Below are 121,896 nucleotides of genomic sequence, written 5' to 3' on the forward strand. Positions count from 1 at the left end.
ACCCTTGTTCCTGATACTTCTCATGTTAAAGTACATACACTTCAGTCCATCCAACTGACTGCAATTTTGCCCTTTCAACTACCTATCCTTCCTCACAGTAAATGCACCAACCTCTGACCTATCACTCTGGTTTCCATCCCCCTGCCAAACTAGTTTTCACCCTCCCCGCAAACCTGTCCGCAAGAATATTGGTCCCCCTCCAGTTCAGGTGTAACCCGTCCCATTCGTACACGTTGTACCTTCCCCAGAAGAGATCCCAATGATCCACAAATGTTAATTTCTGCCCCCTGAACCAACTCCTCAGCCACGCATTCATCTGCTAAATCAACCTATTCTTACCCTCACTGGCATGTGGCACAGGCAGCAATCCAGAGATTACTACCCTTGAGGTCCTGCTTTTCAGCTTCCTACCTGGCTCCCTATATTCCCTCTTCAGGACCTCATCTCTTTTCCTACCTTTGTCATTGGTACCAATATGTATCACAGCTTCTGGCTGTTCACCCTCCCCCCTTAGAATGCTGTGGGCCCAATCCGAGACGTCCCTGACCCTGGCACTCAGGAGGCAACATACCATCCGGGAGTCTCTTTCACGTCCACAGAATCGTCTGTCTGCCCCCCTTTACTGCGGAATCCCCTATCACTATCACTCTCCTCTTCTCCTCCCCCCCCTTCCCTTCTGTTCCACACAACCAGGCTCAGTGCCAGAGACCTGGTCACTGTGGCTTTCCCCAGTTGGTCGTCCCCCCTAACAGTATCCAAAGTGGTATACATGTTATTGAGGGGAACAGCCACAGGGGTACTCTGCACTACCTGCTTATTCTCCTCCCTTCTCCTGACAGTCACCCAGCTCCCTGCTTCCTGTAGCTCAGGAGCGACTGCCTCCCTGTAGCTCTTACCTATGAACTCCTCATTCTCCTGTAGGAACTGAAGGTGCAGCTCCAGTTCCCTAACTCGGTCTGTGAGGAGCTGCAGCTGGATGCACCTCATGCAGATATAGCTATCAGGGAGACTGTAGGTCTTCCAGAACTCCCACATCTCACAAGGTGAACACATCACCAACCCTGGAGCCATTCCAACTACTCTGGCCTGGCACTAAAGGAAGAATCAAAGAAATAGAGAAAGAAACTTACCAGAGCTTTACCTTGGCCTCCTCTTCCTCTCACCAAAGTCTCAAGTGCTCGACTCTAACCCTCGTCCACTCCCCTATTCGCTGCTCTTAATTAGCCAATCAATTCGTAACAATTTGCAAACGTGCCTCTTTTAGACTCTTGCAAGGTGCAACTCACAAGCACATGCACAGAGACTCACCTCTTTTCAAAGCTCCCACTCCAAATCTGGCTCCAACTCCTGACTCTACAAGGTGAAACTCACAAACTGTCCATAGGCTGTCCCATCAAAATACTCATCTGATTACTTGAGAAAAGAACTTGTGTGAAAACTTGTAATCTAGTGAGTTGGCTCTTGAACTGCCCTATCCCTCTGACTGGGTGGCAGGTCACTTGGCTTCTGCTCTTGCCTCCAAGTTAACCTCCATTGTGAACTCGAAGCTTAATGTCTGATGTCAAATGTACTCCTGTAATTATTTTGATGCTCAGCCACTGGTGCCTGGGCAGTTGTGAGTTCTTTATAGTAATGGAAAAGAGCTAAGAGATGCATGCTTAGACCACCTGCAGCTTGTGGGGTAAGTGAGATGTGAGAAGACAGAGTTGATATGAATGTACCTCTATCTTCCACATTCTCTGCACTGCCACTGGATGTTGGCTTTCTGGCAGCTGCTTCCATCAGGGGCAGAATTCTCTCCTCCAGACTGGTCAGCGTTTGGACCACAGTTTGCTCTGGTATCTGGCTGTTGCTTGCACTGATTACATGCACTCTTCTGAGGAAATGTGTCAGTGTGTGTCTTGGAATGTGTTTGGTTGATGTGGCTGTAAGCTGTGAAATATAGGTGCAAGTGTTGCAGTAGAGGTATGTGTGCAAAGGTCAGCTGGGACATTTGAACATTAGGTCCCAGTCCAGACTAATGCAGATTGCTGGTAGATGAGAAACGGCATGGTGTTGCAAAGAGTGGAATCCAAAGCTACTGTTGCAGTTGTTGGCAAATGCAATTTGATGTGTTCACTGATCTCGATTACATGTAAGCTTCTGTGGCATGTGTATCAATGACTTTGTACTTCACCCCTAACATTGATCTTGTCTGCTGCTTGGAATGATTCCTGGTTCCCTATAGATAGAGGGTCTCTCTCACCCTCTCAGTCTCTCACACTCTCTCTAGATTGTCAACCAAAGCTTTCATATCTAAAAATCCATGTTTCCACACTCAGCCATGATCAGCTAAAGCTTCCTGCATTTTTCCAAACCAATACACCATTGGTTGCATCAACAAATCATCTTCCCTTTAGAGGTATGACTTCAGCCAGAACTACATGGCATCAACAAGCACCAGCCACTCATAACAATTGGCCCCTTGGATGCTTGCTCAGTCAATAAACAGTGCAATTTGCGCTTGGTTGTCACTAAAGTCATTCCAGCATGGTTGACAACATGAACTTTGTATGTTGTGGGCATCTGACCAAATGGGTGCAGGTTAATTGCACATTGCTCCTCCTGCAACTAGCATCCTGTAGTATTCATTTTACAGCTTTCCTTAATAATTTTATCAATGAGTTTTATAAAGCACAGTTGGAGTAATAAAAAAAATCCACTTTCTATTACTCAAACTTAGTTTTGCAACTCATTCGTATGTGTGCGGGAAATATTTTTCAGCCTTTGTTTTATATCAGAGGAAAGTAAGTGTGCATCATCTGCATTATTATACAATAGCGATAGAAGACATAACCATCTTCAAAATGATTGGCATGATATGCATGCAATGATTTACAAAGAAAATTACTTTTTCAAAGCTTTTTCATGATGTCCTTCAACTTTACCATGCCTCAAATGTAAATAATACAAGTAACCAACAGGATTTCTGATGAAAGCATGGAGCTTGCTGCATTGTTCACCACACTAATAGTATCAACAAAGAAGTACTTATCTTTGAAGGAACGTGTAGGCACTATAATACGTATCTCAGCACTGATCCCATTACATTTCTAATTTACTGACATTTTATTAAAAGCTTGACTGGGGATTCAAGGTTTCATTACCACACATGATTTCCACAAAATATTTGGTGACAGGCTGAATTTTACAATTTGACATCAAAGTAAACTGCTAGCATCAGAATGATTATTCTGAACTGGGGATCCAGTTTATAATGTCTTTCCATAATGCCTGTTAGTCAAGTCTAAATGGTCCTATGCTAGATTTTCCTTGTATCTCTCTGTTCATGTCCCATAATGATGTAAGGAATCATAATGTGACATAGAAGTGGCTAAAATCTGTAAAATTGTCAACAAATATTATTTTAGCATTCACTACGTAGCTAATTAGATAAAGAAAAGGCTGATCTACTTTTGTTTTACAGTGTCCTATTGTAATTTCAAATTTGTGATCATGTCACCTTATAGATATTTGTTTAAAACTATAATTCACTGTTGGAGTGAAGGCAGAGACACGTCATAGAGCTCAGCCACTTCTATCCAGTTAACAGTGGCCTGGAATTTCCTGTGAATGACAAGCTGGTCACACACACCACCATTGCACCCTGTAGCTTTAGAACTAACCTGGAGCAGATCACCATGTGGTAACTTCCAGTGGAGTGTTGGATCTTCTGCCTGAAGTTGGCAAAGGCTGCCCACGGAAATGTTTGATAGCCATCTAAGCCATACCCCCAGGCTTACTGGCCATCAAAACTATTAAAGAGTTTGAATTTAGAAGTCTGTCTATATTTCAGAGCTTGCAGCCACATCAAACAACGCTTGCTGGGAAATGTCAGTACTTCAGCAGTGTAAATACAAGAAATTTTGGAACTTTAGTGCATGTGCATCCAAATACAGAAGTTCAGAACTAGCTGTCAGATATCCACCTTCAAATCAGCTGGCAGACTCTGCACTAGACTTCATGCCAGTTGTAATGAATAAACTTGCCAGGACATACATTGGGAAAACTACCCTTGGATTAACATTCACAAGCCTGTTCATTACAATGAAGATTTTAAGGCTACAGGGAAGAAAGGTAAGAACAAGTAAGTGTAAGGTAAATTACATTAAAGGTTAATAACGTAGATGCAATGTTTTAAATTAAAGTGTTTTTAAGTTTTGCATGATTTTTCAGTTTCTGAAATAAAATTAGATAACCTTTTTTGTATGCTTCAGGACTTTTAGGAATAGTCAGAGGCATTTCAATAGCTTGACAGATTCTATAGATTGTAAAGTTAGGGGATGGCTTTTGGTAAAGCTAAGGGATAGCTTTCTGTCCATCTGAGTTCTCAAAATATCCAAGCCATTCAAAACAGGTTAATCATACAATGAAAAAAAACTTGAGAAAACCAAGAAACACTCAATTTATCTGAAAAAAATGTAAATTCCTTAAACCAACCTCTCTCCCACTGCAGCCATTCTCCACTGAAGTGGATTGAGCTACTGAGCTTGTGTCAGGTCTACACTAAGTGCAGTTTCAGTGGGCAGACTTTCTAGCTTAACTGCTGAGAAATTGACAATAGCTAGCACTCTATGAAGTGCCACATTGGAGTCCAGAGACAAGATCCTAAGGAAGCATGACTGGGGAGATGTCAACATGTTTTTTTTAACCTGTGGGAGGCTTTCGAACAGGGGGGACATTATTTGAAAATCAGGTGCCTGTCATTTGAAAGCAAAGTATGTAGACATTGCTTCTCTCAGAGGATAGTGAATCTCTAGAATTCTCTACCTTAGAGAATTGTGAATTCCAGCTCATTAGATGTATTTAAGACGGAGGAAGATACATTTTTGAACTGAGGGCTATGGGGATCTGGCACAGAAGTGGGGTTGAGGCCTGGGGTAGATCAGCCACCATCATTTTGAATGTTAGGGCAGGCGGGCAGGCTTGAGGGGCTAGGTAGCCTACTCCTGCTCCTATTTAATTGTGTTCTCAGGAAGTGTGAGACTCCTGTGTGTGAGGCTACTTTCATGTGAAAATTTAGGTCAATGAAATTCATAATGAAGTGGTGTCACCCTGGTATTAACAAACAGCTTTTGAGCTTGCAGTTATTGTATACTTTAAAACTGGGTTAGTATATAACATTATTCACTAAATTTATGTGGAAAGCGAGTATCCATGAATTATGATGAGCCTATTCTGCATAACAAAAGTCTATCTCCTGAATATGAGACTGTAAAAATGTGACCCCTCTCTGATCTAGCTGTTGATTTCCCATATCTTGTTACTTGAGAAAGGAACCATATATCAGACTCAATCGTCTTTGTACTATAATACCCTGTGATTTTAAAACAATGACTAAACTATGTGAATAAAACCAATTAATATACAAATGCAAGTGACCCTGAAATCAATCTTCAGGGACAAGCAAAACAAAGCTTTACATTAATGTAATTTACTCATGCAGATTAAGTGAATTAAACTAAAACTCGCTTGATAATAGGTGCAAAAGGTAACAAATCCAGTGTGACATTTTATGGCAATATCCGTGTTATAAATGGTGGTCTAAGAAGGAATTCCTAAAATGTAACATTAATCCAATTAGGTCATGCATAATTATATCTCCAGGGATTAATTGTTATGAATATTGTGATTTTGGGAGTTCTGATGTGTGACTGTTTTGATTAAATAATCACTAACCCACGGCAGTGGATGTCCATTCGGTGAAGTTATGGTCCGTATCACATTTATCCAAACATCTTCAGCTTTTTACAAATTCGTGTGTTGTCCAATTGTGGGATAATGTCGGCACAACATTGTGGGCTGAAGGACCTGTTCTGTGCTGTACTTTTCTATGTTCTGTGTTCTAATCTGGAATTTCAGATCCCCTCACCACCAACCTAGACCACCCTCTAGCTACACTGAACTACTGAACCTACAAACACCCTCAAGCCTCACCTACCTATAAACACCCCCACACAGCCCCCAACTCCCCAACCTCAATATAAATAAGAGACTAATCGAGGCATTAGAAGAACTGCAGAATTTGTACATTATCCTTGGAGTGGTGTAGAGGAGATTCATCAGGATGTTGCCTGCATTGAAGCACTTCAGTTATAAGGAGAAACTGGACAGACTGGTTTGTTTTTCTTGGAGTGGGGGAGGCTGGGGAAGTAGGAGTGTGGACCTAATTGAGGTACACAAAATCATAAGAGGGACAAGAAATGGTGGATAGTAAAAATCATTTTTTACACGATGGAGGTGTCTAAAAACAAGACGATTAAGGTGAGGGGAAGGAGGTTTAGAGGGGATCCGAGGAGGATTTTTTTTCCACACAGAGGGTGGTCAGAGTCTAAATACACTGTCTGAAGAGGTGGTGGAGGCAGATATTCTCACGGCATTAAATAAACATCTAGACAAGTACTTTAGTCGCCTAGGCACAGGAGAATGTGGATTTAATGTGGGCAAATGGGATTAGTGCAGATTGGAACAATGGGCAGCAGGGACATGATGGGTTGAAGGGCCTGCTTCTGTGTCATACACTTCTATGACCCCAATTCCTCCTGACAAGGTCCCACATGGTTGGCTAGTCTGGAAGGTTAGATCAGTTGGCTTGGTGGAAGGAGGCAGAGGGCTCGAGTGGCTGGGTAGGCTGTGACTTCTTTTCCCTGGAGCGTAGGAGGCTGAGGGATGACCTTATAGAGGTATATGAAATCATGAAGGGTATCACTAAGGTGGACGGTCACAGTCTTTTTTCCGGGGTAGTGGAGTCTAAAACTAGAGGGCATAGATATAAGGTGAGAGGAGAAAGATTTTAAGGGGACCCCGGGGGCAGGTTTTTCCACACAGCGGGTAGTGGGCCGATGGAACAAGCTGCCAGAGGAGGTGGTAGAGGTGAGTACAATAACAATGTTTCGATGACATTTGGACAGGTACATGGATCGGAAGATTTAGAGGGATCTGAGCAAACGGGACTAGCTGGGATAGACATCTTTGTCGGCACGGACGAGTTGGGCCGAAGGGACTTTTTATGTACTGTACAACTCTTTGATTCGATAAAAAAAACTTCCCCACCAACCATCTGAGTTGGGGGGCACAAGACGGGGCAACTGCCGCTAATGTCAAGTTCAGGTTGGTTCCCAGACTGGTGGATTGCGGAAGTCACATCAGCCACAGGGCTGGGCTGAAGCTGGGAGGCAACAACAACCAGAATGAGCAGTAGCGCAAGACTGAGCGCCGAGAAGCAGGCGTGGCTTCTGAACTCGGTGAGGTGCGGGACGCTGACGTGCGGCCAGGCCATCCAGGAAATCAACGAGAGCGGGGCGAGGATGGAGCTGACGGGCGTCGGCGGCTGCACCACCCCGCAGGTGAGTCGGGACGTCCCGCAGGTGGGAGCAGGCTCGGCCGGGGGGTGGGGGAGCGAGGGCATTGTTTCCTTACCTGTTGTACTTCGGCAGTGTGGGCAGATCGGGTTCTTTCGCTACCGTAATCACCGTACCAGGCTCTCGAAGCACAACTTTGACCCAGAATTTGAGACTGAAATTGCAGGGAAAATCCCGGGCAATCTGGAAAAGCAAATAAAAAGTCCAAGGTGTCAGACTGCTGTTTGATTTACTGTCTGATAGATGTAATAATTTTTTGCAAGGCCGACCATAAATACCAAAGTGGTTGTCTGAAAAGCAGAGAGTGCTGTAAACACTCAGCAGGTTAGACAGCATCTGTGGAAGGAGAAACAGAGTTAATGTTTCAGGAGTGGCCTTAAATAACATTTTGTGTTTTTGTTTCAGATTTGCAGTATTTTTAAAAGTGTTTTTTTACCAGAGTGTTTTCCACTTTACCAATTTCTGCTGCTTTCTGGCAATTTACATGCAATCCCACTATAATTTGGTGATCTTTTGGATTTCGGACACCCCTGATCTCACATCTAGCATGTCTGCAGATCATAAAGTGTATCACATTTTTGCCTGAGGCATTTTTAATCTTCCTTCCAAAGCACAACTTTGACCCAGAATTTGAGACTGAAATTGCAGGGAAAATCCCGGGCAATCTGGAAAAGCAAATAAAAAGTCCAAGGTGTCGGACTGCTGTTTGATTTACTGTCTGATAGATGTAATAATTTTTTGCAAGGCCGACCATAAATACCAAAGTGTTGTCTGAAAAACAGAGAGAGCTGCAAACACTCGGCATGCCGGACAACATCTGTGGAAGGAGAAAGAAAGTTAATGCTTTTGGCCGTTGTAATGGCATTCTGGCTATTTCCTTTAACCATTTCACTGTTAGTTTAAGTGCCGCCACTGATTTGTTTGCAGGATAATAAAAAGAAGCGCGAACAATCCTTGTAAATTTCTAACATCTGGTTTATTAGAATGATATTCATAATCCATCAAATGTATTTGCAACAAGAACAGGCATTCATTACCTAGGTTTAGTGTATCCAGATGGGCATTAGATTGCAGCAGGACACTGATAATCATTGTAGGCACTGGCTGGGGGCAGGAGAGTGGGTGGTGAGGATGCAGTGGAGGGTGGAGATTGATATTTTTATTCCAAGTCTTGGGGGGAGATCATGGGTTCAAGGACTTGGACAGATGGGATGAACAGGGAGAGAATGGTTGATAGTGTGGTGAGGACCAGGAGGAGATTTGGATCAAAGTGGAGTCAGGGCCATCAAGGATCAAGAGGGTCAGGGCATTGGACATTTGGGAGGGATCAGAAGGAACATTTGGGGGTGGAGGAGAAGTTGGTGCTATGTGGGGGTGTAGGTAGTGGCAGAAGGATCAGAATACAGGTGAAGGCAGAAGGGTCAGGTGTGATGTACCATGAAGGGATTCCAATTCAGCGTTACACTATTTACATGTGATTGTCTGAGGGGGATCTCAACAACATTCAGTTCTGGACAATTTAGCTGAAGTTCTCCAGGCTGCTCCAAGAGGAGCAATGCATGGAGAGTGCCAATATCCAGTATGCAACTGACATGAAAATCACATTGCGATGCCATGGTGGCTCACAGTTCCGCAAGTTTCCTGCCAAATATCCAGAGTGATGGGAAATAGCCTGGAAATGGACATTACCATGCACTGTTCTTCAGAAGACTGCTCAAGTTCCTCTGAATCACTGTTCTGATTGCAACATTACTCGTTCCTTGCAAGCACTCCCTGGTTGCTGAAAGGGTGCTGCTTGTGTTGCCGTATGACCCTTTAAGGGCTACTTCCTGATATCAATGCTGGAGAAGGTTGTTGGTTCGACCTCCTTTGTCAGGTGACTCTTTTTTTAAATTCATTAATGACCGAACAAACATGGAGCCACTAGCCTAATTGCAAGATTTCCTTTGGCATTTCTGAGCATTTAATTTTGTTGAAACCACCAGGGTGTGCAGTGACTGGGATTAAATTTGAGTAGGTGCACTTGAGGCTTGTTTTGCAGAGAGTTGTGTCGTACTCTGCCTAGGACTGCAGAAAAAATGTGCCTTTATGTGATTCAATTTTCAGCATGTGGGTGTTGCTGGCAAGACTAACATTTATTGCTCATTCATAGTTGCTATGGAAAAGGTGACAATGAGTTGCTTTCTTGAACCACTGCAGTGCAGCTGGTGAAGGTACTCCCACAGTGATATTAGGTAGGGAGTTTCAGGTGTAGACCCAGCAATGATAAAGGAACAGCTTTGTATTTTCAAGTTAGGATAGCCTGTGATATGGAGAGAACCTGCAGGTGGTGGTATCCTGCCCTTCTCCCTCTCTTGGTGGTAGAAACTACATATTTGGAGTAGCCGAGGTGAATAACTGCAGTTTATTTTGTGGAAGGCACACACTCCAGCTAGTGTGTGCCAGTGGTGGAGGGAATGAACATTTAGTGTAATGGATGGGGTGCTAATAAAATGGGCTGCTTTGTTCTGGATGATGTTGAGCATTACGAGAGTCGTTTACGCTGCACTAACAAGGCAAATGGAGAGTATTCCATAGTGTTCTTGTCGTGTCCTGTATATGGTGAAAAGGCTTTGGGGTGTCACTCACCACAGGATACCTCACCATCAACCTAATCTTGTAGATGCAGTATTTAAGCGGCTGTTCCCTTTGAGTATCTAGTCAGTGGTAACCCTTGAGATGATAGTGTGGGACTAGGCAATAGTAATGTGATTGAATGAACAAGGGAATATGGTTGGATGACCTCTTGTGGAAGATGATCATTGCTTGGCACTTACTTAGTGCGTATCCACCATACCTGGATGTTGTTTAGATTTTTACTGGATGCAGGCAAGGACTGCTTCATTTGCTGAGGAGTTGCAAACAGAATCAAACGTTGTTCAGTCATCTCCAAGAAATTTGCATCTGACTCTGATGGGGGAAACAGTTATCGATGAAGCAGCTGAAAATGGTTAGACTGAGGATGTTGCCCTGACAAAGTCCTGCAAGGATGTCTTGGGGCTGGCATGATTGACCCCCGATAACCATCTTCCTTCTGTGGAGGTCTGACTCCAACCTTCAGACTGTTTTATCTTTGTTTATTATCAGAGCTCCTTGATGTCACACTTGATCAAATGCTACCTTAAAGTTAAGTGTGATCATTCTTGCTTCACCTCTAGAGTTAAGCTCTTTGGTCCATGACTGAACCAAAGCTGCAGTGAATTCTGGAGTGGGGTAAATGAGATATTTGCTTACATCAACTGCAGCTTGTAAATCAGATGGGATTATAGGATGTGAGAAGGAGGATTACATCTGAACCACCATCTTCCAATAATTTTGACCCTGTCACTGAAGTTCACTCTCACGGCAGGTCTTATTCTGACTGGGATTCTCTTCTGGAGGTTGAGAGGTTTGAACACTGTCAAGTTGTTTCTGTGTATCACCTTGACCAACAAAAAAGGAATGTATGTGACTCTGTTAATATTCTTGGGGGCAGAAGATGGAGGGCAGGTGAGACTGTGTATGTCGGTGCATCTTGGAAATCTGATACGGTGGTGGGATGAGTGGGAAGTGAGATGTGAGGATGATTAGATTTGAATCCATTTTGGTTTCCATCCATTTTGGGTTTTAAAAAAATTAGGTACCCATAGCCATTGTATATTGTGCAGATATAAACTCCATGCTGTACCAGTATTTGCATCCTGTCCCATTAGATTAATGAGCAATGGATACCAGGCCAGCAAGGTACTATTTTGTGATATGTGGTGCTAATTCGAAATGCAAAATATAGGAAATGAAATAAAGCATCAATAAATTACATTTTTGTCAAAATTTGCTAGAAAGTAGACCTTAAAACTTCTTGAGAGTCATGTCCTCTAAGAATTGCATAACTGCCACATTCCTGCGTTTTTAAGTGCTCTGCTTTTCTCAGGTCTATTTTGCAGTATCAGCTCCCTTGAGGTTTTTGTTCAGAAATTCTTGGCTGCTTTTGTGACTTTTTCCAGGTTGAACTTTGATATCCAAAAAAAGGCAGGAAAAGACCAGCTGGCCCATCAAGTCTGGCACCAAAATAATGGCGGCAGCAGAAGTGCTGCCACAAAAAAAAATCAAGGGAGAGGTCGTGATGACCCCACAAATAGAGTAGAGAAAGGGCCTCGCAGCATGATGACTCCCAGTCATGGGAACTGTAGAGTGTCCGCAGTTCCCTGAAGTCCACCTCAGTGAGCACCTTAATTCTCTTTGAGATGATGAGAGATGAGATATCTTTATTTGTCACATGTACATCGAAACACACAGTAAAATGCATTTTTTGCGTGGAATGTTCTGTGGGCAGCCCACAACTGTCACCATGTTTCCGGCACCAACATAGCATGCCCACAGCTCCTAACCTGTACATCTTTGGAATGTGGGAGGAAACCAGAGCACCCGGAGGAAACACGCACAGACACTGGGAAAACATACAAACTCCTTACAGACAGTGGCCGGAATTGCACTCGGGTTGCTGGCACTGTAATAGTGTCACGCCAACCAGTACACTATCGTGCCTTTGGAAGCTTGCTGTGGCCCAGTGGGGAGGAGTGCACCACCTCCGAATCCAGACATGCACCTGCCTCACCAAGCACCTCCTGCCTCCACATCTGGGTGACTGTGCAGATCCCACATTGGCCTCTTCAGCCACCTCAGAACCCAGAGAACTGGTGTGGAAGTAAATCATCCTTGACCTTGAAGGACCATCTGAGAAGAATCTCCAGAGCAAAGCCCTATAGCAAAAAAAAAGGAATAAGATACTTATAACCCACTTAGGCCACCAAAATCAGTTCATTGACTAGTGAATCTAATAAACTTCTTTGTTCATTCTATGCCTCAATCAAAAATAGTTTGAACAGGCCATACAAACTACAAGGAAGTAGTTACTTTCAGTGGTCCTTTTGAGACTGTTGACAGTACACTTTGTTTGCTAATAAATTCCAAGATTCTTGTGTAAGGTTGGACTTGGATCTGCCCTCTTCTGTGCTGCATGGATATTGAACTGCTCATTGTTTGTAAAACCTTTGTGTTTATACCTTGGGCTAACAACAACTTAAAAAAGTTTTATCATGAATTTAATATGCATGCAAAATAAAGTTCCACATGGAATTTTAACCCAAAATTCTAACTAGGACATTTGGGTAAACATGTGTGATTTACACAAAGTTCTATGAATCTAGAAGACTGAGGCAAAATACTGAGCAGTACATTATCTGTACCAGAAATCTGGCTGCCTAAAATTCCCCTGTCAGTCACTGCTGGTTTGAAAAGAAACTGGGTGTGTTCTCATGTAAATCATTTTTGCTCTTTCCTCATAGTTTTGCAAGTGTTTCCTTAAGCGTTCATCCATAATAATGTGAACTTCTAACACCACCCTTTTGTAAAGTAAATTTTAGATTACTGTATTACCAAGCAGCCTTGAAAACATTCCTCTTACCTACCTTGAGGTTCTTTTGCCAATTGTCTTGAATATTTTCTTCATATCAACTTTCTCAAACCCATCACTACCCTACCTCTAATCTCCTTGCACTCTGCTTTGAAGAGAATAAACCCAGTTTTACTCTCCACTGGTGTTGTCTGGTAAATTTTCTCTGCACCCCTGCTGAGGTCTTCCTAGAATGCCAGACACAATAGACAGCACTGAAGAAGGAAACAGCACTCGAAATAGCAGAGATTTAAATGAGAAACAGTCTGGATAGACAGGAAGGAGCAGTTCTCTTAGCAGTGTGATGCAGGTTAAAAAGTTATTGGTGAAAGGAACTGAGTAAATTTTTTTTCATGTCTTAAAAGGCAGAATCAGGAACTTAGCTTGAAAGTATGCTAGAGGTGGAAGCCCTCATCATGTTGACTCCTACTTTCCTGTTACGGACCAAGAGCAGGGAAGTGGAATCAGTCTGAATAACTGCTTTGGCTGGTGTAGATACACTGGACTGAAAGGCGTTCTATAGTGCTGTAACTTCCTGTTGCCAAAATCTTCTGTAAATCTACACGACACCCATGCTTGCCATTTGCCTGCTCACCAAACCCAATGTTACCGAGACTGGGTCCTTGACATGAACTTCCTGAGGTATGCTGACCTTGAATTGATCAGCATTCCTTATGATCGGTGACACTTCTGGTTGTAAATAGCAAGCCTGCACACAGTATCATTTTCACAGCCAATTAAACAACACTCCCAGCCTCACCAGCTGTCAAAGATTGAATGTTTGTGGATATTAATTAAAAATTAAACATATGTTTTTATATAATTCTTTGTTAAATAAAACAGTTAATTCTAAGATCTAAATTATCTTGTACTTGTCCTCATCCCATGCAGCTATTCATCCCCATTCAAATGATTAGATGTTTCTGTTCCTGATCTTACTTAAGGATAGTGTGAGGTTCCAGAATTGGAGGGCAGTGTTTTGTTAACGGCAGTCATTTGTGTGGAAGGCAAGGATTTCTGCAATTGCATGAACTTGTGCAGGTGTCTCAATTTTATGCAGTGTTATGAGAGTAAATGCCGGCAGTCCGATGCTGAACAGCTGATTTTTTTTGTATTGGAAGATTCAAGCCTATGATTCTGTGAATCATGCCAGGTGGTGATCGAACATGCAATTTGTGCACAGTACTTATCATCTGGATTGGAATGACCTACAAGCTGTGCTGAACTACTTTAAGGAAAGATACTTTATGATGGTAGGTGGCAATGCAAATCACTCTGGAGATTGGAGAGTATTGCAAAAGGTATGGTCAACCATGGGCATCGGTGTCATTGAAGTTCCAGTGGACAAAATGGAGTGGAGGAGAGATGTTCCCTACATCTTTGGAGCAGAAATCCCTCTAACCATATGATCAAATGGGAGGAAGTTGAGGAGAAAATGAATACAATGAGTAAATTTCTAAAACTGGAGATGAAGGCACCCTGTAACTTGATCTAAGGACCTTAGCTACCAGCTTGGACACTAAAACTCCACATGCAGTATACGAAGCATAGAGATGGAATTGCATCCGAGCAGGCAACATTAGGCTGCAGCTATGTCAGGGGAAAAGTGTGACCCATTTGCCTGTTTCCTGAAGTCAGAGGTCACACATGTAGAAGCTCAATGAGATGTGCAATCGGTCTGCCTCCAGACCATAGGTTTACATGTGGCTCTGTGCATTGTCAAGAACCTGAAATCACAAGGGACATGGCAGAATGTGGCTCCTACCTTGCCTATGACTTTGTACAGAGCCTGGAGCTCATCCTTCCCATGTTGTGGCATCTGATGCTGAGATCTGAGCTTCTGTAACAGTAGAAGCTGCTGAAAGTCAAATTACTGCCGGGACGTCTTGTGATTCTACTAGCCTGGTTTTGGATATCACTGTTATTACCGGACTTGCCAAGCAGTCTGCCCTCCAGATGATTACTAAGGGGAGTGGCAGTAACTGTAGGAGTCATGAGTCACTGAAAAAGTGCAGTGCAGGTAGACAAAGTGCAAGGACACAATAAGGTAGATTGGGAGATCATGAGTTCATCTTTTAGGTGCAGAGGGAAGGTGCAATAGGACAGAGTTTCATAGAGCATTTTGGATGTGAAACTCATTAACTCGATCAATCTCTGACTGCTTGGCCAGGAAGAAGTCAACACCTGTATTAACCTTCTCTTCTGACTGTCTTCCTTCCCACGTCTTGGTGCTGAGCTCAATTGGTGTCAGATCATGCAGGATGCAGCAAGCCTTCACAAACCTGGACTCCCTCTTTGGACTGTATTAAAGTAGGCCAACTCCCGATTGACTCGTGTTGATTCACAGCCATCGTTATATGATCACTCATCTCTGGTGTGAGGATGAAGCTGTGATGCCAGTGGCCTGGTTATTAGGATAGCCTTCAATGCCAAGGAGACGCCCATCTAGAGCGAATCAAGGGCACATTGAAGCATCGTGAAAGTTCTGAGTATACAAAGCCAAATTTTCTCTGTATATGCCTCTATTTAACAGCAAGGAACCAGGAGGATTTTTCAGGTGTTATCTTATCCTTGCTTCTTAAACCAAAGTAAGAAATTCATTGGGAAAGAAATTAGTCTTTGATTACCAATGCTAAATCGTATTTAAGTCTTGACTGCCTACAGTACCGATCTCTACACAATTGATTCTGACATATTTGGAACCAAATGTGTGTGAAGTGAATATAATTGGTGTCCAAAACTTTTGCCCATGTTTAGTAAAAGCTATCAAAGACACACTTTTACCTTTCTTGCCAGAGACAGAATTTCTAGTAATGAAGTTGTATTTTATAATTCACAAACTATTGACTTGTTGAAAAAGTAACCATTTTTTTTCAAATAATCAAGGAATTGTATGGAATTTTAGCTATTTGCATCTGTTGTCAACAGTCACTCTGCTAAGATTTTCAATGTTCTTGTTATTCTTGACAGCTTAGCAACAGTGAACAGATCAGGTTACTCAATGCTGTGAAAAACCGAGAGCTCACCATTGACCAAGCCTGGAAAGTTGCTCAAAGTGGCAAGCCTACAATACAGGAGCCAAACAAACCAGATAAAGTATGATTGCAGGCATTCTCTTTTATTGGCTATTGAGTGGGTTTGAAGCATCATTGTTTAGTTAAAATATGGATATCAGTGCAGAGACTTATGCTGCTCTGCATAAAACAGCTTAAATTTGCAGTAGGTTCAATAAAATACTCATTAATTTAGTACTTCAGGTATATAAACTCATTAGTCTTGCAAAATATCATCCTTGTTCCAATATCCCTTTCCATTCCCAAGTCCTTGAACATGTCATTTGAGTTGTGCAGCACAGAGACAGGCCCTTTGGCTCACCTCGTCCATGCCAGCCAAGATGTCTACCTGAGCTAGTCCCATTTGCCCATATCCCTCTAAACCTTTGCTATCCACGTATCTGTCTATATGTCTTTTGAATGTTGTAATTGTACCCACCTCTGCAGCTTCGTCTGGCAGCTCATTCCATATATCCATCTCCCTCTGTGGAAAATGTTGCGCTTCAGATCCCTTTTTAAATCTTTCCCCCCTCACCTTAAACCTATGTCCTCTAGCTTTGTACTCCCCTAATCTGGGATAAAGACTGTGCCCATTCACCTTATCTATGCCCTTCATGATCTTACAAACATCTCTAAGGTCATCCCTCAGCCTCCTACGCTCCAGGGGAAAAAGTCCTAGTCTATCTAGTCTTTATAACCCAAGCATTCCAGTCCCAGCATCATCCTTGTGAATCTTTCCTGCACCCTTTCCAGCTTAATGACAGCTGCATGACCAGAAATGCCACAGTTCTCCAGGTGCAGTCTCACTAATGACTTGGCAGTTGCAACATGACGTCCCAATACGTGAACTTGATGCCCTGACCAATAAAGGCAAGCATGCCAAACACCACCTTCACCACCCTGTCTACCCATGTCTTCACTTTCAGTGAACTATATACCTGTACCCCTGGGTATTTCTGTTCTGCAATGCTCTCCAGGACTGTACCATTTACTGTGCATGACCTGCCCTGGTTTAACTTGGCATTGTGTAACACCTCACACTTGTCCAAGTCTGCCATTCTTAGGCCCACTTCCCTGATTGATCTAGATCCTGTTATAATCTTAGATAACCTTTTCACTATCCACAATACCACCAATTTTCGTATTATCTGCAAACTTACTCACCCAGCCAACTACATTCTCATCCAAATCGCTAATATAGATGACAAACAACAGTGGACACACCATGGTCACAGGCGTCCAATCTGGAAAAACAATCTCCACTATCACCCTCTGTCTCCTTTACCAAGCCAATTTTGTATCCATTTGGCTAACTTACCCTGGATCCCATTTGATCTAATCTTCTGTACTAGCCTACTGTGAGGGACCTTGTCAAGGGCTTTGCTAAGGTCCACGTAGACATGTCTACCGCCTTGTCTCATCAATCCTCTTCATCACTGTTGTGCGAAATGATTCTTTTCTGCCTTAAGGATGAAGGACTCTGGACACGAGCTTTGGATATCAAAACTAGTTTAATCACAAAGGCAAACGCGGGGACAGAATGGATGGGAACAGATACACACTCACATACACGCAGGAGACCGTGAACGTGAGGGGGGATTGCAACTAGGATAAGATACACTCACACACACACACACACACACACACACACACACACACACACTGATACACACAAGCACACAATAACAATGTACAACTTCAGGATATAATACTTCAATGCTTGACCCACACTAGCATTGGCCCTTAGCGCTCCCTGAATCTGAGTGAAATGCTCCCAAACCAAGTCGTGATGCACTCTTACCAGTGATCTCTGCAGCGTTGTGTCACTACTCCTGGGATCGTCAAAGAGGAAGGGCTAGGGGATTGCAACCCTTTTTATGGTGCTAGGAGGCTGGGTGGAGCCACACTGAGTGATTTAAATGGGCCAATGGTTTGAGGGTCAAGGACAAAGGTGCCTGCCACAGCCAATGGTCAGGCAAGTTCAGAGACAAAAGGTACTCTCACACCTGAGGGATGGGTGGAGCCGCACCTTGATTGACTGTGGTATCACTTCCGATCTGAGGAGCAATGCTGTCCTTGGTCAGCGGGGGTCAGTGTCATTACTCTCACATGACAGCCATGTGTTTTCTCACTACAATCACCTCTTTAAAAAGAAAACTCCACATCAAATTTGTGAGACACTTGCAGAATCTCATTAGATTCTCCTTTACCTTATCTGGCATGTCTTCACATTCATCTTACTACATCATTATCAGTTGTTGTCCATAAAATATAAACTTGCAGCCAACATAATAAAATACCTCTCCCACCCTGGTCATTCCCTCTTCTCCCCTCCTCTTCCATCAGACAGAAAATACAAAAGCTTACAAGGATGTACCATCGGGCTCAAGGAGAGCTTCTATCCCACTGTTGTAAGACTCTTGAACGGACCTCTTATATAATAAAGATAAACTCTTGATCTCTCAATCTACCTCAATGTAGCCCTTGCACCTTAATTGTCTGACCTGCACTGCACTTTCTCTGTAAATGTAACACTATATTCTGCATCAATACACAAAAGGTGCTGTAGGAACTCCAGATTCCAGCATCTGCAGAATTCCTTGTATCTCCACTATATTCTGGATTCTGTTTTTGTTTTTCCTTTTGTACTACCTCAATGTACGTGTGTATGGAATGGTCTGTCGCAGTGGCATGCAAACAAAAGCTTTTCACTGTATCTTGGTACATGTGACAATTACCAATCTGTTGAACAGGTCAGAGAGCGAGGTGCCCTTCTGCAGGAAAATCTGAGGTAATATCTTTTGAGTATCCTGTTCTCTAGATCAGTTTTCTTGGATGAAATCTAAATTCCAATTAGATTTTTATATCTTGTAGACTATCCTTGACCACAAATCATTTATTCAGATGTCTGTAAGTGAAAAGCTGAGCATGGCTTGTTCATGTCTTGTTCTAATACAATGGTACATCTTTAAGCTACAAAATACATAATGATCTGTGAGTCCAGTTAGAAGTGACCATTTTCAAGTAAAATGTCAAAGTAGAACATAACCTCCATCAGACAATATCTATCTAGTTTGGATAATGGAAGACTTTGGACAACTGGTACACATTTTAAATATATTGCTTATAATTTTGACTGGAATGATTTTGTGCTTGGTAAGCCCAAATGACTGGAATGATTTTGTGCTTGATACCTTATTTTCAAATGAGGCACTTTTATTTTTGAGAGGAGCCTGTTTTTTTCACCCTGCCCAAAGAAATTTAAATTTAAATTTTTAAAAAATTTTATTTACAGTGTGGTAACAGGCCCTTCCGGCCCAATGAGTCCACGCCGCCCATTTTAAACCCAACTTAACCTACCCGTACGTCTTTTTGCAATGTGGAAGGAAACCAGAGCACCCAGAGGAAACCCACGCAGACATGGGAGAACGTACAAACTCCTTACAGACAGTGACGGGAATGGAACCCCGTTCGCTGGCGCTGTAATAGCATCGCGCTAACCGCTACGCTACCGTGCCGCCAGTACGCACACACTTTATTGGCTTGAACTGTGCTTGCCTTTTGCTGGTGGTGCTAGGTGTTGCTTACAGATCAGCACACTCCTGATTTGAGGCCCTACAGGGAGGAAGGTTAGATGCTGCCACTAGGTTAAGGGGTGGTTCCAGATTGTCCTAACTGAGATGGCCAGATACATTTTCTATGTGGCTGTCAGCTACATGCCAGCTAAACCCGGCTTATCTAGCATGACCCCATTCATTTGAAGGGGCTAATCAATCTTTAGTGACAAAGGTAAGCTTAGCTAAATATTTTGTTTATTTGACTTTGTGTTAACTTTCTAAATTGATTTACATGTTCTTAAATTATTTTATTAATCCTTAACTTTACAATCTATTTCCATTCTTTTTTTGAATGTTGTGGATCATAAGGGGCATTTAGAAAGAGCTGTAAAGGCCTCTGGCTCTTTGACAGCTGGTGCTATCAGAGATGTCCAGGGGCAGGGCCTTGCGTTCAGTCTCCTGAAGCTTGGTTACCATTTGCAGGCATAACGCTTTTCATGACAGCCCCTTGAGGTCATTGGGAGTTGCACAGCTGTAGAAAAATAGGTGCACCCACAGAGAATTGCTGCAACCACAAAACAGAGTGTGTGTGTGTGTGTGTGTGTGTGTGTGTGTGTGTGTGTGTGTGTGTGTGTGTGTGTGTGGGAGGGTGGGGGGAGAGGGGGGATGGTGGTGGGGACACATTCTTGAGGCACAGGCTGTATCAGGAAGGATTTGGGTCATTGTTCTAAAATATTAAATTAATTGAACAATTTTCAAAAAGAACCTTCTATCAACATTTTTAAAAAGTGCTGCTCAGGTCTGTTATTTATTGCAGAGATTAAAATTCTACTCCTAAACTCCATCGGTGCATAATCTGGAGGAAAAAGAGAGACTGCAGATACTGGACATCTGGAGCAACTCACACAAAATGCTGGAGGAACCTTCATTCTTGATGAAGGATCTCAGACCTAAATGTCGACTGTTCATTTCCCTCCATAGATGCTGCCTGACGTGCTTCAGCATTGTGTGTGTGTGTGTGTGCGCGCATGCGCACGGATTGCAGTTACAAATGGAGCATAGGTGTTCTGCGAAACAGTCATTCAGTCTGCATTTGGTCTCACCAATGTAGAGGAGGCCAAGCGTGTGACTGTGATCTACATCTCCCTGTTGCCAGTCACTTCAACTCCCCCTCCCACTCCATCACAGATATGTCAGTCCTCAGCCTCCTCCACTGCCAGAAGTCCAAGCATAAACTGGAGGAACAGCACCTCATTTTCCATCTTGGAACCTTGCAGCCTAACGGCATGAACATTGAATTCTCCCACTTCAAGTAGTCCCTTCAACCCATCCACCACCCCGCCCCCCCCCCCCCCCCCAGCCAACCATGCCTCTTCTTTTCTTTTGTCCACCTATCACTGCTCTGCTTTTCCTTCCTATATACTGGGTTTCCCCTTTTCCTATCTTCAGTCCTGAAGAAGGGTCCTGACCCGAAACGTTGACCGCCTGCTTTTCTCCACGGATGCTGCCTGGCCTGCTGAGTTCCTCCAGCATCATTGTGTTTTTCATCTAGATTCCAGCATCTGCAGTCCTTTGTTTCTCTTTGCACAGTGTCCCATTTCATCATGCATGGTTCTAATGTGCACAAGAAAAGCAGAGTTAATTGTTTTTCAAAATATGGAAATGTAATACAGTTTAAAAAATATTGTCTCCAAGCCCCCCTAGAAAACAAGTCTTGCAGCATTTAATATTCATATTTTCTTTAAGAAGTGCACAACCTGCGCATTTCTGCATTTTCAAATTGCAAGCGTGTGTTCTGCTATCTTCTGAACCATTCAGCAGTTATGAGCTCTCTCGAGCTTTTAAGAAAGCCCAGGTCAGCTTTTGTTTGCTCTTCTAGGTTGACAGTGGGGTTATAAACATACAAGAAGTTGCAGACAAAACTCAGCTGGTCCACTTTGTTTGCCTTGAGTTCATTGATTGTGACTCAGTATTTCCAGTCATTCACCAAGCATGTATTTTCCTGGCGGATTCAAGAAAAAGGGAAAGGAACTGAAATACTCTGGAAAATTCTATTCTGCCTCATCTGGTACTTGAAACTAGTCGAGGGGATCTCCTGGACCAATGAATCCACTTATTTTCTATATGGTTCACACTATGGCCCATTCAACTCCCCCTTGAGGCCTTGCAGAGAAGAGAGTACTTGCTGCATCAGCTTAGTGTATTATAGAAATCATTACTTGCAGAAATTTTTGAGTCTGTTGACTGTAGACTTTGGTTGCCAACAGATACATGGAATAGAAACAGAAAGTGCTGAAAATACTCAGCTGGTCAAGCAGCATCTATGGAGAGAGAAACAGTTAATGTTTCAGGTCAAGGACCCTTTATCAGAATTGTTCTCCACTGAGGTGTAAAGAGATTGAACTACACATTGTGAGTTTGTTAAATCCCTGCAAATATAATTTTGGATTAAAAGCTGTTTCAAAACAAAACACCATTTACAAATGTGATTTTGGAATTTTGTCTCTACATTCTAACTGGAACTTGTAAGAACCATGAGAGTGATCCATGCAGAATTCCCTGAATCTTTAAGACCTGAGTTGTGTTTGAGGCCAGTCGTTCAGTACCATGTAAAGAAATAACATTTGGAAAGTTTTGAACCAGTTACAACAGCCTCGGGCAGTGAATTCTAGATCAGAGCAACTTATTCTGTTTTTAAATATTTTAGAAACTACCCTCTAGACCACACATCAGTTTGTCTTCTGGGTTTCCTGCCAATTGAAATGGTTTTGTCCAATCAATTCTATGAAATTGCATCATGATTTTAAAAATCTTTATTAGATTTTCCCTTTACTTTCTCTACTGCAAGAGGAGTAATCCCAGGTTTTCCCACAAGTCCCTCTCCCTGATATTGTTCTCTGCAATGTATGCCCAGAACGGGACAAAGTAATTCAGCTCAGTACTAACAAGTGATTACTAAAGGTTTACCATATTTTGTTTTCAAAGACTGATTTAAGGGTCATTAGCCTGAAACACTGGCTCCATTTTCTCTCCCCACAGATGTCTGTCCTACCAAGAATTTCTTGGATTTTCTGTTTTTGTTTCAGATTTCCAGCATCTGTAGATTTTTGCTTCAATTTAACGTAACTTCTCTGTTGCTGCACTCATTCTCTCTATTTATAAAACTGACTTGTAGTGTAACCTTGAATCATTTTGTTTAATATCATTGCCTTTGATGAATTCAGAGAATATCAATTAATTTTAAAAGTAACTTTTTTAATGAGCCTTGACAAGCTATACTATTAGCAGTTTGTATTAATTTTCCTGGAAGATTATGTTTAGTTGGCAGAGTTAAATACTCTTTATAGTACGGCAATATGTTGTATTTGTCCTCCTAAATTGATTCCATTGAAGATGATGGAATGAGTTCTAGAGGTGGGGCATAACATGCTAATATTACCATAAGTGGCTAAATAGCATTAAACACCACCAAATGGAGATGAATTTTTTGGCATCAAACTTGTATGATCAATCACTCTGCTAATATTTTCCAATTTTATTGTTATTTACAACAGCTTAGTAACAATGAACAGATCATGTTACTCAATGCAGTGAAAAACCGAGAGCTCACCGTCGATCAGGCCTGGGAAATAGCGCAACGTGGCAAGTCAACAATACAGGAGGCGAGCAAACCAGATAAAGTATGGTCATCTCTTTGCTCTTTTCTTCACCATTAAGACTATATTGATTTAAAACTGACTAATTTGTTTGGTTAAAGTATAGTAATCAATTTTGTCAGAAAATTAGGTTGCACTACATAAATGAGAATTAATTTTATAAAGGATTCATTAAAGTGACATTAGTAGGACATGCCAGGATCTGTGTATTAGTGAAATATTGCCAACAAAGAATTTAGTGGCTGTACTAGAAAAAAAATCTAATTAACTCCTTCCCTGCATTTACAAGAACAAATACTTGGGACGTCATAGCTAATGAATATCCCAAATCTTCAGCATTTTTTTCTTGGCCGGTAGCATTTCATACTAAATAAAACAACATTATTGCCAATGTTTTCAGAAAGATAAAATATTTCTGCTTCTGTTTATCTCTAGTGGCATACAATTCTATCATCAGTGGGGAAGCAATGAATGAGATTCTGAATCCAAGTGTTGTACTAGTATTAAATGCAATGTGTTTTTTTTAAGGATGCAGCTTAAGTTTTGTATGTGAGGCATCGGAGGTGGGTAAATGTTCCAAGATTTCTAATTCACTGCAGAGAAGGCAGTTCTCAAGTTAATTCATTAAACAATTTTACCAAACATTATTACATAACTACTGCTCCTGGCTTGGAGATGCTTACAAAGGAGAGTAGCATTACAGGTAACAGATAAAACCATAATGAAGGAGAATACTTGTCTATGAACTGTAGCTACAAAGTGTGAATACAGTCCTCACAAATACATCAAGGTGTAGTATGTAGATATCGAAAGAGATGGTGGTTTATTTGTAAGGTAGAACAATACATGCATGTTGAGATTTTAAGCTTCTGCTATAGAGTGGGTGTTCTTGTCTTTTTTCTGTTTTCATGAAGCAGATACAACTTGAATCTCCTGTACAGAGGATTGCATTATCATCGTCAGAGGGAGATACAACACAGAAACTGGCTCTTCAGCTCACTGTGTATGCACTGACCATCAGCCACCCATTTGCACTAATCCCATTTTATTATTATTCTCCCCACATTCCAATCAACTCCCCCAGATTCTACCACTCACCTACACACCAGAGGCAATTTACAGTGGCCAATTAACCGATCAACCCCATACATCTTTAGAATGAGGTGGGTAAATGTTCCCACCTAATTCACAGCAGAGAAGGCACTTCTCAAATTAATTCATTAAGCAATTTTAAGGATTAAGAGAGCTTGCATTACACCAAACATTATTATGTAACTACTGGAGTACCTGAAGGAAACTTGTGTAGTTACAAGGAGAATGTGCAAAGTCCACACAGACAGCACCCAAAGTCAGGATTGAACACTGGTCTCTGGCGCTGTGAGACAGCTGCTGTATTAGCTGTGCTACTGTGCTGCCCTACCATCACTACATATACCATCACTATAAACGTACAATAACACAGAGGTAGAAACACCACATTTCTTCCAACTTTTTATTTAGAAAAGAAAGCTTTTTGGCCAACATCTCTTTTACACCTACCCACTGAGGTGCAGGTAATGTATCAAGTGTATTTTTCACATAATTATAGCTGTCTTTCGCTTTTAATTAAATAACAACTATAAATTTAGTATAGTGGTTGTTTTTTTGGTGTCTTCCCAATCTCCATTGCTTTTGGACTGCTTGGTTCTGGATTTTAACTCATAGAGTCGTAGAGCAATACAGCAGAGATACAGGCCCTTCAGCCTAATGTGTCCATATCAACCAGGGTGCCCACCCATCTAGTCCCAAGTTTCTGCATTCAGCCCATATCCCTCTAAGCCCCACCCCTCCAAGTACCTATCCAAGTGCTTCTTAAAATAATACTATTGTACTGTTGCAACCTCCTTCTGGTGGCTCGTTCTGTATACTCCCCATCTCTACATGAAAAAGTAGGCCCTCAGGTCCCTTATAAATCTTTCCCCTCTCACCCTAAATCTATGCTCCCTAGTTTTGGACTCCCCTACACTGGGGAAATGACTGTCACCATCCACCTTATCTATGCCTCTCATAATTTTAAACATTTCTATAAGATCACCCCTCATTCTCCTACGTTCCAAGGAATGAAGACCTTAGCCTGGCCAATTTCTCCCTATAACTCAAGGCCCTCTAGTCCTGGCCACGTCCTTGTAAATCTTTTCTGCACTCTTTTTCCAGTTTAATCACATCTGTCCTATAACAGGGTAACCAAAACTGGACACATCACTCCAAGTGTGGCCTCACCAACTCAAAGAAAGTTCTTTTCCTTGTATTTACAGCTTCATTTCCTGAAGTCTGCTTTGGATTGATCTTGGACACCATGATTGATTGGTTCACTCGTTTTATCTCTAGCAGAGATCATTTGCACTGTGTGTACCTGGATTCTGTCATCAATTTTAACCAAATATCTCTTGGTTCTGCAAATCACAACAATGGTTCCCACCACTCAGTTATGTGAGGTCAATTAGTTAGGTGGGCTAAATACACAAATGAATTAGACCTATATTCCCTCTAATTAGTATCATGATGATATTTTTTTATTCAATTTAAATTCAATTCTATTTAAATCTAGAAGTCAAATTTGGATGAACAAAACTAAAGCATTGTTATCTGTGTTCTGTTCATCAAGAGTTCTGGGGATAAATGCCTTTTGAAACTCTATGGAGTTGTTTTGTACTTTCATAACTAACTGGCCAAACTATGTTTTGTGTTTCATGTTTCAAACTATATCCCTGCAGTACTTCCCTAGAACTTCCTTAAGTATTTGGGCAGACCTCTCCGGTGCTCTATTTGAAATGTGAGGAAGCAATACCATGTCTGATACCATTCTATTTCATGGAGTTTTTGAATAGATTAGATCAAAACTGCAGGCTGTTGTCAGATTGAGCTCTTTGGGCTCAATATGACGTGCACATAGAGATGTCAGCTTACCCATAATACATTCAGCAGTGGCACACAAACCCATGCATTTCACTTCAATCTGCTTTGAATGGTTTTCCATCGGAGTCAAGAAATTGTCACTCCCTTTTTCTCAATAAGACCAGCACTGTTGCTAGCAAGTAGTTGTGCTGCATCACAGCTCCAGCAACCCAAGATCAATTCTGGTCTCCGATGCCATCTATGTGGAAGTTGCACATTCTCCCAGTGACCATGTGGTTTTCCTCAGGATGTTTTGGTTTCTCCCTACATCCCAAATTTGGTAGGTAGCTTAGTTCGCCACAGTAAATTATCCCTAATACAGGTGGGTGGTAGGAGAAATAGGATGGAGTTCATGAACATGAAAGATAGAATTGGTTACCAGGATGTATTTGGGGGAACAGAACTGATGCATTTTTGAGACAGCATAGACTGAAAGGGCCAATTGGCCTTCTCTGCCATATGATAACATGAAAAATCTAAATGTACCTTCTAAAACGCCCAGTTAACCATGACCATGATGGCAAAGGAGTTTCTGGTGGCTTGTTCTAGCAGCTTTGAATATTCCATTGCATTGTCAATGATTTAAAGAATTGGAATTGGTTTATTATTGTCACATGTACCGAGCAACAGTGGATAAAGTTGTCTTGCATACTGTACATACAGATCAATTCATTACACAGCAGGTAGTACAAGGAAAACAATAAAAGAATGCAGAATAAAGTGTAACAGCTACAGAGAAAGTGCAGTGCAGGTAGACACTGAGGTGCCGTTCCTCCGTCAACTGGAGCACCTCATTTTCTGTCTTGGAACCTTGCAGCCTAACGACATGAACATTGAATTCTCCCACTTTAAGTAATCCCCACCCCCCTTCCCCATAACCTCACCCCCCACCATGCTTCTTCTCTTCTTCCCTTTCCTAGCCTCTTTTTTTGTTCCTTTCTCTCCTTGCCTTTGACCCATCTACCAGTGGATCTGCTCTCCCCTCCTCCCCCACACCTGCCTATCACTATTTCTTACCTGCATCTAACCTATCACCACCCTGTGCCCACCCTGCCTTCCCTCTTTTGTCCACCTATCACTGCTCTGCTTTTCCTTCCTATATACTGGGCTTCCCCTTTTCCTATCTTCCGTCCTGAAGATGGGTCCTGACCCGAAACGTTGACCGCCTGTTTTTCTCCACAGATGTTGCCTGGCCTGCTGAGTTCCTCCAGCATCATTGTGTTTTTCATCTAGATTCCAGCATCTGCAGTCCTTTGTTTCTCATGAGTTTACTGTCGTTCACTTTCACCTACAGTTTGTGGTTCGGGCCGGTTGAGCCTGTTACAGACTTTCAACCCTGGTACCAACCCTGTAGAGTCCCTCTGTATCTCTCTGCTGCACTACAGTGCCAAGGATTCACTATTCCCTACTATGGGTTTACCATCCCCCACTATACCTTTCATCCCTGGGATCATTCTCATAAACCTCCTCTGGATTCTCTGCAATGCCAGCACATCCTTCCTTAGATATGGGGCCCAAAACTGCTCACAATACTCCAAATGTGGTCTGACCAATGTCTTATAAAGCCTCAGCATTACATCCTTGCTTTTATATTCTAGTCCTCTTGAAATAAATGCTAAAATTGCATTGCCTTCCTTACTACCGACTCACCCTTCAAGTTAACCTTTAGGGAATCCTGCACTAGGACCCCCAAGTTCCTTTGCACCTCCAATTTCTAAATTCTCTCCCTGTTTAGAAAATAGTCTGCGCCTTTATTCCTTCTACCAAAGTGCATGACTGTACACTTCCCTGCACTGTATTCCATCTTCCACTTGTTCGTCCATTTTCCCAACTTGTCCAAGTCCTTCTGGGAAGGAGTTTTAAAGGGGATTTGAGGGGAAACTTTTTATTTACATTGTAGTAGATGAGCGTTTGTTGGCTCTTGGACTGTATTCATTGGAGTACAGAAGAATGAGAGGGGACCTCATAGAAACATTTAGAATGTTGAAAGGACTGGACAGAGTAGATGTGGTTAAGCTGTTTCCCTTGGTGGGTGAGTCCAGGATTAGAGGGCACAATCTTAGAATTAGAGGGTACCGGTTTAAGACAGAAATGAGGAGAAATTTCTTTAGCCAGAGGGTCGTGAAATTATGGAATTCTTTGCCACATACAGCTGTGGAGGCCCAATCATTGGGGGCATTTAAGGAGGAGATTGATAGGTATCTAATTAGTCAAGATATCAAGGGATCTGGGGATAAGGCTGGAAATTGGGACTAGATAAGAATAGTATTAGTTTAGTTTATGGAGCAGACTCGACAGGCCGAATGGCCTACTTCTGCTCCTTTGTCTTGTGATCTGGAACTCGCTGCCAGAGGAGGTGGTGGAGTCGGATACAATCACCACGTTTAAGAGACTTGAATAAGCAAGACATGGAAGGATACGGACTAATGCAGGCAAATGGGATTAGTGTAGATGGGAAAAATGTTTGGCATGGATGTGATGTACTCTGCTGATAGTCTATGGCTCTATGACCATCTTTGTTGCTTAATCGTGTCTAGGCATGGGAGAGGTCCTGTTTTGTGAATGCTTTTTGCTTCTGCTAACTTTGTTTACAAATTTTGGGAAGTGGATGACAGAAAAGCAAACAAACTGCAGATGCTAGAAATCTGAAGTAAAATGGGAAAATGCTGATAATTACAGCATTTCTGGCAGCATCTGTGGAGAGAGAGTATTCACAGTGATGACTTTTCATCAGAAGTTCTGATAAAAGATCATTGATCTGAAATGTTAACGTGAGGGTTTAAGGGACACCATTTCTATTAACAGCAAGTTTGAATGTCAAGTTTTACACGCTCATTAACTTTTGAACTCTTTATTTATATGCAAAACTATTCTGTAATGCAAAATTTAAAGAGGCTACTTTCTTGCTGTCTCCTTTCACAAACTTTCAGCTTTTAATTGTTCCTAATGGTTTTGGATTAGATCATCCAGTTTTTGTGCAATCTCTTTGAAGTCCTTTTGCAGCAGATTTGTCAGTATGTTAATGCTTTTGGCCTGATCTCCCCTAAGAGTAATGTTTTTTTCTGCTTTGCTTTGGTCTCTCCAACTTGTTTGCTCTTCAGAACACGTCCAATTTCTCGATAACTAAGTTGAATACCCATGCTCATTCAAACTTGCCTTGATTCCTAATTTAGCTGATTGAGGCAGGCATGGTGTTTTGCAAATATTCACCAGTGACATGACTAAACTTGATGCCTGTGATAATCCAGTGAGCAGTAATCACTGCTGTCCTTTGCCTTCGTGGCTTGCATTGTGGTTTTTATGTGTGGAGGCTTTTGACAATGAGATTCCATGTGAATGTCACAGGAAACACCAATTAATAAATCATCTTTGATGCTTAAGACTCACCTGAAACAATGTATTTAAACTGTCCCAAGGACAAACTTTCTGAGATCCCAAATCTATTGGAAATTTGTAATGTCACATACGTATGCATTGAGGCAGAGGATAAGGATATCGGAAGGATTGTGCTTTATTTGTAAGACAACACTCGAGCTGTACACCTGCTGAGGCTTTAGACTGAGTGCTAAAATGAGTGCCCGGTTATTGTTTCATTGTTACAAAGCAAGCACCCACATGACTGATGATAAAATATACTGAAGCTGTTACAACAGACCTATCAAAGGACCACATTCTCTGCCAGATGCAATGCCGGAACTTGTCAACTCCGACCTTTGGGTTGATTTCTTTAATAATTGGGTCTTTAGGACTCGGGATTGAATTGGACTGTTGCCTCAATGGTGGATAAGTTCCAAATCAGAACACCACTTTGAATTAAAAACAGAAAATACTGGAAACAGTCAGCAAGTTGGGCAGTAGAAGGAGAAACATCTTTAACCTGAAACATTAACTTTGTTTCTCTTTTCGAAGACACTGCCTGACTTACTGAGTGTTTCCAGAACTTTCTATTTTAAATTCAGGTTTCCAGCATTTGCACTTTATTGATGCTTACCACTTTAAACTGTTGTGAAACTTATGGGACCAGAACCTACTGGGAAATGCTGATGGTCCTGCATTAAATTGCTGGCATTTAATAGCACTGGTGATTTTTAGCTGTGCTCTGACATTGAACTCCAGACAGAGTCCAGTGACAGAGTAAGAACTTGCTGAATACCAAACCCGTGATGCAGTGAAAATCTGCCCTTTGAAGCAGTGCCAGAAACAGCAAGCCTTTCTTTTGACCAGAGAGTAACAACTGTGAGGGAGACAGTGCGGGAAAGTTAAATGATATGTTTGAATTTATTACGTTTGTTTTAATGTTTTGAATTGTTTACGTGTATTTTTTAACTTTCAATAATTAACAAGATGTTTTAAAATCTATTAATTGCTAAATTGATTTTAATTATTCTGACTATCTCTGATATCAGAAACAATGTCCTTGACAACCTTGTCAGCTATCAAAGTTGTGCGGGGTGATGCCAACATAGTGGAGCAGTACATCGGGTCAGACCCTGTGCCATGCAAGGCCTTGCCCTCTTGGTCAGGATGGGACCTACAACTAAGTCAACATAAGGGGATCCACAAAAGATGTCCATGCTTTTTCCAGATGTCAGTGATGAGCACAGATGGCTCATTAGCCCGATGATAGATGAGTTTATGTACAGCGCATTGGCTTTTGGCCTACCAACATACAGAACTTGTGTACCTCTGGATGCTGTCCTTTTGTTCCTTGTTTTGAACATGGAAGACTATTATGAAGTTCTATTTCAGACTGCTACAATACACTTTATAACCTGTGCATCTAGATTCTCCTGAATACAACCCCTGACCACACTTATCTGCATGTTTCTTTCCCTTTTTAGATGCCTGAAAACACATCCTACAACTTTTTTGTATATAAGTATAACCGATACAGAAGGCAGAAGAGGATATTGATGGTAAGTTGAATGATTTGTCTTGTCATTGAATTAAAGATATCTTGCTTAAAGGGGAAAGATCTTCAATGAAAATAGTTTGCAGACCTTTGTATCCCATCGTAAACTTAAGATGATGTAAGTCGGAGACATGAGACTGCAGATGCTGGAATCTGGAGCAACAAAGAAGATGCTGGAGGAACTCAGCAGGTCAGGCCTCATCTATGGAGGGAAAGGGACAGTCGTCATTTTGGGTCGAGACCCTTCATCTGGATTGAAAGATAGGAGGGAGTTGGCCAGTATAACAAGGTGAGGGGAAGGGTTGGAGCAAGAGCTGGTAAGTGATGTGGATGAAGTGAGGGGGAGTGATGGGTAGATGGAGGAGGGGAGAGTGGACATCGTGACAGAGACTGGGAAGTGATAGGTGGAGGCGACCAAAGGCTGCAGGTGATGGAATCTGATAGGAGAGGAAGTTGGAGCATGGAATCAAGTGAGGGAGATGGGGAGGGCAGAGGGGAACAGTGAGGGGAGGGGAACCTGATGTAACTTGTTGATCTACGTTATTGCCATAATTTCTCATGAACGTAAATACTGTCGCTGTAAGAACAGGCCAGATGATGGGTATTTTACAGTGGGTGGCTCACTGCCTTGCACCCCAAAGCATTTCCACCATCTGCAAAGTGCAAGTTAGGATTGTGATGGAATAGCTTCCAGAGTGAAGCTAGAACTGTACCAAAAAGCCAGCGTCATCCAGGACAAAGCAACCCTCTTGACTGGCAGCCCACATGTCATCCTAAACATTCACTACCTTCTGCACCAATGCAGCGTGGCTGCAGTATGTCCTATCCACAAAATGCACTCGAGTTACTTGCCTAGGCTACTCAGATGATGGCCCTTCCCAAGCCCATAATTTCCACCACAAAGAAGGACAAGGAGAGCACCGCCTATAACCTCCCCTCCAAGTTGTGCACCGTCCTGACTTATCTAATTATGACCTCCACCTCCAAAGGTATAGCAGTCCAGTCATGTGTGTGGCTGGAATGTGGCAGATCTCAGTGACCATTGCTTTACAAATCTATCAGGTATTTGAAGCTGGGAGCATTGGTCCAGGAAGAGTTTGGGAAAGAGGATACATCTGGCCAAAGACCTTCATTAGTTTCTCCTTTTAGCCTCCTGACAAGGAGGCCTCCAGGATATTAACAGCACACTTCTATAGGCCATGAATAGAACCATGTGATTCATTATTATAAACAGGATGAAGTCCACTGTAATGATGCAATTGTGGATTGCCACTGAATTTGTGCACAAGAGAGTACATGTGGTACACAACAAAAAAATGCACCATGCAATCAATTTTCTCCCCCATGATGTTTCCTTCTTTCAGCTTTCTCCTCATACTGGCCATCATTGCTCTTGATGTGGCCTGCATTGATACTTATCACCTATCAACCCATTACTGTGTATTTCTTTTGCAGATCGATTACAATTCAAGGATGTTGTGTAATATTGAGAAAGGAATTATTAAAAAACATTTTCCATTTAAATCCATCAAATCCTGTGAGCAACTTGAAGGGCAGAAGTTCAGCATTTCATTTTTAATACATCATGATTATGAACTTGAAGCCACCTCTGCTGAAGATAGAGTAAAGGTAATAATGAAATGTTTCAGTGTTCCTGAGCTAAAGATCAGTTAATATCTTACAACATTTTTGTTTGATTGATGTAGGAAGGGATATTTTGGACAGTTTATTTTTCCTAGTTTGCTTAACAGGAATGCATGAATGGAATATTAGCGGAATATTTTTGGTGATTTCTCTCCGGAAGGGGTGGAGCTGCTTTTTTGTGCAGCTCAACAGGTACCTGCTGCCCTTGGTCACTTTACCCATCTGACAGTTTTTCACTTATGAACCTGCAGCAGAATCCCGTTTTCTACACAGATATGCATATCAGGCAAGCATTCATACGCACATTGTACTGGGTGTTTAACTTCCAGTTAAGACAGTGAATCTACTTGCTATATCTCTACTTTCATCATTAATGGGAACTGGTAATTTGGCCCAAGCTGGGCATATCACACTACTGAATACTGTGTAGCCGAAGTTCACTGATCACCTCCCCTTGTTGGCAAGCTTGTTCTTGGATCAGGCCCTTGGGTGTTGATGAAACAGCAAGATTAGCTAACCTGGTGCAGATTGAATGGAAGGTTTCCCAGTCCAAGTGTTGGGGATATATGCAGAGGTTCGCATTCCCTCGTTGGAAACTATTAAAGTCCAAATGCAGAGCATGCCTGGCCAGGATCAGTGAGCAGATGATGGCGCTTCTGCATCGCTGGAATTTCAGAACTTCCACAGAGGTAAATCCCAGCATGCCACAATACTTTATGCTGGTTCCTGATAAACCAAGCAATATGTTCTGTTTGTGGTTTTTGATTTATTAGGGAAAAGACAGCATATAATGAGATTGTTAAATTGCTTCATCTTCTGGTGTGGGAACCATTGTCCTTTCTTTTGAATATCATCTGCCATTGAAAAAAAGTTTGGAAATACCAGAATCTCTTTTCCATTGCCTTGATGGCAGTTAATGTTGTGATTTAATTTGCATTTCTTCAACTTAATTTGTATTTCTTCAACATTTGGTTACAGATGATCCACCTAGTGAATCAGATCATTCAAAATAATATTAGTGAAGCACCACAGACAAGTCAGAGTGCCAATAGTGCTACACAAAAAGAGATTGGAGTCATAAAAGAAGGGCAAATAGAATTACAGAAAGGAGGCCTTGCTTCGGTAAAATGGAACAGGTACAAACTACATTTTTTAATCACTTCCTCTTCTGTCCTCTGGTATTCTGTGGGGAAAAACTAAAATTTTTCCTGAAATCTTCCAGTAAGCTTTATTTTGTCTTGCCGTTGTGCTGGTTTATAACAACATGTTATAGAACCAGGAGTAAGCCATATGCCTCCTTCCATCTGCTTTATATTTTTTCCATTCCCTTATTGTTCAAAAATAAATTGATTTTTGCCTTGAATGTGCACAGTAGCTGAGTATCGAGAGCTCTCTTTGTTTAAAAAATTTCTAAAGATTCACAACCTTTGGAGTGAAGAAATTTCTTCTCATCTCAGTATTAAGTGACCAACTGTTCTTGAAAGCATAAACTTTAGTTAGACCACCATAGAACACTACAGCACAGAAAACAGGTCATTCGGCCCTTCTAGTCTGTGCCAAAACTTTATCCTGCTAGTCCCATTGACCTGCACCCAATCCATAACCCTCCAGACATCTCCAGTCCATGTATCTATCCAATTTATTCTTAAAACTTAAGAGTGAGCCTGCATTTACCACATCAGATGGCAGCTCGTTCCACACTCCCACCACTCTCTGAGTGAAGAAGTTCCCCCAATGTTCCCCCTAAATCTTTCCCCCTTCACCCTAAAGCCATGTCCTCTCGTACTTATCTCTCCTAATCCAGGTGGAAAGAGCCTACTCGTATTTACTTTGTCTATACCCCTCATAATTTTGTAAACCTCTATCAAATCTCCCCTCATTCTTCTAGGCTCCACGGAATAAAGTCCTAACCTGTTCAATCTTTCCCTGTAACTCAACTCCTGAAGACCCGGCAACATTCTAGTAAATCTTCTCTGCAGTCTTTCAATCTTACTGATATCCTTCCGATAGTTAGGAGACTAGAACTGCACACAATACTCCAAATTTGGCCTCACCAATGTTTTATACAACCTCACCACAACATCCCAACTCCTATACTCAATACTTTGATTTATGAATGCCAGGATGACAAAAGCCTTCTTTACAACCTTGTCTACCTGTGATGCCACTTTCGGCGAATTATGTATCTGAGCTCCCAGATCCCTTTGTTTCTCCGTACTCCTCAGTGCCCTACCATTTACTGTGTATGTCCTACCTTGATTTGTCCTTCCGAAATGCAACACCTCACATTAAATTGTCTGCATTAAATTCCATCTGCCATTTTCGGACCCATTTTTCCAGTTGGTCCAGATCCCTCTGCAAGCTTTGAAAGTCTTTCTCGCTGTCCACAACACCTCCAATCTTAGTGTCATCAGCAAACTTGCTGTTCTAGATCTATATTCGAGATTCTCCAGCATCTAATGTAATGTATGTCCCAGTACTCAATGACACAAGTCCTAATTGATAATAGTCTGCCTTTTTAAATGAGCCTAACCAGTAAAATTTAAAAAAAAACTTTAATATTTTTATTTATCCAGCACAGTAACAGGCCCTTCCAGTCCAACGAGCCCACGCCGCCCAATTACACCCATGTTAACGTAGTAACCTGTACGTCTTTGAAATGTGGGGGGTAACTGGAACACCCGGAGGAAGCCCGTGCAGTCACGGGGAGAAGGTACAAACTCCTTACAGACAGCGGCAGAAATGGAACCCCGATTACTGGTGCTGTAATAGTGTTATGCTCACCACTACGCTACCATGCCATTTGTGGTCTATTTCTAAGTAGTGAGCAGTGTTGGGTTTCCATCACAGCATGCCTCATCTCTTTGGATATTTGTATAGAAAACAATGTCAAATTATTACTCATCAGGAATTGATACTGCTTTCTGTGTTATTATGTGTTATTATGTAGTTATAATAAAGAACTACAGTTCCCAGTAGGTAATGCAAGGGGTCACATGGGGGAACAGGAAGTAGCTGTAAAAAGAGAGGGAAAGCAAGCCAGTCTGGTGTTGGTTAATAAAGTGTTCAGACGTTAAACCCACGCGAAGTTTGTCTCTTGATGAAGAACAAACATGACATGGTGTCAGAAGTTGGTGTGAGGTCCGAACAGGGAGAGTAGATGACTACTGTGTGCAATTGAGAAAGAGACTCAGTGAGTATGAAAACAAAACTGTAACGAGACAGAGAAAAAGCTGGCTGGTGTGGCGAGGGAGCACATTGTTTCTGAGGTTTTGGCAGTCACCGTATTTGCCAAGAGAAATTCAGGTGAGATGCCGAGAGTTCCCATTATCGATAAGCTATGCAGTCCTCTCACTGGCAATCGAACCGATAATTTGAAATGCTTCAAAAAGCAATTCAACATATATTTAGATGCTAGTGGAGCAGGAAGGAATAATGAAAAATTGAAAGCGTCTATTTTTCTGCACGTGATTGACGAAGATACTTTGACCATCTATAACAGCTTTCAAATTGATGAGACAGCTTTTGAGTTGGGCACTTTGATGAAAAAGTTTGAGTATTTTATCCCCAGTAAAAATATCACATTCAAGAGATATACATTTTTTTTCCTGTGACCAGAAACAAGGTGTTAGCTTTGACCAATACTTAGCTGAGCTTCACACACTGAGTAAGTCCTGTAAATTTGGAGATTTGAGAAACTCACTAGTTAAAGACAGAATAGTTTGTGGAATTCCAGATAATGGACTCAGAGAAAGACTGTTGCATGAAAAAGATTTGACCCTGGAAAAGGCAGTGAATATGTGTAGGTCAGCAGAAACCACATGAGCACAAGCTAAGGAGCTGCATAGGGCAAACATGCTGTGAAAACAGAGAAACAGCACACAAGGCATTTCTGAAAGTAACAGCAAAGCAAGGAGGAAGGCTCAAACAGCAAATGCATCAGATTTGGAGGTAGACACATTCCAAAGATGTGTCCTGCTTATGGGAAGTCCTGCAATAGCTGTGGGAAGAAGAATCACTTTGCAAGGTGCTGCAAAGCTGGGGCTAACAAGAGAAAGGTGCACACAGTTGATGAGGAAATGGAGGAATTCTTTGTGGATTCTGTACAGACTGTGGCTGCTGGTAAAACAGAATGGATTGTTCCAGTAACTGTGACTGAGACAGTAATTCCATTCAAGCTTGACACCGGAGCTCAGGTGAATCTGTTATCCATGAATGATTATAATACTCTCACAGTAAAGAGTAAGATTTACCCTGTGAAGTTAAAAGTGACATGCTACACTGGAGAGAAAGTTCCAGTAAAAGGGGGCTGTATGGTGACCTTTAAGCACAAAGGGCAGCACTTAAAATCACAGCTACTGATTGTAGAAGAGAGCCAATATTAGGTCTGAGTGCATGTGAAAAGCTTAACCTAGAGAAAAGAGTTTTCATAGTAGCTTCACATACCAAAGATGACCACACAACACTCAAGGAAGAGTATGCAGATGTCTTTGAGGGGCTCGGATGCTTAGCTCGTGTACGCAAAATTCACATGGATGAGGCAGTGGCTCCTGTTGTCCACGCATGGAGGGAAATCCTGTCTCAACTTAGAGATAAACTTAAACAAGAACTAGCACGCATGGAACTGACGCATGTCATACAGAAGATTGAAGAACCAACAGATTGGGTGAGTTCACTGGTCATTGTGCAAAAGATAAATGGAGCATTGCAGATATGTCTAGACCCAAGAGATCTCAATAAAGCCATCAAGAGAGAGCATTTTAAATTGCCAACACAGGAGGAGATCATGTCCTGGTTTTCAGATGCCAAATGGTTCAGCAAGCTCGATGCATCATCTGGGTTTTGGCAGATGAAGCTTGATGAGGCAAGTTCGAGACTGTGTACTTTTAACACACCACAGGGAAGATATCGCTATCTTCGGCTGCCACATGGGATCTTGTCTGCACCAAAAGTCTACCATAAAATCATCTACATGATTTTTGAGGGCATACCTGGTGTCGAAACCATGATGGATGACATCATCGTCTGGGGGTCCACCAAGGAGGAACATGATACTCGACTGAGACAAGTGCTTGACATGACAAGGAATGTCAATTTGAAATTAAACAAAGAGAAATGTGAGTTTGGTGTTAAGGAGATGTCATATCTGAAGAGGGAGTGAAGCCTGACCCAAGAAAGACGTTGGCCATTGAAAATATGGAGTGGCCCCAAAACAAAGAGGAGGTGAGACATTTCTTAGGGATGGTGACTTACCAGGCTAAGTTCATCCCACGACTGTCAACAATGTCAGCACCACTTCGGTCAATCCTTGAGCAACAAAATGAATGGATTTGGTCTCATGAGCAAGGAGAGTGTTTCCAGACGTTGAAAAGGGTCCTAACTGAAGATCCCGTTTTATGATCCGGAAAGGTGTATCAGGATGTCAGCGGATGCGTCCCGGCATGGCCTTGGATCACTATTACTGCTGCAGCATGATGGCACATGGCATCCTGTGGCCTATGTATCAAGGGCTTTAACAAGTGCGGAAGCCAACTATGAATAGATATAGAAAGAGCTTCTCACCAGTACATATGCATGTGATTATCCATCAGTACATCTATGGGCAAGCTATTGAAGTGGAGACACACCATAACCATTGGTCTCAATTATGTCCAAACCACTGAATCCCATGAGGATACAGCACATGTTGATAAGGCTGCAGAAATATGATGTGAAGATGATCTACACACCGGGAAAGTATATGTTTGCTGCTGATGCTCTGTCTCGAGCAGTCGACAAGACAGAAAAGAGAGACCAACAATTTAATGCAGATATACAGGCCTATGTTGACATGATTGTCACGTCTCTTCCAGTAACTCCGATAGAAAAGAGCAGATTAGGAAAGCAGCAGAGGCAGATGAAACGATGAAAGTACTCAATGATACAATATGGAAAGGATGGCCAGCGGCAACGGATGACTGTCCAATGTGTATTTGGGATTATTGGGCATGCAGAGCCGAAGTGATTTACAGAAGTGTGCCACTGCAGAATGGCCTTTCACCAGCCTAAATGCTGATGGGTTGACCCATACGCGCTAACCTTCCAATACATGAAAACCTGTTGACACCTGAAGGAGCAAACAAGGACAAACAGGCTAAAGAGGAAGGGAAAGTAAAACAGAAACAGAACCATGACAAGGCAGCAAAAAGACTACCAGCCCTGAAGCCTGGGGATCAAGTGCGAATCTGAGATAGTTTCACAGCTGCAAAAATGGTGGACGTCACGGAGGGATTGTCTACAGAGTCTCTGTGGGTGGAGGTTAGGAACAGGAAGTGGTCAATAACTTTACTGGGTGTTTTTTATAGGCCACCCAATAGTAACAGGGATATCGAGGAGCAGATAGGGAAACAGATCCTAGAAAGGTGTGATAATAACAGACTTGTTGTGATGGGAGATTTTAATTTCCCAATTATCGATTGGCATCTCCATATAGCAAGGGATTTAGATGGGGTGGAGTTTGTCAAGTGTGTTCAGGAAGGTTTCTTGACACAATATGTAGATAATACAGGAAGATATTTAATTGGGGAAGAGCAAATTACGAGGCCATAAGGCTAGAACTTGCAAGTGTAAATTGGGATGACATTTTTGAACAGAAATGTACTATGGAGATGTCGTCATTGTTCATGGATCTCCTGCAGGATGTTAGGGATAAATTTGTCCTGGTAAGGCAGAGAAGGAATGGCAGGGTGAAGGAACCATGGGTGACAAGAGAGGTGGAACATCTAGTTAGGAGGAAGAAGGCAGCATACATAAGGTGTAGACAGCAAGGATCAGATAGGGGTCATGGGGAATATAGGGTAGCAAGGAAGGAACTTAAGAAGGGGCTGAGGAGAGCAAAAAGGGAACATGAAAAGGCCTTGGCGAGTAGGGTTAAGGAAAATCCCAAGGCATTTTTCTCTTATATGAAGAGCAGAAGGATGACGAGAGTAAAGGTAGGTCGGATTAGAGACAAAGGTGGGAATATGTGCCTGGAAGCTGTGGAAGTGGGTGAGGTCCTGAATGAATACTTCTCTTCAGTATTCACCAAGGAGAGGGGCCTTGATGATGCTGAGGACAGTGTTGGTAAGGTTAATGTTCTAGAGCATGTTGATATCAAGAGAGAGGATGTGTTGGAGCTGTTAGAAAATATTAGGACAGATAAGTCCCTGGGGCCTGATGGAATATTCCCCAGGCTGCTCTGTGAAGCGAGGTAGGAGATTGCGGAACCGTTGGCTAGGATCTTTGAGTCCTCGTTGTCCACGGGGATGGTACCGAAGGATTGGAGGGTGGCGAATGTTGTCCCCTTATTCAAAAAAGGTAGTAGGGATAGTCCAGGGAATTATAGACCAGTGAGCCTTACGTCTGTGGTGGGCAAGCTGTTGGAAAGGATTCTTAGAGATAGTACCTGTGGGCATTTAGAGAAACATGGTCTGATCAGGGACAGCCAGCATGGCTTTGTGAAGGGCGGATCATGTCTCACAAGCCTGATAGAGTTCTTTGAGGAGGTGACCAGGAAGATTGATGAGGGTAGTGTAGTAGATGTGGTCTTCATGGATTTTAATAAGGCATTTGACAAGGTTCCACATGGTAGGCTTCTTCAGAAGGTCAGAGGGCATGGGATCCAGGGAAGCTTGGCCGAGTGGATTCAGAATTGGCTTGCCTGTAGAAAGCAGAGGGAGTGCATTCAGATTGGAGGGCTGTGACTAGTGGTGTCCCACAAGGATTGGTTTTGGGACCTCTACTTTTCGTGATTTTTATTAATGACTTGGATGAGGTGGTAGAAGGGTGGGTTAGCAAGTTTGCAGATGACACAAAGGTTGGTGGTGTTGTGGATAGTGTGGAGGATTTTAGAAGATTGCAGAGGGACATTGATAGGATGCAGAGCTGGGCTGAGAAGTGGCAGATGGAGTTCAATCCAGAGAAGTGTGAGGTGGTACACTTTGGAAGGATAAACTCCAAGGCGGAGTACACAGTTAATGGCAGGATTCTGGGTAGTGTGGAGGAGCAGAGGGATCTGGGGGTTCATATCCACAGATCCCTGAAAGATGCCTCACAGGCGGATAGGGTAGTTATGAATGCTAACATCCCATAAGCTTTCTTAAGTCGTGGGATCGAGTTTAAGAGCCGCAAGGTAATAATGTAGCTCTACAAAACTCTGCTTAGACCACACTTGGAGTACTGTGTCCAGTTCTGGTCGCCTCATTATAGGAAGGATGTGGAAGCATTGGAAAGGGTACAGAGGAGATTTACCAGGATGCTGCCTGGTCTAGAAAGTACACATTATGAGGAGAGACTAAGGGAGCTCGGGCTTTACTCTCTGGAGAGAAGGAGGATGAGGGGAGAAATGATAGAGGTGTACAAAATATTAAGGGGAATATATAGAGAAGACAGCCAGCGCCTCTTTCCCAGGGTACCAATGCTCAATACAGGCACAGTAGTGTAGCAGTTAGCATAACACTATTACAGCACCAGCGACCTGGGTTCAATTCCCGCTGCTGTCTGTAAGGAGTTTGTACGTTCTCCCCGTGTCTGCATGGGTTTTCTCCGGGTGCTCCGGTTTCCTCCCACATTCCAAAGACGTACAGGTTAAGAAGTTGTGGGCATGCTATGTTGGCGCTGGAAGAGTGGCGACACTTGTGGGCTGCCCCCAGAACACTCCACGCAAAAGATGCATTTCACTGTGAGTTTCGATGTACGTGTGACTAATAAAGATCTTACCTTACCTTTACCTTTAAAGAGGGCATGGCTATAAAGTAATGGGTGGGAAGTTCAGGGGAGATATCAGAGGAAGATTTTTTACCCAGAGAGTCGTTGGGGCATGGAATGCGCTGTGTGGGGCGGTGGTGGAGGCAGGTACATTGGTCAAATTCAAGAGACTGCTAGATGAGCATATGGAGGAATTTAAAATAGAGGGATATGCGGGAGGAAGGGGTTGGATACTCTTAGGTGAGGTTTAAAGGTCAGCACAACATTGTGGGCCGAAGGGCCTGTATTGTGCTGTACTGTTCTATGATTCTATGATAAGCCTACAAGAGGAGAGGCTGTGCTTGATTTGGTATTGGGAAATGAACCTGGTCAGGTGGCAGACCTCTCAGTGGGAGAGCATTTTGGAGATAGAATTACGATCACTATCTCCTTTATAATAGCATTGGAGAGAGATAGGAACAGACAGATTAGAAATGCATTTAGCTGGAGTAAAGGAAATTATGAGGCTCAGGCAGGAAATTGGAAGCTTAAATTGGGAACAGATGTTCTCAGGGAAAAGTAGAGAAGACATATGGCAAATATTCCGGGGATATTTCTGTGGAGTTCTGCATAGGCATGTTCCATTGAGACAGGGAAGTTACGATAGGATACCGGAATCGTGGTGCACAAAGGTGGTAATAAATCTAGTCAAAAGGAAAAGAAAAGCTTACAAAAGGTTCAGAGAGCTAGGTAATGTTAGAGATGTGGAAGAGTATAAGGCTAACAAGAAGGAGCTTAAGAAGGAAATTAGGAGAGCCAGAAGAGGGCATGAGAAGGCCTTGGCGGGCAGCATTAAGGAAAACCCCAGGGCATTCTATAAGTATATGAAGAGCAAGAGGATAAGATGTGAAAGAATAGGACCTATCAAGTGCATCAGTGGGAAAGTGTTTATGGATCCAGAAGAAATAGCAGAGGTACTTAATGAATACTTTACATAAGTATTCACTATGGAAAAAGATCTTGGTGATTGTACTGAGGACTTGCAGCAGACTGAAAAGCTTGAGCATGTAGATATTAAGAAAGAGGAGGTGCTGGAGCTTTTGGAAAACATCAAGTGGATAAGTCGCCGGGACCGGATGAGATGTACCCCAGGCTGCTGTGGGAGGCGAGCGAGGAGATTGTGGAGCCTCTGGTGATGATCTTTGCATTATCAGTGGGGACGGGAGAGGTTCCAGAGGATTGGAGGTTGCGGATGTTGTTCCCTTATTCAAGAAAGGGAGTAGAGATAGCCCAGAAAATTATAGCCCAGTGAGTCTTACTTCAGTGGTTGGTAAGTTGATGGAGAAGATCCTGAGAGGCAGGACCTATAAATATTTGGATAGGTATAATATGATTAGAAATAGTCAGCATGGCTTTGTCAAGGGTAGGTCCTGCCTTACGAGACTGATTGAATTTTTTGAGGAAGTGACGAAACACATTAATGAAGGAAAAGCAGTAGATGTAGTGTATATGGATTTCAGCAAGGCATTTGATAAGATACCCCATGCAAGGCTTATGGAGAAAGTAAGGAGACATGGGATCCAAGGGGATATTGCTTTGTGGATCCCGAACTGCCTGGCCCGCAGAAGGCAAAGGGTGGTTGTTGATGGGTCATATTCTGCATGGAGGTTGGTGACCAGTGGTGTGCCTCAGGGATCTGTTCTAGAACCCTTACTCTTCGTGATTTTTATAAACGACCTGGATGAGGAAGTGGAGGAATGGGTTAGTAAGTTTGCTGATGACACAAAGGTTGGGGGTGTTGTGGATAGTGTGGAGGGCTGTCAGAGATTACAGCGGGACATAGATAGGATGCAAAACTGAGCTGATAAGTGGCAGATGGAGTTCAACCCAGATAAGTGTGAAGTGGTTCATTTTGGTAGGACAAATATGATGGCAGAATATAGTATTAATGGTAAGACGCTTGGCAGTGTGGAGGATCAGAGGGATCTTGGGGTCCGAGTCCACAGGACGCTCAAAGCAGCTGCACAGTGGTTAAGAAGGCATATTGTCCTTCTTCAATTGTGGAATTGAATTTAGGAGCAAAGAGGTAATGTTGCAGCTATATAGGACCCTGGTCAGTCCCCACTTGGAGTACTGTGCTCAGTTCTGGTCACCTCACTACAGGAAGGATGTGGAAGCCATAGAAAGGGTGCAGAAGAGATTTACAAGGATGCTGCCTGGATTGGGGAGCATGCCTTATGAAAACAGGTTGAGGGAACTCGGCCTTTTCTCCTTGGAGCGACAGAGGATGAGTGGGGACCTGATAGATATGTATAAGATGATGAGAGGCATTGATCAGGTGGATAGTCAGAGGCTTTTCCCCAGGGCTGAAATGGTTGCCACAAGAGGACACAGGTTTAAGGTGCTGGGGAGTAGGTATAGAGGAGATGTCAGGGGTAAGTTTCTTACTCAGAGAGTGGTGAGTGTGTGGAGTGGGCTTCCGGCAACGGTGGTGGAGGCGGATACGATAGGGTCTTTTAAGAGACTTTTGGATAGGTACATGGAGCTGAGTAAAATAGAGGGCTATGGGTAAGCCTAGTAATTTCTAAGGTATGTACATGTTTGGCACAGCTTTGTGGGCCGAAGGGCCTGAATTGTGCTGTAGGTTTTCTATGTTTCTGTGTAACTACAGTTCCCAGTAGGCAATGCAAGGGGTCACATGGGGGAATAGGAAGTGGCTGTGAAAAGAGAGGGAAAGCAAGCCAGTCTGGTGTTGGTTAATAAAATGTTCAGATGTTAAACCCACGCAAAGTTTGTCTCTTGATGAAGAACAAACATAACACTTTCAACAATAACAAACATAAGCCTTGCTCTGGGAGTTTACATTATGATTTCTGTTCTTTAAGTTGACACCATGCAAAATATACATACTTAATTCTACTTGGAACAGCTGTATTTCTGAGCCAAAAGCAATGCTGTATAGCAAGGAGTAATTATTAGCCAGCTATAATCAATAATTCACCAAAATGTCAGACTGAAATGCCTTTTCTGTATCCTTTTTCCCCTTGAAAGTTATGTAGATACTTGTATTACCTCTTGCAACAGCCAGTTCTAGTCAAGCTAATCTGATCTGTTCCCTAGAACTCATCTGTATATGTAGAGATTGCTTTCCGACAATCTTATTGAATTTTATTTGTAAAATTTTGAAATATTTTAATAATTTTGTGAGCGTTAACTTGCACTGAAGATACCTAGGCTCTTGATAGCATTTGCAATGCTAATTGTTTTATTTTAGACTTCTTGTTTAAACGATGGGGGTTTACATATGATGCTAATGTAGAAACTTTGGGCTGTATGCAATGCCCTAATTTGGTGTTACTTTATAGTGCAAATGAACACTACCTTTTCTCCTTCTTTCTGATGGTGGCCCTGGTAGTAAATGGTAATTCATTATATAAGAGGCATTCTAAAGTGTGATATTTATGTGATTTGTCAATGACAATTTTTATGGTTTCAAGTGATGCTCAATCAGAATTTCGAGTTATAAATTGAACACTTGTGCATTAGATTTAATATTCAAAAATTAGGCTTGAGTTGATCTGAATTCATCAAGTGTCATAGATAAGATCCATAACTTGGTGGAGTGCAATGTGCATGATGAGCAGCGGTGCAGCTTGTGTGGAAAAACATGGACAAAATCAATTCTCGGTGTTCTGCTATCAACCATTCATAATTTTGCATTAACAGGAAAGAGGGCACTAACATATGGCACTGCTGTGTTGCAATGTGCTTCTCAGCATTTTGTATTTAAAGCCAGTGTGTTTGTACAATATTTAAAAAGATTATAGTGCACGTTCCAAAACATGGGTACCTCATTTACTGAGTTGAACAATTAGCAAAGGTATTTTAAACGTTTTGAAAAATTACTTTACCAAGGGTATAATTATAATCTGTATTATTTCACAGCTTTGTAGGAAATGACATTGGTGACTAAATTGCATTTGTTAGCATCAGTATCACATTAAGGGTTAAGCAAATTTGTCTCGGTGGTTGGAGTTTAATTGAGCTGGGCACAGGAGTTCTCATGTAACAGGATTCCTGAAAAAAGTCATTGCTTTGATTTTCTACGGCTTCAGAAAAATTGTTCTTCCCTTACCCCCTCTCCATATTATTTGTTTGCAGCAGACAGGCATATTTAACTTGACACACTCTTTAAAAATGTGTTCATCTATGTTGAATGGTAAAAAAGCTTCTGTGGATCATTGGAACCAATATAGGTGCTGTCATTGATCAGTCCTGGCTTAGACCTGTGGAAAATTTGTATGCCAAATGTGAAACAGAAGAGTGAAGTGCTTGCACTAAAAGAACTTGGCTTATAATCTGTTGAACTGAGAAGATTGAGGATTATCTAACAGAGTGTTTCAGAATGATAAAAATATTCAGAAGGTATTACAGATAGATGTTTTCCTTTGGTTGGGCAATCAATTTTGAGGGGATATAATCTTAAAATTAGAGCTAGGCTGTTGAGGAACTAAGTGAAGAATCCTTTTTGCATAAAGAGTAGTAGAAAGATAGAATTCCCTCCAAAGAATATGTGGGATGCTTGGACAAATGGAGGTTTCATGTTTGGGATTGCTAGATTTTAAATGTTAATATTAAACCTGTCAATGAGGGTGATGATGTTATGGTCTGATGAATTGACCTTGATCTTTCAGAGGCCAGACATCAGCGCTCACGCGCATCCTCATGTCTGCTTTGTGCCATGACCTCACCACTGGACATCAGACCATTGTCTCCCAGCCTAGCACAGCCTGCTTCTGCCCAAGACCCATAAACTGGACTGTTTGGGCAGCCTGTTCTCACCCCACCAAACTCGCTGTCCATTTTATTTCTTCCCATTTTGACTCCATCCTTTCTCCATGGAAAGAGAAAAAGAGTCTTTCAGCTCAAAGACCATTCTGCATCTCTTTCCACAAATGTTACCTGACCTGCTCAGTGTTTCTGGCATTCCAGCATCAGTAGTTTTTTTTTCCCCTTTCTTCCCTGGTTTTGTCCCATACCATATATATACATCTATCACATCCCTGATGTCCTCCTTCCAATTCCCTGGTCCCAATCTATTCTCATCTTTATATGGTCCATTTTTGGATCTCTCCATCTCCATCCCTATCTTATGGGGCAGGTTAGCAACAAACGTCCAATAGAGGTCCACAGAATCTCACACCTCTCATGCTTCTTTCCATTATGTCTCCTGTCAGGATTCCATCCCATTCTGTCGGTTCATCCACTTTTATGGTATTTGTTCTTGTGACAGATCTGTCCACACAGATGGCTGTAAGATGTCGGCCTTCTTCCTGAACCACAGTTCTGGTCACTTTCAACCTAAAATGTTAACTCTGATTCTCTTTCCACAAATACTGCCAACCTGCTGAGTATTTCCAATAGTTTCTGTTTTTATTGCTAAATTTTCATTTGATAAGCGTATTACAAGACATGGGCCTCGGCCAGGTAAATAGATTTGAGGCACTGATCATGCATGGATAGCAGAAGAACTTAAGGATGGTACGGTTTACAACTGACCATGTTCCTTGAATATATTTCTGCAGATGAGCTGGTCTAGTTACCTAAATGTGCCCCAGAAAAAGAGAATAATGACTCTCTTGAGGCAGAAAGATTTTTTGTCTTGTTTTATGATTAACCAATTTGAGAGCTTATGAAGAAACCTAAAAAAAAGGCTGTTTGAATACCTAGCTTCTACCTCAAACTTTCCCCAAAGCATTTATCCGCTCTTGTATTTCAAAATCAGTTAATTGAAGATTTTTAAGTTAATTCTTGTTCAACGCTGAATTCCAATTCTCCAGACTTAAACTGCTTTATCAGGTTTGTGGAGCAAAAACTGAATTTCAATTATTGATTGTAAGCTATCCAGTAGCTAGTGGTTCAAGTGAAGATTCCAATATACCTAAAATAATCTTTTGCATTTAATTTAAAGGAGAAAATTGTTTCACCTTCCACATCTTTACTGAATCCTTGTTTCAGATACCATGTGCAGCTGCGTAAAGGAGAACTTTGTTTCCAGCGCCTTGGTGTCAGTGAAGTGGGTGAACAGTTGGGCTTGACTCCGAACCTCATTTACTTATCAGATGGTAACACAAGTGTACACAAGGAGGTGGAAAATGGGTCCTTCACCATTATCACAAAGAAAAACTGTTACTTGTAAGTTGCTTTCATGTTGCATGAATAAATCTTTAAGTCAGCTACTGTCATTTTCTTCTGTGAGCTCGCAAGAACAATATTCCACTTTGTGCCATGTCTGGTCCCACCAAAGTTTGCAGTAGAGAATTTTAAAACACATAGTGCAGGACAGATTTTCAAACCAGAGTCCTTGGACCTATTAGAGTCAGCAAGGGAAAGCAGGGATACTGCAGACACAGCAGATTTAGGGTCTATCTGAAATCATTTATTTTTCTCTATACTTTCGATCCCTGATACACTAACTGTGCCTTCTGAAAAAGAATAAGGTTTCTGCTCTCATAGGACTATATCTATTAAGGAGATGCTAATCTGCTACAGAAATTAGAATTGGCTTCTTGAGGATCTGACAGTCTTTTCAGGAAGTTACTGTAGGTATTGTATTACGTCACTTCAACTAGCCTTCTGTCATACTAATATTTTGGGTCACAAGAAATCTAATCCACTTATTAAATTCTAATACATATTTTCCTCTCTTCTAAAAGCTTCTCTCACTGGGTTGTTCCTGTTCTTGATGGAGACAAATTAACTGGTGCTTCTTTCCTTCAACTCCACTGTGGGTTTTCAACTTGAATCAATAATGCTTGTAAAACACTGAAACTCTTCATCCTGTTTCAATTACAGTACTTTACAATTAAAGCCTTCTCTATTTCTCTTCATTATGTTGTCTAAAAAGTATTTTGTTAAATCTGTACGTTATGCCTGGCCACAAATGGTGAAATTCAATTTACAGTGTAAAAGAAGAAGCTGGACAAGTAGTTCTAAAACATCTTTAAAAAATTGATATGTCAACAAGCCACTTTGGTGTACACCTGAGTCTCTAAGCTCTATTAGTCCAGAGGAAGTCTGTTGTTTAAATAACATAATATGCACTGGAAAGCTGGATTCTTTTTTAAAAGAAGGGGAGATAAATGCTTGTGACATGCTGCATAAAATTTGTCATGAATCGGTATTCTTATTCCACCCAATGACAAAAACTAAAAAGCATTTTGTGAACACAAGTTAAATAATCCATCTGGTGGAGTTTGAAACTGACAAATCTAATTTTATTTTGTCTTATATTGCCAAAGAAAGACATTAGTGTGTAACCTTGATTCAGTAGTTTTTTTTTCTTTCTGAGCCAGAAAATTCAAGCCCTGCTTTAGAGATTTAAGTGCATAACCTAGGAAGATGTTCCTCTTAAGCACTGAGTGCATGCTGCATTCCATCTTTTAGAAGTGATGTTAAACTGGGTCCTGTAAAGCATACAGCTGTCTTTCCTGCAAGCCTGTTCTTCTGACTGGTCCTTCACCCTCTTTCTTTCTTCTGCCTTTTTCTAATTTTTTTTCCTATTCTTTGTCTTTCCTATCTTTATTGGTGTGCATTAAATAGCACAGTTTTAATCAAAAGGGAGATCTATCAGGTTCTCTTGTGTAAAGAAAACATGGCTCGCTATGGCAACAAAGCAACTAAAATACAGTGTGGCATTACAGAACACATAATGTAAATAAAAATCATTTTGGGTTGTTGCTATGTGCCCCATTTGAAGAACATGTTACAGTTTCAGTTACCCAGTTATAGCATGTCATTATGTTTCAGACTGTACAAAGGCAAGCAACGAAGGATTCTTTAGAATTTAAACCAAGGGAAATATTCAGGAGAATATTTTTTGGATAAGTGATTGTTAGAGTTTGGACTTTGACTAACACTATTTATTTGTTAAAAGTTGTATGTTGCCATTGTGTATAGAATGAAATTTGTAAAACCTGCTCCATCTTTGTATATTCTTGCACTGAAATTTATTCCAGATCAAAGACTGCTCACTGTGTTTTAAGTAGGATGCCGATGAATCCATTATTTCAGTAGATAAGAAATTGTTAAACCTCTTTATACAAATAATTGACTCAAAGCTGAAAGAACTGGCAAAATGCTGTATAGTAAAAGTAGTCATGAGATGACTAATGACTGCACCACCTTCAAAATGACATAACCTCCAATGGGAATAAATAAGCAGCTGGTTAGTGAACTCTCTATTCCTTTGAGTGTGAATCAGCACACTGAATGAAAGTGCTGAGTTCCTACAAAAGGATTCTGTGTTTTGAGGATACATTGGGATTTGAGTCAAAAGTAGGACTTTGAAGGTTATCTTTGCTGCAAAGAATCTGAAAATTAGCATCTCTGTAAACAACTGGAGTTGCCCCAGGAATTTCTAGCTTGTCCTTTCATGAGGCAGGCAGTTATAGCAATACAACAACAAATGGGAAGTAGGTTTCCAGCTCTCATTTTCCCAGGATGAATGCACACAAAATGGTGCTGATTTTCACTTGAGCTGCACAATTGGGTTTTGGTCTCATTTACGTTGTTTTCAATGGAAGGACACCAAGCTAGCACTTTGAGGAAGCTTATTGATTGTGGAGACCCGGGATTTAGCCAGCTCTGAGACTGAGCTGGCCAGCAGATGAAGGAGGAGGAGGAAATCCCACAGAGGCTTCCTGAAAGGATTGGCAGGAGGCTGGATTTCCAGGACTAGACCAGGAAAAGAAAATAATAAGAGACCTTTCATGGAGTGCCTGTAGTGATCCTTTTAATGCTATTTAGGCTATGCAGTGGGGATGCAGAGTATGTGCAACAACTGAGGTCCTGTGTACATGAGCAGCATTATAATTGGTCTCCAGCCTGATAACTCTTGACTGCCCCAGAACCCCAGATGAGATGACATCTGTCAGCAGAGACCTTTCCTGGGTTAGTATCATCATGATTATGCTGGGCTGTTGGCTTAAAATTCTGCCCTAGCATTCTGGTTTACCATGACATCTTAACAGGACAATGGTAACTTTTGATAGGAAATAAAATCTTACCCTGATGAAAGACTATTACCTCAAGCAGTGCCAATTAATTCTGCTAAATTGAATTGGAGTCTTTGAAACTGATAAAAGACTGAGTAAAGGACTTTGTTCATTGCTGTTAGTGGTTTCGTTTATAAATAATATGGAAACACTTTTTTTTCCCCAATGACTTGTAACTTTTGACATAATCTGATGCTAATATCCAAAATTGTGAAAAGAATTGGGAAAGCTAATACAAGCGAATTGTTCACCATGGGGATGGAAATGCATAACAGGAGGGACAAAATTGTAACTATTTTTAAAGTAGATTATCAGGAATATGCACTAAGTTGGATGAAACTTTTTAACCAAAGAGTGGATGGGTTACTTGGGAAAAGGACAAGACAAATGGGTCCAAATATGTGCAACACATGTCCCTACACCTCCTGCCTCACCACCATCCAGGGATCCAAACAGCTCTTCAGGTCAGACAAAGATTCCCATGCACCATCTCCAACCTCATCTACTGTATTCATAGAACATAGAACAATTACAGCACAATTCAGGCCCTTCGGCCCACAAAGCTGTGCCGAACATGTCCCTAACCTAGAAATTACTAGGCTTACCCATAGCCCTCTATTTTACTCAGCTCCATGTACCGATCTAACACTCTTGAAAGACCCTATCGTATCAGCCTCCACCACTGTTTCCGGCAGCCCATTCCACGCACTCACCACTCTCTGAGTAAAAAACTTACCCCTGACATCTCCTCTATATCCACTCCCCAGCACCTTAAACCTATGTCCTCTTGTGGCCACCATTTCAACCCTGGGGAAAAGCCTCTGACTATCTATCCTATCAATACCTCTCATCATCTTCTACACCTCTGTCAGGTCCCCCCTCATCCTCCGTCTCTCCAAGGAGAAAAGGCCAAGTTCCTTCAACCTGCTTTCAGAAGGCATGCTCCGCATTCCAGGCAGCATCCTTGTAAATCTCCTCTGCACCTTCTCTATGGCTTCCACATCTTTCCTGTAGTGAGGCGACCAGAACTGAGCACAATACTCCAAGTGGGGTCTGACCAGGGACCTATATAGCTGCAACAATACCTCACAGCTGCTAAATTCAATTCCCCGATTGATGAAGGACAATACACCATATGCCTTCTTAACCACAGAGTCAACCTGCGTAGCCGCTTTGAGCGACCTATGGACTCGGACCCCAAGATCCCTCTGATCCTCCACACTGCCAAGAGTCCTACCATTAAGACTATATTCACCAACATATTTGACCTACCAAAATGAACCACTTCACACTTATCTGGGTTGAAGTGCATCTGCCACTTCTCAGCCCAACTTTGCATCCTATCTATGTCCCTCTGTAACCTCTGACAGCCCTCCAAACTATCCACAACACCCCCAACCTTCGTGTCATCCACAAACTTACTAACCCACCCCTCCACTTCCTCATCCAGGTCGTTTATAAAAATCACAAAGAGTAAGGGTCCCAGTAGAGACCCATGAGGTACACCACTGGTCACCGACCTCCACTCAGAATACGACCCTTCAACAACCACTCTTTGCCTTCTGTGGGCCAGCCAGTTCTGGATCCACACTGCAATGTCCCCTTGGATCCCATGTCTCCTCACCTTCTCCATAAGCCTCGCATGGGGTACCTTATCAAACGCTTTGCTGAAATCCATACACACTACATCTACTGCTCTCCCTTCATCGATGTGCTTAGTCACATCCTCAAAAAATTCAATCAGGCTCGTAAGGCTGGACCTGCCCTTGACAAAGCCATGCTGACTATTCCTAATCATATTATACCTCTCCAAATGTTCATAAATCCTGCCCCTCAGGATCTTCTCCATCAGCTTACCAACCACTGAGGTAAGACTCACCGGTCTATAATTTCCTGGGCTATCCCTACTCCCCTTCTTGAATAAGGGAACAACATCCGCAACCCTCCAATCTTCCGGAACCTCTCCCGTCTCCATGGATGACACAAAGATCATCATCAGAGGCTCCGCAATCTCCTCCCTTGCCTCCCACAGTAACCTGGGGTACATCTCATCCAGTCCCAGCGACTTATCTAACTTGATGCTTTCCAAAAGTTTCAGCACCACCTCTTTTCTAATATCTACATGCTCAAGCTTTTCAGGCCACTGCAAGTCCCCACTACAATCCCCCAGATCTTTTCCCGTGGTGAATACTGACGTAAAGTATTCATTAAGTACCTCTGCTATTTCTTCCGGATCCATACACACTTTCCCACTACTGCACTTGATAGGCCCTATCCTTTCGCATTTCATCCTCTTACTCTTCACATACTTGAAGAACGCCTTGGGGTTTTCCTTAATCCTGCCCGCCAAGGCCTTCTCATGTCCCCTTCTGGCTCTCCTAATCTCTTTCTCAAGTTCCTTCCTTTTCGCCTTGTACTCCTCCAGATCTCTAACATTACCTAGCTCTCTGTACTTTCTGTATGCTTTTTTTCCTTTTGACTAGATTTATTATGGCCTTCATACACAACGGTTCCTGTATCCTGTCATGACTCCCCTGTCTCATCAGAACATGTCTGTGCAGAGCTCCACACAAATATCCTCTGAATATTTGCCACATATCTTCTGTACTTTTCCCAGAGAACATCAGTTCCCAATTCAATCTTCCAATTTCCTGCCTGAGAGCCTCATAATTCCTTTTACTCCAAGTAAACACCTTTCTATCCTGTCTGTTCCTATCCCTCGCCAGTGCTAACGTAAAGGAGATAGAATTATGATCACTATCACCAAAATGTTCACCCACTGAGAGTTCTGACACCTGACCAGGTTCATTACCCAATACCAAATCAAGCACAGCCTCTCCTCTTGTAGGTCTATCTACATACTGTGTCAAGAACCCTTTCTGAACAAACCTAACAAACTCCACCCCATCTAAACCCTTCACTGTCTGGAGATGCCAGTTGATATTTGGGAAATTAAAATCCCCCATCACAACTCTGTTATTCTCACACCTTTCAAGTGCAACCCGTCCTCTTTGAACGGGTCATACCTGCCCCAAAAGAGGCCCCAATGATCCAGAAATCTGAATCCCTGCTCCTTACTCCAATCCCTCAACCACACATTTAACCTCCTCCTCATTCTGTTCCTATACCCACTGTCATTTAGCACAGGCAGTAATCCGGAAATTACTACCTTTGAGGTCCTGCTTCTCAACTTCCTTCCTAATTCTCTATAGTCTCTTTTCAGGACCTCATTCCTTTCCCTACCTATGTCATTGATCCCAATATGTACCACAACCTCTGGCTGTTCTCCCTCCCCCTTCAGGGTATCTTGGACCCGATCAGTAACATCCTGGACCCTGGCACCTGGGAGGCAAACTACCTTCCGAGTTTCTTTCCTGCATCCACAGAATCTCTTGTCTGCCCACCTAACTATAGAGTCCCCTATCACTAGTGCCCTCCTCACTCCTTCCCTACCCATCTGAGCCACAGGGCTGGGCTCTGTGCCAGAGACACTGTCACTGTTGCTTCCCCCAGGTTGGCTGTCTCCCCCAACAGTACTCAAACAGGAGTACTTATTGTCAAAGGGTACAGCCACAGGGGTACTCTCAAGGACCTGACCCTTCCCCCTCCTGACTGTGACCCAATTGCCTGATTCCGATGTTCCCGGCGTGACCACCTGCCTATAACTCCTCTCTATCACCTCCTCACTCTCCCTAACCAGACGTAGGTCATCGAGCTGCATCTCCAGTTCCCTAACACGGTCCCTCAGGAGTTGCAGCTCGACACACCGGGAGCAGATGTAGCCCTCCTGGAGGCAGGGAGACTCTGGGAACTCCCACATCTGACACTGAGTACAGGAAACTGCACTCATACTCCTTCCTTAACCTACCTTTCCTCGCCCCTTTATGACTAAGCCCCTTGAGCCATAGCCCAGAACACTCTGCTACCTCTCACTCCGCTGCCCGCTCCAACGCTGCCCGCTGGATAGTCTGTTTGCCTTTTAAACTGCCCACATCACGCCTGCGCAGTCCAGCCCCCACTCTACCACTTAAAACTTTTACACCCTTATAAAAGTACCTTATAAAAACACTAACCCTAATAAATTACAACCCTATTAAAAACTAAGCCTTATACTTAAACCCTAATAAAAAGATAAATTCAGTGCTCCTCTACGTCAGCAAGGCCACTGGGAACTGTAGTTCTTTATTATAAAATATCACATCATAACACATCTTCCCCCTTTAAAGAAAAACAAACACAATTCTTTGTCCTTATAAACCTGCCAAGAACCCTTATCCACTCAGCAGCTTTCAATCAGTCTCTGAGGTGGTTTAATGGTCTTTTTTGGTCTGGTACTTGTTTTTGCAGCTATGTTGCTTTTATTTGCTGCATTACTATTGGTGTTTTTTCCACATGTTCATTTTCTCCACATGCTGGCCCCTTCAGTGTACTGACAGGGGATGGGTCACAGCCATGGGTTGGAGCTTGTGGTCTTAGATCCACATGATTCCTCCTCAGAGGTGTCCTTCACTCCATCTGGATCTCGTATGAATGTGGATTTACTTCCTCTTGCACAACTTGCATGGACCATGTGCCAGAATCATGATCTCAGATTTGCACTTGATCCCCAGGCTTCAGGACTGGTAGTCTTTTTGCTGTCTTGTCATGGTTCTGTTTCTGTTTTTCTTTCCCTTCCTCTTCAGCCCATTTGACCTTGTGTGCTCCTTCAGGTGTCAACAGGTTTTCATGTATTGGAAGGTTAATGCATATGCGTCGATCCATCAGCATTTGGGCTGGTGAGAGGCTGTTCTGCAGTGGCATACTTCTGTAAATCTTTAGACTTCTGTGGAAATCCTCTCGTCCATCTTGCACTTTCTTCATGAGGCCTTTCACCACCTTAACTGAACTCTCTGCTGGGCCATTAGGTTTTAGCTGATGTGGGCTTGAGGTTATATGTCGAAACCCCCCAAACATTGGCAAAGGATTAAAATTCACAGCTTGAAAATTGTGGACCATTATCTGATACTACTTCACATGGAACTCCATGCCTCACAAACACAGCTTTCAGGAACGTGATAACTGCTTTGCTGGACATTGATTGCAGTTTCACAACCTCTGGCTAATTGGAAAAGTAGACTGTTACAACAATATGGCTTTTCCCATTACAGTCAAACAAATCCACATCAACTTTGAAATACAGCCAGTCTGGTACAGGGTGTGGTGTAAATGGTTCTGTTTGTTGCTTTGGTCTGTAGGTAAGGCATATTTCACATGAAGCAGTGGTCCGGTTGATGTCTTGGTTCATTCTTGGCCAGTACATCACTTCACGTGCTCTACATTTACATTTTTCCTCCCCAGGATGCCCTTCATGTATCTTCTGGAGCACCTCCTTGTGTAGTAACACTGGAATCACAAATCTGTTCCCTTTGAAGACCATATCTTTCACTACTGACGGTTCAGCTCTGCCTGCCCAATAATCCCAAATACACATTGGACAAACATCCTTTGCTGCTGGCCATCCTTCTGTATTGTATTATTGAGTACTTTCATTGTTTCATCTGACTCTGCTGCTTTCCTAATCTGCTCTGTTCTATCCAGAGTTACTGGAAGAGACGTGACAATCATGTTAACATAGGCCTGTATATCTGCTGGTTGGTCACTCTTTTCTGTCATGTCGACTGCTCGAGACAGAGCACCAGCAGCAAACATATATTTTCCTGGTATGTGGATCATCTTCACATCATATTTCTGCAGCCTTATCAACATGCGCTGTGTCCTCATGGGACAGTCATTCAGTGTTTTGGACATAATTGAGACCAATGGTTTATGGTCTGTCTCCACTTCAATAGCTTGCCCATAGATGTACTGATGGAACCTTTCACATGCATATGTACTGGCGAGAAGCTCTTTCTTTATCTGTGCATAGTTGGCTTCTGCACTTGTCAAAGCCCTTGATGCATAGACCACAGGTTGCCAGGTGCCATCATGCTGCTACGGTAGTACTGATCCAAGGCCGTGCTGGGACGCATCCGCTGATGTCCTGATACACCTTACCGAATCATGAAACTTCAGCATGGGATCTTCAGTTAGGACCCCTTTCAACGTCTGGAAACACTCTTCTTGCTCATGAGACCAAATCCATTCATTTTGTTGCTCAAGGAGTGACCTAAGTGGTGTTGACACTATTGACAGTTGAGGGATGAACTTAGCCAGGTAAGTCACCATCCCTAAGAAATGTCTCACCTCCTCTTTGTTTTGGTGCCTCTCCATGTTTTCAATGGCTGACGTCTTTCTTGGGTTAGGCTTCACTCCCTCTTCAGATATGACATCTCCTATGAAGACCGGTGCCTTAACACCAAACTCACATTTCTCTTTGTTTAATTTCAAATTGACATTCCTTGCCACGTCAAGCACTTGTCTCAGTCGAGTATCATGTTCCTCCTTGGTGGACCCCCAGACGACGATGTCATCCATCATGGTCTTGACACCAGGTATACTCTCAGAAATCATGTAGATGGTTTTATGGTAGACTTCTGGTGCAGACAGGATCCCATATGGCAGCCGAAGATAGCGATATCTTCCCTGTGGTGTGTTAAAAGTACACAGTCTTGAACTTGCCTCATCAAGCTTCATCTGCCAAAACCCAGACGATGTGTCGAGCTTGCTTTGGCACCTGAAAACTGGGACATGATCTCCTCCCATGTTGGCAGTTTAAAATGCTCTCTCTTGATGGCTTTATTGAGATCTCTTGGGTCTGGACATATATGCCATGCTCCATTTTTCTTTTGCACAATGGCCAGTGAACTCACCCAATCTGTTGGTTCTTCAATTTTCTATATGACATTCATACGTTCCATGCATGCTAGTACTTGTTTAAGATTATCTCTAAGTTGAAATGGAACTTCCCTGCATGCATGGACAACAGGAGCCACTGCCTCATCTATGTGAATTTTGTGTACACCAGGTAAGCATCCGAGCCCCTCAAAGACATCTGCATACTCTTCCATGAGTGTTGTGTGGTCATCTTTGGTATGTGAAGCTACTATGAAAACTCTTTTCACTAGGTTGAGCTTTTCAGATGCACTCAGAGCTAATATTGGCTGTACTCTCTTTTCTACAATCAGTAGCTGTGATTTTAAGTGCTGCCCCTTTTGCTTAAAGGTCACCATACAGCCCCCCTTTTACTGGAATTTTCTCTCTAGTGTAGCCTGTCACTTTTAACTTCACAGGGTAAATCTTACTTTTTACTGTGAGAGTATTATAATCATCCATGGATAACAAATTCACCTGAGCTCCGGTGTCAAGCTTGAATGGAATTACTATCTCAGTCACAGTTACTAGAACAATCCATTCTGTATTTACCAGCAGCCACAGTCTGTACAAAATCCACAAAGAATTCCTCCATTTCCTCATCAACTGTGTGCGCCTTTCTCTTGTTAGCCTCAGCTTTGCAGCACCTTGCAAAGTGATTCTTCTTCCCACAGCTATTGCAGGACTTCCCATAAGCAGGACACATCTTTGGAGTGTGTCTACCTCCACATTTGCTGTTTGAGCCTTCCTCCTTGCTTTGCTGTTGCTTTCAGAAATGCCTTGTGTGCTGCTTCTGTTTTCACAGCATGTACTGTTGTGTCTGCCGTGTGCAGCTCCTTAGCTTGTGCTCGTGTGGTTTCTGCTGACCTACACATAGTCACTGCCTTTTCCATGGTCAAGTCTTTTTCATGCAACAGTGTTTCTCTGAGTCCATTATCTGGAATTCCACAAACTATTCTATCTTTAACTAGTGAGTTTCTCAAATCTCCAAATTCACAAGACTTACTCAGTGTGTGAAGCTCACAAGTATTGGTCGAAGCTAACACCTTGCTTCTGGTCACAGGAAAAAAAAAATTCTCTCTCTCAAATGTGATGTTTTTACTTGGGATAAAATACTCCTCAAATTTTTTCATCCAAGTGCCCAACTCAAAAGCTGTCTCATCAACTTGAAAGCTGTTATAGATGTCCAAAGCACCTTTTCCAATTATGTGCAGAAAAATAGATGCTTTCAATTTTTCATCGTTCCCTCCTGCTCCACTAGCATCTAAATATATGTTGAATCGCTGTTTGAAGCGTTTCCAATTATCGGATAGATTGCTAGTAAACTGCATAGGCATGGGAGGACTTAGCTTATCCATAACGGGAACTCTCGGCCTCTCGCCTGAATCTATCTTTTGCAAATCCGGTGATTGCTGAAACTTCAGGAACAATGTGCTCCCTTGCCATGCCAGCCAGCTTTTTTCTGTCTTATCACAGATTTTCTTTTGTACTCACTGAGTCTCTTTCTCAATTGCACACAGTATTCACCTACTCTCCCTGTTCAGAGCTCACTCCAACTTCTGACACCATGTTATGTTTGTTTTTCATCAAGAGACAAACTTCGCGTGGGTTTAACATCAGAACATTTTGTTAACTAACAACAGACTGCTTGCTTTCCCTGGTTTTTACAGCCACTTCCTGTTCCCCCATGTGACCCCTTGCATTGCCTACTGGGAACTGTAGTTCTTTATTATAACTACATAATAACACATAATAACACACCACCAATCTCATATTTCAAATAAATAATTAGTCTAAAACCAAGGCTGTTTGTAGAGGATAATTTTACCAGGCTTTATGTAGGGTGTTATAACTTCATCTTTGAAAGAGTTTCTCTGAAATGTTGGCTATGTTCCCTGATACAAGACTCCCCCAAACAGAGGAAATAGTTTGTTTCTATTGACTCTGCTAGTTTTCCGTAATGTCTTGGAAATTTAGATTAAGTTTCCCTGAACATCCTGTCCAGTACAGCTTTAGGTAACTGCTTGCAATTTAACTTCTAGGGTGCCAGTCATGTAAATTCATACTGTAGTCCCTCCAAGATCTTAACTTTTTTAACATTTGATACCCAGAATTGGAGTCCGAACTCGAGGTATTAATTAAGCGGGAATTTGCATGTAATTTCTATCCCTTGGTCCTCAAGCCTATTAAGCCAAAGGGCATATTGGTTGGACATGCCTTTCTTTCAAGAAATATTCGCAGTACTCCTACCAGTGCTAGGACTTTCCCATTTCTGAAGCAAGTTCAGCAAAATATGAAGCTTGTATGTCTTGTACACTTCAATAAAGGATAAAGAGACGTTTTTGGTTAATTTTTGATTCACTTCAAAATTCACTCGCATTGTTTTAATCTTAGACTTCGAATACCAGTTACTGAGCAGTTGAAAAGCGCAGAAGATTTAAGAAAGTGCCGGGATGAATGGATCGATGCCATTGATAAGTGCTGTTTGCATTGGAAGAGATTATCTCAGTCACAATTTTTTGCTGAGGATACCTTGTATGAGGTTATTCCAGCTACACCATCCAGAAAGGAGCCTGCTGAACAACACGTATTAAAGCAACAAGACTCATTTGAAAACCAATTCCTGGAGAAGGTAGAAGAGGAGAAGGAACAAAAAATGGTCGGAAAAAAAGGGGAGAAAGAAGGACTTGAACCTGCTTCACCTCTGAAATCCCCTTTGCGAACATCAGCTATTTCTCCTCTACCTCAGCATGTCCAAGCTCCACCATTACCTCCTGTTCCACACCAGAGACCAATTATCCCTACACCACCTCCACTCCTGGCTAAGAAATCAAGTGATGTGGTGAGGAAGACAAAACCGTTTCATTGGGAAAAAGTTGCCTCAGAAAGGGTAAGTACTTTCGGCAAGCTGTGTTACCTTTGTTGTATAATGTTGTTTATACCGCCAAGCAATAGCTGTGGAAGAATTTTTTTTCTAGCTTTACTCCCTGTAAAATCGAACAATGAGGAGATGATATCCAGGAATCACAGCTTAATCATTGTAATCAGGGTGTGAGTGAAGCTTCACTCATTTATGCATTTATCGTAGTCAAGCCAGTCAAACCTACCACTGGCCCATCACAGTAAATTTGCTACTCTTTCCCCCAATTTGGCTTATCGTATAACTACACAGGATGAGGCCATTTTGATGATTTCTCACTGGTGTAGAACATCAGTTCGACGCCAGTGAGAAATCTCATTAGTCCCATTTCTTCCCCACTCCCCCCCCCCCCCCCCCATTTCCTAGATAGCTGATGTACATATGAAGATGGGATATGATCTTCGAGGCTGTTTGGCCCATTGTGTTTATGCCAGCTCTCAGAGCAATTCTTTTCTCCCACTTTTTTCCCTACCACCCTCATACCTACAAGTTCAGAAGATATTGGCATAATTCTAGTGATATCAATCTGGCTGTGAGACTCACAAATTTAAGGTAATGGTAAAAGCTGTGTGTCTGCACTTTTTGAAGGTTCAAAATACTGTGATAAGTACCAAGAGATTGCTAATGTGAGAAGAGTTTTTCTAGTTACAAAGACACTTACATCACAGCATTTTAGAATTCTGGTTCTATGCAGGGCATACTCTGAATTGTTAATACTCCCTGTGAACTATAGATTGCAGCTTTGTTTGTTGCAAATGCATTGACACACACAGACACACACAGACACACAGACACACACACACACACACACACACACACACACACACACACACACACACAGGCACACACACACATTAAAAGATATGCTTTGAGATGATAGCAGAAAGTGAGCAGAAGTAATGGGAAAGCAAAGACTGCAGATCTTGGAAAGGAAAATAAATAAAAATGGAGAAAGCTGGAGATGCTCAGCAGGTTGGGCAGCATCTGTGGAGAGAAACGGTGTTATCCTTTCAAGTGGACCAAATTTCAATTGCTTATTGTCCTTGTTGAGAAAAGTGGTTTTCTTTTATTTCAGATACCAAGATCTATTTGGGAACAGAGCCGTGCAGCTGAAATACGATTACACTACCCAAGTCTCTTTGATCAGTTCACTGTTGAAGAAATGGTGATACAGTCAGTCAATGAATTTTCCAGCAATCAGGTTATTCTTCTGAATCAAAAAGTCGCTCACAACTTCAGTAAGTTTAGTGGTGCATCATTTACTAAACAATTCCTGTATTTGTGATTTCATTTTTTGCATGATGAATCAAACAACTCCCAGGTGTATTTATTGCTGTGATGAAATACTGTTAGAACTATCATTTTTCTAAGGTGGATGGTGAAATTGGTCCATGTCAGTATCCTGAAATTTGCTCAGTTATTGGCTGCCTGTTTTACATTTATGCCCAATGAAGCCTCTGAACCAGACTGCTGATTCATTAGGATCTTATTTCATGTTACTGATGTCTTTACCAAGTAATTTACATTTATATAGCACCTTTACAGTACAAAATGACACAAGTCCTTTTGAAGAGGGGGCTGCGTTAGTGGGTGAAGCTTTCCAACCAGCAGTGGGGCAATTGGAGGAGGGATGTATTGAAGGCATGGGCAGAGGATGAAAAAGTAGAGGAGATCGTTAGAGCCAGTTTGAGTTGAGATTGTGTTAGTGTTTGAAGATGGGGATGTGGGTTTTACGGGTAATGAGTCAGGAGACAAGGTTGCCATTGCAGGCAATGAATAATGTATAATTCTTACTAATCTTGCTGTTATAAAGGCTTCTAGATTTATTAACTTTCCAAAATTTGAAGAGAAACAGGAAGGTTAATTTGTTGAAGATGGAATGCAGTGGGTGTTGAAGCTGTTGCCAGACAGGCAAGAAATGATAAGTTTTTCTTTATTGACCATTTTCTTTTTCTTGTCTGATCCACTCTCACCTCTTCTGTAGGCAATTCACAAGTAATGCTATGGACTGCCTGGTTCCTAACAGCAACAAACAACCACCTATTCTTTATTGTACTGTCAAGTTTGAAAAACTACACATAGAATATGCACTGGTCTGATTTATGAATAAGAAAATTAATTAGCATAAAAGTAGAAGAGTGGCCAATGGAGGGCATATGTGCATGGGAGAAACTTATTTTTCAATGGCCAACCAATAAACCAAGATTAATATATGAAAGCATCAGAGATTATGTAGCTGTTGGAATGAACACTGTGGTAAAGGACAAAAATAACAATTGCACTATCAGATTTTAACATGTGGAGGTGGTATTTATCTATCAGGACTTCTCAAATCAATAAGTAAGCAGGCCATTAAAAGAAAAACACGTTTAAAATTTGTAATGTGTGATAAACTTTCTGTTCAGAAGATTGTATTAAGCATTGATTAACTTTGTTCTATTCATGAAAAATACTAAATAAAGCCGAGAGTCAATTTTTATGTTGGATATTTATAATTCCTGCAATTTCACACTATGTAAGTGTAGTAAACTAACTTGGGATGTCTTTCTGATCCCAGCAGGAGTGAACTCCAAGAAGTGCAAGGTCAGCATATATTATTAAATCCAGAACTAGATGAAAGATTGGGGTGGGACAGAGTAAGAATTGAGAAATTGCTTTGACAATAGTGAACAATTGCAGAATGTAGCAGCTTTGACAACTAATACCTGAATAACATTAGGGGATACATAGAATGGATAATGTAAGCCTTTGTCTAATATCAATCTAACATTTGTTGTCCACTTTACATGTCAAAGATCTTTGAGTCATTCAGAGATCTGACTGAGCAGTGGGCGCACGACTTTGGATGTACAAGCGAGTCATTGGGCATCAGCAAGCCAGAGAGTAGAACATGGAACAGTACCATACCGTCCCTTTGGCCCATGATGTTGCGTCGACCTATATAAACCTACTTCACGATCAATCTAACCCTTCCTTCCTACACAGCCCATAACCCTCCATTTTTCTTACATCCATGTGTCTAAGTGTTTTTTTAAATGTCCCTATTGTATCAGCCTCTACCACTACCCCCAGCAGTGAATTCCACACATGCACCACTCAAAAAAAAACAAAATAATACCTACCTCTGACATCTCTCCTAAACTTCCCTCCACTCACCTTAAGCAGATGTTCTCTGGTATTGGCCATTGCCACCCTGGTATAAAGGTGTTAGCTGCCCACTCTATCTATGCCAGGCGCTGGCTGTCCACTCTATTTCAACATTATAAACAATGGAACCTGGCACATAAATAGCTGGCTTCTGCAATTTAAGCAAAGTGGCAATCTAAGCAAAGTGGTTGGCCTTGATTATGTTGGTATCCAAGTGATTGAATTGATATGATTAACAAAAACGGGATTGAGAAGCATTGTGAGTGGCAGGGAGCTGAAAAACAGGCAGCATGTATAGAGGCTGTACGGGTTTAAAATAATGAAGTGTCAAAAATTAGTGTTTTGGTCAAACAAATCAAAATACATTAATTAATTTCATATGCTTGTCATTTTTGCCATATTTAACATGCATAAGTGAGACTTGAAAGATGTTTAAGATGGAGAAGTTGGATATTTGCATATTTGCATATTTTAATGCTTATTCCTGTTCTGCACTGGGCCACCACAACATATGTTACTGGATGAGCAATCCAAAGGCAAAATACTGCAGATACGAGAAATCTGAAATAAAAATAGAAAATGCAGGGAATTCTCAATGTTCAGATAGAAACAGTTAACATTTCAGGTCAGTGCCCTTTCATTAGAAAGTTTAACACTTTTTCTCTCCACAGATGCTGCCTGACTTGTTGAATATTTCCGGAATTATCTGTTTATATTTTAATAATAATGAATCTGGAAAAGTGAATTTAAATCCGCACCATGGAAGCTGGAAATTTTAAATTTGGCTAATTAAATAAACCTAGTTTACCATACTTATCAGTAATATTGACGGTGAAACTTCAAAGTTTTTGCAACCTCATCACTACTTCCTTTTACAGAAGGAACACTGTTGTCCTTGCAGTCTGGTAAGGTAATTTTCCCTTAGCTGCCCTCTTGTGGCCAGAGATGAGTCAATGGTGATTTCAATGAGATGAGATGAGATATCTTTATTAGTCACATGTACATTGAAACACACAGTGAAATGCATCTTTTGCGTAGTGTTCTGGGGGCAGCCGGCAAGTGTTGCCATGCTTCCAGCACCAACATAGCAGCCAAACAAGTGTACTATCAAGGGGACTGAGGAGAATTGAAATCATTACCAATTGTTTGGAAGACTCTGCACTCTCCAAAGTTAGCTATTGTGCAAATGAAGAGATCACCTCATTGATTACATTGGGATTACATTTTAAAGTAATTTCACACATTAGATATGCAGCTGGCTCACAAGAGGAAATCCCACACCAAGGTTTACTAAATATTAATGACTCTTTTTTTGCTTATTTTTTTCAATATGAAGCATGAAACATTTCAACTTTTTCCGTATTTTTTCACCTTTGTTTTGAGTGTCGTCTAAATTAGGGAGGTTATTCCTATACCTTTGCTGATTCTGCTCCTTAGCTGTGGGATTGTTACAATGGAACAGGATACCTATCTTATTGTCCCCCTTTGAGTGTTGAGAACTACCGTCCTCCATTCAGTGCCTCTGCCCAGCAATACGGATGAAAACAAAATCTCAGTCAAGGTGATGATGATGGTGGTGGATGGGGACACTCCATCATCCCCGTTACCTTGTGCTTCAATTTGACAGTAAAAGGAGGAGAGTTCTCCATGTGTCCTGATCAACATTCGTCCCTCAGCCCCTGTATCATTGAACAGATTACCTGGTCAATATCAATTTGGTATCTATGGTACTTTGCTGTGTGGAAAAGGGCTACCATATTTTCTATTTTACAATAATGATTGTACTTCAAAGTTCTTAAATGGCTGTAAAACTCCTTGGGTCCTCATGCTTGTGATGTATAAGTGCAAGTCTTTTCTCTTTATTTAAACCAGAGCAACTCAGATATCTTGGTATCTGCTGCCCTTCTTTTCTCCCATGATTTATGTTCAAGTTGTGATCCATTCATTTATGGAAAAATTAGAACAACAAAATAGGTTTTAAGGATGAAAGCAGTGGATCTAAAACTTGAGCAACAGGAGGATAAGTTTAGGACATTGGAACATACAATTAAAAAAAGATTGTTTCTAATTATCCATACCCAAAACATAAAGCAATACTTTTTGTATCAAATGAATGATTTAATTCACTGCCATGGAAGAATAATAAATCTTGGCACCATCATTGAGATGTATCATGGCCATAGCACAGAAACAGGTCACTTAGCCCCATGCAAAATTCACTTGTGATTTGTGGTCAAGAAAATTGCTCTGTTGCTCAGTTCAAGTAGCAGATTTTGGTGAAACTGCATATTTTAAACATAGCTTGAATTACAAACTCTAAAATAAGATGAGAAATCATTTAAATTGAAAATAATGGTATGCTGAGGTTAAAATTAAAATTTGACCCAGACCATAATCAATATAAACCTGACCAAAGCCAGGGGGCCTTTCATTTTGTTCAAACTTGACCATCACCATAAGTACAATAATTTCAAACGCAATTAAAATATAGATTTGTAGCAGCTGCTACTGCGATGCGAGAATAAAGACACGAGTCTGCAAGCTGTGGGACAAGACTGATTTATTTACCTGCCTTGCGCGGGCCTTTTAAGCGGCGCGGTTCCCACCCTCCAAAAATGGAAATGACGTACACGCTACGTCATCAAAACTTTTCGCACGTACGGGTTCTCCCCCCGTTGCTCGGGGAAGACCCGGTGCCATCTTGGGCCTCGCTGCTCCGACGACGTGCGCCCCGACCGCCGAGCCGGTTCACTTGCGCGGACAGTGAGTCGCCACAGATTGCATGTTTCTGATTTCCAGTTAAAATGCATATTTAAAAAAAACAATATTTGCAATGAAGCTTTCTTGGAATTTAGATGAATATTTGACTCGGTTTCTACAACAATCCTTTACAGATTTGTTGGGGTATCCCTCCTGAAACAGCAAAGCAGCTCAACATCAAATATCGTGCATTTTTAAATACTGTAAATCCTTTAGCCTCAACCAAAAGCCTGGCAGTCATGTAATCTCTTTTTGAGATGTTCTAGGATATCTTTGGGTATTTTATAAAAATTACTGGAAAAAAAACAAAAATAGAAGAAAAGTCTTAAGTTATCCAGTTGTGTATATATAATAAAAAAAGAGTTAATGGTGGAAGGCTTAAGGGTAGTCCCATGGAAGTCAATCATCGTTCCAGCCATGCTGAAGTCCCTTTCACTGCTGCTACTGTTGGCCATAATGATCATGCATCAAGCTGTGCCACTTTGGGGTCTACAATTCAATGTTTCTTCCAGCAGTTCGATAGGTCCTGTCCATTTTCCATTGTGATCTCAGGCTTCTGCATTGTTTATTGCTGCTTGTCATCTTTGTCCTGCTCTTTACATTCAGTTATCCTGTTCAACAAAGTCACCTAGTGCCTTCCTGGGGGCTGTTGGTACATCACAGCCGTGGTTGCTTGCTTTGAAAGGTCTGCTCCTTCAAGGTTGTTGATAAATCTGCTGTTTCAGGGTCAACATTTTCCTTGTCTTGGCTAGACAACATCCAGAGCTGAGAAACATTGGTATCTTGCTTTTGGCATTTTCTTCACAAGCCAGTCATTGTTTCTCAGCCTGATAACTGCTTATGTTGATGTATTAAAAGAAATTAGTCCACAGTGTTGTTGAAGTTTCTCAGCCATGGAATTACCGTCTTCAGTGTGGGACACTGGTCTCCATTGAGTTCCCTCTGAGATTCATGCAATGGTCACAGGAAATCTGCTATGTTTTCCAGCCTTTGGCTTCTTTCAGTGGTTTCTGTTCTTGTACTACTCATGATAAATCTCCTGAATTGAATTCAGTGTAAGGTGCACACTGCTGTATCTTATTTCTTGTATCTGAGTTGTAGTTCTTGACAGCCATGCTGCAAGACTGGACTGAACCAAGGATTTTGCATCTTTTGTAGCCTCCATAATATCTGGGGCTTCAGAATCTAATTCTGGTAGATCAAGTGCTAATCAAAAGATGGCATTATGTATTCATTCTTGACATTTCAGATGTAAATATAGTCTAAGTGCTAAATTATCTATTAAACAGGTTAATTTGTTTAAACTAATTGGATTAAGTCCAAAAATATTTATAGGCAACTTTAAAGTCTCACACCTGATGTTTTCTCCGTTTTTTGCCTCTGCAGTTGCTGTTGTTAAAACTCTGCCCTTGAATTTATAGTCTGGCATGATGGAGTGGCAATTCATTGTCAAATAATGGATTTTTTTGTAGTCGTCCATCCAAATGTCAGTTGCCATTTTCCTACTTACATCCGTCAGTAATTCACTAAACTGAATAATCACCTTTTTCTCTTTGGCTGCATCAGGACTCTATCTTGATATTGTATTTGGTAAACGTGTTGCTTGCTGATGCTCACCATTAGCAACCAGCTTAATAAGTTCTTGTGCCAGCTCCAGAAACTGTTTGAAAGGGACAAAGATATACACACCTTTTGATATTTCTGTCTTCCTGTAAGTGGCTGTGTTTTGCCTCGGTCTGTACAAGTGATGTCATGTACAACTGACTTGGCTCTACTGTAGAGTGAGTACATCTTCAATATGCCACTGCAAAGATGAATTACTTGGCTGTCTTTGCTGTTGTGCTCCAGTTGAAGTTAGCAAGACTTAAATTGAACAAATCCACCTGAACTTTTACTATTTCAGGGAAAAGTACTGTTGAAATGTTTCCAAACAGCAGATTTATTGATTCCAGTTAATCTTTTCCCCACAGTTTTCTTGCTCTCCATCCAGGTCACATAATCTAGTATCCCAGTTTTGACTGTATTTTGCAAAGTAAACTGATGTGAACACAGAGACACCACTCACTGCTAACTCCACACTTTGCTTACCTTACATGGGATAATTCTAACTTGGCACCATTCTGCCATTTTGCACTCATCATTGTATTTATTGTCAGTATTTATTATTTTCATGGATACTATTTACTCTGTGAGCTTCATGCGAACAAGGGATTTCGTTGCACCCTGGTGTATATAACAATAAACTAATCTAATTTTATCTAATCTAACAAAACCAGAAGTAATTTTGGGAAGCATTTGCACACAGAAAGATTGAAAAAAGACTTGCTAAACTTGTGCTGATGGTGTATTTATTTATAAAGTACTGAACAGACTTGATCCAACCCAACCCAAATCTGAATGTATAATGCCTAATTTCCATCCAACCAGACCTGCATGTAATATTATCTCTGGTCTTGTTGAGCTCAAATCAGGTAGCCAATATTGCACAAGAAAGATCAGAGCTAATCTTATTTGTTGGATGTTGAAAACTTTAGAAGCGGTTGATTAGGTTGCTTCATAAAATCATCACAGAAGGGAGAACATTATAAGCTAATAGACTGAAAAAAAAATGAAAGGAAAGCAAGATTTGTCAATTTTCTGCTAATTAATTTGAAAATCATAAACTATCGTCAGTGATTGATTTTAAACATTTTTCTTTTCTTGAAAGACATTTTTCTGAAAAGTTTTCCGGTCAAAGTGACCCAACTAAAGATGAAACTGCTCATAATACAAGAAGAAAATGGTGGACTAACAAATGAACAGATCACTTCCTTACGGAGGTAAGCTTTCAAACAAGGGGGCTGTTAATAATTAGGTCCATTCAGGAATGATGCAAGAGAGGGGGAACTGTGAAAAGTGAATCAGCCACATACGGGTTTGAAGACCAGACTAATTGCTTTAATTACCAGAACTGCAAACCATTGTTGCTGCCTTTCCCAATCAATCTTCCTTCAATATTTTAACAGCATTTTAATACCAATGCTCAATGTTACCAAATTGTTCTTCTAATTTATTTGTCTTATAGCTATCCAGCCCTCAGTGGATCCATTTTTAATTTGAACTTGAAATATGTCCAAACACTGGAAAATGCAGTATGTATTGTCCATCCCGCGAGATCAGTAGCAGTGAAGGCTGAATTTGACAGCCCATTAAAACCGGCACAAGGAATGCCATGCACAATTAATTGATGCTCATGCAATGCAGGCAGCACTTTAACTGTGTATTAACCTTGCTGGACTGGCTGGACTTGGAAAAATGTGTGGGAGTGGGTTGGGAAGGTGGAATACCACAAGATGGATAGTTCCAATTAAAACTGGCCCATGCTGCTGAAGACTAACTTCAGCTATAAGGGGAGCTATATTGCTGACTGAACAGAGGATGTGAGATGTTGTAGAGGTGAACCTATTCTGGGAAGTGATGCAGAATGGCACAGTACAGAACAGAGTAGACTCCAATGTAAAATAACACTGTATTGTGGACCTGTTTGATGAAGTGGAAGGTGGCAGAGATGGACTTACATGTGCAGATAGCCTGGATCCACTTGAACGCACTTGGATAGCAGGGGGAATTGATAGTCATGGAGGTCAATGCCCACGGACCTGGATACAGTGCCACATGAAGGTCTTGGGGAAGCAGGAGGCATGAGGCATAAGATGGAACATTCTCCACTGGACTAAATGAGTGCAGTGCCAACAACTTTCAAGAAACTTAACACCAACCAGGACAAAGCAGTCCATTTGATTGCCACCCATTTTAACACCCTATACATTCATTCCCTCCACCATTGGCACATTGTGGCTGCAGTGTGGGCCTTCAATGAAAGGCAGGGCAGTTACTTGCCCATGCTACTCCAACAGCAGCTCCCAAACCTGTGACTGCTGCTACCAAGAAGGACAAGTGCATGGGATCATCACCACCTGCAGATGCTCCTCCAAGTTGCACACCATCCTGACTTGGAAATGTATTGTCATTCCTTCAATATTGCTGGACCGAAATCCAGACCTGCCCACCCAACAACGTTAGCTTCACCAGAAAAACTGCAGTCGTTCAAGAACCGGTCTCACCGTCACCTTCTTGAGAGCAGTTGGGGCTGGGCAATAAATGCTGGCCTGGGCAGCAATGCACAGATCTTAAAAGTTAATTTAAGTTGGTGGAGTTGTGGACAGTGTAAAGCACTATCAAAGAATACAGAAGGATATAGATTTGTTGCAGAGAAGTGGCAGATGGAGTTTAATCTGCGCAAGTGTGAGCAAGTGGGAGGTCATATTAAAAGAGAAAGAGTTGAAATGGTTCAATACACACAAAATGCAGGAGGAACTCATCAGGTCAGGCAGCATCTATGGAGAGAAATGGGAAGAGGGCAGAAGCCGAATAAAAAGGTAGGGGGAGGGGGAGGAGCACAAGTTGGCAGGTGAGTCCTAGTGAGGGGGGGAAGGTAGGTTGGTGGGGGAGGGGTATGAAAGGGAATGATGTGAGAAGCTGGGAGGTGATGGGTGGAACAGGTAAAGGGCTGAAAAAGAAGGAATCCGAAAGGAGGGGATAGTAGACCATGGAATGAAGGGAAGGAGGTGGGAAACCAGAGGGAGGTGATGGGCAGGTCATGAGGACGGGGGAGGGGAAAGAGAAGGGGTGAGGGGGCCACAGGAATGAGGGTAAATAGTGGGGGGGAGGTGGAAAAACAAAGGGGAGGGGGGTTACCAGAAGTTAGAGAAATCTATGTTGATTCCATCAGGTTGGTGACTTATCAAGTCGGAATACGAGGTGTTGCTCCTCCAACCTGCATCTGGCCTCAAAGTGGCAGTAGAGGAGACAGTGGATAACGGTTAATGGTAGACTCCTTAACAGCATTGAAGTACAGGGGGATCTTGGGGGCCCATGTGTGTAGTTCACTGAAAGTGGATACACAAGTGGATAAGGTGGTAAAGAAGGCATATGGAATGCTTACCTTCATTGGTAGGGGTGTTGAGTATAAGCCATGCTGCAGCTGTATGAAACTCTAGTCAGACAACACTTGGAGTATTGTGTGTAGTTCTGGTCACCCCATTATAGGAAGGATGTGGAGAGGGTGCAGAAGAGGTTTACGAGGATGCTGCCCGGATTAGAGGGTATGAGTTATAAGGAGAGGTTGGACAGACTTGAGTTGTTCTTCCTAGAGCATCAGAGGCTGTGACGGGACCCTTTAAAATTACGAGAGGCAAAGATCTGGTAGACCGTCAGAATCTGTTGCCCAAGGTAGAAATTTCAAACATCAGAGGACATGCTTTTAAGGTTGGGGGGTGGGAGTAAGTTTACAGGTGACATGAGGGGCAAGTTTTTTACGCAGAGATTGGTAGGTTACTGGGGTTACTGGGGTAGTAGTGGAAGCAGGCAGTTTAGTGGAGTTTAAGAGGCTTTTAGACAGACACATGAATATGAAGGGAATAGAGGGATGTGGATGATGCACAGGAGGAGGACATTAGCATCAGGATTGGCCCAACATCATGGGCCAAGTGGCCTGTCTGGTGCTGTACTGTTCTATGTTCTAAAATGCTTTATCCTACAAATTGCTTGTTAAGCCTCAAGTACTGCCCAATCCGCTATAATCCTATTATTCTTCTGCTAATTTTTTCTCTCTCAGTAAAAGAAATGTCTGATCCTTATTTGCGTATTTTGCATCCTCACAAACGTAGCACTGCTACTAACTGCACCCACATCTTGTACCTTGCACACATTGCCAGCCGTTCCAACCACAGGAGCCATTATCACACAGATTGCACAGCATTCTTGCAGAAGATGGCAGCAACAGGGATGCATGAGGCCATTTTATGGTGGGGCTACTGAAAGCCTTCTATGAAAGCTCTAAAGCAGCAATTGATCATATTTGTGGGTGGTATAACGCTTGCCAAACTCCTTCCTCCTGTTCTCTTGAGCAGCAGGAGCTAGACAAGCACAGCTTGCTTTGCTACCCATCTTGGTCTCCATGGAGGAGGCAGGTTGACCACTGTCAAAATGGCCATTGTTGGGATTATGGCAGTGATGGGGCCGAAGCCATTAAGTGTGAATGTTTTCTCCTGCCTAATCTTCCTTATTATATCCCATGCACCCTCTCAGCCCACAATCTCTTTAGACATACAAAATGTAGCTGAAACCTTGCTCTTGGGGCTATTTTCATATAAGATAAAGGAAGGCAATAATGAGGAAGATTGTGTCTGTGAAATCAAATCACAGCTACTATTCCCAGACCAGGTTCCGTCCATGTGTGTAATTGAGAGAATAGTCTAGAGGTGGGACACGAAGCACAGGAGGTCTGTAACTAGTGCCAGCTTCATTAATGGTAACCACAAAGCCGTCAGATCATTGGTGAAGCTCATCTGCTTCAGGGAAGGAGATCTGGTGTCCTTCCCTGATCTGGCTTGTATGTGACCCCAGAAGAACAGCAGTTTTCATATACAAAAATCAAGTAACATCTGTGGAAAAATAAACCGTATTAACATTTCTCTCTGCACAGGTCTGTGGCCTTCTGCACTGTTATAATGAGGCTGAACACAAACTTGAGGAACAACTGTCTGGGCACGTTGCAGCCTTCCAGACTTGATATCAAATTCTCCTAATTCTGAGAACTTGTCTTCTCCATCTATAATCCAAACTGGCCACGTTTGCTGCAAGCCACCCATCTGTAATACTGTTTTGTTTTCTTTTTCCCCTCTCCACACACTGGAGCGCATTACACTTCTTTGTCACCCTTTAATCTGCCCTGTTAACAACACATCTCCACACAACCCTGGCCTCAAACTTTCACAATCCCCTTTGCCTTATAACTTCCTCCACCTTCCCTGCAACCTAAAACTAATTTTTCTCTCACTCTCCCACACCACAGGAACAGCTTCTTCCCCTCTGCCATCGGAATGGTCCATGAACCCATGAGCTCTACCTTGTTATTCCCCTTCTGCACTATTTTATTTATTTATTATTTTGGTAACTTATAGTAATTTTTATGTCTTGCACTGTACTGCTGCCACAAAACAACAAATTTCACAACATATGTCAGTGATAATAAACCTGATTCTGAATCTGATGCTGATGACGGGTCCTGGACCTGAAGCCTTAACTGTTTCTCTTGTCTCAGATGTTTCCTGTCCTGCTGAGTGTTTCCAATATTTCCTTTTTTATATTTCAGATTTCTTCAGCTTTATTGATTTTCAGTAACGTGGTTGACCATTAGTTGCCATCTGGGTGGCAGAGTGGTGTAACTAGTAGAGCTGTTGCCTCCAAGGACCAGAGACATGGGTTCAATCCTGACATTGGGTTCTGTCCGTGTGAAGTCTGCATGCTCTCCCTGTGACTGAGCTCCATTTCCCTCCCACATTCTAAAAACATGCTGGGTGGTAGGTTAATTGGCTGCTGTAAATTGTCCCGAGTGTGTAGGTGAGTGTAGAATCTGGGGGATTTGATGAGATTGTAGGGAGAATAAAACAAAAATAGGATTAATGTAGGACAAGTGTAAATGGGTGGTTTGATGGTCAGTCTGGACTTGATGGGCTGAAAGGCCTGTGTCCTTACTGTATCTTTCTATGACTCTAGACCAAACAAGATGCTTGGTTCAAGGGGAAATGGGGATTGGGTTTTCAATGCTGGTCTAGCTGACGAAAATCACGTTCTGTGAATGAATATTTATTCACCTCAGCCTACCCTGACTTTATTTCATCGGGGTAGGCTGAGGTGTAGCATAAGTGCCAGCTCACCAGAGGCAAGGGCACAACATGGATTCTTCTGCAGTAGACGCAGTAAAGATGTCAAAGGTGCAGCTTACAGAAGGTCACTGTGCAGGCACAATGAAATGCTCGGTGCATTGGGAAGCCTGAAAGGAAGCCGTGCTTATTGCCAAGAAGTATGAAGAGTCCAGTGTCAACTTGGTACTGGGCTTTGTGTAGTGTGCAGGGCTCATCATGGAAATGATGGCCAATTCCAGTCACACACCCGTGATCGAAACACGTTGCTGAATCTGTGGATGATGATGGAGTTCCTATTAGAAGCAACAGCCATCCAACACCAGAGTTCTGCCTAACAAGCTTAGAGCATTACCATCATGGCTGACAACTGCAGGCTGACACTGTGGTCCACTAATCTGACCTCCAACAGATACTAGGGGTGCTGCAGGACTTTTCCAGGAGAGAGGCAGTGGCTGCATGCAGCACAAAAAGAGTTTTCCTTTTTCATTTCTATTTCTCATTTCTTTTCAATTCTATTCAATTTAACAGCAAAGTATCATTGTTGCTGCCCGTCAGCCAATCCAGTCCATGATGAGAAGGTGCAGGTCACTACCAGGGCATTCAGTTCAAGAAGGTTTAGCTCTTGTTTCTTTTCTGTTCATTCACGGGATGTGGATGTTGCTAGCAAGGCCAGCGCTTATCGTCTCTTCCTAAATGTTTCATGAACTGAATAGCTTTTTAGGTCATTTCAGAGAGCACTTATGTCAACAACATTATTGGGTCCAAAGTCACATAAAGGCCAGACAGGCAGATTCTGAAGGATATTTGTGAAGGACAAATTGTTCCCTATAACCCAGCAGCTTCATGGCCACTATAACTTTACAGACCCTCCTGAATGATGGAGCCAAAGCCTTTAGTGAGCTTGAGAAAGGCCATATTTGGTTGCTGGTGCTACTCCTTGCATTTTTTTATTGAAGTTATTTTCTTTTGGTGAAGGTCATGTCCTCAGGATATACAAAATTCACCCTTCAATTCAGGACACAATTCTTTGGCCATTGAGAGGAGGTGGTTGAAGAAACAGAAATGGAGTATATGGTAACATCGTGAAGACTCCCTGTTTTGTGGACAGCAGGGAGACCCTTTTGTTTTACCACAGTTGTTCTTCTTTCTTGACTATGGTCACAATTATGACATCTGAGGTCCCCTAGTATATCTTCCTTTCCCCAAGTGTGGAGAAGTGGTGGATTCCTTGAAGAAACACAGCGCCCCACTGACCTGGCTCATGACTGCTCATGGAGGAGAAGTAGGATTCACGATTTAGAAACCTGATTCCATGCATCAGATGTAAACAGAATCCCTGCATAAGCAATGGAGGTAGTGGACTACTTTACAAACAAGCCAACCACCAGACACTCTTTACTACTTCTGATGAAGAATCTGCAATTCCTACATTGGCCTCATCAGTGGAAGCAAATCATCCTTAATCCCAAAGGATAGTCTAAGAAGATAACTGATACTAGTTAGCCATTCCAAATTCTCTTGTTTTAAATTCCTTGGCTACAGTGGTGGGATTTGTTCCCTTTTTCCAGATCACTGGATCAAGTCCAATTACTTGGCCACTATGCTACCATATACTCCATTTCTGTTTCCACAGATGCTGCTTAATCTTTTAAGCACACCTAGCATTATATGATTTTGATCCCCAGGATCCTGTTTTGGAAGGAACGGATTCCCTTTCTGTTTGATGTAGGCTGATTTAATGCCTGCATCTGCTAATCTGCTTGTGGTGTCTTGGTGGGGTTCTGTCCTGTGGGGAAACCTGTGATTCCAGCCAAACCACACCTGTAGGTCTATGGTGAGGGAAAATGAAATATTGCTAGTTCTCATTGAGTGAGAGTGACACTGCAGTGTCATGTTCCAAATATCTCCGGAGCCAGCCTGGAAGGAGCTGGGTGCATAACAATTCATTGTTATGGTCACCATTCTAGCCACTGACAAAGCAACCCATACCCTGTTCTGAAATTCCGGTTGTGGTTGTAGTAGGCAGTAAATTTCCTGTTGCAGCATTGACTCCTCTCAAATTTTCCTCACAAGGATTCAGGTGGAAGAATGCTCCCTAAGCAGCCATGGTGGACTGCTGTCTTGCAGATGACCTTTCTACATTCTATTTTATATTCTCCTCCCTTTTCTAGTAACTTCCCTGCTCTGCATGCCCTCTGCATGTTCTCCCAGTCCTCCCATGTTGTAATTAAGGGAAGCCTTCAGGTTAGCAAAAGGTCCTTCAGCGTTTTCCTACGCCACTGTCCATTGATTTTGGTATCTTGAAACAACCAAAGGAGCACTAAATACTTATGACATTGGTGAGGTTTGACCCACATCCATCATGATTCATGGACATTGCTTCAGAGTTCCAATGGGACTTGTAACAATTATGACACTGATGTTAATGATCCCAATTTATTGCTGAACAATATCATAATGGACTGAAGCCAAATTGTGGGTAAACTGGTTGAGAATGCTATTTTTATTTGATTTGAAGAGCATTTGTTAACCATTTGGGTTCATGCAACATCTGGAAGTGTTGGTTTTATTTCTGATTCAAGTACAATAATGACCAATGCATTGTGAATTCTGAATTAATTAAAATTCATTCATTGGCAAACTTTAAGTCCCTGAGTTATGAACCCAGAAGCAAAGCTATAGATCATCACACCCATATCATAATAGAACAAAGTGTGGTCTTCACCGAATATATTTAAAATAATAAGAGTATTAAATGGAATTAATTATACAATTAGGACAAACAAAAACCCCTTTTCTAGGTGATTTCTTTACTTATTTAAAGTGAGTTCGAATGAAAATCAGAAATGCTTAAAAATTATTATAGCACATTGGAAAAAAATGTTTATTCTATGCCTGATCTTTCATCCATAATACCTTAAACAAATGCAAGGAAATCTATTTAAGCAATACAACTAATTACGAGATAAATGATACTTCAAAGAAATAGCTTGACAGAACTTCAGTGAGGGTTTCACAAGATGACCAATGTATGTGGGTCAATTCCAAAGACACCAATGCATTCGTAATATCTAATGAGGGCTCTAAAATTGAGAGAAAGTGAAATGTAATGCAGAGATTTTTTAGCACTTGGAAAATTGAAGTTTTGCTCAATGATCCTAAATCTATGATAACCCTTCCAAACAGAGCATGGAATACAAAGTGAAGGAATTATGTCATCTTTACCCTGTAGAGCTATTGAACTGATGGTTGAAACTTTGGTGTTGAGGGCAAGTATTCAATGGAAATCCAGTGTACACTGTGTTTTGCAGTTCTTCAAGAAAAAAGTGTTTCATGTGTTATCTTCCAAATTTTACCATTTCTGCTGATGAAATAGCTGCAGAATTCATATATTGCAGCATGAAACATGTAAATTGCTGCTCATAAATTAATAAGCAATGAAATAGAAATGCTGAAATAATCCTCCAAAGTTGAGCACAAGCTATTTGGTCTCAATGAATTTTGATCTTTCTCTCCAGCAATGGGATGCACAATAATAGCAGGACATTGTTTAATATCAGCAATACAAAGTGAGTTTGGATGATTATGGAGAGAAAGAGGACATTGTAGGTGAGGATCGGTTCTCAGACGAGCAGAAGCGATCAAGTTTAGCAAATGCCACTTTGGAGTGTAAATTCCATGTGCTCCATTCAACAGACCAGACAGGGACACTAAAAGATGAGCTCCAATTTAAAGAAAAGCACAAAAGCAAGTTATATGTGTTTCAAAGAGAAATACATGGCATCGAAACACATAACAAAGTTGTGGTTCTCCAAATGTATGCAATGGGTATAATCTTCATAAGAACATAACAAGTATTAGTCAAATAGAACAGCTACATTCTGCAAATTGCATAAAACAGTGATTGCAGAGAAAATATCAATGTGTCTCAGATTAAAGTTTTGTAACAAACAGATGACCTCCAGACCTGTAGATATTTGAGTACACGAGGAAACGTTATTAGATTTACTGAGCACATATAAAATGGCAAGGATTAATTCAGTAGTGCTTAACATATCATAAACGTTCTGTGCTACATGAATTAGTTTTTCTAGAATTTTCCTAAAATTCTAGAAAATGTCTCATTACATTCTTATGACAAAATCTTAATAGTGCATGTAAGGACATTATTAGTGCTAATATGGTAGATGTTTAATAAACTCACAAGCATGATCATAGATTTAGCACTGGAAGATGCTGGTTCTGATGAGTGAGGGGAAGCACAAAGTGAACCATTAACTTCCAGTGAGGAAAGGATAGTATTAGCAATGTCTAATCTGGGGCCATCTGGTGAATGACAACCTAGGCATAATACTTGAGGTCACCGAATTAAATAGGAATGCAGCCTTTACTGGGACATTGTTTAGACACAGGTTGTTAAGCCAGGAAGAGGGTGCTGAGGATTTGCTTGTTGCATTTGGCATGTGAAGGAGGTCTGCATTATTTGGAAGACACAACCATTCAATTACTTCTGCCACATGAGCACAAAGCAACACCAGTACAACTGCAGGGGAGTTCCCAGTAATATGCATACACACTGAGGGGAGGAAAACCCTTTTCGTATTTTGCCTCTAATGTTATTCTCATAGTGTTGAAAAGATGCAGGTAATTTTCCAGAAGTCTAACAAAATATGCAGAACAGAACAAAATATGAGCGACTGTTCTGTGATTACCAGTGTGTCTGAATGAAAACAATTGGGCAGGGACCAACATTTGCTGGTAGAAATGGGCATTTATTCATGTTCCGACTTGCAGAGACTAATCAGCTTCTGGTCCTTGGATGTCAGTGAAAATACGGTGAAGTGTTTGATGTTGTTTGATGGAGAGCTGGAATGTTCATGTACCATGAAAATTGATGCCTGTGGTGGTCTTCATCTCCACTGGTAATGCACTTAGATATATTCCTGACCCTGAAGATCATAAGCTTACTGGTGAGCTTTTGCCTTTTCAATGGTGGGTTTTACATGGGTATCATATTTGTTATGTTACTGGACTAGTAATCCAGAGCTGAATGACTGGAGACATGAATTCACATTACAACTCTACTAATGGGAGAGTTAAATTCAGTTATTGAAACACATCAGAAAGTTAAGAAAAATAGCATCGGTTATAGCTCAAAACTAATAAATTGTTATGATATCTGTTTCACTTATTCACTTGAACTGGAAAATCTGTTGTTCTTGCCCATTCTGCCATGTATGATTCAATTGAGCCAAAGAAATGTGGTTGACTATTAACTACTCCAGTGTAGATGTAGAGTTGGACAGTGCTAGCCTTACCAGTAGATACCTGCATCCTCTGAATAAATACATTAAAGCCCACTGCAGTGGGCCTACTGCGTGGAGTGATGCCTGTTGTGAGCCACATGCTTTTGTTCCCTTGGACTGTCCTTTTCTCACGTTCCTCCTTGAAAAGGTCCAGAATGACTTCTAAACCCATGCATCTGTTCAGAAATGTCAAGTTTTGAAAGGACTGCCCTTATCATTCATCAAAAGTACTTTTTGTTTGTAATTCTTCCTCATGCCAAGACTGATCTTACATGAAATATTTAATGTTCAACCTGGCTTTGTAACTGTGGAACTATATATGGAATCTCATTATTTGCTAAGGTGTTAAAGAGAGCCAGTATATATTTTAGAATCACTTTTAACTATCTATTATTCGAGATGAGGGTGATGGAAATGGACTTGTGCTCACTATGGGTACTCCATTCAGCTGGTCAGTAGCTGCAATGGGAGACCAAATAAGAATACCATGTGCAATAGACTTGAGAAAACAGATTATCCAACCAGCAGACTGAATTAATGTCTGAACAAGAATTTCAATCACATTGCTCATGCTAAAAAAAATGTGTAACAGTAGTTAGCTTTACAACTTTCTCTTCCGCTGAAGTATCCCCTTTTCATCAAACCCTAAAATGAAGGAATGTCTAATCATTTTGTTTTTGTAAAGAAATCCTTTTAATGTATTTTCCTACTTACACAATTCACAACAAAAACATCACATTCTAATTCCGGCTGCGTTTCCTTTCCATGAGACCTGAAGAGAATGATCGAAGCATAATGATTGTGAACTTGCATCACACAATGAAAGATTAATTAGCACTCTCACTACTTTCAACTGCCTGGCACCAGCCCACAAAGGAATATAGTGTACCATTAAACCCATCTTTTTCAGCACTTTACCTAATTAATTTTTAATGTATGATGTAAACTGAATACGTTGAAAGCCCATGAGATATGATTGACATCCAACTTATGAAGTAAAATATAATTCACTTGTGACTTTGCTTATGAGTATTCAGATCAACCACGTTATCAGATATAAATCATATCCCCCAGGTCTATCTAATGTTTTCATTAGACATATTAAGGCAACAGCATAGGAAAGAAAACCATAGAAGTGAAAATCCGCTTCTGATGACTTCATGTTCAATGCAAGTGCACAAAGCAGCTCCCAATGGCTGCTTGTTGGTCTCATAAATAACCAAGTATGCTTGAAACTAGCCTTTCTCCAAAAGGCAACAGTCTTGTACAGCTGAGGACCTTGAAGCTGTAGGAAATATGAGGAACCTGGTCAGAATCAGCACCTGAAAATCACGGCTCCCACGCCTGCTCCAAATGCCCCAGCTCCAGAATGCAGAGCAGCGACACAAAGCGGTAACTCATTCCAGACCAAGAAATGCACATTTTGCCTTCTCCCCACCGGCCTCCTGAAGAGAAACGAGAATCACTCGGCATTAGCCCTGATTGCCAGAGCTGATTGTACAGATAGTTCCACCTACCACCTTATTTTCCAGAGTGGGACCATTCACCCTCAACCTTCTTCCTCAACAAATATATGCCCTCAGTGGAATGGGCAGTGAGGATACAGCACCAGGTTGTTCAGGGAATACCCAGCAATTATACATATAACTACTGGCAGTTTCTTGTACTAAGTGGCATTTTCATATGTGCTGGGACTTTGGGACTTGCAGGGTGATGTGGCACTTATGCTGAGGAATTTGCTCAAACATCCTGTACCAGTGAAGGAGGATGGCTCTAGGAACTATGCTGTTCATATTTTTTAATGGTTTGGGTTTACTTAATGGATTTTTCAAAATGTTTTTAAGCAGTGCTACATGTTTAAGCCACTTTATATATAAAAATATAGTTTGAAAATTTTTAGTAGCAAATTACTCTTGCTGGTATTGGGATGTTTCAGAACTTTTTGAAAATAGTGATCGTGTGTTGATAGCCATGACTGCCAGATAAAGTGGGTGTATGGCTTAGCCAGCTGTTAAAGTCTTTAAAGCTGTTTTGTGGATGGGGTTTGGGATTTGTTTGCCCACCATGTCCTGTGCTTAGCCCCAAAACCCAACTCCCCCTCCCCCACCACCTCCCAGGCATAAAACTTTACCATTAGTGATGGGGTAACCATGGCAGTGGAAGTTGATACCACTCAACCTAGATAAAATAAGCAAAGGGATTCTCCCTCAGTCAGAGGGAAAATTTAGCTTACACTGACAGTAAAATTTACCTTATAGTTTCACAGGATTTTTAACACATATTTCCAGATAAAGATATTGATTGCTACCAGAACAGGAGTCAATTTTACCAACTGGTACCATGGAGTACAAAGCCCTGTAACAACATACAAAGTAAAACTTTGGGTTTCCTTGCAGATAATGCAGGATAATATAAACTGCCACTGTTGATTGAGAGTAGATTTTCTAAACTCTATTTTTCACAGCAGCAAATTGGTCCAAGGTGTTGGACAGCAGACTATGTGCCTGAAATTTTATTGTTGTTTCTTGCCTGTTTCACCAACAACATTGAGGAAGATCCATTCTTCTTATCCATCTGTCCCTTAATCATTTCCTGGATGGAGATAATGCAAGTCTTAGACTCAGCACATATAAAAAAAGATAATAAAACACCTGTTGGTTATTAATTATGTATTGTAGAACTGGATTGTTAGTGATTGTTGCACACTGGCCATCCAGATTAGATGGAAGAACACTGATTGATTTACAATGACCACATTTCATTTCTAGCAATTAAATGGTTTTCTTACTTTTAGACATATTCCATGACAGGCTCATACACGATAACAATGCTCCATTAGCACAAAGCTAATATTCCTTCAGCTTTTACATCATGGCAACTGAAATGATCTACTCAAAATTCTTTGGCTGGGTTACAGCCTTTCAATGTATTTAATCTCTCTTGTAAGATCGTAAGAAATGGAAATTAATGGGCAGGTTTGGAAATTTATTCCAGTGTACTTTAAATCTTTTTTTGTATGATTTGTAAGTTTAACCATGTTTATTATGTGTAGGTTGATTAATTACATTTTAGGACTATAACATAAGCTTCTTTAATAAATTGTCAGGTATGTCCCCACACCAGGTGATATTGAAAAATACAAGGCATACAAAGGCTCTCAGTCTGATCTCCATATTGTTGACCAATATATGATGGAGGTAGGTGATCTTATTTAACCATTTCAGTCATATTAAGTGATGTCTTGCACAACTTAAGTTTCTGAACAAATATTTAATTACAAAACTGATTGTAGATTATAAGAAGAATCAGAATATTGTTTGCATCACTGGAATTCTTATTGTTGTGTACAATAGGAACTTTACCTGTGTATTGTTTGTCTTATTGGAACAGTGTTGAATGAATAATGTGTGCCTGTTAGTGGATTCCTTGAGTTGTTATTTCTCTCTTGATAATTGAGAGGAGCGGGATAAAAGTTTCAAAGGGGTTCCACTTCTTGGAAAGTTTCTTTCCTTATTAAGTTATTTCTAGGGGATAGAAGCAGGTTTTATGTTACCTCTCACACATGCTGAAATACTTACCATTTTAGGTTCATCATAATGAAACTTGGACACATGCTAAATTACAGGGCGAGAGTGGTAAAACTGGTGTGCATTCTCTGGAATGTTTCCACGCAGTATTGATTTTTGAACATTGTGCTGATGAAAATCGATTATATCCCAAGTGGATCACAGTTGTATTTTTTGTGGATTGAATCATGCCATCTTGAAAATTCCTTCAGCCATTTTCGGTCATGAACTAGCTTTCAGGAATGATGTAATTTCTGCTACAGAACTATATGGAATAATGCATGCCTCATGGAATGGTCCTTTGGAATACTGGCTAAGAAATTTAGGCGCATTGTCCTAAGGTGCATTTGTTGTTGGGTCTTCTCAGTAGAACCACATTTGAATAGAACTACTCTCCATGCAGGTCCTAGTCTGTGCTTGGAGCTCCATTCTGATAGATTCCCTTATTTACCTCTTGTGTTCCCAATCCATGGTACAAACTGCAACACCTCTCCACAATCCTCTGATCACACCCAACCCCCACACTCGCTTGATCACCTACTCCCCAAGTCCTGAATTGCCCCTCAATTCTGCTTCCACTTGAGGTCCCAATACCCTAATCTAGGCAGACTGAGTCACTAGTCCAATCCCTAACCAAGGACTGAGCCTCAACTCCCTACTTTTGTCTATGGCCGTCTTCCCTAACAACCCCTGGGCATATCACAATCTCACACTAACGTGAGATTTTCTTCTGCATATTCTGCAGTGTTAATTGGTAATTGGTTTATTATTGTCACACAAACTGAGGTACAGTAAAATCAACTTTGTTTTGCATGCCATCCATACAGATCATTTCACAGTATCAGTACATCGAGGTAGTACGAGAGAAAAGCAATAACAGAATGCAGTGTTATGGTGCAAGTGCAGTGCAGATAGACAATAAGGTGCAAGGCCATGACGTAAGGAGTACAATACCTGTCTGTCATTCTTGACTGCATTTTGCTCACAAAACTGCATTTTGCTCACAATCAAATGGTGATTGACATGCCATGCACCAACTATTTAACGCTCCTTCCTCAGCATTGGTGAATTTTTTGGCCACTCTTTCTGCTGGTTTTGAATCCAGGGTGAGGGGTTATTCTATGAAAAGCAGAACCAGGCTTTCTGAAAGAGGAAATTAGAAACATTTCTACATGCAGATGGCAGTAGAAGCTTGGAATTTTCTTGCATCAGCAGCAGTTGATGCCGGAACACTTGTTAACCTGAAATTAATAGATTTAATTAATTGAAGGTATCAAAGAATTTAGGGAAAAGGTCGGTCTGAAAGCTGAGAAACATTGATCATGCAGGATATCAGGGGCTCTCTAATTGAGAGAACTTCCATAAGGATCTTGCAAAATAAATTCCCCAATGCAAACCATCCTCTCTTTGCAATTACTAACAACAGCATAGTACACTTATAATCATAAAATCATGTTGTCCCATTGATAGATTTCTTTTGTGGGGGACCTGATTGGACATTATTAATGCTAAGCACATCCATGGTTTAATTCACCAAATGTATAAGTGCAATCCAAATTCTGGGCAACAGTGTTCAAATATCAGCCAGCCATGATTTAATTGAATGACAGAGTGGGCTTGAAGCATTAAACGGACCTCTCTCCATTCCTGGGTAGTGGGGGGAATGAGGCTCATTAGAACATAAATACTAGTATTTGGGCTTGTGGTCATGTTGTCTTCTGATCTATAGATCTTATGCAATTGTATGATTTCCCTTTCAGCGGCACAGTAGCGTAGCGGTTAGCGCGACGCTATTACAGCACCAGCGATCGGGATTCAATTCCCGTCGCTGTCTGTAGGGAGTTTGTATGTTCTCCCATGTCTGCGTGGGTTTCCTCCGGGTGCTCCAGTTTCCTCCCACATTGCAAAGACGTACGGGTAGGGTAATTGGGTTTAAAATGGGCGGCGCAGACTTGTTGGGCTGGAAGGGCCTGTTACCACGCTGTAAATAAAAGTTAAAATTTAATTTAATTTAAATTAGAGAAACTTGTGATCAACAAGAATGAGACTGATTGTAAATTCATTTGAACTAATGGAAGTGCTTTATATTAGAATGAAATTAATCTCAATAGGTTTCACCTCTAAGCCAAGTGAGAGAGCTTTATTCAATGTGAGTGAGATTGATTGAGTCTTCTGGCTCCCAGCCAGTGCAAGCCTCACTGTATACATCCTTTACAGAATGGTACAAAATGACACTATGGAACATTTTTTCCCCTTAGCTTTCTCCTGGTGACACTAATTCATGTTGGAGTACAGTTACATAGAAACACAGAAAATCTACAGCACAATTCAGGCCCTTCGGCCCACAAAGCTGTGCCGAACATGTCCCTACCCTAGAAATTACTAGGCTTACCCATAGCCCTCTATTTTTCTCAGTTCCATGTACCTATCCAAAAGTCTCTTAAAAGACCCTATCGCATCAGCCTCCACCACCATTGCCGGCAGCCCATTCCACGCACTCACCACTCTCTGAGTAAAAAAGTTACCCCTGACATCTCCTCTATACCTACTCCCCAGCACCTTAAACCTATGTCCTCTTGTGGCCACCATTTCAGCCCTGGGGAAAAGCCTCCGATGATCTACCCAATCAATGCCTCTCATCATCTTATATACCTCTATCAGGTCCCCCCCTCATCCTCCATCACTCCAAGGAGAAAAGGCCGAGTGCCCTCAACCTGCTTTCATAAGGCATGCTCCGCATTCCAGGCAGCATACTTGTAAATCTCCTCTGCACCTTTTTTATGGCTTCCACATCCTTCCTGTAGTGAGGTGACCAGAACTGAGCACAGTACTCCAAGTGGGGCCTGACCAGGGACCTATATAGCTGCAACAATACCTCTCAGCACCTAAATTCAATTCCACGGTTGATGAAGGACAATACACCATATGCCTTCTTAACCACAGTGTCAACCTGTGCAGCTGCTTTGAGCATCCTATGGACTCGGACCCAAGATCCCTCTGATCCTCCACACCGCCAAGAGTCCTACCATTAATACTATATTCTGCCAACATATTTGACCTACCAAAATGAACCACACCACACTTATCTGGGATGAACTGCATCTGCCACTTCTCAGCCCAACTTTGCATCCTATCTATGTCCCTCTGTAATCTCTGACAGTCCTCTATACTATCCACCACACCTCCAACCTTTGTGTCATCCGCAAACTTACTAATCCACCCCTCCACTTCCTCATCCAGGTCGTTTATAAAAATCACTAAGAGTAAGGGCCCCAGAACAGATCCCTGAGGTGTACCACCAGTCACCGACCTCCATGCAGAATATGACCCTTCAACAACCACTCTTTGCCCTCTCTGGGCCAGCCAGTTCTGGATCCATATTGCGATGTCCCCTTGGATCCCATGCCTCCTTACTTTCTCAATAAGCCTTGCATGGGGTATCTTATCAAATGCCTTGCTGAAATTCATATACACTACATCTACTGCTCTCCCTTCATCGATGTGCTTAGTCACATCCTCAAAAAATTCAATCAGGCTCGTAAGGCAGCACCTGCCCTTGACAAAGCCATGCTGACTATTCCTAATCGTATTATACCTCTCTAAATGTTCATAAATCCTGCCCCTCAGGATCTTCTCCATCAGCTTACCAACCACTGAGGTAAGACTCACTGGTCTATAATTCCCTGGGGTATCTCTACTCCCTTTCTTGAATAAGGGAACAACATCCCCAACCCTCCAATCTTCTGGAACCTCTCCCATCTCCATCGATGATGCAGAGATCATCGCCAGAGGCTCCGCGATCAACTCCCTCGCCTCCCACAGCAACCTGGGGTACATCTCATCCGGTCCTGGCGACTTATCCAACTTGATGGTCTCCAAAAGTTTCAGCAGCTCCTCTTTCCTAATATCTACATGCTCAAGCTTTTCAGCCTGCTGCAAGTCCTCATTACAATCACCCAGATCTTTTTCCGTAGTGAATACTGATGTAAAGTATTTATAAAGTACCTCCGCTATTTCTTCCGGATCCATACACACTTTCCCACTGCTGCCCTTGATAGGCCCTATTCTTTCGCATCTTATCCTCTTGCTCTTCATGTACTTGTAGAATGCCTTGGGGTTTTCCTTAATCCTGCCCGCCAAGGCCTTCTCATGGCCTCTTCTGGCTCTCCTAATTTCCTTCTTAAGCTCCTTCCTGTTAGCCTTACACTCTTCCACATCTCTAACATTACCTAGCTCTCTGTACTTCTTGTAAGCTTTTCTTTTCCTTTTGACTAGATTTATTATAGCCTTTGTACACCACGGTTCCTGTATCCTATTGTGACTCCCCTGTATCATTGGAACATGCCTATGCAGAACTCCACACAAGTATCCCTTGAATATTTGCCACATTTCTTCCGTACATTTCCCTGAGAACATTTGTTCCCAATTTAAGCTTCCAATTTCCTGCCTGAGAGCCTCATAATTCCCCTTACTCCAAGTAAACGCCTCTCTAGTCTGTCTGTTCCTATCTCTTTCCAATGCTATTGTAAAGGAGATAGAATTATGATCACTATCTCCAAAATGCTCTCCCACTGAGAGATCTGACACCTGACCAGGTTCATTTCCCAATGCCAAATCAAGCACAGCCTCTCTTGTAGGCTTATCTACATATTGTGTCAAGAATTCTTCCTGAACACACTTAACAAACTCCACCCCATCTAAACTCCTCACTGTATGTTCTAGTTCTGCCAGCTATTGGTTCCTCAGCAAAGTACCAGTTCCTAGTGCATAAGACCAGGCAAAAACCTATTTGCAAGAACATTACCAGGTCCATTTTCTTTGCTAATCTCCACACTTGCATCTCTTCTAAACTTCGATTACCTTGCACAATCATCTCTTTTGTCACGTGACCTCAACTATCACAGACTTTACATTCCCCCTCTCCACTTTCTCTGCATCATAAAACCTATTATTTCTCCCATTATTGCCAGTTGTCTTGAAAGTTCACTGTGGGATGGCACGGTGATGCACCAAGTAGAACCACTGCCTCACTGCTCTGGCATCTGGGTTCGATCCTGACCTTTGACGCTGTCTGTGTGGAGTTTGCATGTCCTCCCTGTGACCATGTGGGTTTCCCCCAGATGCTCTGATTTCCTCCCACATTCCAAAGATGTGTGGGCTGGTAGGTTAAATGGCTGTTGTAAATTGCCCCACCCATCTATGTGAGTGGTAGAATCTTGCAGGAGTTGATGAGAATGTGGGGGAAATAAAACAGAATGAGTTTATGTGGGTGTTTGATGGTCAGTGCAGACTTGGTAGGCTGGAGGACTTTTTTCCATGATGTATGATTCTATGATCTGATCTCTGACTCCTTTGGGCTAATCTTGTCTGGTCCTATTTCCATGTACAGAGGTCATTGGATAGGCATCCAGAGTGGAAAAGTTGATCACCAGCCTTGTGTTGGTGATGTAAACACCAGTTGTAGTGGCCATTTAGGATATTGTGTAGCAAAGTGGTGCCACATAGCTCTAGTGACCTTGGTGCAGTTCTGACCTTGGCCACTGTTTGTGTGGAATTTGCACCTTCCATGACCATGTGAGTTTCCCCGGGTGTTCCGGTTTCCTCCCACATCCCAAAGCTGAGCGGGTAGGTTAATGATCTTCACTGTAGGTGGAGGGCAGGAGAACAGGCATGCGAGAAAGAATAGGTTACAGGGAAATAGGTGTGGAAAGGGACTACTGGGATTGATCTGTGAGCCAAGATGGACTTGATGGGCTAAATGGTCTCCTGCACTGTTCTAAGAAAATATAAATATAATAAAAAAAAATCAGCTGTCATTACCACTGTTCAGAGGGGGGCTGATAAATAAATGCTGGTGGGTGGATATCACAAGGTAATGTATGATGACTCGAATGAATTGTAACTCTGTGTATCAGAATATACAGACTGGGTTTAATGAAAATACTACCAGTAATGCTGAGGTTTCAATGATATTTGCATTAAAGAATTAGATGATAAACTCTTACATTAAGTGCTTCATCAGCCATGTTATCAACATTACACTTCCTCTACAGATGTGCAACATTCCTTATCTGAGCCAGAGACTGGATGTTATCCTTGCCTTACGAGAATATCCAGAAACTATTAATGACCTTCAGCCAGTAAGTACAGATGTGCAATAATAATGACAGTGCTCATGAAATAACAGACTAGTGATCTCTACTAACTTGTACTGCTTTTAAAGAAAAAAGACTCGTTTCTGCATCAAACTTGAAGATAAGAACTGAGATGTTCTGTTATTTTATGGGACATAAATTAGGTAATCCAGAAACACAGGGCTGGAAATTGAAAATTTCTCTACTGGATACTCCAATCTTCCATTCACCTTAACCCCTTGATGGTGGAGTGTTCCACAGATCCCATCTGGCACCTGTCCATTATATCTTGCAGGGTTTACCTGTATGAAGCAGGTTTCCTTGCTGCACATAGGCCAATATGATTCTTGTGGCAAAGTGAGCAATTGCTATTTGAATTAGGACCCCACAATGCAGGGATAGAAAACCTTTCAAAGCCAGGTATCTCCATTCAGAACAGCCCATACCCCACCTCCACAGAACATGGATTAGCAAGCCATCAAGTATTTTTGGTGGGCACTGCCTTTCATTACAAAGCAGGAACTTGCACTCATCTTGAATATGCCAAACATAGAGGACACAGGTGGTGTATAATAGAATCACTGTGCTGCAGGCAAATGTCACTGGACTTCCAGTGGTGCAAGAATCTCCTCAGAATTTCTCATTATCTCAAGATCCAGATGGGAACTGCAAACTAACAGGGATGACTTTACATTCAGTGGTAAATGAACATCATTAAACATGCATGGACTCTTGGACCTTCACATTACAGTGTGTAAAAGGTAGAGAGTTAAGTCAACATGGTGTCCCCTACAATGGAATCTGGAGCCATATGTTAAGGGCACATAGTAGAGTATCTCCAAAAATAATCAGACTGAAGAATCTTTAATGAGAAATGCAGAATCAACACGAGAATGAGTTAGAACATTTAAATGTATGTGAAGCCTAGTGGTACCCGGATTTGATCCTGACCTTTGGTACTGTCTTTGTGGAATTTGTACATGCTTCTCGGCACTGCGTGGGGTTCTGCTGGGCTCATTGGTTACTTCTCACATCCCATAGATGTGCAAGTAGGTAAATTGTCTACTGTATGTAAGTAGCAAAATAATCAGAGGGAGTTGATGGGTATGCATGAGAGAATAACTTGCTGGGCTTCAGGGAAAATAAGGCGTGGGATTGCTCTGTTGGGAGCTGGCATGGACCCAATGGGTGGAATGGCCTCCTCTGTCATAAGAAGTAAGTTGAACTACTTCTAGAGAGTGATAAAAAGCAATGGCTAAGATCAATGGGATTAAATGAGGACGATAAAGAATGAAAGATAGAACATAGACCATAGAACAATACCACACTGGACAGGCCTTTCAACCCACCATGCTGTGCCAATCTTGATGCCAATTTATATTAAATGTCCTCCTCCTGTGTATCATCCATAGCTCTCCATTCCCTTCATATTCATGTGTCTATCTAAAAGCCTCCTAAACTCCACCAAACTGCCTGCTTCCATTACTGCCCCAGTAACCCATTCCAGACACCTACCACTCACTGCATTTTTAAAAAAAAATTGCCCCTCACATTGCCTTTATACTTCCCTCCTCTAAACTTAAAAGCATGTCCTCTGGTGTTTGACATTTCTACCCTGGGGAACAGATTCTGACTGTCTCCCCGATCTATGCCTCTCATAATTTTAAAAACCTCTATCATGTCTCCCTTTAGACTGCACCGCTCTAGGGAGAACAACCCAAGTTTGTCCAACCTTTCCTTATAGCACATACCCTCTAATCCAGGCAGCATCCTGGTAAACCTCTTCTGTACCCTCTCCACAATCTCCACATCCTCCAAGTGCGGTCTGACTAAAGTTTTACATAGCCGCAGCATGATTTCCTTACTCTTATACTCAACAACCCTACTACTGAAGGCAAGCATGCCATATGCCTTCTTTACCACTTTAGCCACTGGTGTAGCCACTTTCAGTGAACTACAGACCTGGGCCCCAAGATCCCTCTGAAATTCAATGCTATTAACCGGCCTCCATTACCTGTATACTTTCTCCTTTCATTTGATCTACCACAGTGCAACAGCTCACATTTGCCTGGATTAAACTCCATCTGCTACTTCTCTGCTGATATCCGTAACTGATCTATATCCCACTGTATTCTTTGATAGTCCTTAACACTGTCCACAACTCCACCATCTTGGTGTCATCTGCAAATTTGCTAATGCACCCATCTATATTTACATCCAAATCATTGATATATATCACAGATAACAGAGGTCCCAACACCGATCCTTGCAGAACACCACTGGTCACGGACCTCCAGCCAGAATAACAGCCTTCCACCCCTACTCTCTGCCTTCTATGGGCAAGCCAGTTCCGAATCCAAACTTGCAATTCACCCTGGATCCCATGCACCTTTATCTTCTGAATCAACCTACCATGAGAGACCTTGTCAAATGCCTTACTAAAGTCCTTGTAGATAACGTCCACTGCCTTTGCCTCATCAAGCACCTTCGTCACCTCCTCAAAAAACTTGATCAAGTTTGTAAGGCATAACCTGACCTGACCTGCCCAAAGCCACACGGACTGTCCTTAAGCAGGCCATGCCTTTCCAAATGTACGTAAATTCTCTCAGTATCCTCTCCAATGGCTTCCCTGCCACTGATGGGAGGCTCACTGGCCTTTAATTATCTGGATTATCCCTATTTCCCTTCTTGAACAAAGGAACAACATTTGCTGCTCTCCAGTCCTCCGGAACCTTGCCTGTTGCTAGTGAGGACACAAAGATCCTTGTCAAAACCCCAGCAATCTCCTCACTTGCTTCTTTCAATATTCTGGGATATGTGCCATCAGGCCCTGGGGACTTATCCACCTTAATGCTTTTCAGAAGGCCTAGCACTACTTCCTCCTTAATCTTAAAATGTCCCAGCATATGAGTTTTCTATATTCTCCAATTCCTTCTCCTTGGTAAATACTGACACAAAGTACTCATTTTGTACATCAGCCACTTGCTCTGACTTGAAGCACAAATTCCCTCCTTTATCCTTGAGTGGACCTACCCCCTCCTTAATTATCCTCTTTCTCTTCACATAGGTATAAAATGGAGACAAAAATACTGCAGATGCTGGAATCTGGAGTAATACACAGAAAGTGCTGAGGAAACTCAGCAGGTCAGGCAGCATCTAAAGAGGGAAATAAACAGTCGCCGTTTCAGGCCAAGACCCTTCATCAGGACTGGAAAGAAAGAGGGCAGAAGCCAGAATAAGAAGGTGGAGGGAGGGGGAGGAGCACACACAGGCAGGGTATAGGTGAGATCAGGTGAGGTGAGTCTAGGTGAGATGGGTAGGTAGGTGGGTGGGGGAGGGGGTAAGATGTAATAAGCTGAGAGATGTTAGGTAAAAGAGGCAAAAGGCTGAAAAAGAAGGAGAGGGCAGTGGTCCATGGAATAAAGGATGGGAGAGGGGAGGAGAGGAGATGGGCAGGTCATCAAGGCGGGGGAAGGGAGCCACACAAATAAGGGAAGATAAAGGAGTGAGGGGGAGGTGAAGAAAAAGAAGGGGTGGGGTCACCAGAATTTAGAGAGATCGATGCTGAGGCCATCAGGTTGGACACTCCCAAGGCAGAATATGAGGTGTTGCTCCTCCAACCTGCGCCTGGCCTCAACGTGGCAGTAGAGGAGGCCATGGATAGACATGTCAGTATGGGAGTGGGATGTGGAATTGAAATGGGTGGCCACCAGGAGGTCCTGGCTTTTGCGGCGGATGGAGAGAAGATGCTTGACGAAGCGGTTTCACTGATGTAGAGGAGGCTGCACCAGGAACACCAGATGCAATAAATGACACCCTCATACTCACAGGTGAAGTATTGCCTCACCTGGAAGGATTGTCTGAGACCCTGAATGAGAGAGGAGGTGTAGAAACAAGTGTAGCAATTGGTGGGGTTGCAGGCATAAGTGCCAGGAGGCTCATCTATGGGGAGGGATAAGTGGACAAGGGAGTCGTGGAGAGAGCAATCCCTTTGGAAAGTGGAGAGAGGGGGTGAGGGGGAGATGTAGCTAATGGTAGGATCCCTTTGGAGGTGTTGCAAGTTGCAGAGGATGATGTGTTGGATGCGGAGGCTCATGGGGTGGTAGCTGAGGACAAGGGGAACCCTGTCCCTGTTATGTCAGTGGGGGGAGAGGGTGAGGACAGATGTGTGGGAAGTGGAGGAGATATGGTTAAGGGCACCGTTGATGGTGATGGAAGGAAAACCCCAGTTACTGAAAAAGGAGAACATCTCTGATGTCCTGGAATGGAAAGCCTCATCATGGGAACAGATGCGGTGGAGGCAGAGGAACTGGGAGAAGGGGATGGTATCCTTGCAAGTCGACAGGGTGGGAAGAGGTGTCGTCAAGGTAACTGTGAGAGTCAGTGGGTTTGTAGAAGATGTCTGTAGTTAATCTGTCTCCAGAGATGGAGACAGAGAGATCCAGAAAGGAGAGAGAGGTGTTGGAGATGGACCAAGTGAATCTGAGGGGAGGATGGAAGTTGGAGGCAAAGTTGATGAAATTAACGAGCTCAGCACGGGTGCAGGAAACAGCTCCAATGCAGTTGTCAGTGTAGCAGAGAAAGAGTTGGGGGTGTTACCGGTGTAGGCGTGGAATGTGGACTGTTCCACGTAGCCGACAAAGAGGCAGGCGTAGCTGGGGCTCATGCGAGTGCCCACAGCTGCACCTTTAGTTTGGAGAAAGTAGGAGGAGTGGAAAAAGAAGTTGTTAAGGGTGAGTACCAGTTCTGCCAGAGGGAGGAGGATGGTGGTGGAGGGGAACTGGTTGGGTCTGTTATCGAGAAAGAAACGGAGAGCCTTAAGGCCTTCCTGATGGGGGATGGAAGTGTACAGAGACTCGACGTCCATAGTGAAATGAGCTGGTCAGGGCCAGCGAACTGGAAGTTGTTGAAGTGATGGAGAGCACGCGAAGTGCCACAGGCGCAGGTAGGAAGGTACTGAACCAAGGGGGACAAAATGGAGTCAAGGTATGAGGACACAAGTTCAGTGGGGCAGGAACAGGCAGAAACAATGTATCTACAGTTGGGTTTGTGAATGTTGGGTAAGAGGTAGAAACGGGCAGTGCAGGATGGGGGAACTATGAGGTTGGAGGCTGTAGAGGGGAGGTCTCCGGAGGCGATGAGGTCAGTAATAGTGCAGGAGACAATGGCCTGATGCTCCTTTGTGGGGTCCAGGTTGAGGGATAAGTAAGAGGAGGTGTCCAAGAGTTGACCTCTGACCTCGGCAATGTAAAGGTCAGTCCGCTAGACTACAACAGAACCACCCTTGTCTGTGGTTTTGATGGTGAGATTAGGATTAGTGGGGCGGGAGTGGAGGGCAGTGCGTTCAGAGGGGGTGAGGTTGGAATAGGTGAGGGGAGTGGTGAAGTTGAGATGGTTGATGTCCCATCATGGATATCAGAAGTATAAAATGCTTTGGGATTATCCTTGACCCTGCTCGCCAAGGACATTTGATGGCCCTTTTGGCCTTCCTAATCGCCTGCTTGAGCACTTTCCTGCTTTGTTTATCTTCCACAACAGCCCAGTCTGTGTATGCTTTTTTTTCTTCCTGACTAAATTTAGGACCTCTCAGGTCATCCAAGATTCCTTTACCTTACTATCCTTGTCCTTATACCTTACCAGAACATGCTGGTCCTGAGCTCCGCTCAGCTGGTCGTGAAACAGCTTTCACATATCAGATGTTGACATCTTTGACAGCAGCTGCTCCCTATCAACCTCCCTTAGCTCCTATCTTATCCTGTCGTAATTTGCCCTTCCCCAATTTAGTACCTTCCCGCAAGATCAAATTTCATCCTTACTCATAACTATCTTAAAACACAATGAGTTGTGGTCTCTTTTCCCAAAATGTTCACCCCCTATCAGGTCTGTCACCTGGCCTGGCTCATTTCCCAAAACTAGGTCCAGTATGTCTTCTCCTCTAGTTGGACTCTCCACATACTGTTTCAAGAACCCCTCTTAGATGCACTGAACAAATCCCACCCCATCTAATCTGCTTGTATTAAGGAAGTTCCGATCAATACTAGGGAAGTTAAAGTTCTGTTGTTTCTGCACCGTTCCATAATCTGTCTCGGTATCTGTACCTCCACCTTTTGGCTATTGGGTGGCCTATAGTTTAATCCCATCAGTGGAATTGCACCTGTCCTATTTCTGAGCACCACCCAAGTTGCCTCTGTCAATGAGCCTTCCAGTCTGTCCTCTCTGAGTACTGCTGTGACATTCTCCCTTATCAGTAGTGCAACCCCCTCCACCTCTTTTACCTCCCCTTCTATCATGTCTAAAACAACAAAACCCAGGAATGTTGTCCCTCACGCATCCAGGGTTCTATAGCGGTTAGCGTAACACTGTTACAGTGCCAGCGACCCGGGTTCAATTCCCGCCGCTGTCTGTAAGGAGTTTGTATGTTCTCCCCATGACTGCATGGGTTTCCTCTGGGTGCTCCGGTTTCCTCCCACATTCCAAAGATGTACGGGTTAGGAAGTTGTGAGCATGCTATGTTAGCACCGGATGTGTGGCGACAGTTGCGGGCTGCCCCCAGAACACTCTACGCAGAAGATGCATTTCGCTGTGTGTTTCGATGTACATGTGACTAATAGAGATATCTTGTATCTTATCTTAATGGCAACAATATCGTAATTCCATGTATTGATCCAGGCTCTCAGTTCATCCTCCTTACCCATAATACTCCTTGCATTGAAATAAACACATCTCGGCCCATCAGTCCCACCGTGTTTATTAGCCTGTCCCCTGTTGTCCTGCCTTTCAGTCTTACTTGTCATATCATCTTTCTTGCCCTCAACTGTTGCCCTGCTGCTGTGATTCCCATCCTCCTGCCACTCTAGTTTAAACCCTCCCGAGTAGCACCAGCAAACCTCCTGGTGAGGATATTGGTTCCCCTCCAGTTCTGACGCAAACTGTCTTGTTTGTACAGGTCCCTCCTGCCCTGGAAGAGAGCCCAATGATCAATAACTCTGAGGCCTCCTTCCTGAACCAGCTCCTTCACCACATATTGAACTGCACCTTGTATCTATTTCTCACCTCACCAGCACGTAGCACGGGAAGTAATCCTGAGATTACAACCCTGGAAGTCCTGCTTTTTAACTTTGGACCAAGCCCCCCAAGATCAGTTTACAGGACCTCATCCCTGCTCCTGCCAATGTCATTGGTACCTATATGGACCATGTAGGTCCATAAAGGTACCAATGTAGGTCTGGCTGCTCACCCTTCCCCCTCAGAATGTCCTGTACCCGCTGCGAGACATCCTTGACCCTGGCACCAGGGAGGCAACGCACCATCCTGGAGGCTTGATTGCGGCTACAGAAATGCTTGTCTGCACCCCTCACTGTTGAGTCCCCTATCACTATCATTATCGCTTATTTTATTAAAATAAAACCTTTTTTTATTTTAACTTTTAACTTTTTGTAAAGTCTGCAGTAATAATTAAAGTCCAAGGAAATAAGACTTCACACTTGCAAAAAGTGTATTCTTTGCCCAAGGGTTTGTTTTGAGTTGGGAAGACTTGCCATATCTTTAAAAATTCACTTCACATTTGGATGGACAAAATGTAACTTTTCTGCTGTGTTTATTAGGTGCCTCCTGATTAAAAATCACAGCTTCACACCACTGTACGTTCTTTAATCCTAAATTTCTCAGCAAGGTACCTGTGCATTGAGGCTTGCAGGGAAACAGGGAAATTGGACCATAGCTTTTCATTTCAGTATTTAACTGCACATGCTGGTGCCAGAAATTGCTGTCCAATTTATTTTTTAATAATGGTCAGCAACTCCATTATTATGCAAAATCCAGGGCAGTGTAAACAGCATTTAACTATGAAACCATACAGGTTTAAAGCATTTAGTATGGACTTCAAAAGAATCTGCACAGAACTGCATGAAATCACTTATAAATCAAATCAAATAAAAATAGATTGCTTCATTTAAAAGCATGTTCAGTTTACCAAGAAGGGAAAAAATACTCATATAAATCATTTAAAATTAGGTCACTGTTTCCATCACAGCTGACTGATCCCTTCGCCTGAAATGATATATTGGCAAAAAGTTCTGATCTACGATATGACCTAGATTTCCCACTGCGGTTTTGTATGCTTGACTGGGATATTTGTCTGAATTTAGGGAACCTCTCTCAGGCATTCCACCTGCACTAATAGGTGGGGTCAAGGCAGTTTAAAGGGGTAGATGTACCCTTCAGAAAATGTGTCCTGGCTACAAGGAATTGCCAGTGTTGTTCATCTCTTCATTAATCTGGTTCATTGGCAGGCATATGGTAGAAGGGATTGCAGATGATAACTGGAGGTAGTGCACTGCAAGTAATCCATCAGCCTAGTTTTACACATTTTCGGTACAGGCGTACTGTGGCAGCAGTGTGTATTATCTGCACTGTAGATTGTACAGGATGTGCTGCAGCAATTCACCACAGCTTCTTCAGCATCATTGCTTGGGTGGCAGAGTGCAACAGCTCGCAGAACTGCTTCCTCACAGCTCCAGCAACCTAGCTTCAATCCTGACCTCTGGTGCTGTTTGTATGGAGTTAGCATGAGCTCTCTGTGACCCTGTGGGTTTCTTCCAGGTTTCTGCCACATTTCAAAGGTGTGTTGGGGGGTAGGGAGAAGCAGTGCATTTGGTGGGTTAATTGGTGTTGATAAATTACCCCTGATGTGTATGTGAATGGTAGAATCTAAGAGATGTCGATGGAAATGTGGGAAGAATAAAAAGTGGGACTAGGGCAAATGGTGCTTGATGATTGGCACAGACTTGGTAGGCTAAGGGGCCTGTGTGTGTGTGTGTGTGTGTGTGTCTGTGTCTGTGTGTCTGTGTCTGTGTGTGTGTGTCTGTGTGTGTCTGTGTATGTGTGTGTGTGTGTGTGTGTGTGTGTGTGTGTGTGTGTGTGTCTGTGTATCTGTGTGTGTGTGTGTCTCTGTGTGTGTGTGTGTGTGTGTCTGTGTATCTGTGTGTGTGTCTGTGTATCTGTGTGTGTGTGTGTCTGTGTGTGTGTGTGTTTGTCTGTGTGTGTGTCTGTGTGTGTGTGTGTGTCTTTGTATCTGTGTGTGTGTGTGTGTGTCTGTGTGTGTGTGTGTCTGTGTATCTGTGTGTGTGTGTCTCTGTGTATCTGTGTGTGTGTCTGTGTGTGTGTGTGTGTGTGTGTGTGTGTGTGGGGGGGGGGGGGGGGGGGGGTATCTGTCTATAACTCTATCTTCCAAACTCACAACTTTTACCATCTGGAATGTCGAGGAAAGTAGCTTAGAAGTATACCATCACTGGCTAAATTCATCTCCAAATCATCTTGAATCAAACACTCATCATGGGTTCTCCTGTTTCTGTACTGGCATGGTGCAGATGCATGGGAACGGTCTTCCTGGCCACAACCACAACCGCGCCCCAGTCCTGGAGTCATGCACCAATCACAGTGAGAAAACAGTTGCCGTGTTACTGAACCTCTGCTCTCCAAAATGTCCTGGTAACCCTTGAGACGATGCAAGGCTGGGATTGATGCCTTGCCTACTGCAAAAAGGTATCAGAGCTTTTATTTGCCTCTGATACACAGAGATATTTGAAAACATTCTTCTGAATAATAAAAAAATAAAAAACTAACTGCAAGATAACACTTATTTGTTAATTTTCATAATCTTATTCCCAGGGTAGGAGAGTCTATAAACCAGAGAGTTTAGCTTTAAGGTGAGAGGGGAAAGATTTAAAAGGGATCTGAGAGGCAACTTGTTCACACAGAGGGTGGTGGGTATGTGGAATGAGCTGGCAGGGGAAGCTACAGAGACTGGTGCAATTGCAACATTTAAGACATTTAGGCAGGTACATGGATAGGAACAGTTCAGAGGGATATAGGCCAAATGCAGGGAAATGGGACTAGCTCAAGGAGACAACCTGGTCGGCATGGATGAGGTGGGCTGAAGGGCTTGTTTCCGTGCTGTATGACTCTATGACTCTATAACTCATTGTAAAATGAAGAAACAATTAAGAAAGTTAAAATATAGTTAAATAAAATATAAACAACTGAACTTACATTTTCTATGGTGGTAACTCACTCAAATGCTGGGGATCCCAATCCTACACCTATCTGGATCACAGAGGTGAACTCCTTCAGGTAATGCTGGATAATCCCTGTATGATTGGGCTAGACTCCATGTGATGTCCAGTGATTGAGTGGGCTATCAACATACTATCAACTCAGCTCACCCCACATTTACGGCAGGGTTCAGTTTGGCTCAATATTCCTTCATTACCGTTGAAACAAAATTCTGGAGCTCCCTGCCTAAGAGTGTTGGAAGCATCTTCACCAAATACAATATCACGATTATACTTCTGACGGCCTAAGTTTCTGTGAGTTGTAATGTTTTACCATAATCAAGGCATATATAAATGCAAGTGGTCATTGTTCAAGATGCTGGCCCACCACTGGCTTACCAAGGTCAGCTAGGGCAGACACTAGTGTCGGCCGTGTCAGTGACACCGATATCTCAAGATTCAGATGGACAAAGATTAATTTAGTCTCCCATTCCTTGGTGTTTCTGACAACTGAGTTTCTAGCAATCCTGGAAAATTTATGAAACTCTATTGCAGGCCTTTGACATGAAAAATGTATTCCTAAATTCTGTTCTATCAAATATCAAACCCCTTGACGTAAAACAAGCCATTTAGTCACATTGGGCAAATTGTCTGACTGAAATCAGCAGGAAACATTTGCATTACTAACTGAAGTTGTCAGTAATTGAAAGACTTCCCCAAATTTTTCACCCTTGGAGTTTCCCTTGTGTCTAACCTTTTATCTCCCAATAGTAACTTAAGATGGATTCCTGTGTTCAATTGTTTAAAATCTAACCACAGTGATCAAGAAACTTTGTGAATAAATAAAATAGATTATAGGCCACATTTACAAACAATGTTTAGTAATCCAGCAGTGGTTTCTCAAAAACCTTTGTGCTGGAGGATATGCGGTGACAGAGTTATGTGATGTCTTTCATCCTGATGACATTAAACAACAGCCTGTGGTAGTTAGATGTGCAGTGTATTGTCTCTTTGCTTTAGATCTTAGTCTCCTGTTGGGATACTACTCAATCAGACAGTAGAAAGAGTTCGAAGTTCAGTTGGCAAAAGAACCATTTATTCCCCTCCATTTTGGAGGCCTCAAAGGATCTAATGCTAAACCAGTTCTCTTTCCTCCTCTGTATTTAATGCATTCTTCAGAACTGACTGAATCAAGAGTAAGTTACTAATCATAGCTTGCTGATCTATTTATTTTTAATGATCATCACGACTTAATACAAGCTTTGTGGGCATTAAGAATGTGAAGAGGGGATTAGAGAATATGTTTTATTTACACAGTTCAAGTTTAACTTCTCCCCAGACTACTACACTGGTGGCTGGAGGATGCAGTTCATGCAAGTTAACTCCAAGCACTGTCATTCCGGTTACTATAGAAAGAGGCATTTAAAATACCTATAACCATATTACATCAGTGTTTTCAAGGTTTAAGTGGCTAATGGACTAAAGCTTTTGTCGGCAAGTGCATATTAGCATTATTTGGCAATACAGTGACCTTTATTCTAAATTCTTCATACACTTTTTAGGGTTGATTTGCTTAAGATAAATCCCAATAGCATATTAACACTTGTCCTTTTGTTCTCTTGTCTTGCTACAACTCAAGAGTGTAAGCCTTGGGGATCAAGTGGAAGCAATGCTGTAAAGGTGCTTATTTTCTCCCTGAAACTATCCTTCAGATAATGTAATGGAATGTACCTTTGCATTAGTTAATTTCTCCCAAGACTCAGCATAGAGTTTTATGGTCTTAATGCCATTCTCCACTTAAATTCTTTGATAAATAGGCAGTGTAGCTTTTACCCTTGGGCAGATCATCGAGTTTCTGATAAAAATTCTGCTTTGCTGGCCGTTTTCAACCTGCTTTGGGAAAAAAAGAGGCAGAATACAGCTATGGTACTATGCAAGTGTGACATGGTGGGATAAAAATCAAGGTAATGTTAGAGTTATTGAAAGCAGCGAGTGTTTCTAAGAAAGAACTGTAAGCTTCAAACATCAAGAAAATGGGTTGCTTGAGGTTGTGTTAAAACTCCAATCTTCCCACTTCTAGGTTCAGTGGAGGCGAGGCACAAAGCAGGCAGCTGTCCTGCTCCCAGGAGGCAGTTTATCCATTAAAAACGTTTAATCAGATTCTCAGTCTGATTCCACCTGATTTGCAGGTTTAACAGTGGCTGACTGTGTCGCTCGGGCACCAGGAAGCTTGGCAGCTGAAGGATAGTTTCAGGGAGAAGATAATCACCTTTACAGCATTGCTTCCACTTGATCGCCCAGGCTTACACTCTTGAGTTGTAGCAAGTCTCTGCACCCCATACAGCAAGTGCCCTGTGGTTGGGGTCTTGTTGTATGGAGAGGAGGGACCTGATACAGTGCCTCTGGTAATAGCTGCACTCTCTCAACCAGGTCTGCAATCTGCTGTGGAATCCTCCTGGCTTGACAGAAGACACGTAAACACCTGGTTGATCATCATTGTTTGGAAAAATATTGGGCTTGTTGCAAAATCAAAATCTTTACAACACAAGTCCTGAAAAATCTGGACTTCCAACTTTTCTGGCCAAAATTCCTTCACCACAAACCACTGCTGCCAAAGTCAGGCCCTTCATTTTTCATCACCAAAAAGCACCACCAGTGTCTCATTGGTGCTAATAATAAGTCAGCATCCAGCAGTTTCATAGTGGATGATAAAAACTTGGGAACATTATATGTGCTGTTCATTCATTCTCACTGAATTGATCTTTGTACCACTTGGTACACAATAGTGCACAATTTTCTACTTAATTTTGTGTTTTCAGCTCTCTCTGCCTCCATCTAAATCATTTATAAATAAACTGAAAAGCTGAGCCTCCAGTGCAGATCTTGGAGGAACACCACAAGGTCATATCCTGCCAATTTGAGCACGTACCCATTATCCCTTCTCCCTTTCCTACCACCCAACCAATTTGCTACCCATGCCAAGGGGTCAGCTTTAGATCCATGTATTCTCATAGAATATCTGTCTTGGTAGGACTTCTTCGTTCTTCAAAAGGAAAACATTCTGCACACATTAAAATCCCATCTCTCCAGCTTCACAGAATCCTTTCTGTCTTAGGATCATCTCAGGTCAGCTTGCTGTAGGTCAACTACTTTTGCTGCAGCCTTGGACAAAATATTTGTTGTCTTACATGCATCAAACCTGCCTTTCAGAAGGAGCAGATCACATGTTGGGGCCAGTGTAGATAATATTGTGACATTTATGTATTCTGAGCATACTGTATGTTCCCATAGGAAGCAATTAGTAGAAGACCATACTTTTACAGTATGTGGAGAATGTTTATATTTGACGTAAAAAGAAGACCGATGTATATAACCTGTCTGATTAATCGATTGATGTTTCTTTACTTGGGTATCAAGAATTTAAGTCTGAGTAAAGATTTAGGAAGTTGCTCTTGTTCATTTTTGTGGGGGAAAGGAACAAGACATTTTGATGGTGAAATTGGAGTTAAACTATTGAGGTTTAGTGGAAAATTTTGTGATTGGAAGTATGATTGACAAGAGTCTTATCCAGAGAATGTTCAGTGCTGCATAGGGCTCAAATACCAGGGGACATGGAAAAAAAAGAGCAAATTAGAAGCAAGGAAGGAGAATAAGAATACACAGAGGGTAAGAGACATTTGGAGTACTTTGCCAGAGAACTCTGAACAGTATTTCTCATATCAAGTGGATTCAGACATTTATTAATAAATCATGGATTATCTATCAGCTGGATGTGGTGATCTGGTTTGTAACTGAGTGGCGACAGGCATATGGGGGCAGATTTTGTTAGGATGAGCTAAGTCAAGACTAAAATTGATTGGTTTTGTGGTGTGTGTGTTTTCTGGGGATTCTTGACATCCAACCAAATCCATCTGTCACATGCAAACAAATACACTTGGAAACCTAAGCTCAAAATGAGATCTTTCCTCTTTATTCAAGGGATTCTCACAGACTGCCTCCCTGGAACTTCCTGTACACATTGTTGCAGCCTGGAGAATGGTTAGTCACATGGTACATTTCTAAAGGAAGTAACTATTATCATTCATAACCAATATTATTATTACAAGGGAATGTAAAGCTAAGGTGGAAAATAAAGTAAAAGTGCAGATCAGCTCTGATTTATTGAATAGTAGAATGCACTAGGTGCTTGAATGGCCTAATCCTGTTTCCTGCAGAGAATATTATTTTGCTTCTTCAATCTGGTTCTGAATAAAAGCCCAAGAGAAAGAGGTTTCCCATTCTTATCAACTTAGAAAGGCCTTTGAATCTTTCTCTGAGGTTATTCTCTTGATCAGTGTACCAGAGAAGTTTCACAGAGTCATACAAAAAATTAGGATAACTACTAAGTTTTCCAGTATCCAAATCTCCATCATAATACAGTGTAGTAATTAGCAGGGAGAAAACATATTTGAGTTCTGCAGATCTATAAAAACATGGAACCACTAAATAGAAATGCATTAATAATTTCTTATAGCACAGCACAGAAGCAGCCCATTTGACCCATTGGGTGTATGCCAAAGATCAAGCACTCACCTACACTAATTCCCAAACTTCCATCAAGTCCCCCCAGTTCTACCACTCATGGGCTAGGGACAATTTACATTGGCCAATTAAGCCACCAACATGCACACCTTTGACATGTGTGAAAGAACCAGAAACCCACACAGTCACAGAGAGAACATGAAAATTCCACACAGGCAGCACCAGAGGTCAGGGTTAAACCCAGGTCACTGGAGCTGCAGCTCTACTAGCTTCACCACTGTATAATATCTTATTAGCAGCTTAAAGAAGGGAGTTGTATAATTAAAAAAAGATGAAAGGCTCTGGGGAAAGAACTTAAGATTCTGATAGTACATTTAAAGTATCTGCATATGCACCACTAGATAAACAGCTTCCTCGTAATTTTTCAAACTTTATTTATACAGCACAGTAACAGGCCCTTCTGGCCCAATGAGTCTGTGCTGCCCATTTAAACCCATGTTAACCTACCCAAGTGTCTTTGGAATGTGGGAGGAAACCGGAGCACCCGGAGGAAACCCACACAGACGGGAGAACGTACAAACTCCTTACAGACAGCGGCGGAAATTGAACCCCGATCGCTGGTGCTGTAATAGCATCACACTAACCACTATGCTACCATGCCACCCCCTGTGCTTTAAAGAATTCATGTGCTTCAGTGAAACATGGTATTGCTACATCTCGTATTTTTTAAGACTGAACTCAGGGCAAGATGCTTGTTAGTGCTGATATGGCGAGCAAGAACTTTGTTGAGTTTGAAATGTTGTTACCCTGAAATAATTTTGAATTAGTTTGCAAACCCACTATGGTCCACCAAGAGTTTGCAGTAAGCAAGAGAGAGGCAAGAGAGGTCTGATTGTCTTGGGTCTGTTCCAAATTGATTATTCGGTTCTTATAGTCAAAGGCAGCATTATTATGACTAAGGAGAAATGTTTTGGTTATTCCTTTGACAAACCCCTTGAAATTGCAACATGAAATTGCAACATGCTCAAAACCCTTCATAACAAATCTGTGCGTGGTGTGATATTAAACTTTAGAATCCAGCAGCTGTAACTAAAGAAATCTAAATGAAGAAATCACATGCACAGTGTCTTCTTATTACTTCTTCTTTTGGAACCAGCTTTCTGCATTATACTGTTTTAAGGAAGGTATGTGAAGAAGTTACAATATATTCGTCTTGTTATGATGCTCTTCTAGCAGCTTTTCAGTGAATTTCCATGAGAATGTAAAGCATAATCACTCTCTGTATAGGCAGAAAATAGTTGCTCTTGTAAAAGTATATCACATCATATCTATCGGTTCCTATTGGTGAGTTTAGGAATGACAGCAAAATATTAGTAGCTCTACATGCCATTGTTCATACATCAGATAAAATGGGATCCTATTAGGATCAAAAAACAACATATTGCTGAAATGCACTGGTATGTGGACTTCATATATGTCCCATTGAAACCACAAGAAAGAAAGATTTGCATGTATGTAGTGCTTCATATTACCATAGAACCATACAGCACAAAACAGGCCCTTCGGCCCACCATGTTGTGCCATCCATCAAACCACCCTCACACTATCTAACCCTTTCCTCCCGCATATCCCTCTATCTCACATTCCTCCATATGCCTATCCAACAAACTCTTGAACCTGTCCAATGTATCTGCCTCCACCACCACCCCAGGCAGTGTATTCCATGCACCAACCACTCTCTGGGTGAAAAACCTCCCCCTGACATCTCCCCTGAACCTCCCACCCACAACCTTAAAGCCATGCCCTCTCATCTTGAACATTGGTGCCCTGGGAAGGAGGCGCTGGCTGTCTACTCTATCTATTCCTCTCAATATTTTATATACCTCTATCATGTCTCCTCTCATCCTCCTCCTTTCCAGTGAATAAAGCCCGAGCACCTTAAGCCTGCGCTCATATTCCATACGCTCTAATCCAGGCAGCATCCTTGTAAATCTCCTCTGCACCCTCTCCAACGCCTCCACATCCTTCCTATAATGCGGTTACCAGAACTGAACACAGTACTCTAAGTGTGGTCTAACTAGAGTTTTGTAAAGCTGCATCATCACTTTGCGGCTCTTACACTCAATCCCACGATTTATGAAAGCTAACATCCCATAGGCCTTCTTAACTGCTGTATCCACCTGTGAGGCAACTTTCAGTGAACTGTGAATATGAACCCCCAGATCCGTCTGCTCCTCTACACTGCCAAGTACCTTGCCATTTACCCTGTACTCTGCCCTGAAGTTTGTCCTTCCAAAGTGTACCACCTCACACTTCTCCGGATTGAACTCCATCTGCCACTTGTCAGCCCAGCTCTGCATCCTATCAATATCCCTCTGTAAGTTCCGACAGCCCTCCACACTATCCACAACACCGCCGATCTTAGTGTCGTCCGCAAACTTACTAACCCAGCCTTCCACCCCCTCATCCAAGTCATCTATAAATATCACAAAGAGTAGAGGTCCCAGAACCGATCCCTGCGGGACACCACTAGTCACTGCCCTCCAATCCGAGGGCACTCCTTCCACCACAACCCTCTACTTTCTACAGGCAAGCCAATTCCTAATCCACACAGCCAAGCTTCCCTGGATCCCTTGGCCTCTGACCTTCTGAAGAAGCCTACCATGAGGAACCTTATCAAACGCCTAACTAAAATCCATATAGACCACATCCACCACACTACCCTCATCAATCTTCCTCGTCACCTCCTCAAAGAACTCTATCAGGCTTGTGAGGCAAGATCTTCCCTTCACAAAGCCATGCTGGCTGTCCCTAATCAGTCCTTGATTCTCCAGGTGTTCATAGATCCTATCCCTTAGAATCCTTTCTAACAGCTTACCCACCACAGACGTAAGGCTCATCGGTCTGTAATTCCCTGGACTATCCCTACTACCTTTTTTGAACAAGGGGACAACATTCGCCACCCTCCAATCCTCCGGCACCATCCCCGTGGACAACGAGGACTCAAAGATCCTTACCAGCTGTTCAACAATCTCCTCCCTCGCCTCTCGAAGCAGCCTGGGGAAAATTCCATCAGGCCCTGGAGATTTATTTGTCTTGATATTATTTAACAACTTCAACACATCCTCTCTCTTGATATCTACAACCTCAAGAACATTACCCTTACCAGCACTCCCTTCCGCGTCATTAAGACCCCTCTCCTCGGTGAATACCGAAGAGAAGTATTCATTGAAATACTTACTGGGGACTGATTAGGGACAGCCAGCATGGCTTTGTGAAGGGAAAATCTTGCCTCACAAGCCTGATAGAGTTCTTTGAGGAGGTGACGAGGAAGATTGATGAGGGTAGTGTGGTGGATGTGGTCATATGGATTTTAGTAAGGCGTTTGATAAGGTTCCTCATGGTAGGCTTCTTCAGAAGGTCAGAGGCCAAGGGATCCAGGGAAGCTTGGCTGTGTGGATTAAGAATTGGCTTGCCTGTAGAAAGCAGAGGGTTGTGGTGGAAGGAGTGCCCTTGGATCGGAGGGCAGTGACTAGTGGTGTCCCGCAGGGATCGGTTCTGGGACCTCAAAATATCCCCAATTATTCTGCAGTGCAATATGGTATTCCTGCATTGCCACACTGCAATGCCAGCAGGGATTTCATTACATTTTTGCACAGAGGCAAAGGTGTGACCACCGAGTCACATCTATCACAAGGTCTAATTGGTATGCTTTCCTCAGGTTAATGGGAATCTAATTGCCCTCGTGCAGGTTTGGAGGTCCATTAGAAGGAAAAAGGAAAATGACAAGTGTGTGTTGAGTGTAGTATGGAAACTTGCATATAAGATGCTTCAAGTTGATGATACAAAACAATCAAATATACAGATAAATGCTATGCCAATGATTACCGTCCTTGGAGAGTTGAGCAATTTACATTCAAGTATTAGAGTGACTTGCATAGAAGTTTATTTTAATAGACTGGATAGCCAGTGAGTGCTTCACCTCTGAGACTGGGTTTCAAATCTCTGCCTACTCATTATAAGAACTCTGAATGAAATAGTTTGGATAATCCCAGCTGAGTTTCATGAGGTCTTGGCGGTATAGGGCTCTCATAATTATATGCTGATTTGAAATGCATTGACAGTCTTGCTCAGGGAATATTTCATGTGAAAAAGAAAAAACATTGCCGTGTTATACAGAGCTCACTATTCTGAAATCAGGAATGAAAGCATATTGAGCAGAAGTGAAAGTTTTATAGGAAAACTAACACTGCCACTACCATTTGGTAGCCAAAATTAAAAGTTAATAATCATCCAACACTGCTAACAAACAAGTGATAAAAGGACATATTTATAGATCATCTTTCAGAACCTCAGGGCATCCAGAAGTATAGTCACTGTTATAATATGATTTCCAAAGTGCCCACAACTTTAAAAACAAACTGCATCGTGCCAAATAGTAACAAATTTATAGTGACTTTAATTCTAATTAATTGAGTTTCTTTTCATTATTGTCAACTTACGAGGTGTTTACATTAACTTACATTATTGTTAACTTTTACCTCACATGGCATTTATTGTCCATCCCTAATTTCCTCTGAATTGAAGAGATTGTTAAGAATCACCCTTGTTAGTAGATCTAGAGTTGCATATAAAACAGACCGGCAAGAATGGCATTTATAACATTAGGGGGGCTTTTATGGAAATCCAGCAGTTTCAAGGTTACCACAAGCTCTTTAATTCCAGATTCATTTAATCACATGGTGAGATTCAAGATCTTTGGATGCCACTTAACCACTGGGCTCCTGTCTTCACGTGTGGAAAATGATCAATTCAAACCATTCAAATCATGATGCAACTTTGGTTGCAACCAGCAGTTAATTGGAAACCATTGTCAGAGACAAAATGTTCATTTGGGAATGTTCATTCATGGTTAATCAAGGAAAGCCAACACAAATTTGCTGGCGGTAAATCATGCCTGACTGACTCTAGGGAAGTAAAGAGATGATTCAAAAAGTTCGGTAAATGATGTATACATGGACTTTCAGAAGGCACTTGACAAAGTGCCACCAAAGAGACTTGTTAATATAATGGAAGCCCTTGGATTGAAGGAGAAATTAGTGAGTAATAAGAAATTGACTCTGTGATAACAAACAGGTAATACTGGGAGATGAAAGTTTTTTTTCCTTCATGGAGATGGTTTGGCAGGAAAGAATCCATTCCTCTTTTCATTTTTTATAAGCTATCCAAGCAAGTGTAGGGAGCAGTATCATAATGTTGCAGAAACAAAACATGAGTAATGTAATTGATAATGATGAGGATAGTTGTAGACTTTGGAATCACCACTGAATCACAGAATGGTTACAGCATGGGAAGAAGCCATTCTGCTCATGGAGTCCATGCCAGCTGAATGGAAGAGAAATCCAGCTAATCCCCCTCCCTCACTCCTTCCTTAACCTTGCAAATTACTTCCTTTCAGATAGTTATACAGATCCCTGTAAAATGGTACATTTGAATCTTTCCCCACGACAATGTATTCCAGCAGTGTATTCCTGACCCTAACTACTGGCTCTGTAAAATATATTCAACATGGCACTTATGTTCTTTTCCCAATCACTTTCATTCTGTGTGCCCTTATTCTTGATCCTTCTATCGATCGGAACAGTTTCTTGCTATCTATTTTGTCTGTACCCTTCATGATTTTAAATGCTTCTTTCAGACCCCCTTGCAATCATCTCTGTTCAAAGAAGAATGACCACAGCTTCTCCAGTCCATCCACATGAATAAATACCCCCATTCCAGCAATAATTTTGGTACATCTCTTCACAGTCTTTACATCTTTCCAAAAGTGTGCCACCTGGATTTGGACACAGTACTCCAGCTGTGCCCAAAATAGTGTTTTTGGACAATAATCAACCCTAAGGAATCTCCACTGTACAATTCCTTCCAGTTAAAAAAAAACATTTGTTACTATTCTTGATCCTGTTACTTAGCCAATTTTCTAACCATGCTGCTACATTTATTCCACGGCCTTCAATCCTGATAACCAGTCTATTATTTGACATCCTATCAAAGACTTCTTGGAAGTCCAAATCGAGCTGATCAAATTAAATCACTGATCAAATCATTGGATCGACTGCACCTGGATTTTTATGTATAATTCTTGGTACTGCATTTCAGCAAGGGTACATGGGCCTTAGAAAGCAAAGAACAGTGGTTAGTACTTCCAGCTCACAGCCCCCAAGACGTGGGTCAGACCCCGACCTCTGATGCTGCTTCTGTGGAGTTTACGTGTTCTCCCTTTGACTGGGTTTCCTCCCAAATCCCAAAGGTGTACTGGGACGTGAAATGGCTACAGCAAATTAGTGGTCTAATCATCAGGGTCTTGACTCGAAATGTCGACTGTTTATATCCCTCCATAAATGCTGCCTGGCCTGCTGAGTTCCTCCAGCATTTTGTGTGTGTTGCTCCAGATTTCAGCATCAGCAGAATCTCATGTGTCTCTCTTTTGTGGACCCAGCTCTGAATGACCTGTTCCCTGCTTTAGTATATGACTCATTGATTCCACTAAAATGATACAGCAATCTGATTCCATCTAAGGATTGTATCTAATGCTACTTTCTGTTGTAGTTAAGATTAAGAATTTTTACAAAGCTACATGTCCATTATTCATTGGATCAGTAATGCTCTGTGAACTTGAAACAGAACTTAGAACTGAAGAATTAGATTTTATTTTCCTCCATTTGCTTGAAGTTTGTAACACCATTTTTACTTTCTATTCTTGAGTTTCCTGGAAGTACAGTAATGAATTTCCTTGTGAGCTGGAACGTTCTCACTTTCCAAAGCCATAAAAATTACCAAATCTAACATTTGACAAGAGTGTAATGGAACGATTTTAATCTGTCTTGTGAAGCAATTGGCTTATTGTACATTTTATGTTTCAATTAATCTTTTTTTTCTTGCAGTACTGGATGGCATATCCAAGTTTGATCAGGTGAAACATTGATAATGAACACTAGTTTGTCAGACTGTGGGTTTGAACCTTGAGTGGCATGAAACCACAATTAACCTTTACATTTTGCTTTTGTTTCAGCTGATAAGGCAGAAAATCAAGGCATGTTCGCAGCTGCTGAACAGCAAGCTGTTTGTTTCTGTGCTCGATTATCTCTTGGCAATTGGCAACTTCTTAAACAAGAATGCCGGCAAAGAAGTGGCAAAAGGATTTTCTCTGTCATCTCTGCCGAAAGTAAGCTGAGAGCTGATCCTACATACGCTAAATGGTACAGGATCCAGGACTTTCCCATCACAAATGGAGGCACCCAGAAGTTGCACTTCATATCCAAAGAAAGTCTGAAAAGTATTTGGAATTGGGTCGAATTCATCTGGTCTCTTAATCGATGTTAATTCTAATGGCAACTAAGTTCTCTTTGATTTTATTTGGACGTAACATGAATTTTAAAAATTATAATCTTTAGGTGAAGGACTATGAATTGCAGGATCTGTGCTGGAATATTTTAGTGCAAAACATCACTAGCCTAACTTGGGAGTGAACCCAGTCTCATGTTACATTGAATTTTGAGAAATGGTATGTGATGCAGTAATATTGCTTGAGTTTCACACTGGTCAGAGAATTGCTATAACTTTAAAATTATCACATAATTCACTTTAACTTTAGCAAAAAAAGAACAGTGATACTATCAACTCTCTGCATCACCTGGGTGTGTGACTCAGAGCCATGTGGAGTCAATTGAGCACCAGTTTCAAACTATTTTTATCAATTTAACACCACCCCACCGTTAATGATTTCTTGCTGAACTGCTTTGGATAAGGATTTTTCTAGACAATTAGATATCTGATATTGTTACATTTACAGATTTTTTGTAAAACAGCTGGTTAATATAAGATATAGTGAATGTTTACTGTACATCCCAATTCTTCCATAAGGGCACTTAGCTCACTCTCATCGTGAGGTTATGGCTGGCCTCCATTGTCTTATCACTGCTTGATGACTAGAAAGTCAGCTTTTCAAAGTTCAAAATCATTGCATTCTCACAGACAGTTTCAGTCCTTTAAGAGCTGCTGGCTCTGGTTTATCTATTCACCCTGTTCCCATTATTCCACTGTCAGCTTATAAGAGAGACTTACTGAACAGGAGACCCGCCTATTAGAACAAACTAAGAATGATTGAAGAGGAGAGCACTGATCTTTTTGAGTGCACATCATTCTGCAAGCAGGTTGAAATATGGGTTTCACAGGAATACTTAAGACTTTAATGTCCCATAAACAGCATGCAGGGAGAGACTGATAAATGTCATAGCTTGTAAAGTAATGTATTAGTTGGACATGATTACAAACATTCAAGTATTTAAATCCATTTAAGGCACTTATTGCAGGTAGTCAGCCAAACAGTTTCAATTATGAATGCAATTTAAAATGTCACAATTTCTTATCTATGAGTACTTTGTGACTTTAATCAACTGTCACTGTCCATAAGTAGGAATTATTTTACTGCAATGTGCAACAAATTAATGTGTTTATGATGACATCCCCGGTCAGTATTTCTTATAAAATCATGAATGTCTTGAAAAGGGTTGATTTACAACTTTGCTGAAAACCTGGCAAAGGAAATCTCTGTGAACAATTTTATGATGTCAACTGTACACTGCAAAGAGAACAACCATTTCCTTATGTAATGCAAATGGGAAGCATTTTGTGACTCTTGCTGAGCATTTATTGCAGATTTTGAATAATTTGGATAATGACCCACTGTTTTTTAAAGAGCCGTATATTGAAGTTCAAACATTAGCTCAGTATGTAATTAAAATAAATTCCAATGTTTTACAGATTAAAATTATCTAAAGGTGTTCAGCAATCCTCTAATTTTGTCAGTCTTGTTACCCGTTATTTATAGGTAGTCCACTTGCGAGGAAAGGTCAGGACATTCACCTTACTTCATGCTCTTGTGGACCAGATAACATCACGAGAGCCCAGCTTGATAAACTTTCCCCAAGAGCTCACAGAATTTGAAGAGGTTCCTGGAGGTGAGAGGAAAATCCAAAACAAGCAGCACTTTTTGAAAATGTACAACATTGTCACAATAGCTATATTCCTGATACTGATCTGTCTCTCTTCCTTCCTAGATTCCATTAAGGGTTTGATTGCAGAGGTGGATGGTAAGTAAAGGGTTAATTTTAATATGTGAAGAGGTTTTGTGGTACTCTTTGTCATCAAGTGTCAAACTGACATGGTTGATCTTCTGAATATTATAAGAAGGATTAATGTGCATTAATCCTATGAAAATGAAAAACTTTGCTGAATTATTGCTTGGAGTTTCCATTTAGTTGTACTGGATTAATGAGCATAGTTCAAATGATCATAGAATTTTTACTGTTATTGCATTTGCTGCAACTGGAGTCTCTGGAATTTTTCTATTTTGCCCTAGTTTTGAGAATACCATACTATAAGCCTGTCCTGACCACAAAATGGGCCATGATAGCAGGATGTATTAGTCACCATTGAGAGTATCATGTTACTGGAGTCAATTGCAGACCTACAAGGATACTCTAATGTTTAAGCTAGGTGCCGGAATAAGAGTGGACATATTTTAGACAGCTTTGAATGTAAATTACTAAAGATCTAAAGAAGCTTGTCTCACAAAACTAGCCAATAATAGTGAACGTTATTAAAATCTTGTTTTCAGTGCAATAGAATCAGATACTTGGAGGATTTGTATTGTGAATATTTTTATTTTTTATTATATACATTGTCTAGCTGCCTTAATCAATTTTTCCAAGTTATCATTTCTAAATGTATTCAAATAATTTGAAAGCAATTTTTTGCCTCCAAAATTGAATTTTAGAGAGAGAGTTTAATGTCGCATACCACATCTTCAACATTAACAGCCAGGAATCCAGGCAATCTTTTTTTACCATGCTGCCTGATTGTGCTGGATAATGGTAGATTCTGCACTCAGTGGTATACATTTGAGTTTTAAAGGAAACACCTTTCAAAAGTTTTGCTTGAATTATTGTTTACACCCAAACTGGAAACTCCATGGAAATCCAAACTGAAGAATTCTTACCTCTTGGATGTTCTATTCCTATTGCTATAATATTTTGAATTAATTTCTAAGGTCAGCCAAGGAGTGTGCCTGGTATTCCTTTCTGGGTTGTCTACATGAGAGCAGGAATTGCATGAATAGGACCTCTTCCTGCATTGGATAGCTACTTTACCATTTGGCTGGTGTTTTGAAGACATTGGTGCTTGTTAATATCAAAGTTTCTAATTAAAAAGGATGACATATGAAAGGAAATAGAGTCAAGTCACTGGACGGCACAGATGCTGTTCAGGTCCAGCAACCTGGATTCAGCCTTAGTCTCTGGTGCTGTCTCTGTGGGGTTTGCACATTTCCTGCAGGTGCTCCAGTTTCCTCCCATATCCCAAAGATGTGTGGGTCGGTAGGTGAATGGACCACTGCAAATTGCCTCCAGTGTATAGGTAAGTAGTAGAACCTGGGGAAAGTTGATGGGAATATGGAGAAAAATATTAAAGGAATTGGATTGCCCCGTGTATCACCATAGGCTCAATGGCTGAAATGGCTCCTTCTATATCATAAGGAAATATGGAAAGAAGGGAGAAAAATAAGAACACCTGCTCAAATGCAGGAAACAATGCACACTGGTAAAAGCAGAGGCTGGACTAAACATCCCACTGAGATGTCTTTAATTCACTTGTTCTTTCACAGTTTTATCATAAATCTTGCTGAGATATGAGCCAATATATTTATTTAGATCTGCCCTTCTCCTCAAAACTATTTATTCCTTGCTTAGCAAATTTCAGTTCTGTCCGGGCGTTGAAATATTAAACCATTTTGTCAACTGACATATTCTTCTTTTATATCATGTATGAGCCCCTCAACCAATGATATCTCACATAAGAATCGCAAATGAAATGATGCTTCAGTAGGGCAACACACTACTTAAGGGCAATGAAATCAAATTACAATGGAGCACAGCAATTACCTTTCACAATAATCCATGGTTGACTCAAACAGCTTCAGGTTTGCTAAGTGCATTCATCATGGAAATCCGAGCATGTAGGAGTTACTGCTCTCTGGTGTAACACCAGAAATATTGCAAACTATCTGCATGTATTCTGAGGAAACTCTGGCCACACAAAGTACACGGGCCAGAGACCCTATTCTGTGAATCGCGTAATGGAATTTTATTCTGAAGCTGATCATGTGATACTTATTATGTGGTTTCTTTTATCTTTGATTTTGCTTGTGTACCTTCCGTGCAAATGATGTACAAGTGCACTGACATGCCTAGATATGCAAAAAGACATCCATTGGCATATCACAGCTGTCTGTACAGCACCTCCACAAATTCATCTGCCCCCATGCAGACAGCGTAGGCCACATGTGCATAACAAATACGGGGCATGTTTCAGTGAGACTTTAAGGAAACCTACCTTATGACAGGACCCAGCTTATGCTGTCAGCATTGGGAACACATTGCAAGAGGGTACTTAATTGCAAAAACGCTGTGACTCTTCCTCAGGGCTCCCAATGGCTGAGCAAGGGAAGGGAAGAATTAATCTGAAGTAGTATATGAACAGTTCTCACTGCACTTGTTGGTGTTTGATTTTGGTTGTATGGACTGATTCATATTTCATTACTAATGGATGAGGTGCAGTAGTGTATGCTTCACTGTTCCTTTATTTGCTTTATCTGGATGCCTTACTGGGGTCTCAGAAAAACAGAGCTAGGTGCCCTGTTGCTCTTGAGTCAGCTGCAGCACCTCATTTGGTGCACTACAGCTGAGAATGGGATCACATCACCAACACTCATGTGAGGCAGACAAAGTAAATTTCCCATTGGTAAATCTGCATTATATCCACTGTTTTGGTGATTTTATTTTAACTGTTTTGTTATTGACCCTCAAATAAGAATAATTGAGATCATGTATTTATCCCACAACAGTTTTAAAGAATGAGATGGCAAAGATCAATCTGCACAAAAAGACACTCAAGCCAAAAAACAAGAACAGCTCAGATGGGCAGTTTTACAAAGAATTGAAGGTAATTCCAGGAGAAAAGTTTACTGAAAAAGCAATGATTTAAAATGTCTGCATTGCAACATTAGGGCAGACATTGAATTTAGGAGTTCTGTCAAACACATGCTATAAATAAGAAGAATTATGTACTTAAAAGGGAATTTTTAATGATTTCCCCATTAATGTGGAATCGTAAACAATGTTATGGTTGACGTCACAAATGATCTTATTATGCCACATTAAAGGACAGGCTTCAATGAACATGATTTTTATGTGTTTTCTCTATTAATGAATAGGCTGTGAATGTTCAACGTTCATATCAAGATGAAATGTAATATTAATATCAGGGGTGTCCTTCCCTGCAATCTATCTAATATTTATCACTCAACTAACATCACTAAAGCGGATTACCTGGTGATTATCATGTTGCTGTTCATGACAGCTTGCTGTAAGCAATTTGGTTCCACACTTCCTATTTTGCAACTGTGGCCACACTTCAAAAAGTATTTCATTGTTTGTGAAATGCTTTGGGATATCCTGAGGTCATGAATGGTTTTATAGAATTGCAAATTTTTCCTTCATTAAGATTCTGTTAGCTTAGAGTATGATACAGAGCAAACTGTGTTTTGTATCTCAAACCTTCAAAAGACTGTTACTCTTATATTAATTTTTTTCAGGTTCATCTTTGTAATATTGAGACATTGATCAATGTCAATAATTCAGCTGCTGAAGCTGCCTTCAGGTCTCTCTGAAGTCCTCAATGATAATCCTCAAGATCCTTTATATATTTAGTCATTCTCTGAAGCGTCATCTGGATCTTTGACACAGAGCTCAGTCAAGGAGACTATTGTACCAGAGTCTTTCCTCATTGTGTACCACAGAGAGTACCACATTGTGTACCACATTGTGTTCCCCACACTCTTTATTGCAATGGCAGACCACAGTTTATAGCAATATAGGGAAATTTGATGGTGGGGCTGAAACTGGCTTCTTGCACTGTTGTGTAGTGTTAGCAACTATCATATCTGTTTTGTTTTATAATCACTTATCTCTTAAAGCATTAAGGAAGCTTACATTTTAGCTCGAGGAATGCAAGAATGTATACACATGCATGAGTCCAATGTCTTGGGATATGATATTTATCCAAATATTGCAATATTGCTATCCTGCCGATCAGTAGAGGCGCCATCAGCTTTGTTTAATTTTCATATAAAGGGTTTGCCTGAGTCGCAGAGGACGAGCATGTGGCACTACAAAAAGGAGAGAAATTGGGATGTGCACATTCATAATGAGTTGAGGGTGGGTGTCGCATAGGATTTGAGGTTTCAGCAAAATGTTAGCTGAATGAACACATCTCAGAGTAGATTAATCTGAGAAAGTGAAGAATGTTTTGATTTGTAAGACAATTAAAACAACAAAGAAATGCAAGCAAAAATGAATATGGTTATATGGAGTAGCCTTTCCATCTAGTCTTCTGAAAACTTGCCAGTGAAATGCTTTGAGATTAAAAACAAGTACTTTCTTGTTTTGTTTCTAGTCTGTAATTCAAAAATATGAAGAAGAATTGTCACACCTGAATAAACGATGTGATGAAATGAGGAAACTCTACAATGACATCTTGGTAATATTACTAGTGACATTTTTGATTCATTTCTAGATTGTGTGAGCTACCTTTTGTTTTTGACATTAAGCTTGAATCTGCTTCTGTTGCTGTTTTTGATAGGTCAGATTTGGAGAACCACAAGATCGAGACTCAGGAGTTATGTTCGGATGGATCTCCTCCTTCATTAAAGATTTTAGGAAAGCTGTCGCAGAACAAAACAACTGTAGATCAGAAACAGCTCAGAAATAATACTAACTTTTGTTGTAAGATGCTTTTCTTTTTCCGATGGCTTGTTCAAGTTTTTCAGAGCAGTACTGAAATTAGTCAAATTAGTAACGGTATTCCAAAATTCAATGTCCTGAAAGGTGAAATAGAAACACCAATTTGTTCATCATACTTGAAGATCTTTATCACCACATTACTTTCCTCTGTGTCACACCTTATTTGAGAGAACAAATGGGTGAAATATTCTCAAGCCTCCCATCAGTGTTATTCACATGTGCTCTCTGAGGATGCAGTACTGGATGACTCACTGGCCTATTAATTGGATGGGAATCAATTTTGTAATGGATTATAAAGCTCATTATGAAAAGATTCAGGTGTATGGTCCAGTATTCTCTTACTGTCTGGCACAGATTATGTGCGTACTGTAAAGAGAACTCACTGTAGACACAGTGGCACAACTAGTGAAATTGTTGCCTCACAGTTGCAGTGGCCTGGGTTCAGTCCTGATGTCCTGTCTGTGTGGTGTTTGCATGTTCTCCCTTTCATTTTATGGGTTTTCTTTGGGTACTGTAAGTTATTCCTAGTGTGTAGGTAGGTGGTAGAACCTGGGAAGAGTTGGTGGGAATGTGGGGAGAATAAAAGGGTTAGTGTAGGATTAGTGTTAATGGCTGCTTGGTGGTCAATGTGGACTCATTGGGCTGAAGGCCTGTTTCTGTGCTGTTTCTCTCTGTGACTATAACTCTATGACTCCAGTTGAAGGTAGCTGAGTGTTGACCATGTTTGACTGTAAAAGTATTTTTTGTGTCTGAAAGCCTTACCACACACACCAGGCACTTTTGCTTGCCAAGCCAGTATACAGCCCTTCTGCTGATCTGCAGAATACCTGAGTGAACTAAGATGGCATGCCAGTTGTATTTGTGATATGGACAAGAAGTGTCAGTTTTTGGGAAAATAATGTGGAATTATGTTCTCAATGAAAGTTGTAGGGCTTCTGTGATAAAATCATAATGTCTACCTTGAGTTTAAACTTCTTTTGTATTGATGGGATGAAAACATGTTTGATCTCTTGAACTGCTTAACATGCTGAATTTAAGTTTAGATAGTCCTGAAACTGCACAAACCTAGCTACTACACAACCAGTGATTGCCACTAATTAACTAGTTTTAGTCAGCAGGGATGGTTCATATTGGAAATATAAATGTTATCTTGTTGTGGAGATGGGGATGGTGATGTTGATGGAGGTGGGATGGAGAGAGATGCTAATGAATGCTTGATGCTTGACTATTCCAGCCAGCTGCATTAAATCATCCTTGTTGTAATATTGTTCAAAGAATTTGGGTTAAAATAATGAAAAATAGCATTTAAAACACACTGTAAAATAGTCAATAATTGATGGACCAAAAAATAAAAAGCAAAATAGTGCAAAAAATCTTCATGTTTTTCAGGTTTTATATTTATTTCTCCTGCCTTATTAGCAATGGATATTTGGGATTCAGGCAGTTATCTTTGTTCAAGAGTTTGAGTGATTGTTCCAGACAAAAGAAATATAGCTCCAAAGGACTGATTTTTAGAATTATTGAAGGTGCCACTGACCAACTGTGAAAACCTTGATTCCCCAAGTCTACATGATATCCACCCACATATCTCTTAACTTAATATGATTTGTGTTGTCATTTGTAGTTGTAAATAGCTCCTTTCTCCAGTCAGGCTCATATAACTGGCCAGGGTTTCTGGTTTGATCACACACTGTTATCATATAAGTTTTATTGCTTTGTACTTGATTGGTCCTTTGGAATTGAATGTGTCTTTTATGCAACTGTCATCTTACCTACACCTAACATCTTATCCGAGTCCCAAATCCCTTGTCATTCTATGCCTGTGCATGCATCTATTTACCTGTCTGCCCTTTTGATAATACCTTTGAGTGCTGCCCACTATAACCCATCTGCTGACACTTTTATATTTTACCTGCTAACTGCACTTAGAAACTTTTATTCTAAATAGTCTGTTGGTGCCAGATAATGCAGACGGTTAGGCTCTGCTATCTCAGTAATGGAACAGTTATTGGGCAAGCACAGCCTACAGTTTAGCTATTTGATGAGACAAGGAGAGAATTACTGTGAGGAGGTGGATGGAATATAGAAAAGGAATGCTTCCTGCATTGTGATAGAAATGTCCGGAATACTGAGGGAAAACTGAAATCCTGTTGCACAGTGATTTGGGGGAAGTAGGGCTGAAAGACAGAGAAGGTGACACAGTGATTTGGGGGAAGTAGGGCTGAAAGACAGAGAAGGTGACAGGGAAAAAAAATCAGCTTCAAATGTAATTGATATTCCCCATTCCTTTTTTCACAACATCAAGGTTCTATGCCTCCAGTGGCTTACTTTAGAGTCCATTACAAGGTTGGGACTGAATCTATCTGGATCTGCCTGGCCCCCTAGAGCCTGCACTTACTTGGGCTGGATGCAGAGGGCTGAATGAGCTGAGTCCCTGCATCTGGGTGATGAGTGGTGAGTCATAGCGAGGCCTTAGTAACGAATAGGCCCCTAGGGTCTCCCTGACAGCTCAAAAGTTGAAACTAACAACTGAAAAGAAAATTCTGAAGCAATATGTTTTTTTTATTTGATCCATGTTAAAACAAAGAAAACATTAAAATAAAAGAAGTAAGAAAAAATAAATATCTTACATTTTTGCTCCTAATTTCCAGGTGAATTTAAATAAATAAAGATGTCAGCTGGCATAAGTTGAGATGGCAGATTTTGTAAAGCGATCCAAGCACAAATAGACTCCATCAGATTCTGCATGAATTCCATAGATGGAATGGACTCTGTATGTCCCAGACTTAGAGGATCTAGGTATGTCCTGGACTTACTTCTCTGGGATTGGCTGAGTGCTGACAGTTCTCTTTGGAACAACTGACTGCAGCCAACTTGTTCTGACCTATGGAGTTCATAGTCCTTATCCTTACATTATTTCTGCTCCATTAACCTACTGATATAGATTTTGTTGTAGCTATGTTCCACATTTACATCTTTAACTGGGTGAGTTATTTGACATAGGACACTGGCATTCAAAACACGGGAGAGATGTGGTCACCAGTTGTATTCACCATCCTTCCATTGAAGTCAAGGGGAACATGTGTGGCTGTGAACGCAACAGATATGATGATGGTGCAGTGGTTAGATTACTTGTAACCCAGAGGCCTGACCTAAAATTACAGAGACCTGAGTTAAAATCCCACTGGGGTGGCAGCTGTGGTAGTTATGGAGTTTCTATTGTTAATAATCTGGAATTTAAATTAAAACTAGCCAATAGTCCAGATGACTACAAACATACCTGATTGTTTTAAAAATCTATCTAGTTCATAAATGGAGGAAATCTGACTTCCTTACTAGATCTGGTTTGTATGCGACTCCTGACCTACTGATGTGGTTCCCTCTTTAATAGTAAAGCCAAGCTCTCAATTCAATGGGAAATTAGGGATGGGCAGTAAATGCTGTCTTTGCCAGGGACATCCGGATCTCAAAAACTGAATAATAAAAAAAATGTGGCTAATAGTTTCACACATGTTTAACGTGAGTGACCACAAAAGAAGTCTTTCCTCCTGTATCCCTCTCATAATTAACATTTTTCATGACTGGCCATAAAATATCTCAATATCCATTCATCTGCTCCAAGAACAATGGGATCAGCACTCTAGCTCTTTGGGTCAGCCAGTAAATCAGAACATTGGAAAGGATATATTGGCATTGGAGGTTGTACAAAAGAGATTCACTAGGCTAATTCCCGAGATGAGAGGGTTGTCTTATTATTAATGGCTAAAGAAATAAGATCTTATATTCTCTGTTGTTTAAAAAAATGAGGGGTGATCATATTGAGACACATAAGATCCTTATGGGACATGGTCCCACTGGTGGGAGGACTTCAAACAAGGGTAGGTGTTTACAAGATTAGGGGGCGATCATTTAAAACTAAGGTGCATAGGAAATTCTTGTAACAGAGGATGGTGAATCCCTAGAATTTTCTATCCAAGAGGGTTGTGGAAGCCAGATCTCTGGGGATATTTGAAGAGGAAGTATTATTCTTTAAAGATCAGGGAATTGACGGCTATTGGGAAGAGGAGCTGAGGACTGGGATACAGCCAGGATTATATTGAATGGTGGGGCAGGCTTGAGAGGTCAGTGGCCTACTCCTGCTTCTATTTTCTTGTTATTCTGAATGTGGGGCTGTTAGTGATTGGTCATTTCAGCTCACAAGCTTAAGTTTTAAGGAATAATGCAGGTGATTTATGTGAAACGATTTTCTAATCACAATTTATTGCACTGTGACAAAATCAATTGCAAAGCAGTCATTAGACCCTGACTTTTGTTCTGGTTTTGTAACTAAGCCTGCATGGATGAATTTTAAAGATTAATAGAAAGTTGGCCTTTCAAGGAGATGGGAAAACAAAAGGGAAGATAATTATGTTCCATTTGTGAAGAGCCTCAATCAGGCTCAATATGTTTTGGAAATGGCATCATCGTCTTGGAGGGGTTACAGCACAGATTCACCAGTGGGCTATGTAATGAGAGATTACATTAATTTATGCAATAATAAGCTAGTATTCTCTTGAGAATGAAGGGTTGATGACTGATTTAATGGAGTGTTTAAACCAATCCCTGGGTTGGTGAAATCAGGAGTAAAGGGATGTAAAACTAAAAGCATG

The 121,896-nt window shown here is 41.6% G+C and overlaps 1 protein-coding gene across 1 annotated transcript; it reads left to right on the top strand.

The window, feature by feature from the left end:
- The first annotated feature begins 7,327 nt into the window (after positions 1–7,327).
- LOC127578860 (protein diaphanous homolog 3) lies at positions 7,328–118,600 on the top strand. The gene is made up of 18 exons (XM_052031380.1): positions 7,328–7,385; positions 15,841–15,966; positions 23,035–23,160; positions 30,912–30,986; positions 32,438–32,611; positions 33,605–33,762; positions 47,348–47,524; positions 59,569–60,064; positions 61,170–61,332; positions 68,709–68,820; positions 82,162–82,252; positions 88,675–88,761; positions 110,401–110,553; positions 112,219–112,348; positions 112,448–112,480; positions 115,291–115,388; positions 116,901–116,984; positions 117,087–118,600. Exons 1-18 carry the CDS (start codon positions 7,347–7,349, stop codon positions 117,213–117,215), a joined length of 2,451 nt encoding a protein of 816 aa, XP_051887340.1. The 5' UTR covers positions 7,328–7,346; the 3' UTR covers positions 117,216–118,600.
- The last annotated feature ends 3,296 nt before the right edge of the window (positions 118,601–121,896 follow it).

This window comes from Pristis pectinata, chromosome 16, assembly GCF_009764475.1.
Source record: "Pristis pectinata isolate sPriPec2 chromosome 16, sPriPec2.1.pri, whole genome shotgun sequence".
In the NCBI taxonomy this organism is placed as follows: Eukaryota; Metazoa; Chordata; class Chondrichthyes; order Rhinopristiformes; family Pristidae; genus Pristis; species Pristis pectinata.

Excerpts from the sequence above, each read along its gene's own strand:
- LOC127578860 (XM_052031380.1), top strand. The coding sequence starts at position 7,347 with ATGGAGCTGACGGGCGTCGGCGGCTGCACCACCCCGCAG. Across the intron at positions 30,987-32,437 it reads GGCAGAAGAGGATATTGATG|ATCGATTACAATTCAAGGAT; the intron begins GTAAGTTGAATG and ends TTTCTTTTGCAG. Across the intron at positions 47,525-59,568 it reads ACAAAGAAAAACTGTTACTT|ACTTCGAATACCAGTTACTG; the intron begins GTAAGTTGCTTT and ends TTTTAATCTTAG.